Below are 110,183 nucleotides of genomic sequence, written 5' to 3'. Positions count from 1 at the left end.
AAAGTAGGAGGCAAGGTAGGAAGCAAGGAAACCAATTAGGAGTTGGCCTTTTAATAGAGGAGATGAGACATTTGTACAAATAATCAACAGACATGGTACAATTTAATACACTGCCATGGAGAAGCCTGTTTTTGGGCAAAGAGTAAACTGCTGTAACAAAAAAAGCCTAAAATACAGCAGCTCAAATAGGACAATTATTTCTTACATAACAGGCTGGCAAGTCTAGTCCAGTGAGGCAATTCTGCTCCATGCTAGGTCATGGACACATCCACATTCCAGCACATGGGAAGGGAGAAAGGGAAGACTTTCAGGCAAGGGATTTCCTTGTAAGTAAGTGAGGCAGAATTTGTCCATTTCACTTTCTCACTTCTTTGACAAGAGCTTAGCCACAAGTCACACCTAACTGCAAAACAAAACAAAACAAATAAAAAAACAGTAGGTAATATCTTGTTAGGTGACCCCGTGCCAGTTGGAAGAGGAGAATGGATTTTGGAGGGACAACTAAAAGTATCCTACAAGGCTCAAACAAAATGAAAGGCAGTTTACGAGGTAAAACACAATCTCTGCATGGGTAAAAATAACACATCTGCATGGAGTATTCTGGGAGTTCTTTTGGAAGTGGGAGCATATAAGCTAGACCTTGAAGGATGGGTAGCGTCTTGACAGGTAATGATTGGGAATAAGTGGATCTCCTTCAGCAAAAAGCAAAGGCAAGGAAGCAGAGGAAAGGGAAGTAGTCTAATTTTTGGCTGGAGTATCAGGTCCCATGCAAAGACTTTATTCTGCAGGCAATGGAGAGACATTGACAGTCCTGGAGTAAGGGATGGACATGATCATAACTGTGCTTTAAGTACATTTATCTGTGTAGGGTGAGGAATGGAGGAGAGATTGGAGGCAGGAAAATCAGGTTGCTAGAGCAAGTTAGTAATGTCCTTAATTGGGTTAGTAGCTATAGGACTTGAGAAGAGGGATGGGAGAGATGTTGCTTGTGAATCTCAACCTTTTGCAGATCATGGAGCCCCTTGAGAATTTTATGAACATTATGGATCCTCTCAGAGAAATGATCAGAGAATCTTGGACTCATTAGCTTAAAACTAAACATCCCATTGGGGCAAAAACTAAGTAATCTGCTTGCTAATTCTGCAATGTTAATTTGTGTAGAAAAGAGGTTATTTTTTATCATAAAGGTAAACAAAGTTAGGGTATGTGTGTGTGGGATTACCCTTTGGGGGCAGGTGGGCCTTCTTAGGCAATATCTACAATAAGATAGTCCTGAGGGGAAAGTTGAAAAGGTACTTGAATTAAAATAATTTATTAAAAGAATGTCCCTTGGACCTTTAGGGATGGAGGAGTGTGAACAAATTAGACCATCAGAACAGGGCAATGCATGTGGGGTGGGCATAAGGAAGAGTGTGGCTGAGTTATATGTAAATGGCTGTGAGTTCTGCAAGTTTGATATGATTCAAAAGAAATGCATGAACCCTTGATACTTAGGAGCCTGTGTGCCTGAAATATGAACTAGGCCTAGAGCTGTAGGGTGCCTAAGAGTCACCTCCTGAGAGCCTCCATGTTGCTCAAATGTGGCCACTCTCTAAGCCAAACTCAGTATGTAAATGTATTACCTTCCCCCTCACCATGGGACATGATTCTGGAGATGAGCCTCCCTGGTGCTGAGGGATTATTATCAATCACTAACTGGAGAAGAAAATAGAAAGAGACCTCGAATAAAAGGGTCACCTCAGACCAGCAGAATATCTCAGCCTACATGTTGGATCAAGTGTTAAAAACTGCTCTATGACCTTGAATAAAAGGGGGAAATGGCAAAGACAAATTACTTGATATGGCTAAGAGTCTTCCAAAAAGAGTTGGGAGGTCATCAGAGGGGTTGTGCTTACGAACAACTCAGCAGGACCCCAGAAAAGCCAAAGTAAATACAAACTTAGGTACTGGTTCTCCTGAAGGCTATGGAGATCCACAGGGTATATAGTCATGACAGATGTATTTGGAGCTCTGTGCCATGTCAGAGGGCCCTTCTTTGGAATTTGTGCTCTTGAGTGTGATGGAGCTGGACTCAGATGTGACTTTTCTACACATGCCTCTTCTGTCACTTTTACTGGACCTGTGGTTGGTGCTAGGGATGGTCCATACTCAGGAGACTTGAATCTCTGGACTGCCATGTGTCAGCTGGGCCCTGAGCCTCAGCAGAGTGGCGACTCCTACTCTGGTTCATTGGTCTTACCCAGGTCAGCTAACAGGGAGGTGAAGATGGTCAACCACCACACCAGGGAATCAAGAATGCCTACAACTGTAAGCAGAGGAATTGCATCCATCATCCATGTGGAATCTAAATGTCCTCTTGATCTAGAGGTGGAGGGGACATTGTCATCCCAGTGTCCACAGAATGGAGGAATAGAATATGGATTAGAGTGGACTTGCTGATATTCTACTGTAAAACTATTGTGATGCTGGATGGAACGTGAGAGAGTCTGGGCTATGATGTGGACCATTGACTATGGGGTGCAGTGATGCTCAGAGATGAACTTACCAGGTGCAATGGATGTGTCATGATGATGGGAGAGAGTGTTGCTGTGGGGGGAGTGGGGGGCGGGGGCGGTGGGGTTGAATGGGACCTCATATTTTTTTTAATGTAATTAGAAAAATAATAATAAATAAATAATTTAAAAAAAACTATTGTGATGAGTAATAGAAGAAATTTTAGCATCGAGGTGGAGAAAGTGGCCACAGAAGTTGCTGAGGGCAGGGAGAGGGTAGAAGAGATGTGATGTGGGGGCATTTTTGGGATTTTGAGTTGTCCTTAATGATATTGCAGTCCATGCTGGACTTTATATATCCTGCCATAACCCACTGAATATACTGGGGGAAAGTGCGAACTACAGGGTGAACTATTATCTCTGTAGTGCAGCAGTGCTCCAAAATGTGTTCACTGAGTGCAATGAGTGTGCCACAATGATGAGGGAAGTTGTTGGTGTGGAAGGAGTGGGGGGTGTATACAGGAACCTCTTATATTTTTTAATGTAACTTTTTTTGTGTGATGTATATATCTTCAAAAAATACAATTTACAAAAATGATGTGGTGGGGGTGGGGAGTGGGTTTTATGGGAACCTCTTACGTTTTTATGTTTTTTAATGTAACATTCCCTGGGATCTACTAACTTTAATTAAAATATAAATAAATAAAATAAAATGGTAGGGAAAAAAAGAAAAAGAAAAAGAAATGTGCCAGTCCAGGAGGAGCAGTAGTGGCCAGCAGCCCGGTTTTGAGAAGGCTCACAGCATACCACATCCCACAGCACCAACAAGATGCCCAAGTGGAAAGTCAGCTCGGCCCGAAGCGGTGGGGAAGGAGGAGCCCAAAGGAGGTCGGGCGAGGCTGTCTGCTAAACCCGCTCCTGTGAAAGTGGAAGTGAAGCCATAAGAGACAGCAGGAAAGGATAAACCTTCAGACAAAAAGTGCAGAATAGTGTATGGATTGGAGTGGACTTGCTGATATTCTACTGTGGAACTATTGTGGTTAGTAATGGAAGAAATTGTGGCATTGATGTGGAGAAAGTGGCCACCGTGGCTGCTGAGGGTTGGGAGAGGGAGGAAGAGATATGATGTGGGGGCATTTTCAGGACTTGGAGTTGTCCTGGGTGGTACTGTGGGGACAGATGCTGGACATTGAATGTCCTGCCATGGCCCACTGGGTGGACTGGAGGAGAGTGTGAACTACAGTGTGAACCATTATTCATGTGGTGCAGAGGTGCTCCAGGATGTGTTCACCAAATGCAATGAAGGTCCCGCGATGATGAGGGAGGTTGTTGATGTGGGAGGAGTGGGGTGAGGAGGGTGGGGGTATATGGGGACCTCATATTTTTGGAGTGTAACATTTACAAAAAAATAGAGAGAGAAAAAAAGAAGACAAAATTTAAAAAAAAAGTACAACCAAAAGGAAAAAGGGAAGCAAAGGGAAAACAAGCTGAAGTGGCTAACCAAGAAACTAGGGAACATTTACCTGCAGAAAATGTAGAAACTAAAAATGAGGAGGTTCCGGCCTCTGATGAAGTAGGAGAGAAAGAAGCCAAAGCTGGTTAATACCATATACCATATTTTATTGGTGGTCCCCGTTTCTCCCTTCTTGTACAATCCAGAGGGATATTTTTATCAGCTATTTTATAAATGCAATTTTTAGTAGACCTAGAAGAAGCATTTTTAAGAAGGTGATTGGAATCCCACCTCATCCCATTTTTTAAAATGTAAATGCTTTTTTTAAAGAGGGGAAATCATCTGCTGGTTGTTTATTTTTTGGTAGGTACAACCAGAAAATAGTGGGATATTGAATTATGGGAGGCTTTGACTGTCTTGGGTGTCAACTTAACATTCCACTGGGGGCTGGCAGTTTATATACCCTTCAATACAACACATACTAAATGGTGATTTGGAAACACAGTCATGCATTTAATATGTGTTGAACATTTTAAATTACTCCTATTCCCAAGTTTTTTAGTAGACATATTTCTTAAAACCACTCCCTGATCTTGGCTCTCGCTGTCAGAACTCTGTAACATCCCCGGTCATGGTCGTCCAGTTTTTCTAATAACTTTGTTCTGTGCTGTAAAAAATTGGAAATGTGAGTATGTAGTGTGTATGGTATTGTGAATTCATGGGACTGAAAGATGTAACAATTTATCAACATTTGAAGATATTGGTACTTGATATCCTCTTAAGGAAAACTTGCCCCCAAATTTTAAGCTGGAAAGTCACTGGAATAACTTTAGAAAAACAACTACATGGCTTTTTAGGTTTTTGGTGTGTACATTAAGAGTTGTGTACAAATTGTTCGTAATGTCTGCTGATCTTCAAAACAACCAATAAAATCTCAATTATGAAAGAAAAAAAAAGTGCCGAGCTCTTCTCCATGTCAGGGATGCTGGAGTGTGGGCATACCAAGAGTGAACAATACATAGTCCTTTCCCTGTAGCAGGCAAGCCAGATACTTACAGAAATAAGGTTCATTGTGGGGGCGTGAGAAATGCAATCAAATTGAGAGGATCTGGGAAAAGTCTGGAAAGAAATGGGCCTTGTAGGACCAAGGATCTCAACTTGAGGATAGAGGATAGAGAGAACAAAGACTGGGGACAGGTGAACGTATGTACATATGGGGTGTGGTGGGGTGAGAGAAGATATGTTGGGAGCCCAGGCAAGAAAAGCAAATAGAAGCCTGTGATGGTCAGTTTTAGAAGTCAACTTGGCCAGGCTGTACTCCTAGTTATTCAACCAAACACTAATGTGGGTTTTGCTGTGAAGGTATTTTGCAGATGTGACTAATGTTCATAATCAGCTGACTTTAAGTAGAAGAAATTATCCTTGATGATCTGGTGGGCCTGATTCAATCAGTTGAAAAGCCTTAAGGGCAGAACTGGGGTTTCCCTAAAGAAAATGAATTTCTGCTTGTGGACTACAGCTTTGGCTCTTGCCTCAGTGTTCCAGTCTGCCATTCCTGATAACCTGCCCTACAGATTTTTCACTTTGCCTAGCCCACCCCACTGTTTAAGTCAGTTCCTTTTAATAAATCCCTTAATATGCATCACCTTTTGGTTCTGTTTCTCTGGTGGAGCCCTGACTGACACAAAGCCAGATTGTGGAGGACTGTTGAGACCAGTTTGAGAGTGCTGAGCATAAGGGCTGGAGTCCTGATGAGAAAAGATCTGATCCCTGATCTGGAGGGAGAAGCAGAGAAAGAACATGGATTATTTTGTTCTAGAAGATGCTAAGGAATGCCCTCTTGCCCATATTTCATGTTTCCAGCTTCAAAGCTCAGGACTTCTGGGAGAATTCTGTAAACACCCTGCTCATTGGAAGGGCTTTCTCCCTCTCCTTCTCTCTGTGGGGTGGTTTTACCTCTCTGAGATCCCAGGCATTATAGGAGAGTCTAAATTTATCCTTTTGTTCAAGCAATCATTTCTTCTCTAAGCGTATCTTGGGTGCTGACTATGGACAAAGTCCAGTGTTTAGCTTTTGGATTACAGAAATGAATAAAACACAGTCCTTTTCCTCAAGGAGTTTTAAAAACATACTTGTAAAAAAAAGTAAACACAAAAAACAAAAAACAAAAAAAAGCAAAGTGGATTTGGCTCAATGGATAGAGTGTCTGCCTACCACATGGGAGGTCCAGGGTTCAAACCCAGAGCCTCCTGACCTGTGTGATGAGTTGGTCCATACACAGTGCTGATGCACGCAAGGAGTGCCATGCTATGCGGGGGTGCCCCATGCAAGCAAGGAGTGCTCCTCATAAGGAGAGTCGCCCAGCGTGAAATAAAACAAACAAACAAAAAAACCATACTTGTAAACAACTTAAACAGCAGGCAAAAAGAGAGAGAGAGAAGTTCTCCTTCTTTCTATCCTTCCATTCCCTGCAGGATGAGAACCAGTTACTTTTAGCAGAATCTTCCTTTTCTGGGCCAGTGCCCTGGGCTTCTTCCATCATCAGCTTTGACTAACTGGGCTTCCTTGCTACCTTCTAGTGATCTTTCCCCCTCCTTCTGGGTATTAAAATTCCTTTCAAGGTATTTTTCTCTTTTCTACCTCCTGCCTCTGTCTGTGCTCATTTTTCCCTCTTGACACTAGTGTGCTGTGCTCATTGTTCATACCAAAGGCTTCACCTTTTCTGCCAACTCCCTATTCAATGCCAAAGTGATGGAGGTGAGTGGCTCACTTTTATAAGCACACAAGCGATCTTTCAAAGGCCACCACATACCCCACCAAATTTGTAGAGACTTCCTGACCTACTGTAGCCCATGCTGAGCTCAACAGCTCTCAGGAGTCAGCCTTTCAATTGGGCACCGGACTCCAAATCTTATGTTCTCTGTGTCTTCAGTGAGAATGAAAGCTGTTTGAAGGCAGAGGCCATACATCTCCCACAGTCCCTAGCGTAGGAGTGGATGCATTTTTATATGCTTCAGGATTTGAAATTATAAAATCCGGATTGACACCCAAGATATATTAGGAGGTGACTGTTGATGGTTTTTCAAAAGGATTCATCACAGGAGTCCTTTGAAAGCATAAAGGACTTAAATATGTAGATCATGGTTTTATTAACAAAAGTCTTATCTTTAAATGGGGTCCTGCTCTGGAAGATTTACATCATACAGCAAAGTATGACTGAATCTTTCAGATGTGTTTCTTTCTGCTAGGGTTCCTGTGATTTATCTTATGAATTTAGGCTTTATTGCACAAGGTCAGTACCACAGGGAGCTAGAATCATTTAGCAATTTTAAAGATGGGAGATTTCAGCTCCCCCTTGACAGAAATGGCCAATGGAAGAAGGCAATTAGATGAAGATAGCAGAGCCAAGAGTGCTCTGTGGTTTGTTCTGGTGTTTGACTTTTGTGAGCCAGGGAGTTCTCCCAGTTTAATTATTGGCAAGGGGAATGTTTGGGTGATGCTAGAAGTGCTTGCCTTTGTTTATTTATTTTTAAAATAAATAAAAATTTAAGAAAGCTTATTTCAACTTCAAAAAATAAAATAGCAGACAAAAGGTAGCTTAATAAATTATGGTAGCATTACTCTAAAAAATTCTGTCCAGATACATTTATCTTATTTAATCCTAAAAATAAACTTAATTGTTTCTCCAATGAAAGAATGCAGAGAAATGGTGTTTTTTAAATCAAGCTAATAAGGCATCTGGTTCAACCCACTCATTTAATAGAGCAAGAAATTGATAACCAGAGAGGGGAATTGAATGCCCAAGTTCACAGTTTGTTCTTGGAAGAGCTGCAAGTAGAACCGATGTCTTCTGGCTCCTGGTTTAGGGCTCTTACTTGCAGCTCTGTTATGATGCCAAGTTAGCATGGGCTTAGAGCTGCAGAAACTGCAAGTCAAATCAAAGTCCCTTCCAACGTTCTGTAGGGGAAATCTGTCCGTTTTCTACTTGGTTCTTTGAATTTTTCAGGTCCCTGGATTGGAAAGTGGCATTGTACATTCCCACTGTGCCAGGTTAGAGAAAAGGCAGGGATGTTTGTCCTTGCTCCCTTGCTTTTCTACCACTTTCTTTTGTCCTTAGTGGCCAAGAATCCTGCCATTGCTACATAGCCCTTTTGGTGCATATGTCATACTAAGAAGCAGGAATTATGTTTACTCCCAAGAAACTACAAACAGCTTACCCATCCTGCAGAGTTATTCTCATATAAGGAGAGGGAAATGAGATCCTTACTTTCTAAGTGGGCAGGCTGAGGGATTGAGTGATTAGGATTCTAGAGAAGGCAAAGAGAGCAGATTAACCTAAGTGGCTTGGGCGTTCCCTGCTGTCAAAATCCCATGATTGAGAAAAGGAATTTCTGGCAGCCACATTATCAAGGCCAATTAAAAGATCAATTCATTGCATTCTGCAATGGACATATGTATATTTGACTTTGTAGGGTGCCATAGGCCCAGCATAAATTTCTTTATTCAGCTAATCAGATGGCTCCATATCAAACATATGCCCATAATGCTGGTTTTCACTCGGGGAGAATAAGAGGAGGAAGAATAATTTTGAAGGGAGGGCAGGCCCAGAGGGTTGTTACCTTGTAGGGCATTGAGAAGCCAGAGGTCTAGGAGGACCCAGGATGAACTGGCAAGGTAAGTGTGGGTAGGCACATCAAGGGTTGTGATCCACAGCCAACTTTGCCTTCTAGGCAATTTTGCCATGATCCTGGGTTCAAAACACCCACCCGTGTCTTTTAAAAATAATTTCTCCTGCTGCCCTTCGCATACTGTCATAGCTTCCTGAACTGCTCAGGTTGGGGTAGGATACAGGGAATTAAACACAGCACAGTAGATAGAACTTAAAGTCATCATTGGAAATCTGGTCAAGAGTTTGGACTTTCTGATCTTTCCACTTAGTTAAGGCTAAATGTTGAAGAAAATGTAGAAGTTCAAACCTCCTTCAATTAGAGCTGCTTCTTATATGCAAAGAGGCTCAAAATAAAGAGATGATATGAGGATGTCAGAGAAACAAACCAGGGTTTAGACAAAGGCCAAAGAGAGCCTTGAATTTGCCTGTGTCCACTTGAGGGTGTGCCTTCTCCATTGAGATAGTGAGACTCTAAATTCAAAAGACAGGCCCCAGAGAGAAGAAACCTTGCACATTCCTTTTTGAGGCAAATTGACAGGATGACAGACAGTTTTGACTGAGAATAATAGATATTTGGAGGAAACAGGCCCCCAAAGCACTGCAGGCCAAATTTCTAGTTCCAGTGCCTTGGTGCAAGCTTAATTAGTTTCTGTGGACCAGCTGGAGAATGGGCAGTTTGAGGTGCACTAGTTAAGCTAGGGCTCAGGACTTTTATTGCTGCTTTTTCAGCGCCATCTCATTAATCCTTACCACTGCAGAAGAAGGCTGAAGATTCCGTCATCTTCATTTCAGAGAAGAGGCCTAAAGAGGTGAAATGACTTGTATCTCATCATATGGCAAGTCAGAGTTTGGGCTGAAAATAGAAATGAGCCCCAATTCTGGGATGCACTACTCAACTCCTTAACCCACATGGCTTCCCTCCTTTGCTTGCTCATTGCAGATGCAGAAAATCTCTGGCTCGCAGGGAACCTGGCTTTCCTCAGTCTATGCTTGTGGCTGACTTTCTGCTCAGGTAAATAATAGGCAATGCTGCAAGTGGGAGGTAGGGGAGAGGAGGGAGGCTTTGACAACGCTTCCCCCATCTCCTTCTGGTATCATTTCCTGGTACTCTGTCACTCCAGGTCTCTTATCCCTGAAGAAATGCCTGACCCCCAACCTCTGTCCAGGTCCACTGAAATGGGCCAGTATTAGATGCCTCCTCCTTGGGGCCCATGCCATCAGTTAGCTTATCTGATAGACCCTGAGTGTGCCCAAATGTTTACATCATGCATGTAGAGGAGAGTGAACATGGACCCCAGGTAAGTAGTTGTGGGAAAGCCACCACAAAGATCAGACACACGTTTCAATTGTCTTTGAAAGCACATATATTCTGTAGGAAGGCAAGAGATTGTTTGCGTTCTTATCCAAATGTTTTTATACTAAAATATTTAATGTCTTGTTAGAAAGATATTTGCAAGACCTTGAATAAAAGGGTCAACTAAGACCAGCAGAATATTTCAGCCTACATGTTAGATCAAGTGTTAAAAACTGCTCTTTGACCTTGAATAGAAGGGGGAAATGGCAAAGACAAATGAGTTGATATGGCTAAGAGTCTTCCAAAAAGAGTCAGAAGGTTATCAGAGGAATCGCACTTACACACACCTCAGCAGGACCCCAGAAAAAAACAAAGTAGATACAATCCTTGATACTGGTTCTCCTGAAGGCTACGGAGATCCACAGGGTATATAGTCATGGCAGATGGATTTGGAGCTCTGAGCCATGTCAGAGGGCCCTACTTTGAAATTGTGCTCCTGAGTGTGATGGAGCTGGACTCAGATATGATTTTTCTACACATGCCTCTTCTGTCACTTTTACTGGACCTGTGGTTGGTGCTAGGGATGGTCCATACTCAGGAGACTTGAATCTCTGGACTGCCATGTGTCAGCTGGGCCCTGAGCCTCAGCAGAGTGGCGATTCCTACTCTGGTTCATTGGTCTTACCCAGGTCAGCTAACAGGGAGGTGAAGATGGTCAACCACCACACCAGGGAATCAAGAATGCCTACAACTGTAAGCAGAGGAATTGCATCCATCATCCATGTGAAATCTAAGCCCCCTCTTGATCTAGAGGTGGAGGGGACATCTCCATCCCAGTGTCCACAGAATGGAGGATTAAAATATGGACTAGAGTGGACTTACTGATATTCTACTATAAAACTACTGTGACTAGTAATGGAAGAAATTTTAGCATCAAGGTGGAGAAAGTGGCCACAGTAGTTGCTGAGGGCAGGGAGAGTGAAGAAGAGATGTGATGTGGGGGCATTTTTGGGATTTTGAGTTGTCCTTAATGATATTGCAGGGTCAGATGCTGGACCTTATATATCCTGCCATAATCCACTGAATGTACTGGGGGAGAGTGTGAATTACAGGGTAAACTATTATCTGTGTAGTGCAGCAGTGCCCCAAAATGTGTTCACAAAGTGTAATGAATGTGCCTCAATAATGAGGGAGGTTGTTGGTGTGGAAGGAGTGGTGTGGGGGGTGGGGGGTATACAGGAACCTATTATATTTTTTAGTGTAAATTTTTTGTGTGTGATGTATATATATCTTCAAGAAAATACAGTTTACAAAAATGATGTGGTGGGGGGTTGGGAGTAGGTTATATGGGAACCTCTTCTGTTTTTTGTTTTTTTTATGTTTTTTAATGTAACATTCCTTGTGATCTATTAACTGTAATTTAAAAAATTACAAAGAACCCCAAAAAACAAAAATACGAAACAAAACAAAACAAAAAAAGGAAGATATTTGCCTCCAAATCTTTGAGAAAAATGTCAGTTGTGTCAGGAATAGGGGTCATATTGTAGCTGTGAGTTTTGTATCTGCTGGCACACTGCCATGTATCCTGGGAGACCCAAACCCCAGTTTGACGAAGACAGAAAGTCCCATAACAATGGGCAGATGAGAGGGTGAGGATAATGGTATTTTATTTTGTTTTTTTTTTTGTTAACTGTTTTTTTGTCTTTATTTATTTATTTATTTTTAATATTACATTAAAAAATATGAGGTCCCCATATACCCCCGTCACCCCACTCCTCCCCCCATAACAACAATCTCCTCCATCATCATGCGACATTCACTGAATTTGGTGAATACATCTCTGAGCACCGCTGCAGATAATGGTATTTTATTTTATTTTATTTTATTTTATTTTATTTTATTTTATTTTTAGGAACTTAAAACAACGCTTTATTGTTATTGTTACCGGATTTTGTTTAAGTTCTTTTTTTTTTTTTTACGATAATGGTATTTTAGATACAAGTGCTCTACCTACCAATTCCCATGTACAGATACTGCTCCAGCCCCAGGCTCTGAGAGGTGTGTCGCACAAGGGCCAACTGATGAAGACAGGTCAAGGGGCAGGCGGGCTGATGGTATCCCTTACCTCATATCCCAAAGTCATCCACTGTCCATCTGTTGCACAGGCTGCCTGAACCCTGAGCAATAATCACAGACCACCTTCTGTTGAGTGTGTCTGCATTCATGTCTCTTTCCAGGGTAAGTGCTTCGAAGGCCGGGGTGGGGTGGGTACTGTAGAGTAGTGGTTTAAAGCATGGGCTATATCTGAAAATGGCTCGACCACTTACCAGCTGTGTGACCTTGGGTTAGTAACTTAACCACACTAGGCTTCAGTTTCCTCATCTGAGAAAAGAAGATGATATTACGGCCTCTCCCAAAGAATAGTTAAATAGGTTAAATGAGATCACACGTGTAAAGTCCTTCACATAGTGCCTGGCATATGACAAGTGTAAATACATGGTTGGTTTTGCATATTTAAGGGCAATGAGCAACTTTTCTCTGTTGTGGAAGATCCTCAATATAGTAGGGACACATATTTCTTTTAGCCATAGTCTTGAAAATAAGAATGGGAAATAAACACCCAGAGGGCAGGGCATCCAAGGCAGAAGAGATGGGAAGCAAAAACTGAGCTCATTCCCAAGTTATAGATCCATGACCTGCAGCTGAAAATGTCATTGTGGGTGCTGGAACATGTCTCTACATTACTGGGAGTGTGGGCAGTGCCCAAGGACTTGGCACGTGAGTGTGTGGGCATGGGTGGGAAGGAGTCGCAAAAAACCCTGAAGTGAAACAAGCAGTTTTGTACAATCAGAAGGTAGGCCTTCATAATTCCCATCTAACAGTGGCTTCCAGCAGGTCAGGGAATTGGAACAAAGAGACCTGCCTGAAGTATGGGACATTTTACCAGAGCCCAGGTTTGAACCCTTACAGGTCTCTTCCTCCCACTCCACGGAGGATCTCCTTGCCCCAAACACACACCGACAGTCTGGCTCTCAGCCTGTGGATGGGAAATAAGATGCAGTTATTACTCCCATCCTGTTGGGCTGTTGGGAGGAATTTGACTGTAAGACATAAATTTATGCCCCTTTCCAGGGTTAGTAGCTGATCCTCCCTTTGACAGGACAAGTTATGGCTGAGGCAGTTCTTTTCAATTCATTGCTGATGAAGCTGCCCATTTTTCACAGTGCCCTGAAAATAGCTTGAATAAATGTGACTGTGCCAGCACCACCAGCTTCCTGGGCCCATGCCAACAGCATGAACCCACTTTCCCTTAATTGGCTGAAGTCAGAAAGGTAAGATTCTGACTCCGGGCAACTTGTGTCTGGCATGGGGTACCTAGAGACTTCAGCTCAGGCTGAAGATGGTGAGAAAGATGCTGATGGAGACATTACCTCACCTGGTACTCCTGGCTACTGCAGAGAATGCTCTCTAGGTCCACAGGAAGGAAAACTACCAGTCACTTCAGGAGAGTTTCAGCTTTTGGAAAGCAGTTGGGGAAACTCAGCTGAGTCAGTGGGACACTGGTTGATGATCCCAACTCCACATCATCTGATAGGATGCTGGATCACCTAGCCACATCCGAAGGCATTGTCCCAGAAGAAGACCCTTTTCATGAGATCCAGAGGTCTGGCATAGATCCCTTGTGACAGTCACCTCATTCAACATTCATTCATTATTCCTTCATTTGACAAACATTTAGTGAAGATCTACCATGTGCCAGGTACAGTGTGGGTAGATACCCAGGATAGAAAACCAAATAAGAATGTTTTCTGACCTTAAGGAGCTACTGTTGTAGTGGGGGGCCACAGAGGCACAAGCTTCTGGACTGTCTAGTTGGGTCATTTTGAGTGCTAGCAGGCCTCACTTTACACTAGCATGGACTTCCACTGGATACTGACCTCCACTGGAATTGTGGGACAGCATCCCTGGCCGGGGGCACCTAGTCCCAGGGCTGTCATCCTCGTTCCTGCACACACAGAAGCAAAGCTCTAATGTGGTGTTGGGGAACATGCAGAGCAGGCTGGCCTGACTGTTGTCTCTGACTCCTCCTGAATGCTTTGCTTCCAAACCTCTTCAGTCAGGACCTTTGCAGGCCTGAAAAAAAGAGTCTGCAATCAATTTTTGAGAAGAAGCAACCAATCAGGGCCACTGGGGATGATTATGTAGTTTGTGTGCCCAGCCAAGGAGGCAAGTGGAGGCTGGATGGAGCCGAAATTACCAAGTTAGATGCCCACCAGGCTATCATTTCCCAGAGGATGAATCTTTTTTCAAGTACATCCTCCAGAAAGGATGGAGGGAAGGAGAACATTTTTTCTAATTTGCACCAACACACCTCATAGGCTAGCAGTGGACCTGTGACTAACAGAAGGAAATATGAAAACAGGAAATCAAAAAACTTTCATACCACTAGTTAACTATCTGAAAAGCTCGAGAGGTCTGTCTTGCTTAGGGTCCTGTTGTTTCTTTCCAAACCACCATCATTAACTCTCCACTGCCCACCAACAAATTGGCAGAGGCAGCTGCAAAGTGGCAGTAAACTACAAGGCAGTCAGGCTACACTCCAAGGCAACTGGGCAAGTTTCAGAGGGAGAGGTTCCAGTTCCCAAACCCAACCTGAGAGATGGCCTAAAACCCTGCCTCCTAACTCCCAGGCCACGCGGAGTACATTGTGTGCCTGACCCCCCGACCAAGGCCTTCAGCTCTGAGATCACAACAATGGTGGCCAGGTGAGCCAGAGGCACCATGGTCAAGAGAAAGGAGAAGCCATTATCCAGCTCCTGTGACAAATGGGAGGCTTCGAGAGGAGCACGGGGGATCCCAGGCATGTTAGGGAGGTGGGAGGAGCAGTCTCCTTGGCTCTCATCACCCACTGGGGCCCAGGTACAAGGGCATAGAGGTCCTGGGAGGACCACAAGCAACCAACAATTCAAAAGCACAAGGACATGCACAAAGAGGCACTGCAGAGAGTATTGGGATAGTAAGATGAATAGATTTAATCATTCTTGTTTGAAAAACAAGACATAAATAAGTATATATATATATAATTTATATATTTTATGTAGTATATATACTATATACAGACATTAGAAAATGTTTCCTCTCCATGAGGCTGAGGGAGAGGTGAAGGATGGTGGTGGAATGGCGCTGGCGTGGTCTGAGAGGCGAATGTGCAGGATCAAGTAGTCGGGAGAAGAGGAAGACCACGTCAGCACTCTGGCTTGCAGTGGTCTTGGGGAATGGATTCCCCACTGGCTGCATCTCTGGCCCATTAAACAACTTGGTCCTGTGGGAGGAGAGACAAGTTGGGGTGGGGGGCTGGCTTCTGCAGAAGGAGCTCACCTCATCCTTGCCAGGAGAAATCACCACTCAGAGAGGCTTTATTGCACTAAGGAGTACCAAGGATAGGCGGAGGTGGGGGGAGGGAAGGGGTCACAGGAAGGCAGGGAGGAAGGTTAAAGCACAGTGTACATCTTTATAAAACTCACATAAGAATGAGAGATTTCACATGGCCCTCTCACATAATGATGAAAGAGAGGCGACACATGGTGTGTGGGGAAGAGGGAGATGTGGAAAGGTGGACGATAAGCAATCTATACAGAAAAACATTGGCTTTCTTTGTTCCCTACGGTGGGATAATTGGTAGGGACTCCGTGTCTTCACTCCCAGGAAAGTTGAGAGGCTGGGGGTGGGGGGATGGGGTAGGCAGCAGCAGCAGTAGCAATTGATGTGTGTCAAGGTGGATGCTAAACAGTGTGAATTCCCTTCCAGATTGCTCTGGAGAGAGGTGCAGGACTGCACCGGGTAAGGCGCTCAGCTTCTTTTCTTAGAGAGACAAATCCACAGGGTCAATACACAGCCAAAGCATATACTCAGGATTAACATATCACGCTAGCTTCCAGAAGTTTAAGATATAGTCATCAACACCCCCCGCCCTGTACCCCCTTCCCCCCTCCCCCCACCCCCCACCCCCAATCCATAGCTAAGTCAAACTCCTAAGGACAGTCTGGTAGAGATGTTGAGAGAGGAGCCACATGCCTGCAGCAATAGCCCCTGGGCTGGGCTGGGCTAGGCGGCTCCAAGGCCTGCCAAGGGTCTCCCCAGGGCAGACATTTCACCAGGTACCTTACCCAGAATGAGTGGGGTGATCCCAGATGCTTGCTCCCTAGTGGACTGAGCTGCCCCGCCCATCAGTGAGGGACAGGGTGTTTTGGGGATGGCTGGTGTGGAGCTCCTGGACCTGAGGGGCGAGGGCTCCCAAGGCTGCCAGCCTGCTAGGCCGGCCGTGAACAGCCCTGTGTGGTGACTGCTTTCTGCAGACATGCCATCTGCTGGGGTGGCTCCTGCCGGGTGAGTGTGAGCCTAGTGTGGCCGGGTACATCCGGGTAGAATGCCCTCTCACTTCCTCTTGGTACTCTGACCTCCTGCTATTGCCACTGCTCCCTGTGGGGTAGCAGATGCCAGGAGGAGGTGCTCAAGGCCCACTGGCTTGCCTGCTTCGGGGCCAGGCTCCCCTGCCCTCCTCCCTCCCCACGGAACATGAAGTGAGCCTGATGTCACCTTTCAGGCCCAGGGGAAGAGAGAAAATACAGCTCTGCCAGTAGATGTAGTGACAAGAGTTCTTGGCCCTCACCATGACACCCAGAGGCCAAGGAAGGGGTGACGATCCCCAGGGCAGCAGCTGCCTGGAGCCCTCAGGGAGAGCCTCAATCAAGGGAGTTTTACTCCCTGGAGACTGAAGGGCTCTGGGACCCTGAGCAGCCCAGCAGACACATACACACTTGTCACAAGATGCAAGGACCACAAAGCTCAGAACCTGGGGCCATGGTTGGGGAGGGGGCAAGTCTGGGCAGATGCCCTACTTAATAAGGGTTTTTAAGGAGCGGGTGAATGTGCTCATAACAGTCACGGATGTTGGGGAGCCTGGTGGGTGTCCCGAGGCCACCCCTATAGCTGCTGCCACCTGCTGCTGCTGCTGCTGCTGCTGCTGCTGCTGCTGCTGCTGCTGCTGCTGGTTAAGGTTCCGGGCCGTGGACTCCTCTGCTGCGCGCAGCAGGAAGGTGTAGTTTCTCACCACCTCTTCTACCTTGGCCAGCAGCTCTTGGCGTTGGGCCTCAGAGCGCACGATGAACACCAGCCGCACGAAGGTCTCAATGAGGCTGCTCAGCACCTGGAAGCTGCCCGTGATGGCTGCCAGCATGTGAGTTGGGCTCTTATCCACGTTGGCCACACGGCGGCAGGAGGCCCGGAGCTCCTTGAACTTGAGAGCCAGCTCCAGCTTGTACTCGGAGATCTGGGAGACATACGGCTTGGGGGCGCGGGCCTCAGGACTGGCCACACACTGTCTCAGGACCGTCAGCAGCTCGTTGGTGTCCAGCCGGGCAGCGAGGAAGCCATCCGGAAGGCCGTAGGCATGGGCCCGCAGGGCGTTGATCTTGGCCAGGCTCCCCTCGAAGGTGGACACCCTCAGGTCAATCTCCTGGGTGTGGGAGGCCTCGGGGCTGCTGCTGCTGCAGGTGGTGGCATCCAGCACCTGCAGGGTCCTGCTTACCACCGGTACCACCTTCTCGTCCAACTTCATGCCAGGCAGGATCTTCATGGGAATGGAGTAGGAGAGCTCGTCCTTGCCGTCGCTCGCATCATCTGCCATGTCGCACTTGCGGTAGTAGAAGCAGTAGCGGATGGAACAGCACTTGCTGCTCTCACTCTCCTCGTCCAGCTCGGCAGGCTTGTGGTACACCTCCTCTGGTAGTGAGAACACAGCCATCTGTCGGGGGCCTTTAGTCTCAGAGGCCACCTGGACGTATGAGGGGTTTCCCAGGGTCGGGGATTCCAGAGATTTGCTTTTGGGACCCAAGCCAAGGGGGAGGCCTGCCTCTGTTTCTTTGGCCTCCCTGGGTATCATGCCCAGGGGAGGGTGTAGGTAGACATCCGAGGTCAGCGAGGCCCTATCACCCTGGTCGAGCTCACTGACACTATAGCGGCGCATCAATTTCCGGTAGTTAGGAGCTCCCAGACACTCGCCCCCCGAGGCACATGTGGTCAGGCATGAAACCCCGCTCTCAGGATCAGAGCGACATTCTCGGGATTCCAGGCTGGTGGAGCGTATGCGCCGGACAGTGGTGGGGCTGCTGAGGCTCAAGCCCGGGCCGGCCTCTGGCTGCCTCTGGGGAGGGGGGACCCTGTCCCTCTCCCTCCCCTGGAGGCTGGGCACCGGGGTCTGGGCAGCCTGAGGCCGGCCTCCCCGGCTGATGCGCTTGCAATCGCAGCTGCGCCTCTGTTCACGGGACATACCAGGCCCCTGCTGCACAGGGCTGCTGCGTAGCTGGCAACTGCAGCGGCCAGGTGCTGGAGGCTGCAGGTACTCAGTGCCTGGCAGGTCCCCCTGGCTTGGTGGCTTCAGAAGTTCCTCCAGGAACTCCAGCTCATACTGCTTTACCTTCTGCAGCTGGGCCTGACGCTCATCTGTCTCCTTTTTCTGGCGGGTTGGAAAGGTGGCAGAAAATAAGTTGCGTAGCCGAAAAGGACCCCGGGAGGATTTAGGCTTTGCAGGGCCTTCAGAGGCTGAGGGAGCTCTATCCAGGGTCATTTCTAGCTTCCTGGAAGGCATGGTGCTCACCTGTCGGCTGTCGGTCTGAAGTCTCAGTGGGCTCTGGCCTCGAGGTTGGCAGCTGGGGCTCTGGCCTCGGGACTGACTGCTGGGGCTGGGGCCACGGGGCTGGCAGCTGGGGCTGGGGCCTCGTGGCTGGCAGCTGGGGCTGTGGCCACGTGGCTGGCAGCTGGGACTCTGCAGAGCCATGGGGTAGCCAGCTCGGGGGACCAGGCTGGTCTCCTCAAGCTTGTTGATTTTGGGCATGCTTTCTGGCTGCCCCTTCTCCCCCTGGCTTATGACAGTGCCCTGCTTGTGCAGGGTAGGCTTAGCACCCTCTGCCCCACCCTTGCCTGCCATCTCCCCTGTGGCTTGCTTGCCCAATGACTCTTGACTCACATGTGAAAGATAGCTTTTGGTAGGGAAACTTTGAACAGGCAGCTCTTGTGGGGAGAGGAGCAGGCTGTCAGCCCGGCTGCTGATGGGTGCTCTGGGGCTGGAGGAGACCTCTGGGCCCAGCTGCTGCTGGGAATTCCGTGAGGTCTCTGGTGCACTGGGGCTCATTTTGAACTTAAGATTTTTACTAGTATTGCTGCTTGTCATGCTAACTTCTGGCCTTCCCATGCTCACCTCTGGCCTCCCCACACTGATACTGGCCTCTAGCCTCCTCTCTCCCCTACTGGGGGGGTTCCCCAAGGCCTCCCCAGTGGTGGCTAGACTCTTACTGTGAACCACCTGCTGTAGGGCAGCCGAGATGATGGCTGGGGTCACACTGCCCTTTGGGTCCAGGATAAGTTTGGGACTCAGCCTGACTTCCTTGGGCAGGTTCTCCCTCAACTCAGAAACCTGCTCTTTACTCAAGGATGGTGTGGCCGCCCTCAGTGACATCTCTAGGCCTGCCCTGGTGTGGCCAGGCCCTCTGTCCTCAGGAACCGGAGATAGCAGGCTCAGGTTCTTCTGTTCACTGAGCTGTGGGGACAGTGCTGGGTGCACTGCCAGAGTATACGTTCGCTCTCCCTGTGGTTGGGCCTCTGGCTGGGGCAGCTTCCTCCGAGCGCCAGGGGGCCCAGGACTCTGGCCTGTGACAGCTGGCTGGAGGGATGGGTTGGGATCCGGGCGCCCAAGAGAATAAGGGGCTGTAAGAACGGCCTGGGCTGCGCAGCTCTGGATCCGGAAGGGCAGGTCCTTGCGGGCAAGGAGGCTGTCCTTATTGAGGTGCTGGGCCAGGAAGTAGGTGGTGTTCTGGTGCTGCTTCATGGCTGACATCATCTCTGACATGTCTGTGAGCTCTGAGGAATTGGTTTCATGGCCCGAGTCCAGCGATGATTCAGGGGTGATTGTGGCCAGCACAATCAGACCTGGAGGAGCAGGGATAGGCTTATTATACTTACTGATATCGAGTTCTTTTCCAAACACAGGGAAAGAGAGAGAGGGAGCTTATGGAGGCCAAGGCCAGCCAGCAGCATTTCAAGCTGGGAAAAACCAATAAGGCCTAAGGGGGGACTGCAGGGCTGAAGGTGGAAGGAGTAGAGGGGAGGGGACTGAAAGGGGCAAGCTGTGAGAGGAGCTACGAAGGGCTGGAATTCACGAAAGCAACAAAAGAAGCAAAGAGATGGTCTGGGCCCTCTGATAGCAGATGAACATGCAAAACTTACATGAAACAACATGCTAATCAGCACTATTGTTAGATTCAGCAGCTAGAAAATTTTTGGATAATTGTCCTGAAGAGGGTTGGCATAGAGAGGCCCCTTCTCTATCCCTTATCTGGCCAGGCCTCCCTACAATCCTTGCAGCTGGGGTCATTTAGTTGAACTTGTCCTCTTTCTGGCTGCCACATGGGCCTCAAAGCTGGAAGCATCTAAGCGCTTGGAGCATCAGACTCTGAGCAAATGGAAATGCTGGCTCCAGAGGACCACACATGTGGGGTCTGTCCAAAGCCAAAAATGCTGCTCACGTGCACAGTGGTGTGGCAGTACCCTCACATATAGAAAAGATGGGAATTGATACTCAATCTGGTTAGCCAGGCTCCCTCTGATCCCAACCCATTTCTTAACTATCTCAGTCCACACTTGCTCCTGCCTCACATACTTTCTTATATTCCTTATCCACCCCCCCCTACATTCTTTTCTGTTGCTGTCTCATTTATCATCTTTTTTTTTTGTTTAAGGTGTGTGTGTATTGAGTATGGATGTATGATCATGGGTGCAGGTAGGACATATATATATTTGGCCACAAGATGGACATATATGTGTATATCAGGGAAGAACGCACATGTTGTCTGGTTCTCCGACCAAATCAGAATTGATAATAATAGCTACCACTTCCTGAGTCCTTACTTTATGCTAACAGTGCTTGAGTGCTTTGCACGAATGATCTCATTAACCCTCACGACAACCCTATGTGATGTGTCTATTGTCATCGACCCCATTTAAGATGACAAGACTGAAGCTCAAAGAGGGTGAGTGCCTTGCCAAAGGTCATGCTGAAAGTAAGTAAAGAAGCCAGGACTTGGCATATCTAACTCAGATCCCATGCTCTCAGGTAGGATAAAAACCTCAGCTCTGAGCAGTGATGGCTCTTGGCTCCCCTGATCCCAGGTTGCTAGGTGCTTAGTTGGTTGTCTGGTTTTCTTCCAATCATATAGATGTTGGATGTTCTTTGCCTGTCTTCTATATCTCTCACAGTTTCTCTCTGATCCTCCATCCTGGTCTGGCTCCACAGCTGTCATGGCCCCAATCCCAGGGTCCATCTGTATGACATTTCCAAAGAGATGGGATGGCAAGAGCCAAAGTTCTAGCTAGAGCTGAGCTGTCAATCACTGCCACAGCACTGCTACTCCCCTGACCCTATCTGAATCACTTCTGGCCCATCTACTGCCCTGACATACCAAGGTGACTGTAACATCTGCTTGAGAAGAAGCCATGTCACCTGCTGGCCCTGCTTGGCCAGGAGAATGGAGGGGAGGCAAGAGGGAGGAAGAACAGGCCATTCATTACCTGCAGTCTGTGGGGGTGGGGGGTGTGGTCCATCCTCTGAAGCAGCCAGAGCTTCCAGAGCCTGCAAAGTGGACACCAGAGCATCATCTAGCTCCTGGGCATGATCTCGAACTGTCCGGGTTTGCACGCTGTCAATCAATGTCACTGGAATCTCGTCATACAGGAGCCCATGCAGGTGGCGTCCTTGCTCCTGGCTCTGGACTGCCCGGCGCTTGGGGTCATCCTCATCAGAACTATTATCTCGGAAACCAGGGGGCGGGGCGGCAATGGCAGGCAACAGAGAAGTGCTCTCGTCTTCTTCCTCCTCTTCCTCCTCACTCCCGGGAGGTGGGAGGGACATCAAGTCTATCATATTGTCACGAGAGGAGCCAGGCCTCCCACCTTTGCGAGGACCCAGCTGCTCCTGGAGTTTGGCTTTGCAAGAGTCACAGTAGAAATTCAGGGCTTCAGCCCCAAGGGAATTGTCCAAGGTGTAGGACCGGGCCCTGCTGGCACAAGGCCCATGGTCTAGGCTGGCTGCATCAAAGTCATCGGGGACCACATCATAGCCTTGGCCAGAGCTTTTGGATGTGGGGTCAGACTTGGTCCGGGGCCTGGTCTCCTCAAAGATGATTAGGTTCTCATTGACATCTGTCCGACTTTCCTGCTCCTTCCTTTGTTCCCGCATGTGGAGGTAGCAGAAGCTGACAAGCTCAGAGTTGGCAGGCGGGGGCGTGCAGTTGCTCGACTTCCTGGGGCTGGTGCCCATGCTGCCCACATAACTACTCTCCTTTTTCCCCAGGTGGCCCCCAGTGATAGGGCGGTGGGCGCTGTGCATGTAATCTAAACCCAGAAAGAGAATCAACACATGAGCCCAGGTGCTGAGGATTGCAGTGGAACTCCCTTGGCAGCTCTGGCCCATGTCTCTGGAGCACAACTGGGTGACAGATTCCGAGAGAAAGCATTACCTGGTTGCTAGAGATTAGGGGAATGGAAATCTGACAAGTTACTCATGATTTAGTATGAACCTATAAAAAACAGGCTAAGTACAATATCTAAGAGTTTGCATTTCAAAAAGGGCTGTGAACTCCAGGGCACCAAAAAAAAAAAAAATTGCAATTAGAATTCCGGGCATCTGAACGTGTAAAGTGTATGGGAGACATGCTGGGATGTGCACATGTGAGAGGGGGTGGGGAAGGCATTCTTATAATTCCTCAAATCATTTAAGTAAAGTGATAAACTTCACTGCATTTGTGTAGGGACAGCCCTGCCTGGTACACATACATGTGATATTATGTTCTAGTTATGTTCTAGTTAATAGCGCTAAATGATAATAGGCGTGTCTCTCTGAGAATTATCCATAGCAAATGCTTTCACTCTGAATGGCTTTTCTCTCTTACTTTGGTTTGGGAGACCCTCCCCATGATATCGATGAGAAAATACTCAGGCAATGTCAACTAAATTTGCTATTAGCAGGCAGACAGACAAATGGCAAAAAAGCACTAACTCAGGCTCTGATCATTACACTCTGGCCCATTTAATCCTCACAACAACCCACTGAGACAGGTACTATCATTATCCCCATTTTACAGAGGAAGAAACTGGTTTAGATGGTTATGTGAATTATCCAAGTTCACACAGGCCATAAGTGGCAGAATCTGGATTTGAACCCATTTCTGAGTGCCTTTAAAGCCTGCTTTTAATCATTATCCTATAGCTCAACATGGTGGTAAAGATGCTGAAAAACAAAGCTTCAAAATGCCTTTGGCAGGGTCAGTGTGTTAGTGTTGCTTTTCACTAGGAACTTTCATTAAAGCACAGCACTGGTATCCAAAATCAGAGCCCCAAATTATGTGAAGCAAAACTAGACAGAAATGAAGAGAGAAACAGACAATTCAACAATAATAGTTAGAGACTTCAATACCCCACTTTCAATAATGGATAGAACAACTATACAGAAGTTCAACAAGGAAATAGAAGAACTGAGCAAAAGTACGAAATAACTAGACTTAACAAATCTGTAGAACACACAGCCCATACATTCTTTCTAAGTGTGTGTGGAACATTCTCCAGGATGGACTACATGTTAGACAAGAAAACAAGCTTTGGTAAATTTAAAAGGAATAAAATCATACAAAGTTTGTTTTCTGATCAAAATGGAAATAAATTAGAAATAAAAAAAAGAAGAAAATTTGGGAAATTCACAAATATGTGGAAATTAAACAACACACTCCTAAATAACCAGTGGGTCAAAGAATAAATCACAAAGGAAATGAGAAAAGAATTTGAGATGAATGAAAATGATGACACAACATACCAGAACTTATGGGGTGCAGCTAAAGTAGTGCTTACAGGAAAATATACAGTAGTAAGCACCTACATTAACAAAGAAGCAAGATCTCAAAATCAATAACCTCACCTTACACCATAAGATACTAGAAAAACAAGAGCAAACTAATCTCAAAGCCAGCAGAAGGAAGGAAATAGTAAAGTACAGGAATAGAAAAAAAATGAAACAAAAAGTTGGTTCTTTGAAAAGATCAACAAAATTTACAAATCTTTAGCTTGACTAGCCAAGCAAAAAAAAGAAAGAGAGGACTCATATTACTAAAATCAGGAATTAAAGAAGGAAAATTATTACTGAAATAATAGATATGGAAATGATTATAAGGGAATGTTACAAATAAGTTCACATCAACAAATTAGAAAACAGATAAAATGTACAAATTCCTAGAAAGAAACCAACTACTGAAATTGACTCAAGGAATAGAAAATCTGAACAGGCCAATAGCAGGTAAGAAAATTGAATTAGTAATTAAAAATCTGCTCACAAAGAAAAGCCATGGCCAAGGTGGTTTCACTGTGAACTTTACCAAATACTCAAAGAAGAATTGATACCAGTCCTTCACAAACTCTTCCAAAAAAATAGAAGAGGGAACACTTCCCAATTCATTCTGTGAGGTATAGCCTGGATACAAAAACCAGACAAAGGTATCAGAAGAATACTACAGACCAAAATCCCCTGTGAATGTTGACACAAAATTCCTCAACAAAATACAAGCAAGCTGAATCTAGCAACATATTAAAAAAATTATACATGATGACTGTAGCAGTTTGATATAATTGATGAATTCCAAAAATAAATATTGGATTATATTTGTAAACTGATCTTTTCCTCTGGGCATATTAGATTATATTGGATTCATATGTTTACTTGATTAAATAATCATGTAAACCTCTTGTGCCAGTAGGGCATTGAGTCCCCACTCTTTGGTCGGTGGGAACTCACAGATAAAAGGCATGGCAAAGGAAAGAGTTAAGGGTTTTTGATGTTGGAGTTTTGATGTTGGAGTTTGATGCTGAAGCCTTAAGCTGGAGCCCTGGGAAGTAAGCTCACAGAGGAGGGAGAGGCAAGACCCTGAAAGCGAGGAGCCCAGGGAGCCTGAACCCTCGCAGACATTGGCAGCCATCTTGCTCCAACACGTGAAAATAGACTTTGGTGGGGGAAGTAACTTATGCTTTATGGCCTGGAATCTTCAGGCTCCTACCCCAAATAAACACCCTTCATAAAACCAACCAAATTTCTGGTATTTTGCATCAGCGCCCCTTTGGCTGACTAACACAATGACCAAGTGGAATTTAACCTACAAATGCAAGGTTGAACCAATATTCGAAAATCAGTCTAATACACCATGTTGATAGAAAGAAGGACAAAAGACACATGATCATCTCAATAGATGCAGAAAAAGCATTTGACAAAATACATCACTCTTTCATGATAAAACACTCAACAAACTAAATAGAAGGGAAATTCTTCAATCTGATAAGGGGCATCTATGAAAAACCCATAGATAATATTGTACTTGATGGTGAAAGATTGAAAGACTGAAAGTTCTCCCTGATCTCAAGGAAAAGTCAAGGATGTTCACTCTCACCACTTCTACTTAACATTGTACTGGAGGTTCTAACAAGGGCAATTAGGCAAGAAAATTAAATAAAAGGCATCCATATTGAAAAGGAAGAAGTAGAACTGTATTTGTAGATGACATGATCTTGTATATAGAAAATCCCAAAGAAAGTGATTAGAACTAATAAATGAGTTTAGCAAGGGTGTAGGATAAAAGATCAATTATACAAAAATCAATTGCATCTTTACATACTAGCAATGAACAATATGAAAACGAAATTCGGAAAACCGATTCTATTTTCAATAGTATCAAAAAGAATAAAGGTGAGTGGATGTAGTTCAGTGGTTGAGCACCTGCTTCCCATGGATGAGGTCCTGGGTATAATCCTTGGTACCTCCTAAAAAATAGAATAGAATAGAATAGAATAGAATAGAATAGAATAGAATAGAATAGAATGAAATGAAATGAAATGAAATGAAATGAAATGAAATGAAATGAAATGAAATGAAATGAAATGAAATAAAATATACAGGAATAAATATAACAAAAGAAGTGCAAGATGTATACACTGCAAACTACAAAACATTTTAAAAATAAATTAAAGAAGACCTAAATAAATGGAAAGGCTTTCCACATTCATGGGATGGAAGACTTAATATTGTTAAGATGGCGATATTCCCCCGAATTGATCTATAGATTCAAAGCAATCCCTATCCAATCCCAGCTAGGTTTTTTGTCCATATGACAAGCTGACCTTACAATTCATATGGAAATGCAAGGGACCCAAAATAGCCAAAACAATCTTGAAAAAGAATAAAATTGAGACCCACACTTCACAACTGTGAAACTTACTACAAAGCTACAGTAATGAAGACAGCATGTTACAGGCATAAGGATAGTCATGTAGATCGTGTAACAGAATTAAGAGTCTAGAAGTAAATCTATACACTAATGGTTAATTGATTTTTGCCAATGGTGCCAAGACCATTCAATGGAGAAAGAATAGTCTCTTCACTTCAACAAATGGTGCTAGGACCATTGAAAAGCCACATGCAATGGAACCCTACTTGAAGTCATATAAAAAAAGTAACTTAAAATGGGCCAAAGACCTGAAAATTAAAAGCTAAAACTATGAATCTCTTAGAAGGAAACATAGAAGAAAATCTTCATGACCTCAGATTTGGCAATGGATGTGATAAGCAACAATAAAAAATAGATAACTTAGACTGAATCAAAATTAATATTTTTGTGCATCAAAGGGCACTATTAAGAAAGCGAAGAGACAATCCACAGAACTGAAGAAAATATTTTTAAATCAACTATCTCATACAGGGCTAGTATCCATAATATGTAAAGAACTCCTACAAGTTAATAATAAAAAACAAAAGATTGTATGGCATGTGAATATATCTCAATAAAACAGCTTTAAAAATAATAAAAAGACAAATAACTGTATTTAAAAATGGGCAAAGAATTTGAAAAGACATTTCACCAAAGAAAATATACAAATGGTCAATAGGCATGTGAAAAAATGCTCAATATCATTAGCCATTAGGGAAATGCAAATCAAAACCACAATGAGATACCACTTCACACTCACTAAGGATCATTCTAATCAAAAAGAGAGACAATAACAAGTGTTAGCAAGAATGTGGGGAAACAGCAACCCTCCTATGTGGCTGGTGGGAATGTAAAACTGTGCAGTCTCTTTGGAAACAGTTTGGCCAGTGTCTCACAAATTTAAACAGAAATACCATTTTACCCAGCAATTCTACTCGAGAGAAATGAAAGCATATGTCCACACAAAAACTTGTACACAAATGTTTATGATAGCATTATTCATAAGATCCAAAAGGTAGAAACAATCCAAGTGTCCATCAACTGATAAATAGCTAAACAAAATGTGGTCTGTCCATATAATGAAATATTACTCAGCAATAAAAAGAAAAGGAAGCACTGATATATGCTGCAACATGATGACCCTTGAAAACATTAAGTGCAAAAAGCCATTCACAAAAGATCATATATAGTATGAGTCCATTTACACAAAATGTCTAGAACAGGTACATCTATAGAGACAGAAAGTAGATCAGTGGTTGCTTAGGGTTGGGTGGTGATTAAGGGGAATGGGAAGTGACTGCTAATGGGTATGGGGGTTTCTTTTAGGAAGGGCAAAATATTCTAAAACTAGATTGTGGTGATGGTCACACAATCCTGTGAATATACTAAATATGCTCCAAAAACATTGAATTGTACACTTTAAATGGATGAATTTTCTGCTTTAGAAATTATATCTAAATAAAGTGTTTATTAGAAAAACATTGTTTTTCTTTCTTTTTTATTGTAATTTTGTGAAGATACATAGATCACGAAAAACATTGTGTTTTTATAAAGAGCTTAAATGTGCCATGTATTGTGAAAGGACTTTATGTGGTTTATCTCACATAATCCTGCCAAATACCTCGTGAGGTATGTAATATTATTGTCCTTGTTTTGCAGGTGAAGAAACTGAGACTCAGAGTTTATGGAAATTGCTCTTGATCACAGTTAATATACGACAGAGCAGGGACTGGAACCCAAGTCACTCTGACTTTAGATTCCGAGCTCTTGTTGTTTTCCACAGACCATGTTGTCTCTCTAAATATAGATCCAATGTAATTACATTGCGTGGATTTGATTCAGGTCTTGGTGGCCTAGAGAACTCTGGATCAATTGAGGGAAGAGCATTTAATGACCCTTCAACCAGGCTTCTGAGCCATGGAAATAAGTACTCTAGGGGAGTACTGAGTCAGGAGTATGAAGTATTAGATCAGGAGGTCCCTCTCTCCCAAGGCACTATCCAACAGGTGCTACCTACATATAAGAGAACTGAACAATCAGGGTATCCAGCCTAGCAATAAGCTTCCTTTAAGGATGAGTACTCTCAGACATGGGCTGGAGGTCTAAGGATGGCTTCCCTCCCAGCAAGATGGAAACATCTCCAACCACAAGGCTGTTAAGGCCAGGTGATACACAGCCCACTGCTTGGTACTGTAACTTCCAGATCAGAGGAGCAGCACTGGGATGTGTAGAGGAGAAAAGACACCTTGAGAAGCCCAAATCTCCTCCAGGCAGAAAGGTTAGAAATGGCAGTAAAGCCAGGTGCAGTTGGCTGATGGCTGGGATGGTGAGCTTCCCAGATGGCAAATCTGTTGTAAATTGCTCATCAGTCTTCCCCAAGGGGGATGCTCAAGTCCAGGGGTTCTTAATCAGGGGTCCACTGACCAGGGATCTATGGAAAGATTTCAGGGGGTCTGTGAGCTTGAACTGAAAAAAAATCAACTTTAATCTTTATTTTCTCTGACCTCTAACTGAAATCTAGCCTTTCCTTCACTTATGAATGTATGCAGTAAATGCTTTACAGTAGTATTCAATTCACCTGGCTGACAGAGGGGTCCATGGAACATAAAAGGTTAAGAAGACCTGCTGTAGTCTCTCCCTTTGTACTCAGCTACTCAGAAGACTGACTTTTAAAAAAATGCTCGCAAAGATGATCCAACTAGAGTTATGTTAAAAAACGTGCAGTTTTTTAAAAAAACATATAAACATACAGTCAACGTGACTGACAATGGATCAAATACAGTGCTCTATTACTTGGTCCTGCTGGATTCTACAGTTCTGTGATTGTTACTGGTTATATTGACAACCTAGTAGTCTTGTGAGAACTTCATATTCTTTCTGAATCATCAAAAAAAGTCTCTTATGTTATAGACCAGCTTTAGTACTTAGGGCATGTTATTGGGTTTTAAATATATGAAAATTAAAAAGACATGTATGGGTTATAGAGTAGCCATTAACCAGAATATTCTTTTAACCAGACAAAACTGTTTTCTAACTATGGTAGAAAATGATGTGCAAGTTCCTGCAGCCGAGAACCTGGGGCCCCCAGAATCTTATTTTCCTGGATTACCCTGGATGTGGAGTGCTCGGGGCTAGAGAGAGACAGCAGCTGCTTCCAGATTTCCCACCACCTCAGTACAGATGGAGAAATGGCATTACTCTGAGCCTTTTTCTAAGCTGTGCCCTCAAGCCCAGGGACTGCCCTGTTGTACCTGTTGAATTCCCCTTCTGTAAATATAAAAGTACTTACTACACTATATTGTCATTATGTCTTTAATTATCTGTCTGTACTTCCCCTCTAGACTGTAAGCTATGGGAGGGCAAGGACTACATGTGTTATTCATGACTGTGTTCCCAGTGCCTGGCACATAATGGAAACTCAAGAAATATTTGTTGAGTAAGTACACAATATGCCCCCTATGGATGAAACTACTGATAAAGCCTAAGAGGTAATCTTTTCCTTCCCCCTTCCCCGTTCTCCTTTTACTGGGTCTTGAAGGAGAGGCAATGCCTTCTTTTGCCCAGTTGCTGGTTTAACAGCATCCTTTGGGCCTATATTAACCCTCCTGGGCCTAAAGGACACTGCTAAACCAGCAGCTGGGAAAGAGAAAGCATTGGGCTGGCTGGCAGCCAGCAGCTCCTGTGAAACAAGAATATGGAGCTGACCAGATTTCTTCTCCCTTTCCAGAGATACCAGGCACTGAGTGGGCTGGAGCTTTGGTTCCCAGAGGAAAAGCTTAGATGAGGCTGGGAGGATGCCCATTTGCTACAGGCCTTTGTTAAAGAACAAGTCAGTACTGTAGCTTCTGTTTTGGGATGAAAGTGAAGACAGATGGAGGAAACCAATCTCAACTTTTGACCTTGATCCTAAAGGTCTACAAGGCCAGTAACTGAGAGGCCCTCGCTGTAACCTGGACTGACATCTCCTAAGCTGTGCTACTTCCTTTCTACCTTTTCCTTCTTAGGGGCCATGAGCTAAGATGTGTAAACCAGCCCCTGAGTTCGGCTACTGCTGTGGTAGCTGGGTGCAACGAGACTCCCACCCCACCCACTGAGAGCACGTGGTGGCTGCTGTCATCACCTCAGTATCTAAAAGTTTAAAAGGCCAAAAAATATTGAGCCTAGGCATCTAACTAAGCCCCAGGGAGATGATGGCAAGCTCGAGTTCTTGTCTTTCCAGCCAGAGAGATGGGGAAGGGAACAGTGGAGGCTTTCTATTGCTTTCTGTCCCTGAGCTGATTGTTCACACAAGGAGAAAGAGTACAAATAGCAGAGACATCAGAATGGTCCATTTGGCAAGACACAGAAGCCCTGTGCTAGAAGCAGCCTAAGTCGTCATCATTCTTCAGGCCCAAGGGGGCTCTCAGGAATTAGGGAGCAGTGTCTATAGCCATGCCTAGTCTTTATAGAAACCTCATCTCTAGCCGGCAACACCTCCAAGGAAATCCAGATTTTCCCATGGAAAAACAATGGAGGCAAAATGGAAGGTGTTCAGGGAGGCTGAGTTTTAAAAGCCTGGGGTCCCTCAGTTGTGGCCATTGATCCCATAGCAAGGGGAACACCTAGGGCACAACATTCACTAGTGCTCTCTTTGATGGGATGAGAGGGAATATGTGATGGGATGAGGGTGGGACTGCAGAGTTACCTCCACTGTTGTCTTAAAGTGCACATCCCCAACAAATCTCACTTCCACATTTGGTGTTTGGCTGTGCTCTAGGCTCTTCCTTTTGCCTTCCCTCTTCCCTTTCTCCCTCCCTATCCTACTCAGTAAGAATATAATTTACTTATATGTAATTAGAGAGGGAAGGACCAACCATAGGTGATACCAGTAATGATAATGCTGGCTTCTTAACCATTTGGCCCTTCTTCGGTTCGACAGTATGGCTGTCTACTTCAGAGCCATTCACCTGGAGATCTGAAGCATCTCACCCCCCACTCCATTCCTTCCTATTCTAAGTCAGTTCCTTTGCTTCTCTATGTGTACCCTTCCCTTCATATGCCTTGGGTCCCCTGTCCTTACCAAAAAAACAGGTGGATTGTCTTTTAATTGCTGTAGACAGTGTTAGGATAGTAAGCACGGGCATGTCATTCAGATACTTGTAAAGAAGAAACAAGGAATAAGAGGCTTGTGGGTAGGATGGCAGCCCTCTGGGGGCTGTGACATCCATCAGGAGTGTGTTTCTACCCTCAAACACCTCCATCTCGATGAGACGTGACCATGCTAAATGCCAAGACAGTCCTGAAAGCCAAAGAAATAGTCATGTAGCAAGGGCAAGCAGACTGGGGGCCTTCTGTGTATAGGGAGGGAGGGACTACTGGATGGTAAGTATGACAGTTAGAGATTATTTATGAATTCCAAAAAGAGAGATTATGTTTGTAAACTGGTTCCTCTGGGTATGATACCCTTTGACTGTATTTAATTCAAAGGTTTTACATTTACTTGATTGAATCAAGATTAGGGCTTTGAATTTACCATATCAATAGTGTTTAACTCAGGTTAAGTCCCTACCCCCTTGGTGGGCTATATAAATGGACACTCACTCAAGAAGACACACAGAAGATACAGAAGAGAGAACTTTGCCATTTTTGATCCTGGAGCCCCAGGGAGTGATGAGCCATTCACCAGCTAGTTTACAGTTGACCTTGTGAAGAGACCAGAGCAGCTGAGATGCCCTGAGAGATGAGCCCTATGCCAGCCTGCAGCTGAGATCAGAAGCTGGGCCCACGGAGCCTTAAGAGGAAGAAGGAAGGACAGACCAGGAGAGATTGCCCACCATCTTGCTTCAACACGTGGCAACTGACTTTGGTGGGAAATCAACCTTGAGTTGGACTCTTTAGGGTCTAGTAACTGTAAGCTTTTACCCCAAATAAATATCTTCTGTAAAAGCCAACAAATTTCTGGTACTTTGCATTGGCATCCCTCTTAGCTGACTAATACAGTAAGTATCAGCTTCACCCATGATGCTTGGGTGCTGGTGTCAGGGGAGGACTTATTGCATATGCATGAGACTTAGGTCTAATATTTGAGTATCTGCTCTTTGAGTCACCTCCTTTTTCTTCTGCTTCAGTTCTGGGCAGCAGTGCCTAGTTTGGGATGGTTTTTCCCAAGGTCCCTGTCTATACCCTCACCAGGACAGTTCCAAAGGTGGCTGCATGGGGTTGCCTAACTGGGAAGACTTCTGTTTAAGGGCTGTGCTTGAGCTTGTTCTTTGTGGTCATCCCCTCCTACTTCCAAACCTCCTGCTGGACTATACTCTGGGCCTGCATGGTCTTTCCTGCCACAGCCTTCCATGGCCTCTTATTTCAGGCAGCTCTGTCAATCCCCCTATGATGAAAAAAAAGGTTTTTACTTTATTTTCAACCCTGATTCATCTAAGCAAGACACCCATGAATCACCCCTAGATCACTGTACCTCTAAAGCTTAGATCCACTGCAATTATTTAATTCGCTCTATTTATGGCTTGTTTCCTATCTTTATCTTACATTCATTCACTGTCTCAATCACTGGGTCTTGTCATAAATATCCTTTGTGGAATAGGCACATCTGAATTCCCACTGTCTTTTCCCATTGGGCTATGCCAGGTAGGGCACAGTAGTACAGAATCAGCTACTGTTAAACGAAGCACTGTTGGAATGGGGTCAGCACTAAAGCAGTGGAGCCCCCACCCCTCCATCTCTCCAGGGTCCAAAGGGCTGCTGGCACTCCAAAAACCGAGGCTGAGTCCTACCTGCCTTGATCATTGGAGGTGGAAGAGGCTGACTGGCAGGCCTGGAGAAGACCATCTTCCTGGAATCCAGCAGGAGGCGGCAGTACCCCGCAATCAGGCAGGCAAAGTTGGTGGCTTCTGGCCACTCCATCAACAGCACCAGAGGCTTGGGAAGAGATGGGAAGAAACATGAAGACATCGGAAAGAGGGAAGCTGGTCCATTTCCAGGAGGATGGTAGCAAAGAAAAGATTACCTGCATAGTTATGAGAACCATATTTCCTGAACCAAAAATTGAGGCACATGACCTGACAAATAATTTCTTCTGATTTGGGCATTTATTTACAGTAAAATCTTAGCCAGGTATGAAAACTAAAATCAACCTTTAATTACACACTTAATGAACCATCTTTACCGAAAAAGACTGAGATTGTATAACATCTTATGACTGCTGTGTGGATGTACTTTGTTTGTCAGGGCTCAGGCCACCTGGGAGATACCAATACCCAAAACAGCTCCCTGGACACAGCACAGTCCATGGAATCAAGTCCTAATTGTGCCTTCTGGGCCTAAGTCTTTCTGGTCTGCAGCCCTGCCTAAATCTTCACGCTCTCCCCACTTTCTTCTTTTGCCCAAGTATCCTGGTTAATTGGTGCTCCTTAAATGATGGCTTCTTTAGTCAAATAAGTTTGTGAAATACTGGGTTAAACAAAGCTCTGTTTTTACTAGGGAATTTTCAGACCCTTTAACATTATTAATATACACTGTGAAATTCAGGAGGGGGCTTTAGTATTCCAAGTTTTCCAAATTAATTTGACCAAAAATTTATTTCAAGGGATACCTGATGGTAATAATGTAACCCACTTAGGGAACTACAAGCTTATGATGTTGACTTCTGACTTCTGTCCCTCACCCTAAATCAACCAGACTAACCCTGGGGTTAACTAAGTGACTGCTTCATAGACCTAGAGATGATCTACAAAAAAAAAAAAAGGTAAAATAAAAGAAAAAATCAGCTCCCTTTCAAGAAAGCTTCCCAATTACCTGTACTAAAATTTTAAAAGTATCCCTTGAAAATAAGTTAGGGTCAGACTGAAGTCCAATGGGGACAATTTGTCATAGGACAGTGGTCTCCAGATGAAGAACACTGCAGACTGGCTGACAGGGGGTCATGGGGCTGTGGGTAGCCTTGACTTTGTGAGGTTCCCAGACCAGGCATGAAGAGCTGGTAAAATTAAGAGGAGGAATGAGACCCTTCTCTAACCAGAAAAGCTCATCACCTATAGGATAAAGTCCAAGTGCCTTATGTGGTAGGTGGAATTATGCACTCCGACAAACTCAGGTCTTTAATCTTAATCAATGTCCCTGTGGGTGTGACCCCATTGTATACATAGGACTTTTTGAAGATGTTATTTTTAGGTAAGGTGTGGCCTGACTGAATCAGGGTGGGTCTTAATTCATATTACTGGAGGCCTTATAAAGAGAGCCCTGAAGTCACAGAATCCAGAAAGGAGAGGACATCACCTTGTGTGGGAGGCAGATAGACAAGCCAAAGAATGCCAAGGATTGCTGGCAGCCAGGGCCAGAATGCTATAGACTCCAGGAAAAAGCAAATCTTGCTGATATCTTGATTTTGGATTTCTTCCAGCCTCAAAACTGTGAGCCCATAAATTCCTGTTGTTTAAACCAATCCATTATGTGGTATTTGTCCTAGGGGCCTGAGAAACCAAGATACTTTACAATGGCACTATACTGGCTCCAACCTATATCTCCAATTGTATCTCCCACTAACTCTAACTGCACCCTTCTCCCATCACCGCCCCTTACCTTATGTTCCTGTTTTCCAGATATGTCATGTCCCTTTCACCTTTATACCTTAACCTATGCTGTTCCCTCTGGCTGAAATGCTCCTGTTTCCCACTTTGTCCACTTGCAAGCTGCCACAAAATTGGCTAGATGGCTCATAGACAGAATGGCTGAATGATAGATCCATCTATTCATTCCAGAACAAGGCTAACCCCCATTCTTGCCCTCATGGAACTTATAATTAACTTATAAATAAGACATTAACCACATAACCACACAAATGAATGTAAGTGCAAGCTATGGCAAGTGCCATGAAAGAAAAGTACAGAAGAAGAAGCTATTAGAACACATAATTTCCTCGGGTGGGGTGTGTGTGGGTGCATGTGAATATGTGCATATGTGACTAATTTGGATTCAAAAGTTGGCAAGAGCTTCTTTGAAGAAATGGCATGGGGTGACAAAAAAATGAGGGGCCATTTGACCAAAGGACTAGCTGATTGATTGACTAACTGATGGACAGACTGACAGACTGGCTAACTGCAGGGCAGTCTGATTCACTCACTGATGGACTGGCTGACAGTCTGGCTGCAGGACAGGCAGAATGCCCAATAGCCTGCCATTCTGACCCATTAGCTACCTGGCTGGCTTGTTGGGTGGCTAATGGACAGAATTACTGACTGGAGGCTCAGTGACTAATTGGCTGATTTACTTAACTGCCTGACTTTTACTTCAGTTCCCCCTTCTTATTTCATACCCCAAATAGAGCCCCATGTCAGTAATAAAACAGCACAAAGGCAAATTCTTGTGCTCAGAGAGGGCCAAGAACATCCCCAGCTGGCTCAGCATAGCACATTAGGAGCCTCTCCTCTGACATCCTAGAAGGCCAACTAGGCCCCAGCTCAGGCCAAATGCAGCTGGTAAAGGGAACACAGACGTGCTTTTTGCCAGCAGGGGTAAAAATCAAATCAAAGGCAGGCAAGCAAAGAAGTTGGATAAGTTTGCTCAGAAACCTTCAAAAACAACATTTTATTTTAAATAGAATTTTAATGATCATGACGTCTAATGTAATGTTTGTCCTACAGAAAGCACTAGAGCAATAAAGCTCAAACACGAGAATAGGAGACACACTGGTCCACATGAGATCCCTTTGGGACATTCCTTTGTTGGTTTCTTTTCCCCTTTATGTACTTCTGTGGTAATGGGGTATGATAATGGCTCAGTGATGGTTTGGTGCCAGACTGCTGTTTCTTAGAGAAACCTACTTGAATACTACCTCGTGTTTGCTTCACTAAGATTAAGTGTGCTGAGGTGAAAACTTTAACTAAGTGTGCCCAAGCCATTTTCAAATGGAAAATGAAAAAAGGAAAACGGAGTTTGATGCCTGGACCAACTGTAATAAGGTACAACAGCAATTAATTTGACATCTCCAGACCCACTTCCCTTCCAGGATGTCCTGGGGGCTTTTAGGCACCTAGCACTTTGGGGAGCCAACTAGGGAGGGGACTAGCCCTGGGGTAGCCTCAGCTCATTCTAGCATCCCTGAAAACAGGAAAAGGGGCCTGGAGGGGCAAGGGTAAAAGAGAAAGGCTAATTGGGCACAGCCAACTAATTTTGAGGCAAGGCAGAATATCACCTTAAGGCAGTGGTTTCAGGCCAGATGCACATTAGTATCACCTGGGAAGCTTTATTTAAAAAGAAAAACAAAAACTAAAATATAGACCCCTGGGTCCCACCCTCAGAGATTCTGATTTAAGTAGTCTGGGAATAAGGGCCTGGGCATCCACTGGTTTTTAATCTCCACACATTTCTAATGTGCAGTCACGGCTGAAAAGGACTGCTTTGAGGGAATAATCTTAGCTTTACCAGGCTTTTTCCAAATATTCCCAGATCAGAGTGGTATATCTATGGGAAATAAGGCCAAGTCTGTTTTCTAATTTCCATGTCCCTTGTTAAGGAAATAAATACAGACAGCCTTTCTTCAGTGTCCCTTAAGCAGTGCCTTGCTGGTAAATGTTGAACAACCAGTTCTCCAAAGTCCTAGTTTGTAAAGTTTGTCAATTTCCCTGGTGTAAATACTCCCACCAGAGTCACTTTCAAGCTATCAGTGTGATGACACTGAATGCAGAGTTAGGAGTTATATACCCAATTGGCTCTTATAAGCCTGTGCGAGTTGGCTTCAGCACAACACTGATCCTATGTAAAGACACTTACTGAGTCTGGGGAATCCATTCTCTAATAAGGAGTTTTCCACACCCTGTTCCCCCAAACCCTTGCCATTGTGTACATGTATGAAGAGAGGCACCTCTCAGTAACTACAGAAAATGCTGACACCTTCAGGATGCCTTCCTTAATCTTCCCCCTCCACCCATAGGCAGAACTGATTTTGCCCTCCTCCGTACTATAATACTTTCTTGGTACCTTGCCTGTGGCAAGTCTTTTGGGTCTGAAACTTATTTGTGCACTTCTTTTTTCCCTGCTTAGCATGGTTCCTTGCAACATTAAGTTCATACTAAATGACTGTCAAATTGAAACCTTGATTCTCTCCACCCACCCCCACCCTGATCTTCCTCTATTCCTCTCTCACTATGTCACTGATCCATCCTGTCTCAGATGTTTGTCTGAGGAAGGGATAAATGCTGCCCTGTTCATTTCATAAGGCACTGCCGTTTAACTAGTGATGCAAATAGCAGACATTATGTAACAAAAGCTGGGTCTGAGCAGAATGTTTATCAACCATATCTTTAATGTAATATCTGAGAACTTACTATGTGAAGGTGTACGTAACAAATCACCACAAATTTAGTGGCTTCAGGTCAGAAATCTTGCACAAGTCTCACTGTGCTGAAATCAAGGTGTCAGCAGGGCTGCATTCCTTCTGGAGGCTCTAGGGGAGAATTCATTTTCTTGCCTTTTGAAGCTTCTAGAGGCTGCCTGCATTCCTTGGCTCCTGGTCCCATGTTTTAACTACAAAGCCAGGAACAGTGGGCTGAGTCCTCACATTGCATTATTCTGACCTTCTCTTCTGCCTCCCTCTTCTACTGATAAGGACTCTTGTGATTACACTGGGCCCAACCTGATAATCCAGGATAAGATCTCTATCTTAAAGTCAGGTGATTAGCGATCTTAATTCCATCTGCAGCCTTAATTCCCTCTTGCTATATCACAGTATTCACAGGGTCTGAGGATTAGGGTGTGGACATCTTTGAAAGGAACCATTATTCTGCATACCACACAGGGTATATCTTCTTACAAAGTGGAAATGTCCTGATGTAAAGTAGATAATTGCCCTCTGGTTTTTCATCTGCATTTTATCGGTTGCTTAAACTTGGGCATACCTGAACTACCAACTGATGTTTGCATCTCTAGGAACTCACATCATCTACACACCCATTTACCATTTCCCAATCAGCAAAAATGCAGACTTCTGCTAGCCCCCTCCATTTACCAGTATTCCTGTTGATCCCATAATGTGGCCTTTCACCTTTCTACCCACCTGTGATTTGGATCCACTGTGTGTTGTGCACAGAGCACAGTTCTTCAGTGCACTTGGGATACATGCATTAGGCAATAAAGTGTTAGGGATGATAAGACAATGTGTGATATGTGTAACTGTGAGGTGTGGGGAGTGGGCGATATGTGTGTTTACTATTAATGATTCTACATGTTTCACATTCACTTTTTCTCATTACTGTTATTAAACATGTCCAGACCCTCTAGCTGCTGTCTCTCCAGTTCAGGGCCTTATTCCTTCACCCCTAAACCAGTAGTGTACCACAGTCCCATCCTCACCTCTCTGGCTCTATACTAGTCTTGCTCTTATCTATCTTGCACACTGATCAAAGTCAGCTTTCATTCTGTCACTCAAGGAACTACAGTGGCTTCCCACTATTCTATCACATTGAATTTAAATTTGTCTGATTGGACTTTGAGGTTATTAATCAAGTTGCTCTGTCCACCCCTAATCTCTCCAATCTATTTTCTTGTTATTCTATCTAGCCAAGCAACAATGCTTATTGACCTACACATATGGCTTGCTTATTCCTGTGCTTGCTTTCTGTCTTTGCACACTTCCCACTTCTCTCTGCTAATCCATGCCTATCACTTCAAGATCCAGCATACCCTCTTGCAGGAAGCCAGTCCTGGTTAATTTATTCTTGTTTTTCAGTTGTGTTCCCCTCCACACTTATCTTAAAAATTTACAGCATATGAATTTTTCTTCATTGATACTTTGCTGTTGAAAAAATAACAGGTCTCATTTATTATGTACTTACTATGTGCCAGGCAATGTGCTAAGACATTTTAAGCATATTTTCTCATTTAATCCCCACAAAAAACTTTTTTTTAAAATAAAATCTTTTGAAAGAGGTATACCATTCTGCAGTGGAGAACATCAGGGATCAGAGAGGTTAAAAGATACTTTCTCAACAAAAATGAAAAAAAATTTAAAAATTTTAAAAAGCAAAAAATAAGATGCTTTCTCAAAGCCACACAATTAGGAGATGGTAGAGCTGGGATGTGAACTTGGTCTGTCTGATTTCAGAGCTCTATACATGTTTTGATGTTTTGTTTTTAAGGCAGGTCACGTGTCTTTGTAAGTCTGGTCTCCCCAGTACGTAGCTCCCCTCCACAGCAGCAATCAGGTCCACGACTGTGGCAGAATGATTCCTAGAAATGAGCATAGTGCTCCTCACTCAGGCAATACCCACCAATCCCCTGCTCTGCTTGTTTCCTTTCAGAGCTTTGGTTCCAGAGGTCAGTGATTCTCAAACCTGGTGGTATAACAGAGTCACTGGGGAACTGGAACATAAATAAATCCTGGTGCTTGGGTTGCACCCCTGACCAATCTAAGTCACAATCTCTGGGAGTAGGACCCAGGCACCTGTAATTTTAAAATCCATTTTTTCCAGCCAATGTTGAGAATCACTCATAGAACACAGAAGGGGACTTAACTAGAGAACTGTTTCTCTGTGTTAAGCATATTTTAGTTTTCAGGAAGCCACTCACCCCTTGCATGGCTTGTTCTTCCCCCCATCCCCCTTTTCTGCCAGGTCATTTGATCTTTTATCCAACATCATCTGAGGAGGGCAGCAATCATTGGTTTAGAAACTAGCTACAAGTCAATTAAACACCAGCTCCAAACAGATTCCTAAACCTATGGGAAGCCTGTGAAACACAGGTAGAAAAATTAACACATGAAAGCTTTCTGGGTTTCATAAATACAAGAACAAAGTAAATAACTCTCTCTTTTAGAAACAGCAAACATTCGACCTCAATCTGCTAAGAACATCTCCCCCTGGGAAATAACTGAAGAGAGGAAAATTGCTGCTCCCCCTTTAACAGTTTCCGCCAGCTGGGAAGCAAGTCTGCTCCCCACTCCCACTGGACACTGGGTGTTCAAACCTGAGAGTCATGGAGAAGGTGGCTGACCACACTGCCAGCCTTTGCATAGGCAACAGCTCCTTGCCGGTCTGAAGAAGCTGATCTATGGGAGAGTTTCTAGGGTTCCAGAAAAGCTGGACTCTGGGCAGTGAAATAGAGACCTGTTTCCCTTCTCCCCAGACCCTCTCGTTTCTATTCACATCCTCAGACAGCCACTCCTTCATGGTGCAAGGTGCGTGTGAACAGTGAATGGGTAGAGATGAGCCAAGACATAATCCCTTAAGTCTCTGGGGCAGCCAAGCAGGGCATGGTGTGGCCAGAATCTCTGGGGCTGGTCTATTCACCCCAATATTCACATAAAAATCATTTTCTATGTGTGCTATGTCATGAGAAAGATTGCAAAACACTGGTTTTGGGGTAGCTCCAAGTTCTCCAATTCCCGTGGCCTGGCACTCTGCTTAAGATAGCTCCGTTTGATCTGCACTCCCCATTGTCTTCCCTAGCACTGAATGACTTTAATATGTGGTCAACACATCTTGCCCCAGAGGGTTGAGAAGAAAAATAATTATGAACCCAAGGGGGCCCAGAGTCTGAACCACTTCAGAAATACTGAACCTTACCTCATAGGTTCAAACTCCCTTTCTAACTTGGTCGGTGCCTCAAGTGTATTTCTTTCTCTGTTGCCAAGTCCTGGCCCTACGCTGCATTGATGGAGAAAAGCGGACCCTCAAAGCAAGGCTTACCTTGGCATCCATGATGCTCGTCTCCACCCGGGCCACGCCCTGGTTCTCCCGGAACAGCTGGATCTTGCTGATCTTGCTGAACTCGGACAGCACAGTGGTAAGGTTGGTTTTGAGGTCAATAACATGGCTGATGCCGTGACGGGGTCCCACCAGGAGAGTGGTGGCTGACTGCTTGTCATCCTGGTGACCAAGAGTGGTAGACAGCATTCAGCCAAAGAAGGGCAGAGGAGGTAGGGAGAGGAGGCAGGAGAAGGAAATAGAAAACATGCATTGAACCAGTTTTGCTGGGAGGTCTAGAGTTATTTGGGTCTTAGGACCAGGGCAGAAGGACAACTTTGAGGGAAAAATGGTCTTGGATACTCCTGTTCACAGGGTAGGGCCCTGGATCGTCAGTCTAAATGGACACCTTAGCCTCAGCAGCAGGCTGAGTTAAGTGTGTAGCAGCTGGGCCGGTTCTAGCAAGCTTGTGAAGAAGAGAAGTTTGTGAGGGTGCCTTTAAAAAACTCTATTGAGTGCTCTCTCCCTACCAAGCCCCAGGGACTTTCCTTTTCTTGCTTCAGGCCCATTCAAAGTCCCTACTCAGTGCTCTATCTGACCAGGTGACATCATGTTTGGTCTTTACCCTGCCCCCACCCTCAGCCTTAATTAAAACTTGCAGTTCTCACCCAGTGCCAGATTTCCTTAAGACCTTTCTAAAAGCCAAACTGACAAAGTAATTCTGTCTAAGGTGTGAAGGGTTGATTGGGAACTTAATGTGTTTTCTCCTCTCTAAGAAGATATTGGCTTTTTAATAGGCACCATAGCACCCAAAGAAATGGCCAATAAGAATTTCAGCACTGGCATGTGGGTAGAAGAAACATTTATGGGTGTGTATTGGGGTTGACGGAGGGGGAAGTGTGCTTTCAGTGTTCCTCAAATCCCAGTATGTAAATGGTTACCACTATGCCTGACAGACTGGATTCCCTTAACTGGTACTAATACATTCCTTGGGGTCCTCAAACCTGAGTCCTCTGCCAGCTCATTCCCTAGGCATTAGCATCACCCTGAGGAACCTCTTCCATCTTACTGTAAATACTTTGATAAGTTGCTTTCTGCCAGTGTGCCCCACTAGCATGACAGTGTGCTCCCAAGAACATGAAAAATATCTGGAACCAGTCTGCAAGAAAATTTGAATTTCCTCTCATCAGGCTTACTAGGGTAAATTAGCCTGGAGCATAGCTTTGGGGGACCAGCTGTGACCTGCCCCAGAAGGGTGTTGCCACAGTGGAGGACCAGGGCAGGCAGCATGAAGTATGAGAACTCAGGAAGCTTAGGGTGGGAGATTGTGGGTGGATATGTAAGGACAATGAAATAGGGTAGGTGTGGGCCAACTATGGCCTGTGGGCTAAATGTGTCCCACCACAATGTTTTTGTACGGCCCATGAGATAAGAATATGTTTTATACTTTTAGATGGTTGGAAAATAATCAAAAGAACCATGTTTTGTGCCCAGTGAAATTTACATGAACTTCAAATTTCAGTGACCCTAAGTAGTTTTTGGAACACAGTCATCCTCATTTGTTAATGCATTGCCTATGGCTGCTTTTGCAATACAATGGCAAAGCTGAATAGTGGGGACTGTCTTGCCTGCGAAGTCCAAGACATTTACTACCTGGCCCTTTACAGAAAAAGTGTGCCGACTCCTGAAATAGAGGAAGTGGGGTACAAAAGGGTCATGGAGGGATACTGGAAACAGGTATCTCCTCCTTCTCTACCATTTTTACCAGAGGCAGGCCAGAGCACTATGGGAAGGAAGAGAGAGGAAGAGGAAGAAGAAGGAAGGCCTTTAGAAACATTTGCTGACAGAGAATGCCACCTGAAAGCCCTAGTGGAAGCCTCCTGCAACACCCCCACCCCACCCACCCAAGGACAATTGCTCCCCCACCCCACCACCACTGCCCTCACTGACCAGGCCCACAGTGTTGAACAAAACACCCGTGAAGGTCGGTAGTTCATTCAGGATTCGAAGATACTGGAGTTTCGCCTGTATAGCAGAGCCCTGTTGGAAACAACCCACCCAGAAATATGAGGGGCCTGAGGAGCACAGGAAAAGGAAGCTTTTCTCAGGAAGAAGCTTCAACATCCTAGGACAGACCCTCATCAGCAAACTACAATGTTGGAGTGTGAGGAGATTCTCAGTAAAACTGCAAGAAGGTTCCAGTTTGGGCTGCTTTTACCTCTAGTATCCCACCTCCTTTATTAAACCTCCCTACTACTTCCTGATCCTTGTTCCAAAAATACCCAGCTTACTCATTTTGTTTTTGGTTGAATTCCAATACCTTTGCCAAACTCTGACACCCATCTCATCCATACCTCTCTCTGAGACTCTTCTGACTCCCAGGGCTACCTAGGTACTGGCTTATTCCAGCCAGGAGTCCTACCTTTAGCACTGAGCACCTCTAAGTCCTAAGCCTGCTCTTCCTCTGGCATTCTAAGTCTCTCTCAGTGGTACTGGCATCCCTCAGACACACAAGCCAGAACCTGTGACTCACAATGGACCTTGTTCTCTCACCTGGGGGTCATCAGTCATCAGATTATCCTTATTTTACTTCTTAAAGCCCTCTCCAACTTATCCATCCCTCTTCTCTAGTCCCACAGCCATTGCCTCAATATCCCCACCTATTAGGGTGACAGCCAGTTTATCTTCATTACTGATTCTCATTTCTCTCAGCCCCTCTACATTGCTGTTAGAGGAAGCATCTGAAAACATATGTTTAATCACATCAGCTTCCTGCTTAAACCCTTTCCCACTACCTACAGGATGAAATACACATTCCTTTCAAGGCGCTCCATGAACTAGTCCCTGACAACATCTCCTGCCTCCTCTCTTGAACCTCCTCCCACCTCCCCACCCCAGGTATATTTCCTGTACTTTCGGAACAAGTTATGCTGAACTATTTGTATTTCTTTCCATTTACCACGTTCTCTCATCTCTGGGCCTTTATACAGACTGATATCCCTGCCTGGGAAAGTCTTCCTCCCATCCCACTCAGAAGTGACCACCCAACTCATCTAGATAAGCTCCTGTTTGTCCTTCATGACCCAGCTCTAGCATCAAATCTACCTAAGCCTTTTCCATCTTTCTCTGGCTGGGTTTGGTATTCCTCTTCTGTGCTTCTGGAGCACCCACACATTTCACACTGTGTTGAGACTGTCTGTTGTGTTTCCTCACTAGACTGACTGCCTGGAGGGCAGAGACCAAGTTTTCCTCATCTTTGTATCTCCACCCCTGAGCACTGGGGTGCCTCAAAAAGAGTTTGCTGAAGAAATGGGTGTAGGCACTGATTCTCTCATCTGGGAAGAAAACAATCTGATTAAATATGCACAGCAAGGTAGGAATGGCTCAACTCTCTGGGGAAATTTGCATTTTAAAAGAGAAGCTAGCTGATAATGCAAGGAATGTGGACCCATGGAATATATGGGGGTGATTGTGTCCTGTGTCTACATCTGCATGCTGATTCTAGTGCCTCTCACCATCCTTCTGACACCTGGGAAAGAAGCACAAGCAGAGGGAACCTTACATGACTAAGAAGGGCCTGCAAGGCTGGGGGAAGCAGGAAGCAGGTGATCCTCAAAGGGTAAAGGGATATGTGCCCTAGAATGGGAAGAGAGTGCAGCAGTGACCTGAGCCCTCTACATGCCACCCAATGACCCATTCTCCAGGTCATGCCTTGTCCCACCTTGGCTGGACTTTTATCTCCCTCTCAGGACTGATGAATTAGAAATCTAGGGAGGGACAGACCAGTCATTTCCATGGGAAACATGTGCCTCCACCCCAAGGGTCTAATGCATTCCACATAGCAGGTACTCAATTGGCATTGACTAAATTGGCGAAAGGACCTGAGAATTATCTTCGTTTTTATGCCTTGGCCCCTTTGCTTTGAGAATACTGAGTTCTCCCAATGACTTGACACTGAGCTAGCTGTCTCTGGGGTAGGCTCGGGCTTAGAGAAAACCACTCTCAGGCCAGAATGGATGTGCAACTGAGTCAGAGAGAGTGGTGAGGTTCTCCAGAGGAACCAACTCTTTTAAACCACCCTTGAGCTGCCCAAGGCCACCAGTGCCTGAGTAAGGCACCTGATGATCTAATCTGGGTACCTTGGTGCCGCTGGAAGGATGTGTTTGATGGGCCTTCAGTTGCTGGGAGAGAGATTTCCGAAGGTTCTTCTCTTTAATGCCTTGCAGGAGAGAGGGGGGGAGAAAGGGTTCCAGGCCCCACTCTTTCCTAAAAGCAGAAGAAAAGTACAAAATAGTGAGAGAGACAAGGTAGAACAGAGAAAGAAAGATGATAAGATAGAAACCGACTAAATCTGAGAGACAGATATGGAAGAATAGAGGCTGGAGAAAGAGAAAGAAGGATGAGTGCAGGGATATAGCATTGGCCTGATTCCTATTAGTCACTAGAGCCTAAGAGCATCATTTCTAAGTGTGAGAAACTCCAAGTCATTTTCACTCTCATCACATGCCCTACATTCCTAAAAAGCATGGCATAGCTCAACCCTCATACCTTCTCCCTACTTAACTGTTTGTTTCCATCCCAAAGGGTCCCAGCACAACTCACTCTACATTCTTGAGCGAGATCTTCTGACTTGGTCGAGTGGCTGAGACAGTGATATAGATGTGGAGGGCAGCAAGGCCCAACAGCATCTCTGGCTTGGGGTCCATTCCAAAGCGTTCTCGGATAACATCGTTCCGACTCTGTGAGAGAGGGGAGTCCAAACTCTTCAGTTAAAGAAGATGTTCCCTCCCTGTCCCCCCACCCTGTTATCTACTCCTTTACATCCCAAAAATGAACCATGGTATCAGAGAGACATCCTAGATCAAGGGAAAGAGTAAGATTTTACCCTTGGGGAAGATTAAACAGAGGAGCCTTGGGTCTCAGAGATGCGATTTGCTCCATTCAGGAGATATTGGACAGGCTTCTTCTCAGAGACAGATAGACACAATGGCAAGGCACAAATGGGCAGAAAGTTCAGGTTGCTGCAAAAGTGAGACATGGTACCACTCCCTTCGCTCCTGTATAAGAAACCCTCCCACTTTTTCTCTGGGGCTGATACTCATCCCCCAACCATACTTGGCTCCACTACTAGCTCAGATGGGAACAAAGGAAGAGAGACATTGGGAGGGACTCTCCATAGGGCTCTGGCTCAGAAGTCCAGGGTGAGAGATGGACTACAGGGATGGGGCAGGCATTCAGCTCCCTGGAGTCTGAAGGACAGAAACAGTGATGAGTCAATCTTCCCTATATTATCCTAAAGGGGGTCCCCCTGGAACAAAGGCCAAGGGTATGGCAACACCTGAAACCTGAAGGTCAGAGTTCCAGCTATCTGTGTTTCAACCTTCGTTATACCAGCTGCCCATTTTCTTGAGGTGGAACCAGGATGGACTAGGGTACTAAGCAGTCGTGGTGGTATCACCACAGTATAGGAGAGACTGGAAAAGGAATGCTTTATCAGTGATCATCTAGGAGAATAATCTAATTAATTTATAGAAAAACCTACTAGAACTAATAATTGAGATTAGCAAGGATGCAGGATATAAGATCAATATATAAAAATCAATTGTATTTCTATATGCTAGCAACAAGCAATCAGAATTGGAAATGAAAAAATCAATACCATTTACAACAGCATCAAAAACTATAAAATACTTACAGATAAATCTGAAAAAAATATGTGACAGACCTGTACATTAAAAACTACAAAACATTACCGAGAAAAATTAAAGACCTAAATAAATGTAGAAATATACCATGCTTATGGGTCAGAAGACTCAATATTGTCAAAACGTCAGTACTCCCCAAATTGACCTATAGATTCAACACAATCCCAATCAGAATCACAGCAGGCTTTTTTTTTTCAGTAGAAATTGACAAGCTGGTTCTAAAATTCACATGGAAATGCAAAGGTCCTAGAATAGTCAAAATAATTTTGAAAAAGAAGAACAAAGTTGGAGGACAAAAGCTAGCTGATTTCAAGACTTACAAAACTACAGTTGTCAAAATACTGTGATATTGGCAAAAAGACAGGCAAGTAGGTCAACGGAACAAAACTGAATTTCAGAAATAGACCCACACATATATAGGCAACTAATTTTTGACAAATGTGTAAAGGCAATTCAGTGGATAAAGGATAGTCTTTCAACAAGTGGTGCTGGAAGAATTAAATAGAAAAGTGGGTAAAAGATAAAAAAAATTAAATAGAAAAGTGGATAAATGGAACTGTAACAAAAAATATAAATGTGGGTAAAAGATTTAAACAGACACTTCACCAAAGAAGATGCATGATGGCAAGTATGCACATGAAAATATGTTCAACATCATTGATCATTATGGAAATGCAAATAAAAACGACAATGAGATATCATTACACACCTATTAGAGTGACTAAAATAAAATACTGACAAAATCAACTGCTGACAAGGATGCAGAGAAACTGGAACTCTCAAACATGTTAAGTGGGAATGTAAAATGATACAACCACTTTGAAAAACAGTATTGGAGTTTCTTATAAAATTAAAGATACATCTACTACATGATCAATCCATTCCACTGCTGGATATTCACTCAAGAGAAAAGAAAACATATGTCCATACAAAGACTCATATATGAATGTACACTGCAGCTTCATTTGTAATAGACAAAGCCTGGAAACAACCCAAAGGTCCATCAACAGATGAATCAATAAACAATTAATTATAGGTACACACAACATGGATGGATCTCCAAATAATTATGCTGAAGTAAAGAAGTAAGACCAAAAGTGTATATTGGGTATGAATCTGTTTTAGAAAACTCTAGAAAATGCAAAATAATCTATAGTGACAGGAAGCAGGTCAGTAGTTGACTGGGGATGGGGAGGACAATATACAAAGGAACCTGAAAAACTTCTGGTGGTGTTGGATGTTCAATATCTTAATTGTGGAAATGGTTTCATAGTTATATACCTATGTCAAAACTTATCCAACTGTACACTTTAAATATGTGCAATTTGTTGTGTGTTGACTAGACCTCATTAAAGCTGTTAAATAAAAAAAGAAGTAACAGAGCTGAAGTCCATATCATCACGACAGGGAGAGAGAGAGGTTGAACATGGTCTTGGCACCAAATTTCAAAACATTAGTACCAAGGAAACCTGCTGAAGCTTGCATGAAGAAATTTAGGGCAAACAAAATAAGAACTAAACTTAGGAAATTCATAGAGCAACCACAACTCATTGTCTTCTAGAGTGTTGTTAAAGGAACCTAAGGATGTTTGGGAAATGTTCCAAACATTTTAGGTTGTCAGATGAGGCAGAAAGCACAAGGATGATGTCTCCTAGCAAATCCCCAGGTGCAATCATTAGAGAGAGATCAGACTTGTATTTTCCTCTCATTTAGTGCTCTGTTTGTCCAAAGGGTACCTAAAGCCCCAAATAATCCAAAAATGAACTTGTATTTTCCCAAAACTCATTCCACTGACTGTGTTCCCTAACTTGGGAAATATCACCTCTATGAATGGTCATCGAGTTATGGCCTATGGATTCTACCTTTTAAATATTTCTTGAATCCCACCCCATCTCTTCCATCACTGCCTTGATTCAGGTCCTCACCATTTCTTCTCTGGATAACTGCCATAGCTGCCAAGCTGGTGTCCTTCCTTAGCACTGCAGTCTTTCTAAATTGCTCATATGATCAGGCTAGTCTCATATAAACCTTTCTGTACCCTTGCCCTTGAGCAGAATTTCTTTTCCTTGGCTGCACATTAGAATCACCTGAGGAATTAAAAAAAAATCTATGTTTGGCCTCCTTGTTCACTGATTCTGATTTAATTGCCTGAGTCAGGGTAGAACTTTTTTTTCATTTAAAAAATTATCGAAGTATATCATTCATGCACCGATATACATAAACAAGTATATAGTAAAAGTTATGAACTTACAAAACAATCATGCATATCATCATACAGGACTCCCATACATCACCTCACCACTAATACCTTGCATTGTTGTGAAAATCTCTAACAGATTATGAAAGAGCATTGTCAAAGTATTACTACTAATTATAGTCCATATCTTATATTCGGTGTACTTTAAAAAAAGTAAAGTTTCCCAGATAATGCTTAAAGCAGCTGTTCTCAAACTCCAGGGTGCATCAGAATCACCTGGAGTACTTGATAGAGCACAGTTTGTAGGCCCCACTCCCAGAGTTTCTGAGTCACTAAGGTGGAGCCTGAGAATTCTCTTTTCTAACCAACTCCCAGTTGATGCGGATGCTGCTGGTCCAGAGACCTAGAGAACCACTGTCCAGCTTACAGCATAAAGTCCATGCTTGCCTGACCTGCCTGCCAAGCTCTTTACCACCTGTTTCCTGTCACTCCAACTTCATTTCCTACAGTTCTTTACCTCACATACTGCACTCCAGCCATAATAAATTACTTGCAGTTCTCTCATGATGCCATGCTGTTTTGTGCCACTAGGCCTTTGTAAATGCAAGACCCCTTGCCTAGAATGTGCCCCCTCTACTCCACCTCTCTACATAGCAAACTTCTATTCCTCGTTCAAGGCTCAGAGCATGCATGTTTCACTTCGTCTGGGAAACCTTCACTGTCCCCCTCCCATGTAAGTCAGAAAACTGCTTCCTGTGTGCCTCTATTGACATTGTACTCTACATTATCATAGCATCTTATATTTATTTGTGCACACATCTGTTTATGAGCTATAGCAAGCGGGGACAATCCTTTGCTTACCTCTGACTGTTAGCACCTAGCTTAGGGTCTGGTCCAGAGTTTAACGTTCAGCAAATGTTTTTAGATAAACTGAATTGGGAATTATCTCCTTTTCTCAGCTTGGTATTGGGGGTTGAGACCCCTGAGACCCAAATGGGCTCCTTAAACCTTGGGATTCTGTGAGTGTCAGAGTTACTGGGTTTCAGGTTTGCTCCTGAAAACTGGTAAGATTTGTCTGGATGATTAGGCAGGACTCTGGGCCTCAGTTAGTTTGTGTCACCAGGCCAACCAAATTGGCCATGGCCTACAATGGTAACAGAGCAGGAAAGGACATGTAGAGCTACTTGGAGGTTAGAAAAAACTTACACAACAGCTTCACTGTGATGGCAGAACAGCCTGCCTGCGTGTTTGCCCATCAGTCTGTCTGTCTGTCTATCCCTAAGCTGAACTCTACCTGGATGTATAAGTATTCAAAAGCGGCAGGATCCCGATGCAGCAGCTCCACAGGGTCTTTGGGAAAGAAGCTTATTCGGAAGAGACATTTCATTCCTTGATAGTGTGTCCGCTGCACCACCTGAATTGCAAGGATGAGAGGAGGGAGGAAAAGAGATCTGGAATCAATGGCTGAGGTGGTGGGGAGCTCAGTGGCTCCTCAAGGTGGAGTCTGAGGCAGAGGTAGTCTACTGCATTCTACTCTATTCCTCATCTGGACAATTCCAATTACCCTTAGAGGAAAGTGATTAGTAGCCAGGTCTTTTCCACAATCCTTCTGACCCAAAGCAATGAGAATTTTTGAATCACTTATCCAGGACATGGCCTTTGTCAATGACTGGGTGTAAGCTTCAAAACACTGTGGTTCCAGGGAACTTCTTGTACTCTTTTCTTGCTGTAGGGCCAATGCTTTTACCTTGCATAGGGCTCAGCCTCAAGCAGAGTAAGTTGTTGGTTATAAGCCAAACCAAAGATTTAAAATCCCATTTGGAGATACAGATGAAACAAATGGGCAATATATTGGTAATCACTGAAACTGGGTTGAGTAATGAGGGTTCATTATACTATTTCTTCTACTTTTGTGTATGCTTGAAATTTTCTGTATTAAAAAAGTTTTTTAAAAATCCCATATGGAACAAGAGACTAATTGAATCCAAAAGGTCTCTCTTTTTTTTGTCTTTATTTTTTTAATGTTACATTAAAAAAATATGAGGTCCCCATATATCCCCCACCCCCTTCATCCCACTCCTCCCATATCAACAACCTCTTTCATCATCATGGGACATTCACTGCATTTGGTAAATACATTTTTGAGCACAAAAGGTCTCTTGGCAGTGAGGGCGGGTGCTTAGGTCTCCCTCAAGGAAGCCCACAGCCTTCTCATTCTTCCTGTGTGTTCCTGGATTGTATTTGGCTGAGAGTTAAATTTGAAGAATTTTTATTTCCTAAAACCCTTTGTTTTGTGTCTCATTTTGGTTTTTGTTTAGCTGCCATTTAGGGTCTGAAATTGTATTTCTTCCCAACTGTCCCTCTCTAACTCTTTCCCACCTTACCGAGAAATAATGACTGGCCCTGGTTGCCTCTCTGGCTCTTGTTGGTGCTTCACCATTGGTGAAATACTATCCCCCAAATCTGGATTTCCGAAGCATTTTTCCATATGGCAAGGGCTAGGAAACATACTGTTGTGACTCTTTTTCCTACATTACCTTGGAAGTCAATGTGGGTGACATGCTGCCCTTTCTTGGCCCCACTCAGCCCATGTCCAATCAACTTGGTCTCATTAGATAGCTCTCCTGGGCCATTCCACTGTCTGACCCTTACAGATTATAGCCTTTACCTGAAAGGTCAAGTTTCTTCTCAGGAGGTGGGAAAATCTCACAGGTAGGGTTTTCAGGAGCCAAGAGACTCGACTTGCTCTTCAACTCAGCATTCCAGTGCTGTGCAGTGAATCACCACCCCACACATTTCCCACTAAAGACCAACATCTTTATGCCCTTCTTAGGTTACAAGGGACATTTCCACGAGACCTCTGGAAGTGGGTAGTAGCAACCTTAGGTGAGAACTGTGACTACTGGGAGCTGTCTGAACATAACATTATTACTTTTCCAGACAGGAAGTGCCTTGGGTCCTCTTCTCTAGGAGAGGCCATAGGCAAAGCTATCCAGCAAGGACAAAGGAGTTGCTTACATAGGCCAGGGGCTGCTTGTCCTGGAGAAGCAGGAACTTGTGATTCTGTTCTGCCCCAGCATATTCAAGGACGAGAGCAAAGTGTTCAATGTACCTCAGAGAAAGACGGTCCTGTAATGTCACCATCACATCCTGTGGAAGAGAAAAGAGCCTTGAGAGGCATATCTGTCCCAACTCTAAGCTACTCTAAGCACCATGCATGGGGGAGGGGGATGGAACACCATGAAAGATAGTCCTGGGGAGAAGACTGAGGCTGGAAAAGGGGGTCAGGTGAAGACACAGGGGTTCAAGAGAAGATGTCCAGCCTCTATGGTGGTCCATGCACTGTGCTCCAGGATAAGTAATGTGACCCATTACTGTTGCTCAGAGGCCTGGGCCCTGGGGAACACCAAAGTTGAGGGGAGTAAAGGGAGAGGTTTCTGAATTTCACCTAGCCAGGTAAATGGCAAAAGTTCATGCTTCTCCTTCCTTCCTTTTTCTTTCCCTCGTTCCTCACCTTCAGCAAATTACTTTTTGAGTGTTTACTAAGAGCTAGGCACTGTGTTGGTTCTTCCCTCACCTTCTCTGCTAAGTCAGAATGTTAACTCTGGTTTATCCTTTAGTGATTTACTCAGGGATTAACAGAAGCAAAAGCCACATTTTTATGATTAAAAAGTAGCACCCAAACTGGAAACGCCAACTCTTTAGACAGCAAAGGGTTAAGCCAACTGATTTTTTTCTTCAAAAGCCAGAGAAATATTTGATACTCTTTGTTGTTCTTTGCCAAATGTCCTGGTACTTGGTGTTGGGATGCTCAACCTCAACCGCCCACATACCAGTGCCACAGCCTGCAGATTGCAGTTGGTCATTAGATTAAGCACTGAGGCACTTGGGTTTATTCCAGTCATTTCAACAACTATACTATTGGTAGTTCTGCTTTTTTGAAGTGCAGCAAAGGTACTCTTCTGTCCCTTCTGTTAATAGTTCTCTGGGAGAGTTATACTTTTTCTGTTTGTGTGTGTGTGTGTTTTCTTTTTCAACGTGTATCTTGTATTTATCCCTAAATATGTTTTTATACTTTTTCATTAATTAAGAAACAATTTTGTGTATACACAGATATTTGCATGATATACTGTAGTCAGTGTTCCGTTCCTCAGAAGGTCTTAGCTGCTGTCAGGTGTTATGCACTACACCCCCTCCTAACCGTATTAAACACATTTCAGATGTAAATAAACATGGGACATTTGGCCCTTGTGCTTTAAAAAAAAAGTATATTACTTCTGGATGCATAATCTAAATCAGATAATTTGAATTACTGGTGAAACGTTAATTTTGTGTTGCAGCTGGCTTTTATAGATGATCAAATTTGCACCTTGAAAAATGTGTACATGCAGAGGACCTATGTCATGTGTCTTGCATACAGTCATAAATCTGACTGCTTATGTGCTACGTCTGCTCTTCTGCCCTACTTTTAATATTAGGGTATCTGGAAACATATCTGTGGGGGCTGCCCAAATGTCAGTTTTGAGACTTCTGCCATCTACTTGCTGTGACTTGAACATACACTTGGCTCCATTGTGTGTGTTTATGAAGTCAGCATCACTGAGTTCCCAAAAGCTTGAAAAAGGGAAGCTTGGGAATGAGACACTCCCTTATAGCCAGAGATGCCAAATAAGTCCCTCAGTGAACAAGATGTTTAGCCTTTCAAGTGTTAGGTTGGAAATTGGTGTGTACTTGAGACTATCTCTTTGTATTATCCAAGTAGTCACAGAGGCACCAGTGTTGCTGGAGCTCTGGCAGGAACAGATGAGGTTTTCTTTGCAGTTAGGCTGCCCTGGGATTATGGACAGCCAAGTCACGGATTGCCAACTTGTGTTACAAGTGTAACGGCCCCCGTGCCAGGTTGTCAATTCATGCAGGTAACTCTCTGGTACAAGTGGCCTGGCAGCCTGTCAAAGTTTCGATGAATAGCCAGTGCACCCTCCGTGAAGGCAGAGCAAGATCACGAGGAAAGGGAACACTGCGGTCCTGGAAGGCTGGGGCTACCTGAAAGCAACAATGGAAGTGAGAGAATGCTTGGAGATGCCCCAAGAAGAGAGGGAGGGGAGTAAATACTCCAGTGTGGAGAAACTTCAATAGACCTACCAAGCCATGAATAAACACCAAGCAGGATTCTGACCCAAAGAGAAGTCCATATCTGGAGGAGGAACATTTGGTCAACTCCTGGGTGGCCTAGTTCCATTTCAGTGCCCCCTCCTGTAGCCTGAGACCTTCAATATAGCCAAGAGACCATTCCATGGCACCATAAGGAATACATTTTGGTCCTAAGTGAGTTCCTGGCCTAATAGACCATCCAGGCTTAAGCCTTCCAAAGAAACTCTTACTTCAATCAACATGGTTTAGACAAAGTACTTCTCAAGTGGGGTGCTACTGGTACTTTGAACAGGAAATTTCTTCATCATTCAGGGACTATTCTACTCCTTGAAGGACACTTAGCATCTCCCACCCTAAGACATTAAGTGCCAGTAGTGCACCAAATCTTTGTGATAACCCCCCACACCCTCAAACACATCCAAAAGTCCTCTGGGAATTGTCAGTACCATCCCTAGTTAAGAACCACTGGCAAGACCATTTCTGGGCACCTGCTAACCCCTCTTAGCAAAAATTCTCCTAGCCCAAGGGTTTCTTTATTTATGGGGTTGTCTTGGCCCCAGTGTGGGCACCTCAGGACATCTGTGGACCAAGGTGGGGTTTTTCTGGGTAGGTGCTGTAGCTGTCTAGAAGTTTGAGCAGCATTGGTTGCATTAAAACATTCATTGTGTGGATGGCATTCTCATTCTAAAGAGAGTTCAGAGAAAGCAGGAGTGGATATTTCTGTTGCATCATCACCTCTACTCCTTAGGGCCAAGAAAATCACTACAACTTTTAGATGCCTGGCTGTACTGTTAAGGAATAGCCAAAGGGGCTGTTGCTGGACTTCTGAAATCTTGGTTCAGTGTTTACAATCTGGTTGCTATTTAAAAAGCAAGCCATGGTTAAGCTAATTAATCTCCTGAAAGATTGCGTTTGTTGATTTCTGCTTGTAAACTTGTGTAGGTGTTATTGCATCAATAGAAATCACTTTTGCTTTATAAAGGTTTAAAGATCTGCACACTCCTTGGCTCCTAAGAGTCCTGAAGGACCTACTGTAACATGAACACAAAGCAGTTCACAAGTAGATGTACACACATTGTGTGCATAGAGCGCCCCCCCACCCTTCACAAGAACATAGTTAGGCATGCAAATCTCCATCACACTGCCATCTGAGGACTATTTGTTTTTGTAGCCTTGTGCTCACAAATAGCAGCTGCTGAAAGGCCACCTTGCTCTGGCTTTTGTGCAGACTCAGAGGAACAGGGAAACCAGGAGCTGTGTAAATCTGGAGAGGGCAACGCTGACCCAAGAGAGGTGATGCTGACCCAAAAGAGGAGACTCTATTTACCTTAACAGTGGTCCGGCCATCAAATGTGAATGACTTGATCTGCCCATTTTCTAAGAAAACCTTTAGGACATTGGGGATAAGGAGAAGAGCTTCTTTCTTCATCATTTTCTGTGAATAGGCAGGGAAAGGATGAGGATAGGGACTCATTTAGCAGGAGAGAAGCCAGAGGAGAGATATGGAAGGGAAAAGAAAGGAGAAAGTGATGGCAACAGGGAGCCAAAGGTGTGGGAGGACAAAGAGACAGAGAAAAAAGCAGATCAATAGTAATGTTACATGGCTATCAGAACCAAACTCCCCAAGAAGATATTGGATCATGTCAAAAGTTCCCCCTTTGATGTCACAGTACATCCATAGTACACTGTGATTCAAATCTCCAAAGCTTAGAACAGTGCTTGGGTCCATAGAGACTGTCACACTCTGAAGGGCTGATGGAAAGCCTTTTTCTGAGCCCTTCTCACTCATATGATCTTATCTCCTGATACATTCCTACACACACACCACCTTTTTCCACCATGCCCTTCATACATTCATATAATTTCTGTGCCCATAGCTTTTTTCTGCCATTCCCCCTCCTTCAAAGCATCCGAGTTTCTTTCTGACCTGGCCCCTGCCTACTTCTCCAGTGTCATATCTTGCCATTCCCGGTATACACACTGCTCTTTCATGCCTCCATATCTCTGAATAGTAGGTGGTACATGGTAAGGTCTCAATAAATATTTATTAAATAAACCATGCTCCCTCTGCCCAGAATACCCTTCCTCTTTTTCTCCTTGGTAAACTCCTACCCATCCTTTAAAACCCAGCAGCAGTACTCGCTTTGGCAGCACATATACTAGTGTTGGAATGAAACAGAAGAGTAGCATGTCCCCTGTGCAAGGATGAAAATTCATAGAGCATTCCATAGTAAAAAACAAACAAACAAAAAATTAGCACCAGGATGTATTCTATAAAGCCTTGTCCAATATCCTCAGGTACTTTGACCTGCTCTTACCAAGCATTGCTATAGTTCCACTCTCAGTGGATCTATACAATTAAAAAGTATATATATTTTTAATTGTATAGATCCACTGAGAGTGTGTATATATATATATATATATATATACACACTTTTAAATTTTTTAAAGAGATCTTAGATTACATGAATGTTACATAAAAAACAGGGGATTCCCATATGCCCAGCTCCCTACCCCTCCCACACTTTCCCACATTAACTACATCCTTCATTAGTGTGGTACATTTGTTACAATTGATAAACACATTTTGGAACACTGCCACTAAGTGTGGATTATAGTTTACACTGTAGTTTACATTCTCTCCTGCACAATTTTGTAAGGTATGACCTGTACCTGCATTACAAAGTCATTCAGGACAATTCCCAAGTCCCCAAAATGTCCCCACATTACCCCTGCTTTTCCTTCTCCCTCCCCTCAGAACCTCCAGTGGCCACTTTGAAAATTATTTGTTTTTCCCATCAAATGACACACTCAAAGCACAATGACTGTGTCCTATTCATTGTTGTAGTCCCATCAATGAACAGAGTTCCCATGTACAATTGGTGCTTAAAAAATGACTGTTGAGTGAATGAGCAGTAGGTGCTTAATATGTGTTTACCTAAATGATTAGACTCAGCCAAAAAATCCAGCCATTTCCCTGAGTGAGTATTATCAGTTCTATAGAAACCGATAAAGTTGCATAAGGAGGCCAGATTCCTTAATTCAATGAACATTCATTGAGCCTTTGCTATGTGACCAGCATTAAGCTCCATGAGGGTTATGTTAAAAATAGAGACCCTGGGGAAGCAGATTTGGTTCAACTGATAGAGCGTCCACCTACCAAATGGGAGGTCCAGGGTTTAAACCCAGGGCCTCCTGACCCATGAGGTGAGCTGGCCCACACACAGCGCTGATGCGCACAAGGTGTGCCGTGCCACGCAGGGGTGTCCTCCGCATAGGGGAACCCCATGCTCAAGGAGTGTGCCCCTCAAGGAGAGCTGCCTCACGTGAAGAAAGTGCAGCCTGCTCAGGAGTGGTACCACACACACGGAGAGCTGACGCAGCATGATGATGCAACAAAAAGAGACACAGATTCCCGGGGCTGCTGACAAGAATGCAAGCAGACAAAGAAGAATACAGCGAATGGACACAGAGAGCAGACAATGGGAGGGGGTGGGTGGGGAAGGGGAGAGAAATAAATAAAAAATAAAACCTTAAAAAAAAAATAGAGGCCCTGGGCCCAGCCTGACTATTGTATTATAGTGACCTGGCATATACATATGAATCCACTAGAGAAAAATTATAAAACCAAACCAAACTAAGGTAGAAGTTAAGGTTTCCTAAATAAGGGCAATTGGATTTTTTTGTCTTTATTTTTTTAATGTTACATTAAAAAACTATGAGGTCCCCATATACCTCCCACCCCCTTCACCCCACTTCTCCCCCCATAACAACAACCTCCTCCATCATCATGAGACATTCATTGCATTTGGTGAATACATCTCTGAGCACCGCTGCACCTCATGGTCAATGGCCCGCACCATAGCCCACACTCTCCCACAGTCCACCCAGTGGGCCATGGGAGGACATACAATGTCCGGTAACTATCCCTGCAGCACCACCCAGGACAACTTCAAGTCCTGAAAACTCCCCCACATCACATCTCTTCCTCCCACTCCCTACCCCCAGCAGCCACCATGGCCACATTCTCCACACCGGTCAATTGGATTTTGATTTTGAAGGAGATGATGGCTATGGATTATTAGAGAGGTTACAATATAACAGTCTAGATCTAGGAACTATCAGGGACAAAGCAGGACAAGAGGAACAAGCATGTCTTCCTGGAGTGGGGTGTAAGTCAAGCCTAGGTGGGGAATGGTGGTCTACAAAGTTAGAAAAATATAACTCCCTGGCTTTCTCCCTGATCCTGAGATGCTTCCCTCCTGCCAAGCCCAGCGGTCCCGGATCCCCAGGCTGACGGTGCTCAGTCATGGCAGGTTTTATTTAGCACACTGGGTTGGACTCAGATAATTACTTAATTGATTTTGCTTAAAAATAGAGTTGGCAAGGAACGCCCACGGGGTTTATTTTTGCTCTGGCTGCTTAATACAGCTTTGAAACATGAAAGGGAAGGGATGACAGGCCAGGCCAGAGTCACCTGAGTCTGGGTTCCTCCAGGTCCCAAGCAATGGTGAGGCGATCATCCACACTGGCGGTCACTGCCTGGGGATGGGGGGGGGGGCGGCCGTTGTGGCATCAGAGAATTTCCTGAGCACAGCTAGAGTTGAAAGATGGATATCTGTCTGTCTCCCTGCCAAAGCCTCAAACCATGCCTGGTTTGAGAATGAAAAGCAGCTCTGAGTCCAACTCCATCACACTCAGGAACACAAACTCCAAAGTAGGGCCCACTGACATGGCCCTGAACTCCAGAGCCATCTGCCACCAAATGCAATGAATGTGCCATAATGATGAAAGAGGTTGTTGATGTGGGAGGAGTGGGGTGAGGGGGGGTGGGGGGTATATGGGAACTTCATATTTTTTGAATGTAACATTTAAAAAAATATAAAGAAGGAAAAAAAAAGAAAAGTAACTCTGGGTGGGTCCTAGCTATTCTGGGGTATTTGGTCTGGAGTGGGGGCTTGATTCTTTCTGTAGTCCAGCTGTGAGTATTGGAGAGGGGAGCCATGGAGGAGAAAGGAGAGGGTGGGGAAGGGAGAGTGGAGGGTAGCAGAGGAGAAGTGAGTTTAAAGAAGGGAGGAGGGGCAAGGAGAGTAGGGGAGGGGCAGTGAGAGGAGGTGAGGGAGTTTTCATTGGGTATCTTGGTCTTGGTTGATTATTCTCTAACACTTAGTTGACATAGGATGCACCTGCCTGTACATTCCAGAATCAAGTTGCATTTTTTTTCTGGGTTTTCAAGGGCTCAGGGCACAAATGTCCCCTTAGTGACTTGGGTCTCAGTGTCTGCTTCACCCTGATCTGCAGGGACTCCAACTTGTGCTCCCTTTCCTCTCAAATCATCGTTCCCCCACCACTTCTCTTCAACCATTTATGCTGGGATTAACAAGGAGCCCAACCACCACTTCTTCAGACAGCTTGCCTAATGGGATTCTTAGTCCCCTGGGCTTCCCTGCCTTCCCTGAGCAGGGATGGAAGAGGGCATGGACTGAGTTTGGAGATAAGAGTCAAGGAAATGGGGATGGAAAGACACCTATGTCTTCTATCTCTTCCTCTGAGTGGCTCTGCCTCTAAGAATTTTATAAGTGCTTGGTGCCCCACTGATTTGTCAGCTCAGTCAGGGCTAGCTATAGCCTCTCAACAACTGCAGCTGTGCCTTAGTACATAAACGCCAAGGGCCTCCTGAGAGCCCAGCCAACAAGAGCCTGAAAAAGCACCCAGGTGCCTATTAGCTCTAGCTACCCCCACACCATCCCCACGGGGATATCAGCAACTTCCACCAATTCCATGGGGACTCTGGGCCCCAAACCACTCCTTAACACATGTCTTTCTGCTTTCCACCCACCTCTTCTCATTTGCACATCTGGAGCTGACAATTCATGTCATTCCAATCCCACAAAGCAATGAGAAAGTCTGTTGGCTGGCCATGACACCCCGAATTGGCAGTTGCATGGCATGGGCTGATGAATATTACAGTGCTCCTTGAAATGATACTACCTAGAAGTGGCTTCTATGTTGTCTTAATCTGAACCACTTATCTCCCAGCATCACTGAGATCTATTCAGTGGCAGGAAACAGGTATTTACTTTGCATCCTATGTGGTGCGAGGAACCCAGCAGGTGCCTAATAAAGGCTCTGTGACTTAATGAGAATCTGTATCATTTTCCCTGGCAGCTTTAGCCACCACTGCACAGTCTTCTCTGGGCAAGATGTGGAGTTGCAGGAACACTGAAATGTGAAGAGAGCTCAATTTTGCCAGCTACTCCTCCCTTGGATCTTCAGAAAACCACTACTTCCTTCCTGCTTCTATCAAGCAGACAAAAGATATTTATGGGAGTACTTGTTCTAAGTGTAAGCTTCTGTGCTGGAGACAGAATTTCTCTAAGGAACATAAGAATCCTGAGTGAACTGATATGTATTCCTTTTCCCCACAACGCCTGGGGCCCCTCTGGACACCACACACTCCTCCCCAGCTAACTGCCCCTAGCACCAGGGTCCCCTTCCCAAGCTTGTCCACTTTGAGGAGCACAGGACAAACAACTGCCCCACTGAAAGAATCTGACATCCATGCTAATTCTGGCAAAGGACTGAGAAAAGGAGCTGAAACTGCACTTACTGCATCTGTCTCTCCAACTGCCACCTGCTCTGAAAAGCGGACCTTCACAGGATTGGACCTCAGCCTGGCCTTCTTCGCAGCACTGATGAAGGCAGATTTGGGGGACTGGAAAAAGAACAGAGGGCTAGTTAATTCTCCATCTATGGGGAAACCTTGACCTTTGTCACGTCAGAGTTAAGTTGTCTTGGTACAGGTATACTTTGCCTCACTGATCAATAAATCAACAAAAAAGTACTGATTACTTACTACGTACAAAGCAATGTTCTAAATGCGTCCTTATATAATTGGTATGTTTTGAAAAAGCATGGCATGTATTGAATTTGGGTAAATTGAATCCCATTATTAATATTCTAGGCCTTATGAGAGTTTGCAGAAATTCTTTAGTAATAACAAATACTTATTTAAAAATTATATATATCTGGTTTTCTTGATACGATATATACCTAAATGGTGGTTTTTATTACATCTGAATACACACATCCAAAAGGATTTACAGGAATAATCTTAGTCATCTTACAGATATGCCTCATTCTTAGGAAGGAGGCTCATAGCAAATATTATTATAGATATGAAGGCCTAGGACACCAAAATGATTTCTCCACAATTTCAACCCTATTTGGAAACAGAGATGTTAGGGATTTAACTCAGGTCTCCTGGCTTTCTAGTTCTGGGCTTTACACTACTTTGCTTATCCAATTCTGTACGAAATACACAGACTCAGCTAGGCTCCCTATTGCTTGAAAACTCTCCAACAAATTCAGTAGGAAATATGGTTAGCAAATACTGGATACTAAGCCTTTCCTGAGTGCTCTCTGGGATTCCTGTCCCTTATTGAGTTTCATCCAGGAAATACAGCAGTCCTGGTGAAGGCCATATCCATGTCCATGGGAACATTTATTCATTTTCAGTAATTTTATGGAGGGCCTACTCTGTGCCAGACACAGTTCTAGGCAATGAAAGGTACAGTAGTGAATAGGACAAAATTCCCTACCCTCATGTAGTATACATCCTAGAAGGGAGAGGCAGACAATAAACAAATAAACATATGCTCACAGGAGCTGTAATAGGTTGAATGGTGGTTCCTCTACAGATATGTCTACTCGGATCCTACAAATGTGACCTTATTTGGAGAAAGGGTCTTTGCAGATCTCGAGATGAGATCCTCCTGGATTAGAGTGGGCTCTGAATCCAAGGACAAGAGTCCTTATAAGGGAAGGGGAGAAGTCAACAGGGGAGAAGGCCGTGTGAAGATGGAGCAGAGATCGGGGCAATGCAGCCACGAGGGATGTTTCTAGAAGTTGGAAGAGGCAGGGCTAGATTCTTTCTCAGAGTCTCCAGAAGGAACCAACCATACCGATACCTTGATTCCAGACTTCTGGACTTCATAACTGTGACAGAATAAATGTATGTTGTTTTAAGCCACCCAGTTTATAGTAATTTGTTATGGCAGCCCTAGGAAGATGAAAGAATAACAAATAGGGACTTCTGGGACAATGATGGACTAGAAAGATAAAGGACTCTTTTCTCCTCCAAAAAAAAAAAGTAGCTAGAGGACAGCCTATAAAAGATCTTCTAGGGATTAGGACATCAGGCGAAGGCTGAACACCACCCAAAGGAGAGAGTGACAAAGGGTGGATAATCACGATGACAGAACTGTGAGTTGAAACCAGCGGCTGCTGCTTCTGGCACCTGCCACCACATCAAAGACACTTCAAAATTCTCAGGCCTCTGGGCCTGAGGCTACAAAGGGGTTTCCAGGGATCTACCACCCCAGGAAAGGGGAGAGAGAAGGACACAGCCTAAGGCTGACTCAGCTTCTGACCCTCAAATTTGGTCAGCTGTGACCCAAGAGCCCTTCCAGGCTGAGTGGGACCACACCATGGTTTGCCCTGGGAACTGGCAAAGGACTGGAGGCATCTGACCCTTTCAATCTCCCTTTCTTCTAGCCGGGACTGATTGTTGAGGACGCACCTCCACAGGAAAGTGGAGAGAGAGGGACACAGCCCAAGGTCGACTCAGGTTTTGCCCCACAAATTTGACCCACAAGTTTGATCTGCTGTGTCCCTCTAGCCCTTTCAGGACAGGTGGGACCATGCCATTGTTTACCATGGGAGCCCGCAAGGGGTTAAAGATTTGTGACCCTCCCAATCTCCTTCTCTACTTACTGGCACTGATTGTTGAAGACACAGAGGGGAGTGGAAATATTTCCTACCCTGAAAAAGAGAAGGTGGGAGAACTGCTTCTGAGAAAGTTTGAATTACAAGGCTCTTAGCCTTCAGGCTGGAAGCTCTATCACATTGATCCTGTTTGTGTTGCAACACACACACTAGCATCAGGCATTGAACTGAGAGGTCTGCCAAAGACTGCCATCTGCTGGCAGACCGCAGAAGTACACTTGAGAAAATTAAAAATAAGTAAGAGGGGCTTTTTCTGGCCTATATAGCCTCCCTCCCCGAGGCCCTAGGAAACAGATCTGCAACCAATTATGGGGCCCAGAGCCCAATTTTGAGCAACTAGCAGGGACAATCTTCACGATCCAGGTTGAGCCAAGAATCAAAGAGCAAGGCTAACACACAGCCTCCCACCACTAAATCCCTACAAAGAGAAAGAAATTTAGCATCTGAGTAAGCTACAACCTAATCAGATGCTTAGATATGAGCAAAAATTATGAGCCATACTAAGAAAATGGAAGACATGGCCCAAGAAAAGAAATATATCAAAGCCCCAGAAGAGATGCAGGATTTGAGAAAACTAATTATTGAGATGCACACAAATTTCCAAAATCAAATTAATGAATTGAAAGACAATATGGCTGAAGAGAAAAATGACATTAAGAAGACATTGAGGGAAGTAGACGTGGCTCAACTAATAGAGCACCTATCTACCATATGGAAGGTCCAGGGTTCAATCACCAGGGCCTCCTGACCCGTGTAGTAAGCTGGCCAATGCACAGTGCTGCAGTGTGCAAGGAGTACCATGCCATACAGAGGTGTTCCCCTGTAGGGGAGCCCCATATGCAAGGATTGTGCCCTGCAAGGAGAGCAGCCCCATGTGAAAAAAAGTGCAGCCCGCCCAGGAGTGGCACTGCACACAGAGAGCTGATAGAGCAAGATGATGCAACAGAAAAGAGATGCAGTTTCCCAGTGCCACTGGATAATGCAAGCTGATGCAGAAGAACACACAGTGAATGGACACAGAGAGCAGAAAACTGGGGGCAGGGGAAGGGGAGAGAAATTTTTAAAAATCTTAAAAAAGTGACATTGAGTGAGTGCAAAGAAGAATTTGAAATACTAAATATTAAAATAACAGAGCTCATGGGAATGAAAGTCACAGTAGGTGAGATAAAAAACACATTAGAGGCATACAATAGCAGACTCAAAATGACAGAAGAAAGAAAAGTGACACCAAAGACAGAACAGCTAAACTTGAAGATAGAAAAGAACAGAGATAGAAAAGAATAGAAAAATTGAGCAGGGGCTCAGAGAATTGAATGACAACATGAAATGCAACAACACACATGTCATAGGAGTTCCAGAAGGAGAAGAGAGGGAAAGAGAGACAGAAAGAGTATTTCAGGAAATAATAGCTGAAAATTTTCCAACTCTCAAGAAAGAAATGAACTTACATGTCCAAGATGTGCACTGTACTCCAATCAGAATATTTCTGAATAGACCTACTCCAAGACACATACTACTCAGAAAGTCAAATGTCAAAGATAAAGAGAAAATTCTAAGCAAAAGGGAGAAGCAAACCATCACATACAAGGGATGCCCAGTAAGAGTTGCACTGATTTCTCAGCAGAAATTATGGAGGTGAGAAGACAGTGGTATGAAAGAGAAGAACTGCCAGCTGAGAATTCTTTATACAGCAAAACTCTTCTTCAAATATGAAGGGAAGTCTAAAGCACTTACAAACAAACAGAAACTAAGAGAGTTTGTGAAAAAGAATCTACCTTTGCAGGAAATATTAAAGGAGGCCTTAGAATCTGAAAGAAAAAGACAGGAGAGAGAGGCCTGGAGGAGGGTAGAGAAGAAAGAATAGCAGAAAGGATAACCAAAAGAGTAAAAAGACAGATAGAAACATGACATGACTTATGAAAACCAAAGAAGAAACTGGTGGAAGTAAATAATGCATTTACAGTAATATCATTGAATTTGAATAGATTAAACTTACCGATCAAAAGATTTAGACTGACAGAATGGATTAAAAAAAATCACATGAACCATCCATATGCTGCTTATGAGAGACTCACTTTAGACCCAGCTGAAAGTGAAAGGTTGCAAATAGTAATCAAAAAAGAGAGGGATACCTATACTAATATTGGACAAAACAGACTTTAAATGAAAAAAAAAGTTATAAGCAATACAGAAGGACATTACATATAATAAAAGGGACAATCCACTAGGAAGATATAACAGTCAAATATCTACGTACCTAAGTACATTGCCCCAAAATACATGAGACAAACTCTGGCAAAACTGAAGGGAGAAATAGACTTCTCTACAATGAGAGTTGGAAACTTCAACACCCCACTCACATCATTAGATAGAACTAGACAGAAGATCAACAAGGAAAGAGAGATGATAAATGAGTTAGGACAAACCCTATGATAAATGAGTTAGACAGACATATAGAGAACACTGTATCCAAACTCAGTGAGTTATACATTCTTCTCAGGTGTCCATGGATCTTTCTCCAGGATAGACCACATGTTAGGGCAGAATTCAGCTCTCAATAAATATAAAAAGATTGAAATTATACAAAGCACCTTCTCAGATCATAATGGAATGAAACAGGAAATCAATAATAGGAAAAAACTAAATTTGCAAATATGTGGAGGCTAAACAACACACTCCTAAATTCTCAGTGGGTCAAGAAGAAATTGCAAGTGAAATCAGTAAATATATTGAGACAAAGGAAAATGAGAACACAACTTATCAATACTTATGGGATGCAGCGAAGGCAGTCTCGAGAGGGAAATTTATAGCCCTAAATGCCTATATCGAAAAATAAGAAAGTGCTAAACTCAAAGATTTAGCTGAACAACTGTAGAAACTAGAAAAAGAATAGCAGGGAAGTGGTTGGGGTTCAACTGATAGAGCATCCGCCTACCATATGGAGGGTCCAGGGATCGATACCCAGGGCTTCCTGACCTGTGTGGTGAGCTGGTCCATATACAGTGCTGCTGTGCACAAGGAGTGCCGTGCCAAGCAGGAGTGTCTCCCTCATAGAGGTGCCCCATGCACAAGGAGTGCGCCCCACAAAGGAGAGCTGCCCCTCATGAAAAAAGCACAGTCTGCCCAGGAGTGGCACTGCACACATGGTGAGCTGGTACAGCAAGGTGACACAACAACAAAAAAATGCGACACAGTTTCCTGGTGCCACATGACAAGAATGCAAGCAGATGCAGAAGAACACACAGTGAATGGACACAGGGAGCAGACAACGGGGGGGGGGGGGGGAAGGGGAGAGAAATAAATAAAATAAATCTTTAAAAAAAAAAAGAACAGCAAACTAATCCCAAAGCAAGCAGAAGGAAAGAGATAAGAAAGATTACTGGGGAAGTGGACTTGGCCAGGTGGATAGGGTGTCCGTCTACCACATGGGAGGTCTGTGGTTCAAACCCCAGGCCTCCTTGATCCGTGTGGAGCTGGCCCATGCACAGTGGTGATGTGAGCAAGGAGTGCCATGCCACGCAGGGGTGTCCCCTGCATAGGGGAGCCCCACGTGCACAAGGAGTGCGGGAGAGCCACCCAGCGCAAAAGAAAGTGCAGCCTGCCCAAGAATGATGCCATACACAGGGAGAGTTGGCGCAGCAAGATGACGCAACAAAAAGAAACAGATTTCCGGTGCCGCTGACAACAACAGAAGTGGACAAAAAGAACAACAAGCAGCAAACGGACACAGAGAGCAGACAACTGGGGCATGGCAGGGGGTGGGGGAAGGGGAGAGAAATAAATAAAAATAAATCTAAAAAAATAAAGATTACAGCAGAAATAAATGACATTGAGAACAACAACAACAAAAACAGAGAAAATCAACAAAACCAAAAGCTGTTTCTTTGAGAAGATCAATAAAATTGACAAACCCCTAGCTAGACTAACAAAGAATAAAAGAGAGAAGATGCAAATAAACACAATTACAAATGAAAGGGGAAAGTTACAACTGACCCCACAGAAATAAAAAGAATCATAAGAGGATATTATGAGAATCTTTTTGCCAACAAACTAGAACAATCTGGATGAAATGGACAAATTCCTAGAAATGCACAAACAACTTACACTGACACTAAAAGAAGTACAAGAAGTTAACAAACCAATCACATTTAAAGAGATGATGTGACTCCTAGTGCTGAGCCTTCCTGGCACCAAGGGATTACTATCAAGTACCAACTAGCAATGCAACTGGGAAAAGACCTTGACCAAAAGGAGGAAAGGGTAAAGACAAATGAGTTTGTTGGCTAACAGACTTCAAAGTTACTTGGGAGGACACTCCAGAGTTTACATTTATGCACATTGCAGCAGGAACTCATTGATTACCAAAGTAAACATTGCCTCAAATAGCAGGGCTCCTGAGGGCTCTGCTCTGGAGATATCCAGACACTAACAGGCAGTGCAGATAGCTCAGTTCCTAAAGAAATTGAATATAGACTTGCCACGTGACCCTGCAATACCACTACTGGATATATACCCAGAAGAACTTAGAACAGTGACATGAACAGACATCTGCACACCTATCTTCATAGCAGCATTACTCACATTTGCCACAAGTTGGAAACAACCCGGGTGTCCATCAACCAACGAATGGATAAGGAAACTGTGGTGTATTCACAGGATGGAATATTATGCAGTTGTAAGAAGAAATGAAGTTGTAAAGCATATGACAACATGGATGAACTTAGAGGACATTATGTTGAGCGAAGCGAACCAGACCCAAAAGGACAAATACTGTATGACTGTGTTACTATGAACCAAATATAGTGTGAAACATACTGTATGATTCAAAAAAATTTTATATGTACCCAGTACAATTAATTGAGAAATGTATGTTTTTATTCAACTGTATTTTCTTTTTATTTTTAAATTACTGTTTATATTTTCAATTATTAAAGGTATAAAATAAAGTTAAAAAATAAAAAAAAAACAAATAGGACTATGAAGAAAAATAAAGCAGGGCAAGGGAATGAGTGAGGGAACATGGGAGTAAAGGGGGTGTTAGGATGGTTAGGGAAGACCTTTCCAAGGAGGTGACATTTAAGCAGAGAGCTTAAGGAAGTGAGGGAGAGATGGTTAAGAGGATATCAGGGGACAGAGCCTTCTGGACAGAATAGTAAAGTTCCTGAGATGGGAGCAGGATTCGGGTGTGTGAGGAACAGCAAGGTATACCAATGTGGCTGGAATGGAGTGATTGACAGGGGAAGTAGGAGATATGACCAGAGGGATAGCTGGGGCTGGATCACGTAGGGCCTCATAAACTAGGGTGGGAAATTGGAATTTGCTCCACTGGAGGGTTGTGAACAGACATGATCTGATTTGCATTTTAAAAGATTGCCTTTAGCTGCTGTGTGGAAAACTGACTGTAGAGGGGCAAAATTAGGGAGACCAGTTAGCAGTCTATGGTAATAAAACAGTCAAAATATGAGAGAGGCTTAGGCTAGCATTGTAATGATGGAGATGGTGAAAAGCATTCTGGCTATATTTTGAAGATAGAACCAAGATGATATCTTGATTGATTGGATGTGAGGGGAGAGCAAAAAAAGGTCAATCAGAAGAAGCTGAGGAAAAACAGATTCAGGGCTACTTCAAACCACAACCCTCCCACCGACCTTGCCATGGAATCTGTGAGTCCTAACCAGAAATTTCTTTGGGTTAAGTCTCTGAAAGTCCCTGCCTGCTGGGAAGACAATATATTAAGCTATTGTTGTTATGGGGGGAGGAGTGGGGTGCGGGGGGTGGGGGGTATATAGGGACCTCATATTTTTTTAATGTAATATTAAAAAAATAAAGACAAAAAAATGCAAAAAAAAAAATATTAAGCTATTATCTGCCATTAATCCTGCAGATGAGATTCATTCACCAGATCAGCCACAGGAGGGCAGGGCCTTAAGATAAAGATACTCCAGAATGAAATGTTATCATGTCTTGGGCCCTGGTCCCAGCTGTGTCCTTTTCAGAGCTAGCAATCTTATTCCCCACATAGATCAGATTGCAAAAAGCTACTTATTCTACTTGATCTAGTAGGTTTTCAAGCAGTGGGACTCACTACTGGCTACACTTTAGAAATACTGGAGGTGTTCTTAAAAATCCAGATGCCCAGAATCCAGACTAATTACATAAGAATTTCTGGAGGTAGGGCTCAAGCATCAGTACTTTTTAAAGCTCCTGATTATTTCAGTGTGCAGTCAAAGGTGAGAACCACTGAGCTAAAGGAACCTTAGTCTCTCATCCTGAACCATGGGGACAAGTTGTTGGCAACAGATGATATAGCACAGTGAAATCCAGGAATGGAGATCATTGCAGAAAGTGATTACAGAATTGATTGTTCATGGCAGTCAATAAACACACCACGGCCTGGTGCTCAAATCCTGGGTGGGGGCTGGTGGGGCAGGGTTTGCAGGCTGCAGCAGGAACAAAGTGAAGGGGGAAGATAAAAAGATATGTAGCTATGTTTAGGTAGCTCTTCTAGACTCCAGCCACACTGGAGTCCAGATTTCCACTCAAGGTCCCATGAAGATATGCAGATGAAATCTTTCTACCCAATGACTGTGATCCTTTCCTTTCTCTGTGTTCAACTGCCATCAGACCTCTCATGGTACACTGTGGGACAAGGCATCTCTAAGGACCTGAGTGGGCCATGTAGTCTACACTTAATTTTCACAGGTGAAATTGAGGCCTGGAAAGAGGATAGGATTTTTAAAAAAACAATAAAATAATTTGGTAAGCACAGCTGAAATAGCCTGAGTTGTTGATTACTGACTGTTTCACTGCAGCAGGCTGAAAGAAGCTGGGAGTCCATTCCTAATCTTTCATCCACTGGTTCTACCTTGTTTCCATTTAATGGATTCAAACAAATGGAGAACAACCCCAACTGGTCTCCTTTTATGTTTTCACCCACAGTGGAAGTGACACAGCATCCCTGCTATCCCTTCCACTAGTCCAAGATTAGATCCTGTCTAGAGATACTCCTACAAACAAAAGACTCAGATATTTATAGGAGCAAAACCACAAAGAAAGGAAGTGGAATTGCCAAATGTTTTCAGGGATTATAGTCATTTCCAGGTGTCTGTTTTAGAGCTATTTTCAGCCTGTTTGTGCCTCATTCCTCATTGACCCTTGTCTTATGGGTCTCTAAGATTCCATCTATTCTTGGTCTTCAGCCTCGATGGCTGATGGTGACTCACTCATTGACAGCTGGTCTCTGTGAGATGCCAGGAGTCATGGCTAACCTTATGCTTAGACACAGGTGAGGCCTGCCTTATGGTATGATATGAGAGGCTCTCAAAGGCCTTCCTGTCCCAAAGCATCTTCAAAGCTCAAATGTGGGGCCTGAAATTCTTAATACCAAGGTCACTCCTTTGAATTAAGATATTGAGAATTGGGAGGCCCTGGTCAAAATGCGAATGTGCTACCAGGGAGGGGTAACAAACATACTTCAAAGGTTGCCAAATCACAGGCCTGCATGGGTCAAATCCTGCTCACTACCTGTTTTGGTAAATAAAGCTTTATTAGAAAACAGCATGATCATTTATTGATGTATATTGTCATATTGTCTATGGCTATCTATGGCAAATTTAAGTAGTTGTGACAGGGATTGTATGGCCTGCGAAGCCTAAAATATTTACTCTCTGGCCCTTTACAGAAAAGGTTTGTCGACTCCTACACTAACTCATCAGCATGCACTAACCCACTGTTTCTAAAATTTGCCTGATGATAGGGATCACTGGGGAGTGCATGTTAAACTACAGACTTCTAGGCTCATACCAGACTTAAAAGTTAGCCTATCTGGAGTGGTGGGACCCAGAAATCTGGATTGCTTAAAATGTTCTAACCCATTACGCATAGACTAATTGAGTACCTTAAACTGAAAGATCTGTGCTCTTCATTGACCATTTCTCCTCCAAGCAGCTGGAAGTCTCATTTTGCAACAGGCTCCCTTCCTGGCTAAAATGAATGTTGGCTTGAAACATAGGACCTGAATTGCTGAGTATCTCAGGGGTCAATGCAAGCCCCTTGAAGGAAATATGAAGCCAGCAACTAGGTGCAATAAGTAATAGAAGAAAAAGCCTACATCTCCCTTTGGGCTGAATTCAGCACCTGGTGATTCTTTGACCTTTTTAAAATTTGGTGCATCTATTTATTACAGATTTCAGGGCTGCGATCGCTCATATCTTGGCCAAAGTCAAGTGAATGGCCAACTATTTTAGAGCAGGATAGGGTCCAACTTTGATAACTATGAAAGTATTTTAAGAGATTACAGCCTAGGTGCCTGAAACTTTGACTGCCTTTTGATTTGCCTTTCCTATATTTCATTGTCTTTGATCCTTAAGTCTACTTATAATCAATCCCCATAGCAAGCATTGTGGGAGCCGGGGACAATGGAAGACCGTCTTGGTTTCACCAGAATACTGGTACTGGGGCTTTCCTTCCTGCAGTCAGGACTGCCTAGAAACAAACATGTTCTCTGCCTGGCTTCCAAGGCCTCCCACAAGCCACACTTGTCTCTAACCTCACTCCTGATCTATCTCCAATATCACCTTCTGTTGCAGTTGGTTGGTTCTTCCCACAGCACTCTGGGCATATTGGGCTTGTTCTCAGTTCTCTGCCTACTTCATGCTGTTTCTTTCCCATCTCCACCTTTTAGGGCCTTCAGGCTCCTTTTGGCCAAGCTAAATGCCATCTCTTCTTTAAAGCCCAGCTCAAATTCCAACTTTGTTCTGAAGCCTTCCCTAACTCCTCCATTCTCCTACTCTGATTTCCTGCAAGTACTGTTTGTTCATCCACACTACTATATCTCATCTCCCCAACTCAAATATAAAATAAAAGATATATTACTGTCTTTTTCCCTAGCACCAAGCACATAGTAGGTACGGAGTAAAATACTAGTTAATTATGATTAATAATTAATTAATTCCATTGATATGGTTTGAGTCCAACCATTTGCCAAGTACTACACCTCAAGAAGTTCTGTGGAAAACCAGTTCTTCTGTAGTGGGTCTCATTATTTTGACTTCTTTTTCTGGGCAGGTGACATCAAGCAGAAGAAATTCAGGTACTTTGGGAACAATTGAAGTTTTCAGAACTAGAAAACTATGGTTTTGTAGTTTGTGCTTGTTTGACCAGAACCATTCTAGGTTATAATCCAGAACTTTAGCTATTTATGAAAATTATCGAGGACCTACTATTTACCAAGGGCTAAGGGTAGCAAGATTAATAAACATTCAATCAATCATGGGGAACAGTTGATCACTCAAAGATTAAGGAATATTCTTAAATACATGGAGGCTTAATAAATGGCTGCCTATGCTGTATGGTTTAAGGGGTCCCAAGAAAGGACCCCTTTATCTTTCCAAAATACCCCCAATGGCCTACTATGGTGAGAGGCACAGTTAAAAAGGGAAAATATGGTCTGAGAGAGCCAAGGTGGTTCTCAATCTTGACTACATATCAGAATCATTTGGGGAAGCCTTTTCAATAGACCAATGCCTGGCCTCCATCCCTAAAGTTTCCTTTTCAACTGATCAGGGGTAGAGCCTGAGTACTGATAGTTTTAAAATCTTCTCAAGTGATTCTAATGCCTATCCAGGGTTATGAACCACTATATTAGACCATTATCAGCCACCGAAGCTAGGAGCTGGAAGGAGCCTTAGAGATCGTCTGGTTCAGTGTTTTCCAAATCTTACTGATCAGAATAATCACCTGTGGATCTTATTAAAAATATAGATTCCTGGGACCCACTCTGGACCTATCAAATCAGAATCTCCAGGAGATTGCCTTCTAGAGGAAGGGACAATAAAACTTCAAGATTACAAGTGTTTGGTAAGAGGCAGCAATCTTCATGCATCCGTAAGATGTCAAGTGCCTGCTGTGGACACAGTAATATGTCCTGTGATGCAGGGAGTATCACACTGAACATATGTTGGGGGTCTTCAAGAAGCTTTTGCTATAGCTTGAAGAGAAGATGTACATGTATGCAAAGCTGATTTTTAATCAGGATGCCCTGATATGGCCAAACCTGTTGTAAAATATTGAGGGATTCTTTGACACTGACCGGTAAGCAGCCACTTCCCAAAGCTCACTGGCTGCCACCTGACCTCCCCCAGGACCCCTCACCTTTTTACAAACTATCAACTAAAGTGTTAACACCTGGTACTGTTAGACGGCCTCCAATACTCAGTTCCAATGCTATGGCTGGCCTGCATTCCGATTGGTTGTACAGGCTGTTAAAAATCTTGACTAGCACCTCTGTGTATTATGTGCTAACCCACTTCTTTGCTGCTAGAGTTTAGACAGTACAAGGCCAAGAACAAGAATGTAAGCTCTATGAGGGCAGGAACTATGTGTATCCCATGCACTGCTATAAACCCAGCCAAGAATAATGCCTGGCACATAGTAGGTATTGAATAAATGCTTGATGAATAAATTAATTGGAAACTCTCACTGAGGTTAGTGTGGAAGACACGAGTCTCCAGCCAGGACTTGAACATGCATTAGGAGAGATATGCAATAGTACAAAGCCAAAAGTCTCACGGGCAGACACCTAAGAGATGTCTGGGTGTCAGCAAAGAGGTGGCCGAATGGGACATGTGGAGGCTTCAGAATGGGGGTGGGGATGGGGGCAAGGAGAGAGTGTTGGGGGCACTGGGATGGGAGAGCTGGGAAGGAGATGGGGGAGGGTTAGGCTCTTTATTTTGCACCCAAGTGTAGACATCTGAGTTTAGTTTAGAGATGGGTGCTATAATGGCTGATACCTGGGTTTCCTTCAGTCCTTCAACACATGTTTATTGAATACCAACTTAGTCCCAGGTCCAGGCACTGGGGATATAGCAAGTACAATAACAGTCCTTACCTTCCTGGAACTGACATTCTAATAAGGGAGACTGTTTTAGTTTCCTAGCTGCTAAAATAAATACTATACAATGGGCTGGCTTAACAGGAATTTACTGGCTCACAGTTTCAGAGGTTAGAAGGCTAGCTTCCTTCCAGGGTCAGTATCTTCTGGTTGGCTGGCAAACTTTGGGGTTCCCTGGCTTTTCTGTCACATCACAGTGCACATGGTGTCATCTTTTCCCTCTTCCTGGTTCCAGTGACTTCTTGCTTCTGGCTATTCCCCATGGTTTCTCTCTCTGTGTCCAAGTCCCTTTGTGTATAAGGACTTCAGCCATATCAGATTAATGCCTATTTTCATTTTGGGGGGCACACCTTAACTAATAACATCTTCAAAGGTCCTATTTACAAATGCATTCACATCCGCAGGACCAGGGGTTGGGACCTGAACATGCCCTTTGTGGGCCCCAAGAGTGATAGACAATAAACATATATAAATATAATATTTGATAGGAAGTAAAATGGCATAGTCACTCTGGAAAATACTTTGGCTGTTTCTTAAAAACCTGAACATATAATTACTATATGACCCCAACAATCATACTCCTGGGCATTTCTCCCAGGGAAATGAAAATTTGTGTTAACAAAAGCCTGTACACAAACGTTCATAGCAGCTTTATTTATAGTAGCCAAAAACTGGAAACAACCCAGCTGTCCTTCAACAGGTGAGTGGTTAAACAAACTGTGGTACATTCATACCATGGAATATTACTCAGTGATAAAAAGGAACAAACTATTGATACATGCAATAACTTGGATGAATCTCAAGGGCATTACTCTGAGTAAAAAAAAGCCAATCCCAAAAGGCTACATATTGTACTATTATATTTATATAATATTCTTGAAATTACAAAATTACAGAAACTGAGAACAGATTAGTGGTTGCCAGGGTCTAGGGACAGGCACAGGGTTGGGAGAGAAGTAGGTGTGGTTATAAAAGGGCAACATGTGGGATCTTTTCTGTGATAGAACTGTCCAGTATGTGCACTGTGGTAGTGGATACAGGAACCTACACACATGATTCACTGGCACTGAACTAAACACACACATTGTACTAATGTCTATTTCATGGTTTTGCTATTATACCATAGTTATGTAAAATGTAGTGATTGGGGGGAAACTTGATGAAGGGTACGTGGGACAGCTCTGTACTATCTTTGCAATTTCCTGTGAATCTACAATTACTTCGAAATAAAAAGTTAAAAATGTATAATACTTATCTCTGAAGAAAAATTAAGCAGTATTAGAAGATAGTGACAGGTAGATGCTACCCTAGAAAGAGTACACAGGGAAGGTTTCTACAAGAAGGTGACATTTGAGTAGAGACCCAATTAACAAAGTAACCCACAGCTGGTCTCTGATCAGAGCAGTGAATTCTGATCCCACAGCAAGCATTGTTTTATTTTTTTTTTTAAATTGGGGGCCATTTTCATGACTAGGGGGTGCAGGGCACATAACTAGTCAAGTGCATATGTGTAGTAAGGTTGGGAGGGCTATTGATAATACCCACTGCGGGGGCTTGCCTTCCAGAGGTAGAGGAGAATTGGCATCTACAAAACTGCAGCTGAGAGTGGTCTGCCAGGGAGCATGCACATGTGCTCATAGTTCACACTGACGCATAAGATAGCATGGGGCCATCAGGAGAGAAAGTGCCAGGGCTTAATTTGAACCCCAGTTCCCCTGACTCATGAGCCCATGCACTGCCCCTCTGCACTATCCCTGGCTTTGCACAAAACATTGTCTAGGGGGCAGATGTAGTTCGAGTGGTTGAGCTCCTGCCTTCCACATGGGAGGTCCCAGGTTTGGTTCTCAGTACCTCCTGAAAAAAATAACAACAACAAGCAAAACAAACAATAAAAAACCAACTCAAAGAAGTGGATGTGGCTCAGTGGTTGAGCACTTGCTTCCCATATATGAGGTCCTAGGTTCAGTCCTCAGCCCCTGGTACCTCAAAAAAAAACTTATCTTTTTCTGGACATCCTGCCCCACCCCTCAAGGCCCAGGTCAGGTGCAGTCTCTTCCCTGAAGCCTCACCTGATTTCATGTCCCCTTCCCCAACAGAGGTGATCTCTCCTATGGCAATGGGATGTGGGAGATGGGGGGGTCATCCATGCTGTGATACAATGAGACTTGGGGACACTGGGAAGGGACAGATGAGCTGGAGCTGGAGGGAGGACTCACAGTTTTACACATGGAATTTTTGCACTTGGGTTTGTGAATTTGAGTTAAGATTGCTCTACAGATATAATGTAGTAATGGACACTGGACCTTCTGAATCTGACTCTTGAGGTGAGAGGCCTGGGAATTTTATTTTTAATAAGAGGTCTGAGTGACTGTTACAATCATGCAACTCTGGGAAACACTAGTCTGTTCTAAACCCCTCAACTTACAGATGAGGAAACTGGGGCTCAGAAAAGATAACTGACTCACCCAAGGTCACACAGCCAATTAGTGACAGAGCCAGGACAAAGATTTACCTGTTTGTCCAATTTCACCTCCCCCAGAAAGTTGATATTAAATCCTCCCCCCACCATGCAGTATAGTGTCTTATACATTGTAGGTCATTTAGTAAATACTTGTAAGGATGAATGAATAAGAATAGCACCCACCATCTGCCACGGACTTATGGGAGTTGGACGCTGGGCAGGTTAATTTTGATGGAGGCACAGAATAAAAGGTTGGAAGTAAGTCTGGAACTGAGGCAGTGGGTGAGTGAAGTGGGATAAAACATAAAGAAAAGGGAAGGACTGGCCGTGGTGAAGCCCTTTAAAGTCCTCAAGGCTCGGATGACAGTAGAAATTCTGCTCAGAATGCATTCTTGAAATTTACTGCGAAATTCTTGGCTGACAAAATGTTGGTCCTAGTCTCTGCCTCTGTGCTCCCATCACTAACTCTTTCCAATATGGGGTAATCTCTTTTAAGTCAGGAAGAAGGGCAGGTGGCACAGAGGCTCACTCACCTGATGAGTATGCAGAACTGTAAGAACGATGAACTCCTTAGCACTCCTACAGAGGAAAGAGAAAACAGGAGAGTAGTGTATTATGCACTGGGTATTCATCTAGCACAAGAAGCAACACCAGAATTTTCCCTTGGGCTGCATTCAGGTATATGGTTTAGGAGAGAGAGCAATATGAGTATCTGCATGGATGCCTCAATTCCCATCATTTTTGAAGGCTGACATGAACCATCCATACACAAGTCCACACAGGCATCTGAAGATGGTATTACCTCTGGGGTTGTCATTTTCCAGCTCTTTTTATATTCCTTCTCACATTCTCTCTGTAGAAATTCCCATACCTTAGGAGCGATTTTATTGTAGATTAGAAAAATCTTAGGGAAAATTAAAGGTCTGAATTATGGAACTCAAAGGGCACACAGTCAGGGTGTCCTGGGAACCATGTGCAAATGATTATTGGCAATTTGGTATTGAAACAAGAGGAGAAATTCAAAGGAAAAACACAAAGGAGGTAATTTGGTCATCATGACTCATTTTCAGCAGATTTGTTTAAATTGAAGGTCTAAAAAAATGAGAGCCAGGGAGCAACAGATGGAAGCCAAGACACTCCAGATAGCAAATATACAAAAGGGCGAAGAATTCTAAACTCTTTCAATGAGAATTATGCTAGTGATCACACATGATGTGAGGTATGAAAATTCTCTCCCAGGACCACATAATTCTTCAAAATAGCTGAAAGAAATGCTTTGAAGGAGGTTCTGGTTCCTTGTTGGCCCTTTACAAATGTTTATGGGAACAAAGGTATTCAACGAGCAGAGTCAAGATACCTTGATTCTGGATATTCAAGAAGTGCCAAGGCCCCCTATTCAAGGACTTTGATTACTTTCCATTTTTGGTGGACCAAAGTCCAGGAATGAATCATTTGCAGAATCAGGGAGCTCCCAGAAGTAAGAACCTGTGTTCCAGGGGAAAAATACTAGGGAAAACATTTATCTTGAGAAGGAAAGGGCATAATTTAAGTCAAATTGTGCAGCTTGTCTGCCTCAGTCTCTGCCATGCCTTCCCACTTCATTTAGAATAAAGCCAAAGTCCTAAAAATAGTATACAAGGCTCTACATAATCTGGACCCCATCTCCTACACCTCTCTCCCTTGCTTCCCCCCACTCCAGACACATGGCTTCTTCACTATACCTCAAACATGCCAGACACAATCCTTTGGGTCTTTGTATTGGCTCTTCTCTCTTTCTCCAAAACCCTTACCTCCCTCAAGTCTTTCTTCAACTGGCACCTTATCAACAAGGCTAACACTGGCCACGCTATTTTAAATTGCATTCTGTACCCCTGCACCCACCACTCCTGATCCTCTTTACCCTGCTCTACTTTCTGTTCTTCAATAATGTTTATCAGCTTCTAAACTCCTGAACAGTTACCTATTTATCATGATTATCACTTATGGTATGTTTCCTCCCTCCAGAACAGGGGTTCTTAACCGGGGGGTTAAGATTTCAGGGGGTCCATGAACTTGAATTGAAAATTCAAAAAAACAAAACACCATTGTTCTTGTGGGGATATGTTGGTGCATGTGTGATATATTTATTAAATAGTACACAATATAGTGTGGACTTAGTAAGGGGTCCATGGTTTTTCACCTGACTGGCAAAGGGGTCTGTGGTACAAAAACAGGTTAAGAACCCCTTTTAGAACGTAAACTCTATTGGGCAAGGGATTTTTCTTTGTCTTGCTCACTGCTGTATCCTTAGTGCTGAGAATAGTACCTGGTACATAGTAAACACTCAATAAATATTCAATGAATGAATGAAAAACCCACTTGTCCCTCAGTTTACCTAAGAGCTCTGTCTTGACCATGAAAGAACTCTAGGCTCTCACAAAATTAGACTACCTCGTTCTAGGGTGCAAAGCAGTGACTTCTGAGGGATCAGGCTGAGAGAACTCTGGTATGTTCTGCTGGGGTTGAAAGAATTCAGCCCATACTGGTATGGTGGTATAGGGCAAAGAGTGGAGGGTAGGGAATGCAGTGGAAAATTGAACTCGGAGAAGAAGAAAAATAAAGACCATTAGGGACCAGACATACTTGAAGATATTGAGCTAGATGGGGAGCTTGTCAAGGAAGACCTGCTCTGGATTTTAGAAGGGTGTGTGTCAACACTCTCCAGTGATTGTGACAGGGTGCTGTCCCATACATAGAATTCTAAGTCTGCCTTTGAAGGGTAGGGAGGGGCTCTGGGGGCAAGTGGGCCTTTTGGGAGTCCAAGATACTCCATACTAAGCAGGGTTGAAGGAGGTGAAGTTAGGGATGGAGGCAGAATACACAATGCAGAAAAGAGAGGACATGACTCCATTTGGGGCTAAGATAGCCAAGACCCCCAAAACTGAGGTTAGTCCATGGAATTTAAAGCCTTCACTTCTGTCTTTTCATTCCCTATCAACAAATCTATGCAAGGGTGTGTGTGTGTTATGTGTGGGTGGGTGGGTGGGGAGCATAAGGATAAGGGATGAGAAAAGTCAATGTAATTCTCCCCAGTTACAAATGGGGTGGTCTCCCTGACACTCCCTTCTTTCCCTCACCTACTCCCGTCTAGGGAGGACATTAAGGGGTCACAAACACTGTGGACAGAATTTACAACGGCAGGTTCCCTTCCTCAATCCATTGGCCAGGGATTCAGATTTTCCTCTCCTTGTATGTGTGTGTGTGCGTGCATTTGTGTGTTTGGTTGTTAAGGTGGAGCAGGAAAACAATGTCTTTCTCAAGCACTGCACTTATCTGAATGTTCTTTTTCTTTAAAGATTTATTTTATATTTATTTCTCTCCCCTCCCACCCCCCCCCATCCCCACCCAGTTGTCTGCACTCTGTGTCCATTCACTGTGTGTTCTTCTGTGACCGCTTTTATCCTTATCAGCGGCACCGGGAATCTGTATTTCTTTTTGTTGCATCATCTTGTTGTGTCAGCTCTCCATGTGTGCGGCACCATTCTTAGGCAGGCTGCATTTTCTTTCGCACTGGGCAGCTCTCCTTATGGGGCACACTCCTTGCGTGTGGGGCTCCCCTACACAAGGGACACTCCTGTGTGGTGCAGCACTCCTTGTGCATATCAGCACTGTTCATGGGCTAGCTCCACATGGGTCAAGGAGGCCCAGGGTTTGAACTGCGGACCTCCCATGTGGTAGGTGGATGCCCTATCCATTGGGCCAAGTCCACTTCCCTGAATGTTCTTTTAATGGCTTGTTTGATTCTCATTGGTCACTTTATCTGTGCAGTAAGTCAGAGCAAAGGCGCTTTCATAAGGGGATTAGTTGATTGGAGGGAGGTGGGAGTGAAGCTCTAGCAGGAGGCTGTTGTTTGTGCCTATTCACATCACGGAGAAGGCTAAGCTAGAGTATGTGAGGGCCCCTGAATGGCTGAGTGATACTGAATGGCTGGCCCTGAAGTCTTGGGTAGCTAGGGCTACTCTGCCTAGGAGAGCTCTTCTTTTGGGCCAGGGAGGACAGTGGTAGTCCTATGCCACTGGTGGGACAGGTGTTGGGGCACTGCTCAGCTCCTGCCAAGGCCCATGAGGACCCCTGTTATCTGATGAGTTCTATGAACCTCTCCCTGGGGGCTTCACTCATGTCCTCCACATTAATAGCTACAATTTCATTACCAGCCAGGAGCTTGTTCTCAGAGGGGCCTCCTGCAGAGGAGAGGAGAGAGGCATGAGGGCTTAGTGCTACTGCTGGGAAGGCACAGGTCTGGGCAAGAATCCCTTTCTTGCCTGAGGGAGCAGGAGATAATACAGGCTGAATTGTTGTAGTAGAGTAAGGGGTGTTATTTGAACTCTCAGCTACTGCTGATGGAAGATGGAGGGCAGAAAATTGAAGAAAGAGAATGGCATGGATCTCCTTTGGCTAGAAGTGATAAAGTAGCAAAAGGTCTCAAGCCCAGGCCTGTTAATCAGACAAGGTTAATAAGAGGAACACAGATGTCCCTAGAAAGGATTTGCTTAGGTGTAAGGAATGACTTCCAGATCACTGGAGGTGAAACAGGCCACAAGAGGAGGCTGAGGAAACTTCTTACATGAATATTATTCATACACACTTGTTTGGGATGATTTAGGCATTCATTTGCCTGGAGACGGGGATGGACTAAAAGACTTAAGGGATTTATTTTCTTTTAACACTGAGAAATGCTAGTCTCCAATAAATGAGAGGAACAAGGCATAGAACCTAAATCATGGGCACTCAGAAATTTGCTTTCTCTCCTTCCCAACTCAATTGCCAAGGTTAAGAAAGCAGACCTGTCTAAGGACCATAGGGGTAAAGGGGTGCCGGTGCCGTAAGACTGTGCTACCTCTAGTGTTTAGCAAAGATCTTCTGGGAGAAAAGCTTTTTGGAGATTTAGGGAGAACAAGAAGTCAGACCCGGTCTAACTGAAACCGAAAAGAAATGTTTAATGACATGGCCCACTCTCAAACCTGTCCTGACTCTTGTTTGTCCACTTTAAAGAACCAGGTTCCACTGCTTGTTCTCTCCACAAAGAAGTGCGTTGCCCAAATTCCAAAAGCATTAATATGCTGAGGGTGGCTATGCTGGCACAGTCAGCAGGATTTACTACCTGAACTGGAATGGCTCTAAACCCAATAGGCAAAGCATCTCGACAGCACAGCAACTTCAGGAGTGGATTGTAAGCTGGTTAAGAGTATATACTTTGTAGCCAGAGAGACTTGGAATCCAATTCTGAATCTGTAAAATTCACCAGTTGCGTGTCCTTGGCCAGATATTCTCTCTCTCTGATTCTCTTTCCTCATCAGTAAAATGCAGAAAAAAACAGCATCTACACGTTATAAGAATGTTGGAAGGATGCATAATATGATAAACACATAGCATTTAAAACAGTACTCGACGTTAGTAAGAATATAATAAATGGTACTTATATTCTCCAAGGGACAATTTCTCCAACTCATTTCATTCCTTCTAACAACTTGTGCCCAAAATGCCAACCTTTTAGGTGAAGCAGGGATAACTGGTGGTCTGCTAATAAATTTTCTCTGGCCTGTCTTTCCTAGGACAAATTTGATTTCTGATCAGAGACTCAAAAACATTTTGCCAAACTGCCTAACTGACTTGGGGGCCTTAGGTCAGCCACTGACTCCTTTACTCAGTAGTGTTGTTTTTTTTTTCTTTCCCCTTTCTGCCCTTTAGTTGAAGAGAGAGCTTACAAAAAAATCTTTTTATTTTCCTTTGAGGATTGCAAAATTCATCAAATTTCTGCAAGGCCAGTTTGTACTCAGGCTGCTCCTCTTGACTGAGCGAGAAACCATTGTAAACATCTAAAGCCTCAGGCCCAGCAAGCCAGGAAAAAAGCTTCTTTCTGTCTGTTTTTTCTGTCAATGCCTAGCAGATTTGGAACAAAACAGTGCTGAGGTCCTTTCCAATTTCATTCATGATGGCAGGGATTCATAGTTCAGGTGAGGCTTTTGCTTGTTTCCATCCCACATGGCCCCATTCAAGCCCCACTTCTCCTGCATGGCATCAGACAGGCCCAGGTACAAATCCTGACTCTGCTGCTTCCTAGTTCAGTGACCATGAGCAAGTCATTTCTCTTCTCTGGGCCTCAGTTCTCTGGAAATGATATTACTTACCTTGCAGGGCATGGCTGCGAGGATTAAACAAGATAAAGTAAAGCATGTAATAGGTGCTTAATCAATGGTAGCTATTGTCATTGCCATTCTGGCATTCAGAGTATTCGTTCTCTTCTTGCCTCCTATGTCTACATATCGATTCTGTCTTCAATGGCTGATATGCTTCATGAGTATACGCCAGTCTCCACAGTCTGAGTATTAGGTTCTTGAGAACAGAACTGTGTCTTGTACTTTCCTACAACATTGCTGAGCTTAGAGTAAGCAATCTATAAATTCTTTCTTTTAAAGATTTATTTTTATTTATTTCTCTACCCTTCCCCCTCCCCCAGTTGTCTGTTCTCTGTGTCTATTTGCTGCATGTTCTTGTTTGTCCTCTTCTGTTGTTGTCAGCGGCACGGGAATCTGTGTCTCTTTGTTGTTGCATCATCTTGCTGTGTCAGCTCTCCATGTGTGCAGCGCCATTCCTGGGCAGGCTGCACCCTCTTTGGTGCTGGGCGACTCTCCTTACAGGGCACACTCCTTGCACGTGGGGCTCCCCCACGTGGGGGACACCCCTGCGTGACATGGCACACCTTGCGCGTATCAGCACTGCGCATGGGCCAGCTCCACACGGGTCAAGAAGTCCTAGGGTTTGAACCGTGGACCTCCCACGTGGTAGAGGGACGCCCTAACCACTGAGCCAAGTCCGCTTCCCAGCAATCTATAAATTCTTGTTGAATTGAATTAAATGGGTGTTTTCTCATCCAAGGCCTTTTTGCCCTTCTATGAATGTTCCATGCAAAGGGAAGCTTTATTAAGAGCCAGATCCTAGTAAACCATTGACTGCAGTCTCTAACTAGGTCTTCAAATAGCCTCAGTGGTTTGTATCTATCAGTCATAGAAGTCCAACTCCCTCACACAGTTATTGGTTGGCAAGTTTTCACCCACTCTTCTTTAATTCCTCAGCACCAAAGTGTTCTCAGGAACTCTACTCTTGGAAAGATGTGTACATGCTGGGGGATAGTAGCCAGGGCTGGGGGACATTCTGAGGGACACCTACCTGGCCTCACAGATCGCACCACCGGCTTCTCACTGCCAGCCACGAAGCCAAAGTCACATATAGGGTCTCGGTGAATGGTCACTTGTCGCACTGTCTCTGCTGGCAGCTCCTCACATTCCATATCATTTGTGCTCTCTTCCTGCATCACATGACTGGAAGAAGGGAGAGATGGGAGCAAAACAGGATGCAAAGGAAACTAAGCCTCAGAGCCAGCTGGGAGGGACACTGATTAGGGTTCTTGTCATGGCACCCAGGAATTCACAAGCTTAGATATATATATTCTCTGGAACAGAGGAGATGACTGCCTCGTTTTTCATTTTGGAGAAAGAGGTGCCACAGAGCCTGACATTAGAGTTTGTCCTTTCCTCCAAGATATTCGGATTCTAGAAGAAGCCTTAGTGCAAATGTATTATTCTGAAAGCTAACCAGCATCATACATGGACTGGGCTATGGACTCCCTAAGGAAGACCAAAACCTTGAGGGAAAGGACCACAAAACAGGTAAATGAGGAAGGAATGTAAAGCCATTTCAGAATGCAGAGGTTCTTCATAAAGTCCTTGTACAATTTTAAACTTTAGTATCTCTTAGGTTATATATAAAAAGAAACTAAATAGCCTATATAGACAAGTTTGGTAATATTTAAGACCATTACCTTACGCAATTGTACATAAAGCCCATTTATTTCGGTTAATGGGACAAATAGAAAATGGCTCCTGTGGGCAAGAAGGTACTGCATCCTGTGGCTGCCAGGAGACCTGAAACCCAGAAGAGATGGGAGAAGATAAATTACTGCCCCAATACCTGGGAGAAATTATAGATTGTTCTCCTGATGCCCACAACTTAAGTTACTGAGGCTTAGAAAGTACATGAGAACTTTATAAAGATTCTCCATGAAGGGCCAGAGTGAGGCCTACTGCTACAAAGATAGGCCTAAAGCAGTATTCAAATGAAGAGCCCTGAAGAGTGAAGGTGTAAGGGCTCTGGGAATTGTGAGGGCACTGGGTGTCAGGGGCAGGGAAGAAGGCAAAAGGGAGAATGAATGGCCAATGGGAAGGACATGGCAGTGGAGGTAGACAAGAGGCGGTCAGAGGCAACACTGCCAAGAGGCCCAGAGCCTTAGCTCCCAGTCTTGGTTCCACTCTACCTCCAGGCTTGCAGGCCTCAAAGATAGGGTTTAAATTCTCTAGCCTCAATATGTGTAATCTCTAAAATTAAGTTTCAAGGCCTGGCCCTGTAGAACAAGACACGAAGACATGAGCTAATTAATCACAGTACTACAAGGTTTATGAAAGTACGAGGTTTTGACACTATGAAAGTGATGCAATTGTTGACTACCTTAGAGTATCAAATTCTTCAATAATAAAAGGTTTTGAGCAATTAGGTTGTTTATTGGGACACAAACTCAGTAATTAGAGAGGAGCTATAGGACTATTTATAGGGGAGGGGGAGAAGATTTATAGTAATTGTATAAAAGAGAAACTCATATTCCAACAAAGAACCCTGGAATTGTCTCTAACATACAGGAACTTGGGAAGGAAGACAGACTGTGACTGATCTGAGACCAGCCTCATAAACACTGGCTGCATCCGGGCTGGCTTTGGAGTCTGACTATTGTCCCTTAGGGAGGTAGATGGGGCTGCTTGGATGAAGTCAAGCTCCCCCCACCCGCCAAAGGTGAATTCAGAAACTGGCTCATTTCCCCCCACACTGGTGAGACAAATGGTCATTTTTTAACCAAACATCACTCAGAATCTGGAATGTGGCTGACTGGCAACCTGGATAGGGTATGGTGACGGTGGCCTCAGGCTGGTTCCTTTCGCATCTCTGCCTCTCGAGGCAGGAGCTCAGCCTTAAAGGGAGTTAGAGAACATCTTGTAGCTGCTGCCTTGCCTCACCTCAGGGGATGCTTCTGAATTGAGCCCTTTGCCTCCTGTCATTCAACCCCATCAGCAGTAAAAGTGCCTTTTCTTGGGATGACACCAGTTCATTTCTGGCATAGTCACCAGACAGGGCAGGCTAGAGGATAGAACCTGTCGGGCTACATAGCCTCTAATGTGAGGAGCAGGAACACTGGCAAAGAAGATGCAGATATGCTGTGGGAGCACTTGGTACACTGGCCAGTGCAGCCCTAGCTTTGCCACCCATTTTCCTTTTTTTTTTTTTTTTAAAGGTACTGGGGATTGAACACAGGATCTCGTACATGAGAAGCAGGTGTTCAACCACTGAGCTACATCTGCTCCCTACAATTTTCCTTTTCTGAAGCTGGAGACGCTTTAGTCTCTGCTGGTCCTTGAGGCACTGACAGTACTGATGAGAATGGACATTCCTGAAGCCAGAGGAACCAAGGAGCAAAGAACCTTTTGTGATATAAGTTTTTGGCTTTTCCCTTTTGTTAATCCATCAGAAATTATTTAAGGAGTGCCTACTGTCAAGTAGTTCAGAGCTCTATAGGACACAAGAGAAATTACAGATTTCTGCCCTCAAAGAGCTTACAGTTTACCTGGGGGAGAAAAGACTAGTGGATGTCAAACAAGAGTGGTAACTGAGAATAGTATCTAAAGTCTAAAATTAAGTTCCAAATTGCCATGTTGAAAAGGGAGCTGGAGGAGCTGCAGAAGGTTCCAAGGAGGACACGGGAATTGTGCTGGATGGGCACGAAATGGCAGTGATGGGACAAGAAAAACAAGAACTCAATTTCTGTCCATGAGTGTTCCCCATCTTCCTGCAGGAAACCCGGCTATTTCTCCCACAGCCACATATATGTCTCCAGGTGTAACTGGAGGACTTTTGTCCCTGGGTTGTCCCTAAACTGAATAAGACTAACTGCCTTTACATAGATCCTCTCCAAATTCTGCAAGTAGCCCCTTCTTCACACTGCCTAGGTCGTCCAAGCTATCTTTGGTGGAGAGAAACACTTCCATTAATGGGCCAGAAAGCCATTTTAAAATTCAAATGAAAGTTGTTCCTTCCCTCCTGGGGTTTGCATCTTTCAGTGTCTGCAGCTCAGTCCCTCTGAAATTTGCTAAGTGCCTGGAGACTTGGGAGTGACACTAAAGGCAAGTCGTGATGGATGACAGGAGCTCAGCTGTTCATGGATCATGTGACTGCCCTCCTGGGGGAAACAGGCAATTTGACTTTGAAAGATGTTTGGCTTCTAGTCCCTTCCAACAGGGCAACCCTGAACAAAATTATGAAGCAGCCAAAGCTTAGGTCTCCCTCCAGCTTTGTTTCTGGGATCTTCTATTTTCTTCCCTTGTTTGCCCCAAAGCACTTCATGTTTTCATTCTTTCCCCTTTCTGTTCATGGCCCCCAAATGTAGCCCTCATACTGTGCTCCATGTTTGCCCTCTTATTCAGTGACTCAGGTAAAGGCTGAGTCTTTTTCTTCTGCCTCATAATAACAATACTTTATATCCATGTGGTTCTTTTCATTTTTACACTCATTACCTCATTCGGTAGAAAGTGCTTTCACATCCATTATCTCCTCACGGTGTCTAACTGTCCTGCCAAATAGGCTAGGTCACTCCTCCTCCTCCACCTCAGACTACAAGGTAGGGGATGAAGAAACAAGTCCCATAGAAGTTAAGCACATCAGTGGCTCAGCTGGAGACAAAACTCTCAGACAGGGCCACAATCCCAGCACCCCCACCGTTGCCCATTCAGCGACCTGGACACTGCGGCTATCCAGACTCTCCAATGCAGGACTGCTCCACTCCACACCCAGCAACACTCATGTTCTGCTGTTCTGACTGGGTCTGGATGCTCAGCCCACATAATAATTAACCTGTCTTTGATCCCATTCACTCAGGGTTGTCGGGAGAAATGAAATGAGATCATAGCTACAGAAGACTTTGAAGGTTAAACTTATCACAAGTGTAGAGGTGACGATATTACTGGTAGCATTAGTCAGGATGGCCAGAGGAGCAGAGAAAGGAAGCCGAAATTAAACCTCACCTACTTGACACAGACCAGGCCCTACCCCAACCAACTCAGTGTCTCAAAGAGACAACCCCACAATGCATTCTGTCCTCTTGTTTTCCAGGTAGTTCTTTCCCTGATCCAACTATCAAACAGCCTGGCTCCTTCTGGATGCCTCGACTCCAGTTTCTCTGTGGGTTAAACTGATGCCTTACTATCATTATCCAAAGAAGGACTGGCAGCTTGAGCTCATGCTAACAACTGTTGTTAGGCAGGATGAGGCTAAAGGGCAAATGACTCTTTGAATGAAGATGGATTTGTTCTAATCTGAAGTTGTCTCCCCTTGTGCTTTTGGGCAGGAACACAAAAATGTAGCAGTTTAACTTCCAGGCATTAGCTTTTATTTCTCCATCCCTCCTTGGGTTTGGCTCCTTGAGGAGTCTTGTTACTCCCCCTTGTACATGGCAGAACTTGGAGCCACGTGGGGCCAATTAGCCTTGTAATTCTAATAATCAAGCCTGAATCCTGGAAGCTTCAGAAATCCAGCATGGCAGGCTCGCAGCTGGGCCCCCATTAGATGGCATCTTCTCCTATTGGCAGGGATGGGAGCCCCATCCCCAGGACTCTGAAGTAGCCACTCTCTGTGCCCTCTTGTAAGGAGTTGGGATACAAACCCTTCTTCCATGAAAGAGCCTTCTGTTCACCTCACCTATGAAGTCAAGGTAGTGTTAGCTGCTCCTTACTGCAGCAGTGCTGATCAGACTTTAATGTGTGTACGAAACACCTGTGGATATTGTAAAAATGATTCTGATTCTGATGCAGTAGGTCTGGAGAAAAGATCTGAGATGCTAACAAATTCCAAAGCTATGGGAAATGTGAAACAAGGATCTAGAAGAATGCTATTTTCAGACAATGGACAGCCACAACCTGGTGAGAGGACTGAGGTGCTTTTTTTTCAAGTGGAAGCAGGCACTCAAACCACTGAGCTACATCCACTCCCCCTGAAGTGCTTTATTCCTTTGGGTTATGACATTGAAGGCCCCAGTTAAAATGCAAACATTATTTTGGAGGAAAGGAACATAAACAAATGCAAACAAAGGATTTACTGACTTAATCAGATTTGCCCCTGGTGAGATTAGGGAGGGCTCTAATTGGATATAAAATAAAACCGGTAAGGTTGTACTAGAGAAAAGTAGAGAACAATCTGGAAGATGGGGCACTGTTTGGCCCTACTGGAGAGTTTGGTCAGCAAAAGAACAGCCTAAGGGCTTGAGACATCTGGGAGTAAGGAGAGGAAAATGCTGAAACAAAGGATGGTGCAGAAAACAATATTAGCTTCCATTTACCGAGGACTCACTACATATTTACCTCATTCCATTCTCACAACAACCCCAGTATTCTTGCCATTTTACAGATAAGTACACACATTTGTTAAGAGAAATTAGGCACCTCACCCAAGGATATATGCTAGTAAGTGGTGGAACCACAATGTCAACCCAGGTACACCTGACTCCAGAACCAATTTTCCTACATGACTTCCTTTTGGTTTACAAAATACAAACTTTTTCTTATTAGATTCAACAGATATAAAATTACATGTCTTTCCTACATGTTTCTTCCCAAGAACCTGTGGAGTAAGCAATTTCCCAGAAAGCAATGGCTCAGTGGGAGTATTCGGCAGATTACTTCTCCCAAGTGACACCCCAGTGCTGTCTGTAAGAGCAGCCTCCTTTTTTTTTTTTTAAGATTTATTTATTTTATTATTTATTTTTCTCCTCTTCCCCACCCCACCCTGGTTGTCTGCTCTCTGTGTCTATTTGCTGCATCTTCTTCTTTGTCCTCTTCAGTTGTTGTCAGCGGCACGGGAATCTGTGTTTCTTTTGGTTGCGTCGTCTTGTTGTGTCAGCTCTCCGTGTGTGCGGCACCATTCCTGGGCAGGCTGCATTTTCTTTCGCGCTGGGCGGCTCTCCTTATGGGGCGCACTCCCTACGCATGGGGCTCCCCTGCGTGGCACAGCACTCCTTGCGCGCATCAGCACTGTGCATGTGCCAGCTGCACACGGGTCAAGGAGGCGGGGGTTTTAACCGCAGACCTCCTATGTGGTAGACGGACACCCTAACCACTGGGCCAAGTCCGCCGCCAGAGCAGCCTCCTTTGAAGCCCCCACACTACCAGGTGTCATTGGAGACACCAGGCCCAGAACCAACTTCCTACATGGATCTAAGTCAACTCTCAGGACTGATCCTATAAGGCCTTACATTTCTGTTAACCTCAGTCACTACCAGAAAGTAGTCCAAGCATCTCTGGTCATCCCTCAGAACCTAGATTCATTCCATAGTGGTCTGTCCATATCCTAGTACCATCCCTCCCTTGGCTTTCAAACCCTTCCAATGTGCCCTCTGGAATTCAAGGTCAACAGCAAACTCACCTATATCTTCAATCTCTTCTCCGAAAGAGCCTTTCACCTGCTTTCCCAAATGAAACCTGGTTATTCCTTGACATCATTTCCCTACCAGCCCTCTCAAGTGGAAACTCTGTTTTTTTTTTTTCTCTCTCCTAAATGTCAAATCCCTCAGGGCATGGTGGTGGGGTAGGTGTCCTCCTTGCTCACCACTGTTGCCTCCAGGCCATTATTCATCATCCCTTCTGCAAAAAATCCTACTCCTTTGAGGAACAAGCCTGTCATACACCTCTACCACCCTTTTCCCCTTCTCATTGTTATCTATGGAACTCCTGGGTAGTTTTCACATTCACTTTAGTATCCTGGTCACTATTCTTGAAATCACTATTGGTAAACTGAACATCCACATGGTGATAAGGAGGCCTCCAACAACTGCTTTCTCCACCTAACTCAATCACTCACTCCATTGTCACACCTAGACTGTGGGTCATCCTCAGATATCTCACCCTTCCAAATCGCCATCATCAACATCTCACTCTCTACTACACTGTCTATCCTACCAGTTTACCTCCATAGGACTCCCACTATAGTAGTAATCTGAACACATCAAGATAATCTATTATCTTCCCACTTGGTATTCCAAAAATCTCTTCCCCTATACTTTGGAGGGTTGACTCTTCATCCTTAAGGTCTCAGCTTAAATGTCACATCCTCAAAGGCCTTCCCCAAGTATTCACTTTCTTACTCTCACTCAAGCTCCTTCCTATCTTCACATTCCTTTATGTCCAGATTAGAAACTCTAATGGGTCTATTATTATGACACTTCTCTTGCAGGTACTTTCAACTCCCTTGTTTCCTCTCCCTCTGCCATATTCACTTTACTAAACCTCATTCCTGATGAACTCAACCATATGAATTCATCATGACTGCCCCAGAGTAGCTGAAGGTAACTGGAGAAAAACCACACAATTGAGAAGATTGGTTTCCCTATAAATTTATTATTTCAACACAACCCAACACAGTCTGGCAACTACTTTCTCACTCTCTAAAATGACTATAGCTCCTCCCCTCTCCTCAGTCTTCTTCATCTACCCCACTTGCCTCAACAAATCTCAGTTGATGACTTCATCCCATATGGTACTGAGAAAATCAAAGCCATCACATGAGAACTCCCTCATCTTACCGCCACCATCTACACATTACCCTGTGAACAATTGCACCCATGTTTTCTTTTTCCCTCCTATTAAAATGGAAGAAGTTCTTTTCTTCTATCAACGGCAAATCTTTTCATTTGTGCTCCGTTACCATCCTGTCTCATCTCAAGGATTTTGTTCCTTTGGGCATTCGCTTTCTTCCATAAATTGTCAATTTTTCCATTTCTCCAGCTCTCCAGAATCATGCCAGCATGCTGATGAAATCATCCATCTTTAAGAAAACAAAATAAAACGACTTCCCTCACTCCACACTCCCCCTACAGTTATTGCCCCACTTTGCTCCCCACTCACAGCAAAACTCTTCCAGAGTTTTCTTTACACCTATCTCCACCTCTTCATCTCCTATCTGCTCTTCAATCCACTATAACCTAGCTTGCACATCGATCAGTTCACAGACTTGCTTTTGTTAAGGTCACCAATGGCCTCCACTGTCAATTCTCAATCCTCATCTTCCTCAACCTCTCATCAGCTTTGGACATAATTGACCAATCCTTCCTTCTTGAAACACTCTCTTCTCTTGGAATCTGTGACCATCTCCTGACTGCTCCTTCCTCTCTGGCCATGTTTTTCTTAGTTTCCTTTGTAGGTTCCTCCTACTCTACTTAATCAAAAGATATTGGAGCTCTTAGAGCTGATCCAGGTCCTTCTCTTATCTCTCTACACTCTTTCCCTAGGTGATCTCATCCAGTCCCTGGCTTTAAAAATAATCTTTATGCAGACAACTTCCGAGTTTACTTTCTACTCACACCTTTTCTGTGAGTGCTCAAATTCACATATTTCAACTATCCACTCTGACATCTTCACTTTTATGTCTCACAGGGATCTCAAACTTAACATGTCCAAAACTGAACGCTTGATATTTTCCCCCATCAAGCCTAGACCTCTCTCAGTCTTCCTCATCTCAGTAGATGGCACCACCATCTCTTTAATTACTCAAAAAAGAAACCTGAGAATCATTCTTGATTATTACCTCTCCTTCTCCCTTACCTTCCCCCACATCCAATCCCTCAGTAAGTAATGTTAGCTCTTCCTTCAAAACACAGATAGAATCTAACCAATTCTGTCTATCTCCACCGTTATCACCAAGTTCAAGCCACCATCATCTTTTCCCTGGGCTGCCGGATTGCAGCAGCTTCCTTCTTGGTTTCCCTTACTGCTGGTTTCTACAGATATTGCAAAGGTTCTTTTGAATGTAACATTAAAAAAAAAGAGAGAGATCATAGAAACAAACAAACAACAACAAAAAAACCCATATAATTATATGGGGCAAAGTGTAAACTGTAATGTTAACTCTAATCCATGGTTAGTAGCAATGCTTCAATATCTGTTAATCAATTGTAACAAATGTACCACACTAATGAAGGATGTTGTTAATGTAAGAAATGATGGGAAGGGAAGGGGTTAGAGTCTACAGGAATCACCCATATTTTTAATGTAACATTTATGTAATCTAAAGTTTCTTTAAAAAATAAAAAATAAAAAAAACACATGCAAAAAAACCCTTCAGGTGGTTCCCAGTGGAAGGGAATAACATCCAAACTCCCTGCCATGGCCTTTGAGGCTCTGTATGATCTGCTCCTTATTTCCTTGCCAAACCCTTCTTAGGCTACTCTTACACTTTTAAAAATTAATTTTAAAAACAACTTATTGAAGCACATCATTTATACATGAACATACATAAACAATAAGTGTATAGTAAAAATTGTGAACTTACAAAGCAAACATGCATAACATCATACAGGACTCCCATACATCATCCCACCACAAATACCTTGCATTGTTGTGAGACATTTATAACAAATTATGAAAGAGCATTATTAAATTATACTAATAACTATAGTCCATATCTTACATTTGGTGTATTTCCCCCAACCCGCCCAATTATTTTTTCGTTCATAAACCATACGATTTACCTAAAATTTACAATCAATGACATTTGGTATAATCACTGAGTTGTGCATTTATCACTTCAATCAATATTAGAGCATTTTCATTACTAAAACAAATAAACTAACAAAAAACAAACCACTATCATACCCATATGTTAACATTACTAATTACAAATCCTATGATGTACTTTCACCATTTCTATTCATTTCCAGACATTTCCAAACAACTTTTTACCAATTCTTCACAGATTAAATCTCAGCTCCCCATTCTCTAACCACATTCTTTTCTCGGATGACTTATATTCTAGCTATTAACTCCATGAGTTTGCTCATTTTATTTAGTTCATAATAGTGAAGTCATGCAATATTTGACCTTTTGTGCCTAGCTTGCTTCACTCAACAGAATGTGCTCCAGGTTCATCCATGTTGTCATATGCTTCATGTCTTCATTTCTTCTCACAGCTGAATAATATTCCATAGTGTGTATATACCACAGTTTGTTTATCCATTTGTCAGTTGATGGACACTTTCGTTGTTTTGATCTTTTGGCAATCAGGAATAATGTTGCTTTGAACATCGATGTGTAGATGTCTGTTCGTGTCATTACTCTCAATTCTTCTGGGTATATACCTAATAGTGGTATTGTTGGGTCACATGGTAGACCTATATCTAAATTCGTTAGGAACTACCAAACAGATTTCCAGTGGCTGTACAATTCTACACTCCCACCAGTAGTGAATAAGTGTCCCTATCTCTCTATATCCTAACACTTGTAGTTTTCTGTTTTGTTAATAGTAGCCATAGGTGTGAAATTGTAGCTTTGATTTGCATTTCCTTAATAGCCAGTGATGCTGAGCATTTTTTCAAGTGTTTTTTCTCCATTTGTATTTCTTCTTTAGAAAAATGGCTATTCAGGTCTTTTGCACATTTTTAAATCAGGTCATTTGTCTTTTTCTTGTTGAGTTATATATAATGGATATTAGACCCGGTAGGATGTATGATTTCCAAATATTTTCTCCCATTGAGTAAGCTGCCTTTTACTCTCTTCACAAAATCCTTTCAGATGCAGAAGTGTTTAATTTTGAGGAGGGCCAATTTATCTATTTATTCTTTTGTTGCTCATGCTTTGGGTGTAAGGTTTAAGAGACCCTCACCTACTACAAGATCTTGTAGATGTTTCCATATGTTATCTTCTAGGAGTTTATGGTCCTGGCATTTATGTTTAGGTCTTTGATCCATTTTGAGTTGATTCTTGTATAAGGAGTGAGATAAGGGTCCTCTTTCATTATTTTGGGTTATGGATATCCAGTTCTCCCAGCACCATTAATTAAAGAGACTACTGTCCCAGAAAAGTGAACTTGGTAGGCTTATTGAAAATCAGTTGACCATAGAGGTGAGGATCTATTCCTGAACACTCAACTTAATTCCATTGATCAATGTGTCTATCTTTATGCCAATGCCATACTGTTTTGAATGCAGTAGCTTTGTAATACACTTCAAGGTCAGGGAGCATGAGTCCTCTGGCTTCGTTGTTCTTTTTAAGGATGTTTTTGGCTATTTGGGACCTCTTTCCTTTCCAAATAAATTTGGTAATTAACTTTCCTATTTCTGTAAAGTAGGTTGTTGGAATTTTGATTAACATTGCATTGAATGTATAAATCAATCTGGGTAGAATTGATAACTTCATGATGTTTAGTCTTCCAATCCATGATCAAAAATGTTCTTTCATTTGTTTAGGTCATCTTTGATTAATTTTAGCAGTGTTTTGTAGTTTTCTAATTACAGATCCTTTACATTCCTGGCTAAATTAATACTTTGAATCTTTTTGAATCTTTTCGTTGCTATTGTAAATGGAATTTTTTTCTTGATTTCATCCTCAGCTTGCTCATTACTAGTGTAGAGAAACACTAATAATGAAAATAAATCAGCATGCTGATATTTGCATGCTAATCTTGTATCCTGCCATATTGCTGAAGTAATTTCTTAGCTAAAGTAGCTTTGTTGTAGATATTTTGGGATATTCTCAATATAAGATCATGTCTTCTGTAAATAGTGAGAGTTTTACTTCCTCTTTTCCAATTTAGATGTACTTTTTTACTTTTTCTTGCCTAATTGCTCTAGCTAGAACTTCTAGCACAATGTTGAATAACAGTGGTGACAGTGGGCATCCTTGTATTATTCCTGATCTTAGAGGGAAAACTTTCACTCTCTCTCCATTGAATATTATGTTGGCTGTGGGATTTTCATATATGTCCTTTATTATGTTGAGGAACTTTGCTTCTATTCTTATCTTTTTTTCATTTGTTGTTTATTATTTTTTCTTTGTCTTTTTTTATTATTTACTTTTATACCTATCATTTAAAGCATTTTTATCAAGGAAGGATGCTGGGTTTTGTCAAATACCTTTTCTGCATGAATTGAGATGATCATGTGGTTTTCCCTTTCAATTTTTAATGTGGTGCATTACATTAATTGATTTTCTTATGTTGAACCAGGAATAAAACCCACTTGATCATGATGTATAATTGTTTTTATATGCTGTTGGATTTGATTTGCAAGTATTTTGTTAAGAATTTTTGCATCTATGTTTATTAGAGAGATTTGTCTGTAATTTCCCTTTCTTGTAGTATCTTAGTCTGGCTTTGGTGTGAGGATGATGATGGCTTCATAAAATGTGTTGGGTAATTTCACTTCATTTTCAATTTTTTGGAAGAGTTTAAACAGGATTGATATTTTCTTTTCAACATGTTTGGTAGAATTCACTTGTGAAGCCATCTGGTCTGGACTTTTCTTTGTTGGAAAATTTGTGATGACTGATTCAATCTTTGCTTGTGATTGGTTTGTTGAGTTCCTGTACTTTTTATAGGGTCAATGTAGGTTGTGCTTTTCTAGGAATTTGCCCATTTCATCTAGGTTGCCTAATTTGTTGGTATACAATTTCTTATATTATTCTATTATGATTCTTTTTATTTCTGTGGTGTTGGTCATAATGTCCCCCCTTTCATTCATGATTTGATTTTTATCTTCTCTCTCTTTGTTAGTCTTGCTAAGGGTTTGTTATTTTTATTGATTTTCTCAAAGAACCAGGTTTTGGTTTTGTGATTTTCTCTATTTCTTTTTATATCAATCTCATTTATTTCTGTTCTGATCATTATTCTTTATTTCCTTCTGCTTGCTTTGGATTGGTTTTCTTTCTTTCTTTCTTTCTTTCTTTCTTTCTTTCTTTCTTTCTTTCTTTCTTTCTTTCTTTCTTTTTTCTACAGTTGTTTAGTTAGTTCTTTGATTTTAGATCTTTCTCCTTCATTAATATAGACATTTAGGGCTATAAATTTCCCTTTCAGTACTGCCTTTGCTGTATCTCATAAATTTGGATATGTTGTATTTCTCATTTTCATTCGACTCAAGATATCTACTAATTTCTCTTACAAGTTCTTCTTTGACCCATGGATTATTTAAGACTGTGTTGTTTAGCCTTCATATATTTGCAAAATTGCCCCTTTCCCACCTATTATTCATTTCCAGTTTCATTCAGCTATGTTCAGAGAAGGTGCTTTGCATAATTTTAATCTTCTTGAATTTATTGAGAGCTGCGTTGTGGCCCAAAATTTGGTCTATCCTGGAGAAAGATCCATGGGCATCTTGAGAAGAATATATAACCTGCTGATTTGGGGTGTAATGTTTTGTATATGTCTGTGAGGTCCAGTTCATTTATCATATTGTTCAAGTTTTCTGTTTCCTTGTTGATCTTCTAATTGTTCTATCTATTTTTGTGAGTGGTGTGTTGAAGTCTCTATTATTGTTGAGCTGTCAATTTCTCCTTTCAGTTTTACCAGAGTTTGCCTCATGTATTTTGGGGCACTCTGGTTAGGTGCATAGATATTTATGACTGTTATTTCTTCCTGGTGGATTGTTGCTTTTATTAATATATAATGGCCTTCTACATCTCATCACTTTTTTGCATTTAAAGTATGTTTTGTCTGACATCAATATAGCTACTCCTCTCTTTTGGCTACTATTTGTATGAAACATATTTTTCTAACTTTTCACTTTCAATCTGTTTGCATCCCTGGGTCTGAGGTGAGTCTCCTACAGACAGGATATGAATGGCTCATGTTTTCTTATCCATTCTGTCAGCCTATGTCTTTTTGAACCCAGTACCTCATATATGAGAAGCTGGCACTCAACCACTGAACCACATCAGCTCCCCTGCCTATGTCTTTTTACTGGGGAGTTTACTCTATTCACATCCAATGTTATTACCATAAAGGCATTACCAATTACTTCTGCCATTTTATCCTTTGGTTTCGTATGTCATATTTTATTTTTGTCCATCTTTTTACCTTTTTGCTTGCCCTTTCTGGTAGTCTTCATTTATACACTCTCCTACAAGCTTCTCTCTCTTGTCTTTTCTTTTCTGGCTGCAGAACTCCCTTTATTGTTTCCTCTATAGCTGGATTCTCATTTATGAATTCTGGTTTCTGTTTATCTGTGACTATTTTAAGCTCACCATCATATTTGAAGGACAGTTTTGCCAGACAAAGAATTCTTGGCAGCAGTTTTTCTCTTTTAGTTACATAATTATATCATACCCCTGCCTTCTGGCCTCCATGGTTTCTGAAGAAAAATCTGCACTTAGTCTTATCACTGTCTTTTGTATGTAATGTTTCACTTTTCCCTTGCTGCTTTCAGAATATTCTCTTTATCTTTGGCATTTGACATTCTTCATATTATGTGTCTTTGGGTAGGTTTATTTGGATTTATTCTAATTGGATTATGCTGTGCTTCCTGGACGTGTATATTCATGTCTTTCATGAGAGCTGGGAAATTTTTGGCAATTATTTCCTCAAATACTTTTTCTGTCCTTCCCCCCTTCTTGTCTCCTCCTGGAACTCCCATAACATGTATGTTGGTACAATTTATGTTATAATTCAACTCCCTGAGCCCCTGCTAATTTTTTCCCATTCTTTTCTCTATTTGTTCTATTTTTTTCAGTTCCCGTTGTTCTTTCTTCTACATCACTGATTCTTTCTTTCATGATTTTATATCTGCTGTTATGTGCCTCTATTGCATTTTTTATCTCACTTATTTTGTTATTCATTCCCATAACCTCTGTTATTTTTCTATACGGGATTTAAATTTTTTCTTTGTGTTCACTCAGTGGCTTCTTAATGTCTTTTATTTCTTTATCCATGTTGTCCTTCAATTCCATGGTTTGATTTAGGAGATTTTTATGAACCTCATTGACTAGCTGTTTCAAGTCTTGTTTCTCATCTGGAGCTTTGATTGGTTCCTTTGCCTGAGTCATATCTTCCTCTTTCTTTGTATGGCTTGTAATTTTTTGCTGATGTCTAGGCATCTGATTCTGATGCTGAGTTTACTCTGATATTCAGTTTCTTTCTCTTGCCTAGGGATTTACTGTTAAGTAGCTGTGTACTATCACTGTTCTTTGACTCTTGGTTCAACTTGTTCTAGATATTTAGGATTGCCCTTGTTTAACTGCTCAAACCAGAGCTAAGAACCTAGTAATGGGGTACAGGCCAGTTTCCAAGTAAAGCAGGCTAGTAAGATAGGGAATTAATAGATGGATCTGGAACCTGGCAAGAAGTCCACATGGACATCAATAACCCCAAGATGGCTGCTGGAAAACCCTCCCCAAGATTCTGCCACTCAGAAGAAGACTTCCTCCAGAAGCCAGGAGAAGCCACCAGATATCCCCCAAGGACTTTATTATTGGGCCTTCCTGGGAGATTGATAGGAGAAATAAGCAATCAAAGCAGTGAACACCTGGAACTCCTCTCCTGCCATTAGCAAAGGGGTGGGATAATTAGCAGTTCAAAAAGTGGTGCTGGGCCTGAGTTCACTCTCTTGTGTGCTCTCTTGCCTGTGGACCTGTTCCTGCCCGCTGTGCACAACTTTCTCCCTTTTTTCTCTGCCCATGTGGTCACACAAGTAAACTTGGGCATTTATAACCTATAATGGGGAAATGTAGCCTGTAAGGTAGCCCCCTTTATCACTTCTCACCCCCTTCTTCTCTACCTGGGACCCCTGATCTGTTATTTTCTCCCATTTCTTGTCCCTCCCTACCTGAACAAATTACTGGCCTAACTCACTAGGCATGCTCTTGAAATTCATTTCTGCAGCATAGTCAAGAACCTAAATAAAACCCAATAACACAAGGGCCTTTATAAGGGTGGCAGTAAAGGCACTTGCTTTCCTCTTTTATTTATTTATTTATTTATTTATTTTTTCATACGCATTTCTAGTCTGGCCATCAGATGGCGCTCTTTGGCAGAACTCTCAATTCAGACCCCAGGTGCTGGAGATAATGCATTCAGGGTAACTCCTCAGGTTGGGGGGTGGTGCAGAAGCAAGTCCTCAGGGCTGATCAAGCCTCACAAACAAACTTTCTCAGAGGCTGTTCTCTACCTTTGGCCAGCCACACACTCCCTTCCTCTGCTTCTTTATCATCCAGCCCGGGGCAGTAGGTAGGACATTTGAAAAGACAAATTATCTTTAGCTTCTTGATGGCTCTCAGGGCAAACAATGTTGTGGTTTCACCGGACCTGGAAGTGTGAGATCCCTCCAATGCAGCAGATCATGTTTGCCTGCCAAAATCTGAATTTCCTATAGACTGTGTCCCTCCCTCTTCCCTTTCTTGGGTAAGAGGACTATAGTAACCCCCTCAGTTCACAGCCAGTGCACTCCACAAAGTTATTTGCTCACTAGGTGGGGGGAAATCAACTGCTGCTGTTTTTTCAGCTCTACTCCTGGGAATTTTCAGTCAGCTGAGATTCCTTTCCTTTACCCCTCTCTCTTCTGGTGGTGTCTCATCTTCCTTTGGTGTCCTGAGCCCCAGAGCAGCCTCCCAAAGAGTCTCCACCTGTCCCCTAGCTTTTTTTTCTGGGAAAGAAGTGATCCTTCCACCTCTCTAATCCTCCATCTTCCCTCAGTAAAACCACTACTCATACTCTTGTTTACTACATCTGGCCCCAGTGGCCTCATTTCAGTTTCTGAATACACCAAGTTCTTTGCCACCTCAAGGCCTTCCCACTTGGTATTCCTTTTTTCCCCCTGGAAATCTCTTTCTCTGTTGTTCAGATGGGCTTATTGTTCATCTTTTTGGTCTCCCCTTAGACATCACCTCCTCGAAGAGTCCTTCCCTTACAACTCTGCCCTGATTATTCTGTTTCAGCAACCTGTTTGTTTCCTTCATGAAACTCATTACAATTTGTAATTACTTATTCATTCATGTGACAATTTGCCTATAAATCCCATAGGAATAGAAACCATGTGTCTTTGGTTCAACATTGCATCCCCAAGACCCACTATGGTGCCAGACACCAAGTAAGTGCTTACTAAATATTTTCTAAATGAATGAATACATGAATAAGACTGATGTTGAGAAGAGGAACATAGATTAGAATTCTCTGGCCAATTCATGCAGTTCTTTATTAAATATCTATTGGTTCTGTCTCAGCCTGTGAAAGCTAGGTTTTTGAATGAGGAGTCTAGCCCATGGGAGAAAACCCTCATTATCTCTGGTCAAAGAGAAAAGTAGGAAGAAAATAGAAACAAAAGAATAGTACACAAAGGCTAAAATCTAGAAAGAAATGGGAGATGGTATGGTTCTCATCCTTTTAGAGGTATGAGGGTGGGATATCCAACAGCTATTTATTCTCAGGGAAGGAATTTTTCTTTAGAGGGTATACAACTATCTTTTCAGAATGGCAAGAAGCCAGAGGATGGACAAGTTGACCTTACATATTCCTTCCCACTCCTGAGAGTCTCTGGTTATCTTCCTGTGGCTGCCTCCCTCTTTCCCTTCTACAGCCTTCTTCATGGCCTTGCAACATTCTTCTCAGCTGAGCTTGGAGAGGCATCTTCTGTAAAACCTGCTGTTGTCTTGATTCTTTTTCTAGTTATCCCAATGGTTGTTTTTTCCCAGTGAGCTTAATTGGAGACAACCGTCACCTTTTTCAAGAGGTCACAGGGGAGCAGGCAGAGAGACCAAGGCCTTCCACAAATACCTGGAAGTCTAGAGTCATCTCATGAAAGAGATGCCTCAATGCCTCTGAGAGGACACTGTAGAGGACCTTTTGGCAGCTGGCTACACCCTCCCCTCCCCACTTCTCTCCTCAAGGGCTATACATTCAATAGACTCAGACATGTTGTCTAATAGACCCAGACATGCTCCTAAACCTTCCCTGCTGGGCTGCCAGCTTGGTGACAGATATGAGAGCTGTGTCAGATGTGAGGCTGATGCCATATGGCACTGCAGGTCACAAGGTCTGAAACTGCTTCTACTGAGCTGTATTTTAGCCCCCACTCACCTGTCACTGGCAGAGGCAGTGAGAGGGAACTAGAGCAATGAAATATTCATGGGAGCTTGAAGGAGTTGTCTTGTCAATTCAAAGAACCCTGGACACCCCAACCCCCACTCCCCATGTACCATACCAAGTATTTCTGAAAGAAGCAGAGACAGATAGAGATTGGCTTAGCCAGAGAGGGAGAGATGAGGAATGAAGAGAAAGACAAACAAGAGAGGAAGACAACTTAGTCAGAAAGGAGGCAAGACAGAGTCAAGAAGGAGAAGGGAGAGGCAAGGAAAACAAGACAGAAGAGGAGAGAAGAGACAAGAGGAGGGTCTCAGAGACAGTGAGGAAAAAGGAAAGGCTTGGGGAAAGCAAGCACTACAGAGAATCTAAGCCTGCAGACTTGGATTTGCTTTAGCTTTTTGGAGAGGCCCCTCTCCAGTTCCTTCCCTGCTCTCTAAATGCCCTGAAGCTGACTCCCCCCACTCCAGTGCTGCCCTCAGGGTTCTCACTGCTGCTAAAGGGCCACATGGTAATGAGAGTCTTCTAGTATAAAATTTTTGGCTATAAAACTCTTTGGAGAGGGTAACTACTCTTATGTCTTACTGACAAGATGGCCGCACCCTCCCCATTTCACAGTCGTGGATGTGGCAGCACTGGGCAAATAAGAAACAGCAAGACATTTTCTTGGCTTACGCTAATTCATCAGCCATCAGAGGCTGTATTTTTGTGAGAGAAAATGAGATCAAGAGGAGAAAACAGGAAGGGAAGAGAGTTCTAGAAGGTGGGAGGGAATTGTCATGATGGGAAAAGTGGAGTTGGCAGGGAAGGAAGCAGCAGGTCTAAATTCTTCCCCTCAGGGAACATATCTCTCCGAGGCCAGGCTGGGCCTCAGAGTTCTGGCACAGAATGCTAAGCCGAAAGAAGGTCCCTGGCCACCAGATCTCTTTCCTCTTGGATCCCAGCCTCCAGTCTGCCAAGGGCTGAACTGTAAACAAAGCTTGGAGGCCGGACAAGGGAGCAGGTGTGAGCAGGAGCTTCTGGGGACTTCCCAACAAGTAGCTGCCTCCAGCAGTCAAAGACTCAGGGCTCAAATAGCACCCCTTTGGTGGATGCTTGGCGGGCTCCGGCTGCACCACAGGACTCTGGGCAAAGACTCCTAAAGCCAAATGAGGGCCTGTTTGACTGACTTGCTCTGTCTGTCCCCCTCTCTCTGTGAGGCTGATAGGTACCAATGGTCTGGGCCACCAACCTTGGATGTCCCCAACCCCTAACTCTGGTCAAATACCTGGAGAATCTAACAGTTGGCAGGGACCTTGGAAGTTATTTACTTCAACTATTGTCCACTCTCTACTGATTTCCTGAATTGGAAGGGGAAATTCTTCTAGAAGACTGCAACTGAGTATTGCAGGAAGGGCCCAATTTGGTTAAGTACACAGGGGTGAGAAGTATACCAAGAATAGGGTTAGAGACAGAAGTGAGCAGGGAGTATGTAGCCAGAGGCATGAAGAAAACAGTCTAAGTGGGGAAAGGAGAGGTTTTGAGGAGAAGTTAGCTGGAAAGCAAGAAGGTGAGCAGATGGCTGGGTAGACAGTGAGTAGGTCTTTCCCTTGCTCCTTCTCTTGTGTCTGGCTTTGCTGGGGCACAAGGTCCTCTCTCCAATGTCCCCTCAGGAAGCTTGTAAGGAGAGACGCAGATGCATCCCATCATACCTGGGCAGAGAATGGCACATCTATCTCATTGCTTTGCCCACCCCCTCCCTTGCCTGAGATGAAACAGGTAGTATGTGAAGACTAAGCTGGCACCCAGTAGCGGCCAGGCTGACCTGGGAGAAAGCAAATAGCAGCACCCTCAACTCCCACCCCCAGGCTCCTCCCTATGCAAGGGAGGAGCTCCAAGCTCTTTATCCAGGAGTAGAGAGCAGGGGCAGGGCAGAAACAAGACCAAGAAGCAACTAAACAGAAGAGGGTGTGTGAGGAAAGGCCTGGTAAAAAACTCATGCCACCCAATCTGTAGGTATCCAAAGATGTCAACTGCAGCCTCAGGACAATGAGACACACTTTTTTCTGCCTAACTGTACCTTTCTGCTGAGAGAGAGGAAGGGCTTATAAAGGTCTTTCCTAAGCTGGGGTCAGAAAAGTGGGAGCAAGGTTGGCAAACCCTCGACATAAGAATAAAAGCTGAAGGCAAGAACACATGCTAAATTACTCTCTTAGAGGACATGAGTTACCACCCAAACACTCTGCTCCTCCCCTGTGTTGTTTGTGGGGAAGCCCATCTGTGTTTTGGAGGTACTGAGTAGCAGTAAAATTATAAACTTGTCTATGGGAGCAGCAAGGAAGGGAGAGTAAGGAGATGGCATTCTACTCTGCAACCAGGCTTACAGGATGCAGAATCCTAGGGAATCCTGAAAACTCACAGGTTCTATATAAAGCAAGGCAGATTTGATGATAGACCCTACACTCGACTAATCACTATGGTTAAAAAGCAGACCTGGGCATTTAGAAAGAGTCAGGGATTCCCTCCACCAGCTTTTAGATATCATTAATTAATTAATTGATTCAACAAAAACTTACTGAATACTGTGCCAGGCACTGCATTGGGTACTGGAGACACAGAGATCAATTAAAGTCTGTCTGTTCCTTCAGAGAGGTTGCAGTCTAGGGTGGGAGGCAGATGTGTAAACAGACAAATTCAAAAAGGTGTGATCTATGTGTCTTTAAAAAATAAAAAAAATGAAAATAAAAAGCATGTCTCACCTGGTACCACAAGGGGCAAAAGAAGATATTATGGGAGCATGGAGGAGGGTATCCCCCCCAGCCCCAGGTTGAGTCATGAAGATAAGTATTTGTCCACCAAATGGACAAGACAGAGAAGGGCATTCCCAGAAAGGAATGGTAAACATTGCAGCATGTGAATAATTAGGGAGGAAAATCTTTAGATATTCAAGCCACTGCAATTGGAAATGGAAATCATAGAACAAATTCAGGCAAAACGAAAGGGAGTCTTTAATTTCTGGCTGCAGAAATGAGGGCAGAGGACTAGTGTTATCCATTGACCCTTTTCATGTAGCCTTATGAAATGATGCAATGTACTCAGAAAAGGCCACAGAGAAAACCAGGGACCCAGCCCAGGACAGGGGTTATCAAGCACACACTTTATGTACTACCCAAAAGCTAGACATGGAAAGCCCCCCACTCTCACAGGAAGAGGCAGGAAGGGTGGCTATGGAAATTTTAATTTGGCGAATCCTTCCCCCCAAATGATTATGCTCTTGAAATAATCCATTTCTGTGGGAGTGGGGCCCTTTTGATTAACCTACCCCAGTGAGACCTAACACAGGTTGGGTTTCTGCCCTCTTGCTGAACCTTATATAAATGGAGACAGAGGAAGAGACACACAGGAAAAGGGAACTCTGCCATGTGAGAGAGGACCCCGGGTTCGCCTACAGCTCAGAAAAGAAGCAAAGCCTCGAGAGGCTGAGAGAAGTCCCAGAGTCTGGAATCAGCAGAGCACAGAGGCACTGAAAGAGGCCCCTGAGGGGCTGGGCCCACGGAGCAGCTCAAGGCTGAAGAGATGAGCCATATACCTGATAGTCCACAGATGAACTCGGGAAGAAAGTGGAGCAGCTGAGACTGAGAGAGTAAGCCTGGAAAGAGAGAAGCCCTATGCTTGGTTGCCCATAGCTGAGCTCTGGGGGATGGTAGATTCTGGAGGCAAAGGCAGGGATGTCAGCAGAGATCAGCCATCATCTTGCTTCTGCCACATGGCAGGACCCCAGGATCACCAGTAGATGACTTTGGTTAGAAAGCATCTCTGATGGTGCTTTGATTTGGCCATTTTGCAGTCTTGGAACTATAAGCGTTTACCTTAAATAAAGTTCCCATTATAAAAGCCAATCCATTTCTGGTATTTTGCATCGGCAGCTCTGTGGCAAACTAAGACAGTGGCCCTGTGGCAGATGCACTGAGATGGAACCATAGTAATGGAAACCAAATCCATGAAGTTCACAAACATCGCCCTGCCAAGACTGAAGGGGGTCTGTGAGCAGCCAGCTCTATGAATGGGCCAGGGCCAAAGGTGGGAAGTTACAACACATAACCATGGGGCCAGATGTGGATGCCCTGTGGGACCTGGCCACATTCTGGTGTCAGCTCACAGGGGCCATTCTGGGAGGAGGGAGGGTGAATGTCAATGGGCACAGCAATAATATCACTCAGATAGCTGCTGCAGCTCCTGCTACTGAAGTCCTGTCCAAGAAACAAGCCCTTCCACCCCAACTCCAGCAGGTGGGAAAATGGCTTTACCCAGCGTTGCAAGTAAGGTTCTAAAAACTTTAGAAAAGAATTCCTAACAGAGGTACTCAGAGCCATAATATCGGATTAACAACTCCAAGCCAGTAGACCAGATGCTTGTCTAATTAATAAAACTTATAATGCAGAACAACTTATTGATGTAACAGGCATGGCACTTAGTACAACAACAGAACCCAAATCCATGCAGAACACTCCATCTCTAGGAAACTCTTTATTTACCTATCTGTACATTCTCTTTCTTAGTGCAATTGGGGGCTGGGGAACAGAGATCTTGCAGAGCTCTGGACGACTGGCTGCAGAGGGAAGGGGACAATTCAAGGGGCAGAGGCTGGGGCAGGAGTGGCAATGAGGGGACTCTAAGGAAGACAAACCTCTCACTTCTGCACAAATCTGGCACAGGTGAGCTCCAACCTGGGTTTTGGAGTTAGTGGATCTAGCTGGACTCCCAATTATGTGACAATCTACTTAATTTCTTGAGCCTCAGTTCCCTCATCTATAAAATGGGCTAACAATGGTACTTACTTCAAAGTATCTACATGAACGTTAAATATATATATAATGCTGGCATATAGAAAGTGCTCCATCAATAATATCTATTAACAATAATCAATATGATTGCTATTAGGCACTTAGTAATAGGATCTATTCTCCTGTTACAGCCCACTTGGTTTGCCTTTCTCCACAGGATGAAATGACAGTAATTTGAAAATTGGTTCAAATCGGGCTCTGACTGCAGATCTGCAGAAAAAACAAGACTTGCCCTAGGGAAAACAAACTCAATTTTACTATTTCATTAAAACCAACATGACATATTTGTAGTGCTTAGCAGTGGGGGTGCTTAAGTAAGAAACCTCAGCTCTACCTCTCACTAGCCTTGGCCATGTCAGCCTCTCTGTGCCTCAATTTTTCTCATCTGTAAATTGGGGATAATATTAGCATCTATCTCACAGGGTTGCTGTGACGATTAATAAAGATAATCCATGTAAAGCACTTAGATCATCAGTACTCTGGTTAAGATGAGTGACTCAAGGCCGAAGAGCGGAAAGTAAAGAGACTAGGTGATTGAGGATCAGCTCGCCTTTTACACAGCCTTGCACATTCCCAGTTGCCAAGGTTTCTACAATTAATGCACCGCCGCAGTCGGGTGGTCTCCTTTCTCAGCTGCGAGGGACTTCCTACACACGAAGGACGCTTCCTCTAGGCAGGGCATGTCAGCCAAGGTACTCCCACCCAGGGTATGTGGAGGCGCCAGAGCAGGAAGCTAAAAGCTCCCGGCACTCCCAATGCAGGATTTCCCGCGGACGGCGGAGGCTCTGGGCCCGGCCGCCAGCGAGGAGGACAGGGTCAATGGCTGTCCCTTCTCCGATTCCTGGCTCCTTCTCTCCCTCCTTTCTCCTCACCCTCGTCCCCGTCCCCACCCCCACCCGGCGGAAAACTTCCCGCTCACACTGCCACTTTTCCTCGGGCTACCAGAACCTCATCCCCGAGCATCTTGCCTGCCAATTTTCTCTTTGGTGGCGCTGTGAAGGCACCGCGGGCTGCCTGGTGGTGCGAACGAAGCCTTGGGGCTCTGAGGGTTGGTGGGGGATGTGGGAAGCTGTGGCGTCGGCGCCGGGTGCACCAACTCCGTACTATCACTGCAGGAGCCGAGCAGGCGCGTACCCAGGGGGCGGGGGCTCATGGAGAGCGCCGCCCCAAGTCACTTTGAGGGACCGGCGAAGATCCCCTAGCACTTGGTTGTCAGCCCCTCAACCCCACAGTCCCCTGTCTCAACTGACACGCGCCCCGTTTTCTGGACGGTTCTAAGGTTAGCCCAAACCCAGCTGCTCAGGAGCGCGGTACTTACTGTCGGGGCCCTCTCTGGACAGGAGCTGGGCGGCTACCCGGCCCGGGAAACCTCTCGCCGTCGCTTCCTTCTTGCGCGGCCCCTGGCCCAGCGCCGACGGTAGCGGCGGCGGCCGCGTCTGTAGGGAGAGAAAGATCACGCCTGCCTTAGAAGCCTAGCCCCTGCTGTGACCAGAATCTTAAAGACGGAGGCTACTGGCTTGGTCCCAGAGGCTGAGATGGCGAGCTAGCGAGGGTGCTTGGTAAACACAGCGTCTGCTGCCTCTCGCCCGTCAGCAATCCTGCCGGCCGCCGGGGCATTCAGAGCATTCAGAGCTCCGTGGAGGAGCTCTCCCTCCTTTGCCCCTCCCCCGGCTTCTCCAACATGGACGGGACCGCACGGGGGACCTGGGAAGTGGAGGCTCAAAGTACAAAGATGTGTGGGTATTCCAGCTGCCCTTAGGTGAGCACTTACTATGTGCCAGGCACTGTGCTTTACATCTATTTTCTCATTCCCTCAGCTTCTCTATAGTAGCTGGTACGTCTCTCCATTGTACATAAGTTTAAATCGAGGTTCAGAGGAGAAAAGCAAATATCCCCAAATATACAAGCTAGTAATAAGGGTTGAGGCCCAATATTTGAAACCACAGGAATCTCAAACTCTGGTCTGGACAGCTCAAAAATCACTTTGTGCTACTGTAAAGCAGCACTTGAATTCCCATATCTCTGCCTCTTGTTTCCCCATCCAGGCAAGCCACAGCTTCAGGTCAGCTTGCTGGTGGAGGTGGGGGCCTTGGAAGGCAGAAATCCTGACTGCAATGCCTAGCAGAATGGAGTAGTTACCCCTCTTTTCCTCAGACCATTCATCTAACCTTTATTACATACTTACTAGTGCCAGGCCCTGTGAAAGACAGAAAATGGAAGGAGGCAGTCTTTTAGGGGGTCAGACACTGAGCCATATATTATACTGAGGTCTGGGTTATGCTAGACGTGTCATGGATGGGAATGGGGGAGTGCCGAGGTCCTAAAGGAGCTGGCCGACAGTGTTCTCAGACACCCCTCTTATGGCAGAACCTCAGGGAACCACTGGTGGGGACATGAGGGAGAAGGGGCTTGCAAGAGACAGTGTGGGGAGGATGTCCTTCTCGTGGGACTGCCTTTGACGTCCTGCTTGATCTAGACTGGGGACCCATGCTACCCATTGCTCTTTAAAGGGTGATTGGAAAGCAGCCTTGTTGGGAGAGTAAGCTCCGGTAGCTTCCCTATGGGAGCTACTCTAATCTCTGTGCCTTGGCAATGACATCTGTGAAATGGGAAAGATCTCACCCCTTCCTTCCTGGTCAATTGGAATAATGAAATAACACAGCATTCCTGCCCTTCTATTCTGATCATAAAGCAAGCAGATTTAAAAGTTGCATTCCTCCCTGCCTTTCTTTCTTTTTTTTAAAGATTTTTTAAAAATTTCTCTCCCCTTCCCACTCTCCCCCCACCCAGTTGTCTGCTCTCTGTGTCCATTCACTGTGTGTTCTTCTTTGACCACTTCTATACTTATTAGCGGCACCGGGAATCTGTATTTCTTTTTGTTGCATCATATCGTTGTGTCAGCTCTCCGTGTGTGGGGCGCCATTCTTGGGCAGGCTGCACTTTCTTTTGTGCTGGGCGGCTCTCCTTATGGGGCGCACGCCTAGCGAATGGGGCTCCCCTATGCGGGGGACACCCCTGTGTGGCAGGGCACTCCTTGCGCACATCAGCACTGCACATGGGCCAGCTTCACACGGATCAAGGAGGCCGGGAGTTTGAACTGTGGATCTCCTATGTGGTAGATGGATGCACTATCCACTGGGCCAAGTCGGCTTTCCCCTCCCTGCTGGGCACCTCCACAGTTCTGTGGAAGAGTCCATATAGGAAGTAAAAAGATCACAGGGCTGGAAGCTAGGAAACACATTTTTAAGTTCTAGTTCTTTAGCTAAATAGCTATTTGACCCTGGATGAGTCATGTATCCTTTGGGGACCTCAGTTTTCAAGTTGGTCAAACAGGGATAATAACACCTTCCCATCGGACTTCATGGGGGTGTTTGTGAGGCTCAAAGGAGCTAATGGATGTGAAAGTGCTTAGAAAAGTATAAAGCCACTAGACAAATGTCAGGGATTAGTCTGTCTCCAAGGTGGGAGGGGTCTGCTGGGAAGTAAAGCTTAAAAAATTCCTGGCTGACTCTCCCAAATTGATTGCACTGAATTCCATTTTCCCCGAATCACTGATCCTGCACCTGGGCAGGAGTCTCTGCTCTGTGAAATATCGTCCTCCCTTAGCAGTGCCCATGACATATTGGTTAGTGATGACCTGGCCTTAAGCCGGGGAGATTGTTTTGGGGACTTAAATGGAACCAGCAGGACAGTCTTGGCTCAGGGTCTCTAATTCCTGTCAACAGCAGCAAATCAAACTGTGTCACAGCAGCCTCCCCTGCCCACCTGAGTCCACCAAATCCAGAACTGCACATCGTCTGGGCAGAATTCACTTGGGGATCCCTAGAGATCCCTCTACCTTTGTGAAGCCTAGGGCTTTCTTCAGAGAGCAGAGGGTAGCCTTGAGGGTGGATCTCTTACTTTCTTATGGAAGCATGAGTTCTGCTTCCAAAATAGGTGAGAACTATAACAACTTTTGGGGGCTTTGGGAAGGTCTTTAACTTGCTCAGCTCACCCCTGCAAGAAACACTAAATACACCTTCAATTTAATTACAAAACTGCACTTGCTGTGCAAGTGGCTTTAAGACAAGTCCCTAAATTTCCAGAAGTATCTAAGGAAACACAGGGCATTGCCAGGCAAAGACAGTTTCCAGACAAAACCACTCTTCCTTCCTTCCCTTTATCCTTCCCACCAGACTGCCACCCTGTGACCCCTCCAATATAAACAGGGAGGGCTCAGGAGCCTGGGAACCATGGCCAAGCCCAGAGCTGCACTGCACATACAGCTGGAGCAGAACTAGAA

The 110,183-nt window shown here is 44.0% G+C and overlaps 1 protein-coding gene and 1 pseudogene across 1 annotated transcript; one reads left to right on the top strand and one right to left on the bottom strand.

The window, feature by feature from the left end:
* Positions 1-16,716: 16,716 nt before the first annotated feature.
* On the bottom strand, positions 16,717-76,693 carry FRMPD3 (FERM and PDZ domain containing 3). Its single transcript, XM_071213155.1, has 12 exons — positions 76,652-76,693; positions 60,590-60,694; positions 55,307-55,414; positions 51,847-51,978; positions 50,123-50,242; positions 45,529-45,665; positions 45,066-45,192; positions 42,877-42,966; positions 40,930-41,109; positions 33,025-33,169; positions 21,531-22,352; positions 16,717-19,892 (listed from the first exon to the last, which is right to left on the bottom strand). The coding sequence occupies exons 3-12, from the start codon at positions 55,409-55,411 to the stop codon at positions 16,804-16,806; spliced, it is 4,947 nt and encodes a 1,648-aa protein (XP_071069256.1). The 5' UTR covers positions 55,412-55,414; positions 60,590-60,694; positions 76,652-76,693; the 3' UTR covers positions 16,717-16,803.
* On the top strand, positions 56,115-56,215 carry LOC111766032 (U6 spliceosomal RNA; annotated as a pseudogene).
* Positions 76,694-110,183: the final 33,490 nt, after the last annotated feature.

Source organism: Dasypus novemcinctus, chromosome X (genome assembly GCF_030445035.2).
Source record: "Dasypus novemcinctus isolate mDasNov1 chromosome X, mDasNov1.1.hap2, whole genome shotgun sequence".
NCBI lineage: Eukaryota > Metazoa > Chordata > Mammalia > Cingulata > Dasypodidae > Dasypus > Dasypus novemcinctus.
This window is presented reverse-complemented; position numbering and strand designations above follow the sequence as displayed.

Bases quoted from the DNA above. Each gene is read 5' to 3' on its own strand.
- FRMPD3 (XM_071213155.1), bottom strand. From the start codon at position 55,411: ATGATGAAGAAAGAAGCTCTTCTCCTTATCCCCAATGTCCTAAAGGTT. The intron at 22,353-33,024 runs GTAGGACTCAGC...TTCTGGGTTTAG, and splicing joins ACCTCCAATGATCAAGGCAG to ATTACATGCACAGCGCCCAC. The intron at 19,893-21,530 runs GTAATGAATGGC...CTGCTCCTCCAG, and splicing joins CCCACCCCCACAGACTGCAG to GTCTGATTGTGCTGGCCACA.